This window comes from Epinephelus lanceolatus, chromosome 16 (assembly GCF_041903045.1).
Source record: "Epinephelus lanceolatus isolate andai-2023 chromosome 16, ASM4190304v1, whole genome shotgun sequence".
In the NCBI taxonomy this organism is placed as follows: Eukaryota; Metazoa; Chordata; class Actinopteri; order Perciformes; family Serranidae; genus Epinephelus; species Epinephelus lanceolatus.
In genome coordinates this window covers 2,395,228-2,535,614 of record NC_135749.1, presented here as the reverse complement: position 1 = coordinate 2,535,614, position 140,387 = coordinate 2,395,228, and the positions used below count along the sequence as shown (strand labels likewise).

The 140,387-nt window shown below is 43.7% G+C and overlaps 3 protein-coding genes across 6 annotated transcripts; 2 read left to right on the top strand and 1 right to left on the bottom strand.

Annotated features, from left to right (window-relative positions):
- Positions 1-5,055: 5,055 nt before the first annotated feature.
- Positions 5,056-15,920, bottom strand: abhd5b (abhydrolase domain containing 5, lysophosphatidic acid acyltransferase b). 4 transcript variants are annotated; one of them, XM_078175617.1, is made up of 7 exons: positions 15,811-15,920; positions 15,064-15,152; positions 14,549-14,945; positions 8,587-8,738; positions 7,020-7,131; positions 5,685-5,865; positions 5,056-5,353 (listed from the first exon to the last, which is right to left on the bottom strand). In XM_078175617.1, the coding sequence occupies exons 1-7, from the start codon at positions 15,852-15,854 to the stop codon at positions 5,225-5,227; spliced, it is 1,104 nt and encodes a 367-aa protein (XP_078031743.1). In that variant the 5' UTR covers positions 15,855-15,920; the 3' UTR covers positions 5,056-5,224. The 4 variants fall into 4 exon arrangements, with proteins under 4 accessions (XP_078031743.1, XP_033493860.1, XP_078031742.1 ...); XM_033637969.2 differs by having other exon boundaries at positions 15,070-15,152; XM_078175616.1 differs by lacking the exon at positions 15,811-15,920 and adding an exon at positions 15,407-15,791.
- Positions 15,921-59,231: 43,311 nt separating this feature from the next.
- Positions 59,232-78,037, top strand: topaz1 (testis and ovary specific TOPAZ 1). Its single transcript, XM_078175898.1, has 20 exons — positions 59,232-60,128; positions 62,257-64,276; positions 64,372-64,421; positions 65,568-65,668; positions 66,068-66,114; positions 66,206-66,276; positions 67,548-67,606; positions 68,821-68,907; positions 69,168-69,225; positions 69,411-69,562; positions 69,738-69,830; positions 69,927-70,042; positions 71,001-71,064; positions 72,325-72,496; positions 72,611-72,708; positions 72,955-73,120; positions 74,024-74,176; positions 75,260-75,463; positions 75,743-75,929; positions 77,011-78,037. Exons 1-20 carry the CDS (start codon positions 59,366-59,368, stop codon positions 77,207-77,209), a joined length of 4,860 nt encoding a protein of 1,619 aa, XP_078032024.1. The 5' UTR covers positions 59,232-59,365; the 3' UTR covers positions 77,210-78,037.
- Positions 78,038-84,392: 6,355 nt separating this feature from the next.
- trim71 (tripartite motif containing 71, E3 ubiquitin protein ligase) lies at positions 84,393-122,876 on the top strand. The gene is made up of 7 exons (XM_033636857.2): positions 84,393-86,103; positions 108,334-108,501; positions 114,900-115,034; positions 119,892-120,134; positions 120,313-120,810; positions 121,496-121,636; positions 121,859-122,876. Exons 1-7 carry the CDS (start codon positions 85,369-85,371, stop codon positions 122,429-122,431), a joined length of 2,493 nt encoding a protein of 830 aa, XP_033492748.1. The 5' UTR covers positions 84,393-85,368; the 3' UTR covers positions 122,432-122,876.
- Positions 122,877-140,387: the final 17,511 nt, after the last annotated feature.

Here is a 140,387-nt window from a genome sequence, read left to right as displayed (position 1 = left end):
CACTTTTAGTAATGACTTTAAAAATATAGATGAATTTGGAGCGGATTATGTGAAGGTCATATATTCTAATCCTCACTTCCTGTGGGCTACAGCAACACTAAACCCCTGAGCTTGCCTGAGAAGGACTAAATGCACAAAGCTGCTATTTTTAAATATCCCATGGAGAGAGACTCTCACTGCAGCCTGTTCTATTTTGTTGTGAAAATGTGGGCGTGCAGCCTCGTTCTGTGGACGATAAACCAGGTGCAGACTTCCATCTGTGTCACCGCTGATGAGGAAATACAGCGAGTGCTGGACGGAGCAGTGAGTGACAACAACCCCGCCCACATTTAAGAGGACCGTCTGAACACACCCAGGGTCTAGGTACCATGTCTGAAGGCTTACTGCTGGTTCCAAAGGTGCTGGACTGAAAGGGTTTGGTGGGAATGGGGCTAAACTCTTACACAACTCGTGCAGTGTTTTTCCTCATCCTGGTGATCGACACATCTGGGTGAGAGTTAGTATATTGGTCAGTATATGTTGGATATGTTTCCATTCAAATCTCCTACAACTGCAGAGTGACATCGGCACACTGTCCCGTTCTTATGCATAAGTCTCTCTCTGGTGCTGCTGTAGCTGACTGGCACACTGGGAACCGGCAGGTGGGTCTTCCAGCCCTGGTGTTTTAATTTGCGCTTGTCACAGTGACTGACTCGCACACCATTCCATTTGTTGTGTGACTTTGGTGAATCCAAAGTTACTGACTGAGGCAGTGGAGGATCAGCAGCTCCTGTGTTCAGTGATGTTAAATCACTGTTTTTCCTAATGGAGTCTGGCTTTGAGAAGAGTGACTTAATGGCTTCAATTACCGGATGGAAATCTCTGACATTAAGGTAAAGCAGTGAAATTAAACCACTTGACCCCTTCATATGGTTCAGCTTCCATGTCAGACTCCAAACTGGTGGCGTGGTGCCTGATATCTTCTGTATGTAATATACTGTCGAGAAATAACAACCCTGCTTCAAAAAATCTGAACTATCCCTTTACAGTAAAGATATTTCGACTTCAATCAGTTTTGACTATTCTTCTTTAATTTCTCACCACACTGTGGAAGTGCAAACAACAGCTTCCAGGTGCCTCTGGAGATCACTGCAGTCCTGTTTTTAAAGTTTATTTCACCATGTTTACAGCCTCAGTTTATAAATCAGACATCTGAATACAGAATACTGATGATAATGGAATAAAACTGTGTGTATGAATAAATGAGTGAGGAAGGCCCAGCTGTACTTTTAAATCAGTGTAAACAAACAGTTGGGACAAGCGTGTTAATGTGTTCGGCTCCAGGACCAGATCGAGTTCTAAAGAAATCAATCGTTTCAATGAAGGGAGAGAAATTACCCGCTCTACAGGATTTTATGAATCAGCAGCACTTCAGTCTCAGTCCCGGTGATGTCACTGATGAGACGCCTTCACACAAGCCTCAATGTAGAAGCCTCAATGCCTCTTCGGATCCATTTCACTCCTCCTGCGAGGTGAAGAGAAGTCATCACGTCGACAGCTCTTCCTGTGCTGCGTCTGCAGAGAATAAACCAACCAGCTGGCAAACTCCAGCTCCACTCTGTTAGCTTTTCCTGATGCGCTCAGTCAGAATTGAAATGCTGTGATCATGAGTCTCTGACGCCTTTGGTGTAATGTGAGAGCTGTGAGGAGCTGTGAAGTGCTCTCTCTCTCTCGCTGCATAAAGGCTGAGGATTTGGGGAGTTCTGGCAAAATAACTGTACCTCTCAGATCATTGGGAGGGAACTCACTTTCTAGATAGATATTCCTTTTATTTAACAACACAGTCGTGCTGCAAAGACTTCACTGAAATATTGTCCTTTTTTCTTGTGCAAATGTCAGCGAGGCTGCCAGCGCGGTGGTAAAAATAAATCTGTGGACTGTAAATATCATCAGTCACTCATAAGCAGACTATAATTGTTTGGGCAAGAGGGGAGAGGAGCTGTGTGTGCATACAACTCACACTAGTGGACGACACATGAAAAATGAGCAGCACTGTGCGGAGCTTCTGCACTGAGGTGATGGACACCTGCAGTATGAGGCTGACTCCATGTTCATGTCATAATTTGTGTTCAGGTATCGAGCGGTTACACTGTGACTGACGCCACGGGTTAGGACCCAGAATGAGTCACAGTAATCAGTGAAATGTCAGTTTGATGTTGCAGATCAGACAGAATGAGCTCCTGATGCTCTGGCTGCACAGACCTGTATATGGTGGTGCCGATTAAAGACAAACTGAGAGCTGATAGGCTGCCAGCAGCAGCAGCAGTGCAACAGTGTGTGTTTCTGTGCACACACCTTTTATGTGCAGTTATTTCAGGCCTTCAAGCGTTCAATTAAATCCAAACACAGTATGAAAGCTGCTGTCACTTTTCTCACTTGTTTCACTTTTCCTAATGAAATGATTTGGAGCCCATGTGGCTCAGTGGGTGATGGAGAGAGAGGCATGATGAATACGCCTGCAGGCTTATTAAGTGAGTATTATGGATGGAGGCCTGGGCACATTGCGCGTGCACACCTCAGTCCCCGAGAGGCCGTGCACACACATGCAGCTCCTCGCTGCCTTGACAAGCAGCCAGCCGGCGTCTTGAAGAAAACAAGCAACCTATAATTACCCCGTCCAACCACAGCATCACTTCCTGCAGGTCGGAGATCCAAAAGACTCGGTCTCCGTGGCTACCCTGTTGCCAGGAGACAGTTCGGGTGGGCCGGGTTGATGTCTCAGAAGTGACAGAGACGGGCAGAGGTAACAGAGGCCAGGATTTAAAAAAATAACACGTCTCCAGGATATCGAGTCTCTGCTCCACTACTGAGCTAAACTGCAGCCGTCACACTGTTGGAGGCGCTCATGGGAAATGAGAAGTCACAGTACTGAAGGTGTCCTGCTGAGGGCTCTTTAAACAACTGTTTGCATTTTGTGTTTCTCACCAAAAGGCCTGTGAACATTTCTGAGGTCTAACAGATGTGCTGAATGAATTTCTTGCATAGGAAACACTTTTGTGAAAATTTTAAATCATGCAGTGTGTCTTCCTTTCCTTTTCTGGCACATTGCCACGCCAATCAGTGGCTCCTTTTGCACTGCCTGTTCAAGGCGGGAATTTCACACCATAACGCCGCCTCACCGTTCGTTCTGTATAAAAGGCACAGTCATGGAATGAGCGGACAGTGTAGTAGTAACAGCCCTGAAACCATGTCTGTATATACAGGAGCAGGGTCCTGCACAGGTCCAGCTTTTGGAAACCTGCACCCACCCACACCTGTAAAGCTCAGCACCAGAACCGACCTGTTACCTGTCATTATGTCTCAGACAAAGCTGCACCATGATCAAACCCCCCCAGGCTCCAGTCCCTCACATGAAGCTGGTTCTCCGTTCTTGAATTGGACGTCTCTTTGACTGGATGGTGAAAACATTCAATCACTGCCAGGTTAGGAAACATGTTAGCATGCTCCTTCCACCACCATCAAACCTCCAAAGGATCCCAACTCCATGTAGGCTGCCACCTCATCCTCGGGCTGCAAAGTGTCATGGCTGGAGTCCTCCACGTCGGTGACCAATGTGACCACGGGGTCAAAGGTCACACTGGTGTCACTGGCTTTCAAAATAAAAGCAACTGCAGCTTGTGATTTAGTTGTTAAGATGTTACACATATACTGCACAGCTTGTTACTTTGGTTTAGTATGAAAAATCGTCTTTTTTGTTCTCACCCGCTGCCCTCCGTGTGTAGTTCATTTTTAGCCGTGAATGTTTTTACCTGCTACACAGCTTTTTGCGGGTTACCTGTATTTTTTCAATGTTATTTGGAAATGTTAATAAAATTTTTCTAAAATGTTATCAACGTTTTTTTTTGGACATTTTCTTAAAAACATTTGGACATTTTATTAACTTTTTTCCTGACATTTTAATAATATTTTTTGAATGTTTTATCAACATTTTTTCAGACATTTTGATGACATTATTTTTGAACATTTCATTAAATTTTTGGGGAAATTTTGTTATTTTACCCCCAACATTTTAGTAATATTTTTTGGACATTTTATTTTGTTTTAATCTAAAAAATAAAATATATATCTTTGTTCTCACCCGCTGCCCGCCCGCACATAATTCATTTTTACCTTTTTTACCATTTATACATATACATGATTTTACCCATTATACAGCTGTTTGAGGGTTACCCATCAGGTACCCGCCAACCCTATCACCATGCAGAAGGAAGCGTGCATCATCATGGACGAGAGGCTCATGGTCAGACAGCGTGAGTTGTCAACATTAATGGCGTCCTCCTCAGTTGAGCTCTAACTCAGTGGTGTTAGGAGAGTCACAACTACTCCGGATAATCATACTGAACAAAGCGGTGATATTTTACATAAGTACGATTGTGAAACTTCAAAGCTTCTTAAACATAAGCCTCACTCCACACAACAACAACAACACAACATAACAAGAAACATGTTTCACCAGACACCATCAGGGTCCTAAAAACCAGGTTATAAAAAATGCCGTGCAGATGCACAGCCCTGTTTCTCCTGCTAGACTCATTCTGTCACTGCAGTTGTGACTTCACAGAGAGCTGCGTGAGGCTGCTCTTAAAGCATCACTGTCCAGGTCTCCTGAGTAGGTCACTCAGCTCAATATGCATGTGAGGCCGCTCTGTTTGGGATTCACTGTTCCCCCTCTGCAGAGGAGAGGGGAGGAAATGTGTGCACGCTGCTACTGTGCCGCCACCTGCTGGACGCTCTCGGTCACAGGGCCTCCAGAGGAGCGAGGAAGCTTCCTGAAAAACACAGCAGCCCTTTGCCCCACACACTTCTCCCTCATATCTGTCACAGAGTGGGTGAGAGGTCAGAGAGAGAACAGCCTGTGCACTCTGCTTAGACCTCAGCCCAAAACAAGATATTCTCTGATTCTCTGGAGGGAGGATTTCTCTTTTTTCTCAGAATTTCGAAATGGATACCAGTTTGCACCGACTGCTCTGACCTCATGATGGAGGAACAAAACACTCAGTGAGCAACACACACTGCATCTCACATTTATTTACAAAACTTTACATGAGGTTGGACAAAGAAACCCGCAGCACCATCTGACCTCAGGAATGATAAGTGACGAGTCCTCGGTCAGCGCTGCTTCTCTTCTAAGAGTAAAGTGCGTGATGAAGAGGCTGACGGTCGCACAGCTGAGGCTGTGTTAAAGTTAAACCTCTCGCTGCTTCGTTCCCTCGTCTTGGCTCGTCTTCTCCAGCCTGTTGAGGATCTCAAGGACTGTCTGGTTGAAGTCTTCAGGCTGGTCGGCAAAAACGTAGTGGCCTGCCCCTCTGATCACCTGACACACAGAATTTGAATTTTTTAATTTAACCTTTATTTGACCAGAAAAAAAACTCTTGAGATTAAAAATATCTTTTTAAAGACGACGTCAGATACAGACAGACAACACAGAACAATGTTGATTTATATATACACATAGATCCCAGGGGACAGTTTTTGTATTTGGAAGCTGTTTAAATGTGTAATTAGTGGCAGATTTGATTTAGTTGAACTATTAATATTGTAACAGAATCTGAATCTCACTCTGAGTTACTGTTGTTGTTCACAAACTAAAGAAATGAGAGATCACTGCATCTCTATTAAAGACATTGACATGTAAATGAACCTACCTTGATTTGCACATCCGGCCTGGTTTTCTTGAACGCGTATCCAGAGTCACTGTCGATGCTGGAGCGTGATCCGTAGATGAAGGAAATGGGAATGTCGGCCCGGACTTGTCCGATCCTCTCCAGCATGGGTCTCTTCGCCCAACCGTAGGGAATGGTCATGTTCTTAAAGGCTGTTTCTCCACTGAGAGAAGAAGAAGAAGAAGAAGAAGAAGAAGAAGAAGAAGAAGAAGAAGAAGAAGAGAGGCATCATGTTGGAGAGAAATAAAGCACCAGTGCACATCATGTTGTTTCTCACCTTAACAGCTGATGTTTTTGCTTTATTAGATCAGCTGAGAGCTAAATCTGATTTACCCAGGACACATTTTTTTTTTTAGATATTTACAGGTTCAACATTGGGCCTGTTATTACACAGGTTCATTTCCATCAATCCCTGAACAGCAGCCTCTAGATATTCTACTTCCAACAGGCACAATATCTGTTATGTGTTTGTCACTTTTTATTAATTAATCAAAGAAAAAATAACACGTTAAAAAATTAACGCTGATTCATTGCGTTCTGTGGTGACCTTTGACCTAGGGCATAATTAAAGGCCACAGTGGCTTTGTCACATGATGGCGGCAGATGAGACAATGCTGCTCGGCCCTGTGAACAGAACATTTACAGATGAACTGTTAATAGGTCCTTTCTGCAGTAAGGAATTTTTGTACCATCGGAGAACTTCAAGCCTGAAATATCAACTCAACATGAAGCATTTAGCAGCGAACCCGGAGGTCCAAGCTAGCACAGGCTCTGATGCTAACGCTAGCAGTCAGCCTCGTCAAGCCACACTCGACCAGGTGTTCAGACTGAGTTAGTCTACTTGTGACTATGGTACCAACACAAGCGTTCCTTAGCATCCCCATGTTTGGTCCCCCCTCTGTTGGGGTACCTAGCACACAGATCTGGTACTAAAAGGTGGAGCTGTGAACACTGCAGTCTGATTGGTCAGTAGAGGACGGTCACTCTGCTCAGGGCTGAGTTGTGTCTGGTTTTGAGGCTCATGTAACCACTGTTCATACTGTGGAGACAACCTTTAAGGTGGAACGTTAACCAATTAACCTGCATGTCTTTGGACTGTGGGAGGAAGCCGGAGTACCCGGAGAAAACCCACGCTGACACGGGGAGAACATGCAAACTCCACACAGAGGGGCCCTGGGGTTCAAACCAGGAACCCTCTTGCTGTGTGGCGACAGTGCTAACCATGCTAACCGCTGCACCTTCATTTCCTGTACTTTTGTTTACATGTTCTCTTAAATGTGGAAACTAACAAATAAAGCAGGAAGAGAACCTTCTCACCTTGGAGTCTGGGCGTTCAGGTGGTAGATGTAGTCAGATACTGTGTTGTCGTCAAACACAGAGGAGTATTTCTGTTTGAAATCCGACCGGATCGTCTGGACCAGCATCGGACCTGAGAGATATTCATATGATAACTGCAAACACAACCAGAGCACTGACACGACACCTGGCAGCCTCTCCTGACCTACACATTGCATTTCATGTTTTTCAGAAAGTCTTTTAAAAGCAGGTGATGGTGAGAAAGACTGGCTGAGCTGACGGGGGGAAAAAAAAACCTTTCAATGTTCATCTTTTTCAGTCTGGTGAAATCAGAGCGATGAGAACACAGAGCAGTTAAACAAAGAGCAACTTGCTTTTCATGTTGGGAGGCAAAATGGTTCACAGGGATCTATTTTTTATTTGGAAAACAGTGTTAAAACAATAGGTTTTTTCGAACCAGAGGATAGAACTGGGTCTGCACGATATGCAAAAACAATATTCCGATTATTGTGACGGGTATTGCAATTGTGACAGGAGTCGCAATTTTAGTGGGAATGGTAATTTTTGCATAATTTTCAATGGAAATAAAAAAATTAAAATGATGATGTGACTCTGTACCAAACAAGCAAGTTTCTTCACGTCTGCATCTCTGTAGCACCACAATGCTTCACTTACAATGTGACATGTTTTACCTTTATCAAAAATTGCGGCTCCTTCAATTTGGATATTGCACTTGGTCATATTGTAATTGACATAATATTTCAATTAATTATGCAGCCCTACAAAGAATCCCTCCTTTTTGTTGTATCTGTACCACAAGAAGTAGGAATAATCTACGTAAGTACAGTGGCCCTGAGAGGTCAACACAGCGCAAATAATCAAACACTTTTAGCAAACAGACAAAATGAAACACTTAATAGTGATGCACGCACTTGTTATGGCCGCAGTTTGTGACTTATGTTACTGAAGTCAGCTCTCCGTCAGTGGTGTTTGTGGTTTATTTTGACACTGTGACTGTGTAAGAGAAGAAGAAGCCGGTAACAACATGGAGAAATCTACATCCAGAGCTGTGACTTTTTGGACGGACCAAATGTACAGAGCTGTAAAGTTGTCCACCATGGTAGCAGTTAGCTGCTAGCTAATCGTAGCTAACTTGTTTGTCCATTGTTTGGTCTGTGACGTAATAGGTCAACAGGAAAAAGGTCCAATACTAACAAGCTGAAAGGGGGCATATCTCCACCTATCATAGAGGAGTCGCACATACTTGGCTCAATAAATGGATTCCCCTCCCGTGCTTGTCTACTGGGACAAGGACAGTAGGCCAGTTAGATGTCCTCGTCCAGCTGGAACTGTAGCTCCACTTCACTGTGACTGGAAACAGCCTGAGCGAGTCTTTGACACTAATTAAATTGAGCTTTTTAATTTTGCAGTTTTTATGTTTAAATCTGATGCACATAATCATGATTCAGAAATGCCAAACCTCAAATTATACTGAATATAAAACAGAAGGAAGAATCTGAGTGTGTTAATGTTCAAGGATGTGTGTGTGTGTGTGTGTGTGTGTGTGTGTGTGTGCGCGCGCACTCACCTAGAGGCCCAGCCAGTCTGAGTCCAGCCAGCGGGTTGAAGGGGCTCATTACAGCCCCGACAGCTCTGATCCACACTGGGATGGAGTTGTGGTTGGGGTTCTCTGGACGTGCTGGGAACCCCCATGGCTCCACTAGCAGCAGATGCTTCACCCTGCAGACACACACACACACACATACACACACACACACATGCACACACACAGTTGAGCGATTAACTGGTATTCTTTTCTTGATTTCAATTACAAATCCAGATGGTGGAGTGTGACAGAGGATGTAAAAAGACAGCGAACACGACCATTTCACAGAGTTCTGAGATGTTACATAGCAGGACTACGTTCTCACTTGGCATGAAGCTAAAAGCTAATGTATTCCTGACGCAATCTAAAGTAGCTCTGAACCAGTGAACCGAGTGCACCAATAATCTCCAGCATCCTGACAGATATACCAAATGAAACAAATCTACATTAACAGTATCTAAAGCTTTGAAGCTCTACATTTAAACCACAGTGTATAAAAACACCTGGCACTGTGGTAATGTGGAGGGCAACTCATTAATTAAAGATTATGGGACATTATTTTCATTTCATTAAATATATTATGTTGCTGCACTAAAATGATCAACTCCTTCTCCATATTTATCACAGACTGATGACATGCGGTGCGAGCTGCTGCGTTCAAAAGCTGAACCCTGTTTATCTCTTTGCAGCAAAATGTATCTAGTTAACTGAAAATGCAATTTATTATATTATTCTAGTAAAGTTTAATTTGCATTTGTAGCATTACTAATATTTATATATAATAAAAAAATGGACACTTGGCACAGTGTGACGAGACGATATTGCTACACTGAAATATCACAATACTGTGCTGCATCGATTATCTCCCCCTCCCCTGGTTATTTCTATGGTTCACAACAGTCCAAAAATATTATTGAAAATGAACTGTCCCAAATTCAAACACTAGAGTCCTAAAATTAAAAACTCATGATGTCATAGGGTTTAAAGGCTGGAGCTGCTCCACTGATAATGAATGTTGAAACATGTTCTAGACAACAGTGAGCACCCAGGGGAGTGTTTTCTGTTTCACAACTGAGGACGCTACAGAATAAAGATCATTTGGGTTTAAAGAAGGCGACAAACATGAGTCCATAAAATTAAAGCACCTTAAAGGGATAGTGCACCCAAAAATGTAAATTCAGCCATTATCTACTCACCCATATGCCGAGGGAGGCTCAGGTGAAGTTTTAGAGTCCTCACATCACTTGCAGAGATCCAAGGGGAGAGGAGGTAGCAACACAACTCCACCTAATGGAGGCTGACGGCGCCCCAGATTCAAACGTCCAAAAACACATCATTGAAACCACAAAATATCTCCATACTGCTCGTCCGTAGTGATCCAAGTGTCCTGAAGCCCCGACATAAAAAGTTGTTTGGAAAAACCTCATTTGAACTCTGTTTTTAGCCTCATTGTAGCCTGTAGCTCTGACTGCCTCTCTGTGTATGGGAACAGCCCATTGTTCCGACCGTATTAAACTCATTGTTCCGAAGTCCCGTTGTTCTGAAATCATCATGATGCCCTGTGGTTAAGGTCTGGTTAGGTTTAGGCACAAAAACCACTTGGTTAGGGTCAGGAAAAGATCATGGTGTGGGTTAAAATGAAAAAGAAAGTGGCAAACACATAAGCTGTGAGCCTGCTCCGCCTCAAGCATTTCCCAGCTGACGCAGAGCCGGTCGCGGCGCACCATCAAGGCAGAAATACGCCTGCCAGGAGCCGTTCAGCACCGCAGACCGTCGGACTAATGGGATGTCGGACCAATGACACGGACCCCTCTGTACACCGCACTCACCTGTTGTAAGGAAAATGCTCAACTTCAGCAAACACTGAAATGAAGAGACTCGGAGAACCACGGAGAAAAGTTACAGCCAACGGGGTTACTTTAATCGCAGAACTCAGCGTACAATGGTATACTAGTCTACACAGAAAAACAGCGAAACAGCCCTGAACAATCACCCTTCAAATGCTTTTATAATGGATGTCTGCTCGTTCATGTGCTTGTGTGTGTATGTGTGTGTGAACACGCTTGGGTCGTATTCCCTGGGAATCTAAAGTTCTCCTGATTTCCTACTTATTCCTAGAGCTGGACTTCGTGCGTCAATATTTCCTGTCTCCTTTGTCTCTCTGGCATAAACAACCGTTCCTATTGTGAAACTTGGCACATCTGTTCCAACGGTCAGGGCACCCTAACCCAGAATGTTCTACTTCATTTGACCTCCCAAGGTTTGACTTACGCACAAATACTCAAATTATCAAAACACCTCTTATGGGTCCTTTTTACTGCCAAATCTGATATTTGACCAGCTGCTTCCTAAACCTAGTGTAACTGACCTTATTTTTCACCTTTGGTATAAAATGATACATTATCTGTCTCTACAGTGTGTGCGCTTGCGCGAGACCGTGAGCCATGGGCACCGCCTTCATGCGTGTTCACGTGCTTTTCGATGGTTCGGGCGTGCAAGCGCACACACGTGAGCGCGGTGCCCAGAGAGGCAGTCAGAGCTACAGGCTACAATGAGGCTAAAAACAGAGTTCAAATGAGGTTTTTCCAAACAGCCTCTAAAACTTCACCTGAGCCTCCCTCGGCATATGGGTGAGTAGATAATGGCTGAATTTTCATTTTTGGGTGCACTATCCCTTTAAGTTAAGATTCTCCTTAAAATCCTTGTTTACGTTTCCTCAAAATAAAATCAGCTGCACAAAACACCTTTAGGTCATCTCCTTAAGGTTTCCTTGAGATTTTCACTTAAGTACAGTACAGGGCTGCCCCTCAACTAAGTCATCATTACGGTCCATCAGTCGAAGAGTCTCCCGCATCGGATGACAGATCAGCTGTCACAACCACCACCAAGTGACACTTCTGAGGAAGGCGGAAGTTTCCGCCGAAACATGTCAAGGTATGTAACATCCTAACATGTCTGAGATAAAAGAACAACTAAAGTCATAGTCTCCTGCATGTTTCTGATATGAATGTAATGATTAAATGATATATTTTGGTGGTTTGAGTTGAAGGTGTGAGAAAGAATAGTATCAGTAACATTGTTAACACTGTGCTACATTACAGAGAAATACAAACCGTACTAATGAACCTTCATTAATATAGGCCTATATTTTATCTCCAAGTGCACGTCACACACTGAGCGAGCCGCCTGTTAATGACGCTGTGGGCTAATGGGCATGTAGCTACTTCCATGTTTCACATGATACGTCATGTTTGTAGTCGACCAATGAAGATGAGTTTACATATCACCTTGGGTTCGTCCTTCACCTTCTCAAAATGATCCCACACTTTGGATTTCCTGCCCGACATGTTATTAACTAGCCTGTGGAATAACCGCAGGTACCAGCCCTGGAGATTAACCTGACTCCTGTCTGACTGCTGAGCGTGGACACTTCCTGTGTCTGTCCTTTCAAAGTAAAGTCACACATGCTCCAGTCCTATAGGTTTGGATTTATTTTGACAAGGTGCAGCTCCTGATAGAGTTTCACTTTTGTTTGTTTTTTCCTGCGACTAAGCGACCAATGAAATCTTGCTGACTTATGACCTTTTTTCTCGACTAAGGTTTGGTTGTCTATCAGGGGACAAGTTTCGTCCTTCGTCTTATAAGGAATCCCGAGACCGTCGCAAAAAAGACCTTAGCAACCAAAACTTAAAGTGCCTCTGACTCCATCTTAACTGCAACATGACTGAGTTTATGATGATAAAAGAAAAACTAACGCACCCTGAGAAGAGTGTTCTGCGACCAGGAGAACCCGACAGATACACTTTGGATTGTCCACTTTAGATGTAGTAGGAGCTAGGCCTGTTACTTGCAGCTACATGGATGTTTCACCCGGCCTGACCTGACTGACGCACTGTGCACAGTTGATGCCATGGCTCCCTTGGTTGTGTCAAGTTCAAACAGTAAACTTCAGGTTCGAGCTGCAGAACAACCATCATATTTATTCATACCACCAAAACACGGGTCTTCCAGGGTGAAACACCTGACGCCAACGATGTTGTTCCTGCCTTTATCCACCTTATTCCTGCCCCAGTGATACCTTGCATGAATCATGCATGCAACTTCTGGTGTTAAACCAAAACCGGTGAGTTCCAATGGCAGCAGTTTGTTTACAGTACACTATTCCTCTTTCCAAGAATTGAATCCATTTTTACATCTGGAGGCTCCCGTCCTCACGGGCTTGAGACGCACTTGTTTGAGGACTTGGCTCAGATTCTGGAGTCCTTCGGGAATTTGAAATATCCCTTTAGGTTCGGTGGTGGGAGCCTCTTGCGGCTGCATGCTTTTGCTGACGTCGACCCCGGCAGGATTCGAACCCTGGACCTCCCAAAAGAAAGATGAGTGCTCTAACCACTACACTAGGGAGGCCCCTTATTCTTTCCAAGAGCAGCTAGGAAATAAAACGTGGAACTCACCACCTGTTAGAGCTCAAACAGGATCATGTGATCATACCTCTGCCATCTCTGACAGCCATCTCAAAGCAACCGAGCATGCTAACAGTCAGCATGCTAACAGTTAGCTTGCCTTGCTCCGTTAAAATATTGTTAACGTTAACATGTCCCGAGCAGCTTAAGGTAACATCTACTCCTTCTAAAGATGATTTATGATTTCTGAAACTAACACATAAGTCAGTATTAACTGTAGCTCCATGTGAAGTGAATAAATGTGATGTTTCCAGCTAATCCTCCGCTCGTCTGCGTTAACCACGCAGTTTACACATTTTTATAACTTCTGATTTATTAAAAACTATTTTTAGCAGCAGACTTCAGTCACAGTCACATAAAGAAGGAGTAAAAGATTAATTTCTTTATACGATATAAAGGCAGTACAGTAAACCAGCGACACATTCTCAGCCCTGATGACTAAATACATATTTCACAGTTTATTTTCTAACGTAGGTTGAGACTGAAGTCAGACGGGGAAAGACAGTGAGTGACGCACCTGTCAGTCTACGTGTCATTCTCCGCTGATAACTCTGATTTAAACTCTTGTGGTATTATTTCTCATGTCAACGGTAACCATGGCAACAGGAACAATCCCTTTTTGTTCTGGTCACATGTTCAACACACAGTTGCTGAAGACAAACATGTAGCTCAGACTGGTTGTTAGTCATCACAGACACGGACAGTGCAACAGGTACCAGAGCTCCACAGAGACATTTTAGAAAAAGTTAACATTAGTTAAATATTTGTTATAAAATAAACTGAAGGCAAATGACTTCGGAAAAGAACCAGCGTTGGCGGTTAGCCACCAAGAGTAGCTACTGGGGCTAACTAGCTCACAGCTACTTCCTCTGTCTCACAGGAAGTTGTGCACAGAATCATTTCTACAGTCGTGACCTCAGGAATAAGGTGGATACAGTAGTTCTCCAACTGCAAATACAGTGCCCCCAGTGTTCATACATAGCAACTACAATTCAGGTCTGCTGAGTGAATGACACATTTGGCTCGACAGATGTGACTGAATTAATTTTTGTTGCTTCTTCTTACAGTCGTTTTCTGGTATTTGTGGATCAAATTTACTTTGTAGTTTGTTCTTTCTATGGTCGTATTCCTCCAGACGTTTAATCCTTTCCTCCTCTGACCATGATGGTTTTCACTGTCTAACTATTAGACATCTTTGTGAGATGATAACAGGCGTCACAAGCGTGAGTCCAAGCAAACAAACAGTCTCCATGGAAACTTTTACTGCTGCAAAATCTCTTTCAATGCAGTAAAGGTCTACTAAGGAAACCTTTAAGGGATTCTGTGCAACTGTGTAAGTCCCTCAGCTAAGGAGAAATTCAGCTTTAAGTGTCACACTTAAGGAGAAAACTTTTCTGTAACTAGCCCCTGGTTCTTGGCTTTGAGAGAGGGCACACAGATAACATACTGGTACTCTTACACACACACACAGAGCAACGTACCTGTGTGGGTATTTGAGTGTGTATGCCGCAGACAGGTACCCTCCCAGGTTGTGTCCCAGCAGCACCATCTCCTCCAGCCCCACCTTCTCCCTCCACTCCTCCAGCGCTGCCACAAACTGCTCCTCGGCCCCCTCTGGGTCGGTGCTGAACAGGGGCCGGCTGCTCCTCCCGAAGCCCAGCAGGTCCAGAGTGTAGACCGGTCCGCTGCTCGACAGAGAGTCCAGGTTTTGGGCCCAAAGGCCGACCCCGCCTCCAAAGCCATGCAGCAGAACCAGAGGACAACTGGGCTGGGCGGGGGGCTGGGGGACGGAGCGCGGCTGGGTGGAGAACGCTAAGGTCCACAGATAGTTGCTGTTGGATATTCGGACGTGTTGCCTGGAGAAAGGTTGCGTCACACCTGTGGGACGGGGGGGATGATGGGACAGGGGGTTGAGGAGAGGTCAGGACTTCAACATACGACACCAACTCTTATCTTAAAACCACTTTAGTGGTTCATCAGCTCTTTTTAAACTCACACTTACTCTTGAGCATTTTTTCCTCGGCATCTTTCAGCTGCGAGGGAGACGTGGGGCACCAAGAGGGAAGCCAACTCAAAATCCAGGAGCTGTGACTCACACATGCACAAGCAGACAGACACAACACATGAGACAGCTATGATTTGAACTTTGACCATTTGTGCTATCAGTGCTGCTGGTATGCAATCTATACAGCACGTCCCCGAAACTGCCTTCAACAAAACCTCAACAGTAAACAGAAAGAAGCAGAGTTACTGACTTTGTATTTTGAGACTTTTGTGCCAAATGTCATTAAAAATATATTTAATTTAAACTTGACTTGTTCCCCACAGTAAATACTGACTCAATGCAAGCCGGTTTAAGAGCTGACAGAAGTCTCCAGCAGCCTCTGTTTAATTCGGCGTCCATCAGGATCCAGTTACACCAACACAAATCCAGTATTCAGAGAAGCAGGAACGAGTTAAATAAAGTAGTTTCCTGTTTGAGTCCCGATCAGCCCAGAGGAACACTTTGTACCAGAGGACACTGGGAGATCTCTACCTGCTCACGTCACTTGGATGTGTGACAGAAACACAGTTTATATTAACAGAGCTTTGGCTTGTGTTCAGGTGAGTTACTACGGAAAGAGAAAGAGTTTAAGAACACAATCAAACTGCGTCCAGGCAGTCAGCGGGGGAAACAACCGGACACGTTACATAACCGATTAACCGACCACAGTGTTAGAGAGTATTTAAATTAAAGTGTCACCTCTGCTCCTTGGTCGGTTGGATCTCCTCCGCCATCCTCCGCATGGTGTTTGTGATGAAGTCGCGACCATGGCAGAAGTACTGTAACTAGTTAGCGTGAGGCGTTCACGTGCATCCCGGAAACACAAGCAGTTGTTTGATGTTATAAAAACAATCAATAACAATGTATAAGTTTACCGCGAATAAATCAAATACTACTAGCAGGTTGTAAAAAAGCGATATAAAGGAAATGGCTGATTTAAGAGTCTCCAACAGCCTCTGAATCGGTGGAAATAATTGAGTCAATTTTATGTTTTGGAGCAACTCAAAACACATGCAACTAAAAATGTGAAAAATATTTGATTTTTTTTTTTTTATAAAACTTTGAAGTTATATTTTTTTTACACGTTTAATTTGTTTGTTGAATTTTGTTTTATTCCCCTCAATATTGTACTGTACTGACATACAGAATGGATTATAGCTTCTGAATTAGAGGAAGATTTCTCCCTCCATAAAAATACCCTTGATTTCCATAAATCAAAGTCATGAATCATAAAGACCTTTGTGATGTTAAAGGATGATTATGGACATAAAGGACCTGACAATGTAACCTTGCTTCTTTTTATTTTCCATTTTACATGTTTAGCATTTTACTTTCACCTGTGATGTTCCTGTGTCCTTGGTTTTGTCTGCTTGATTAGTGAAAAATAATAATAACAAAGAAAAGAAAAAAAAAAATATATATATATATATATACATATATATATATATATATATATATATATACAGTGGTGGAAAAAAGTTTTCGGACACCCTTAAAATTTTACACAATCTTAAATATTATCATGAAATATTTGTGGAAAAATCTTTTTTGTGTTTCAAAAGGTGTGGCTGCATTAGACAGATACAAACAAATATAAATTATATTTTTTTGTTTATTGTTTACAAGAAAAACTAACAAAACTAAATTCTTGACAGTTTCAATATGTCAATTCTCAACATTGTCGGTATCAAAGTCAACAAATAACAGAGAATGTATTCAAAACTGAACAAAAAATAAATAAACCATCACATCATCAAATTAATATTTAGTAGTCCTGCCATTGGCACGTCGTAGAGCTCTAATCCTGGCTGGCATGTTCCCCACGAGCCTTTCACACTGTTGAGGGGTAATCTTGTCCCATTCTTCTTGAATTACTGCTTTTAATTCTTCTAAATTCTTTGGTTTATGCTTTGAAACAGACCTTTTGATAATCCACCACAGATTTTCAATGGGGCACATGTCCAGGGATTGAGCTGGCCACTCTAAGACCTGGATACTGTGCTCCTGCAGCCAAGTTCTACTGGCCTTGGATGTGTGGCAAGGGCCATTATCTTGTTGAAACATCCAGTTTTTACCTCGACGGAACAGTGCACGCGCAGAAGGGAGCATGTGGGTTTCGAGAATGGTACAATACTTGGTAGAGTTCAATGTGCCATCACAGACAGTGAGATGACCAACACCAGCAGCACTCATGCATCCCCAAACCATGATACTGCCTCCACCATGCTTGACAGTAGGTACTGTACATGCTGGAGATAATGCTTCGCCTGGCCTTCTGCGTACCCTCACATTAGTAGGAGGAAGATAAAGCTGGAAACTGGACTCATCTGACCACAAAATCTTCTTCCAATTCCTGGCTGTCCAGTTCTTGTGTGCCTGGGCTCAACGACACCAGGCTAACCTCTGTCTCTCATTGATCAGGGGCTTCTTGATAGCCTTGTAGGACCTTAAGCCATGATCTAAAAGTCGGCCACGTACAGTGCGGGTGGAACACTGGACACCAGTTTGGTTTGACCACTGCTGCTGAAGCTCCTGTGATGTCATTCGGCGGTTTTGCCTGCACATGCGGATCAGGATGCGGCCATTTCTTGCTGAAGAAACCCTTGGACGCCCAGATCTTGGTTTGTCTTCCAAGCTGTTGGTTCATCTGTATTTCTGCAGAGTGTATCCAACTGCTGAAGGACTGCATCTGCACTTCCTGGCTATCTGGCGGCAGCTGTACCCTTCCTGGCTGAGAATCTTTATCTTCAGGCGTGTTTCTTAAGTTAGGTTCCTTGTTTTAGCCATTTTTGTGTCTGAAGAACTTTCAAATGTGCTGGCTTTATGTAGACACGAAGCTTGGCAACAAAAATTGTGTCTTTTAATAAAAAGAACGACCTTCATCACTGGTACCAAAATGACCCAATACTCAAAATTTCTTATGTATTTTTATGGAACCAATCAATTTTAAGTTTTTAATGGCTTTTTTAGGATTTATTTAGTATTTTGGCTGTGACTGTACTAAAAGAAATTGCACTTGAAGACCTAAGAGTGATTCTTAATGCAATATTTCACAAATGCATGGGGTGTCTGAAAACTTTTTTCCACCACTGTATATATATATATATATATATATATATATATATATATATATACACACACACACAAAAATATCAAGTATTATTTTTAGATTTTATCTAGTATATGTTTCTGCAGCTTGTCCCTGCCTGTGTCCTTCTTTTTTGGTAAAATAAATAAATAGATGATAATAAAGTGGAAGTCAACGAAACCCCCAGAAATAAAAGAATGGGCCATCTATATGACAAATAATAATAAAGTACTACAGTACATATATTTATATATGTGTGTATGTATTTATGTATATAACAGAATATAATTTTACCAAGTGCCTGTCTGTGTCTGTGATGTGTGATTAAGTGTGTTATTACTTTATTTCATTTTATATTTAATCAAGTATGTGTCTCTGCAGCTTCTGATTGTCCCTGCCTGTTTGCCTCAATAAAATATGAATAAAAAGAATAAAATAAATGATGATAATGATAATAATAATAAAGTGGAAGTCAGCGTAACCCCCAGAAATAAAACAATGGGTCAACTCTATGACAAAAACTGCCTCGTACAGTATGAATTCATGCTGATCAGGATGACTAACCTGCTCTGTGCATCATCTGGAGGCCTGGAAGTGTGATTTTGGTTTTGTCTTGCCCTGCCTGTTTTTTGTATTTATTCCTTTTTAAAAAGAAAAAGAGAACTATTATCATTTTTAATCTTGATGTGTTTATTTATTTAAATTTAATTTTGTTATTTTGATTATTTTTTGGCAGACTGTGACTGGTGCTGTGTCCCTCCTGTATGAATCTCTATTACCCTGTTTGTATTGTGTTTTTATTTTTGTTCTTCAAGACTGAAGTGTCATTTGACATGTGAAAATGTCATGTACCAACCTTATCAAAATCAATAACATTAATTCATTATTAATTTATATTAATTTTGTGATTAATTAACAATGTAGTGTGAGAAACAGAAAGCTACACTCTGCTGATAGTTTGAAATCACCATGTGAAGTCTGTTGTGTGTGGAGTTGGCCTTCAGGAGGCCGAATGGTTGTATTTCCAATTACACCTGAAGGCAGCAGCGTGGTCTGAACGGTACCGGGTGTGATGGCGCACAGGTGAGCTGTGTGTCGTCTGGACTCTTTAACTTGTTGTAGTTTGCTCGGAGGATTAAGCCTCACAGCCAGTTTATGCTGACTTTAACTTTAAATTTAACTGTAATTTGTGCTTCAGGCTGCGTTGAGTCGTTAAGAGGCGTTCAGGCTCTGCGTCAAATCGACATCACTGCGACATCATGTGGCCTCATCCAACACAGGTAATATTCTGCTGTATGACAGGTATATAAAAGAGGCTAGCAGAGCTCCTGAGACCTGAAAATAAAAACGATCAATTAAACATGAAAATATGAGTGTAAACTACACAGGGTTGTGTTGGGCTAGCATGTTAGCATGTCAGCTAGCAGGGGTGTGTCTAGGATTTAAAGACAGGGTGGGGGGGCCTCTGCAGGGGGGGCTGGGAGTTTTCTTTTTCTTTTTTTATGTTGGTGTTTTAATGCACTCTGGCAACGTATTTACCCTTAAAAACTGTTTTCTAATTTTATTTTCCAGATTAATTTTGGATTGTGAAGTTAGAAATATGAACAGATGCTATTAATACTTTTAGGCCACTTATTTATAAAGCACATTTCAGCAACAATGCAATCCAAAGAGCTCTACATGAAACATCAAAAGCATCAACACATTATAAAAGGACATTTAAAAACAATTAAAGAACTAAAGAATAGAAAATTAAAGGTTTAAATTAACAGGCATAAGATACAAGACCAGTAAAACCATTGCTGGATCACCTGTAAATAATAACACCTCCACATCTCTCCCTTTCTTTTATTGTAAAGAAAGTTTATGAGTGGGCCGGACTGGAACCTTTGGTGGGCCGGATCTGGGGTCTCATTTAGAAACATGGCTCACACACAAAACGAGGCCTGACAGAGCTGCACACCACTGCCTATGCAAAAGTTGTGATCTATAAATACAGTCTTAATGGAGAAACTTTGACCCATGGTTAGGGACATTTTGGAAATGGAGGCGGAGGACATTGTAGACAATGTTGAGTATTTTTTGTGTTTTTAGTATGGATCCAACACATTTATAAAATCTAGCCTGTGACGAAAGAGACTTTGGCCAATCACAGGTCATGTCAGAGAGAGGGAGTGTTTTTTTTGGCTGTTGTACAAATGTAGATGCTCGTGCACGTCCCCTCCGTGAAATTATGATTCAGTGGCGAAGAATCCTGCAGAGAAAATTGCAATTCCAGCATTGACAACGACTGTCTACACTGCAGAGCAACCCGGAAAAGGAAGATGGACTGATCAAAGACAGTCTGACAATAAACAGAATAAAATGTGTCAGTATCAGCAAAGTGTTTCAGAGAGGGAGAGAAAATGGTGCTAATAGTTTAGCCTTCTGCTAACAGGAGCTAAAGGCTAACAGCTGTGGGTTCAGGTTCACAATTATGTAGCTAACGTTAGCTAGAGCCTCGAATCACAGTGTGTCCTCTGCCTCACTCCCCGCCGCCACAGACCACCTCGCTGGGAGCAGAGCGGGCAGCAGCTCTGGAGGCAGACCCCCAGCGCAGACCCCAGCTCCAGGGGGCCGGACAGCCCTGACTCCCCACTGGATCCGCAAACATTTTGTTGCTGCCGTCACACAGGTGAGACCAGGCGCTGCTGCTGGCCTCCAGACGGCTGTGACACCCGGCACTGGGAGGTTTTTGTTGCCTGAAGTCAAGCTGCTCTGAGCTGATGTCCACTCTCCTCCCTGCAGAGCAGTGGCGGGGAGCTAGGCGGAGGATTGTGGGGTGGCTAGCTGCTAATTCTTGTCTCATTAAACAGAGAGAACGGTGCATGCATACGTCCGTGGTCGTCCGGTGGGCGGGGCTTAGGGCAGAGAGGAGAGAGCTGCAGGAGGAGGGAGCACTTTCAGAATCTGACGTTTTTTATTTTTCTGCCTACCCCAGCTTTAAGGTTTCAGTTACAGCTTCTCTCAGCCAATCAGAGGTGACAAATTAAAGTGAACACAGCCTCTCATTAATGGTAATTAAGTAATTAAGCTGTTTGTGCTGTTAAGGTCACATTCTTCCTTAATGTCTTTGGCATTTACCTGAAAATGTTTAGTTGAACGTCACATGGAGTAAATGCCAATGTTACACACGAGCTAAACTTAATTTCTGCGCTTAAATTAAACATTATGGCTCGTCTTTAAATATCTGGAAGAACACTGCGTTTTACTCTTTCTTATATTAGTGTTCACTAACAACTGGTGACAGATTTAGCTTATGCTGCTGTGAGAAAAGTTAATTAGAATTAAACTCACCATCAGAGATTTTGATAACTCTGCCTGGGAGGGCTGCGAAATAAATCTGTGCATGTTGTGTGCAATGACAAACCAAAGGAGATGACTTTGTCTTCCCTTCAACTAATATCTGGGCTAATAATAGACAGGGAAACACAATTGCTGGCATAGAGATTAAACCTTTTCTTATCTGCATACATTTCGTACTATAATTTAAGATAAGGTAAGAGATTAAAGGAGAAGTTAATTTAATTCATTATCCTCAAGGATTTGAGTGGTACAGTGTGATCCTGCCGCTGTGCGAATAGCACTTTTTATATCTCACTTTTTCCCTTTTTTTAACTTTTACTCTCAGTGTGAATCTCATTAAATCTTAAAAGGAGGTTTATCTTATAGATTTACAGAGGTGGTACCCTTGAAAATGTCAGGAGCACCCTTCAAGAGATGATTCTGGCTGTGTTTTAAGACTTATTTGGGTCGTTTGGGGCAGCTGGAACTGGGAATCAATGAACTCAGGCTTACATACATTTAACATATTTAATGTGCAAGTTTAACTCTGGTGTTTATTTCTCCAACATGGTGTTTAATCACTTTACAAACACAGTGACGAGTTGTTAAACAGCCGCTCTCTCATAGATCATATGTGATTTTCTCTCTCACAGGTCAAGGACGATTTGAGGAGAGTCCAACCGGTCCTGGTCCACAAGGTGGCGTACTTGTGTTCTATTAGTATACACACACACACACACACACACACACACACACTCTGTGGCTACTTTGTCCTTCATTCCTCAAACACAATTTTCCTCTCACACCACCCACTCCTGGTGTCTCTCGGACTCTGGGCTGACTGAGTGGTTCCTGAGTGCTTCATTTCCTTGGCTCTCACACATGCACACACTCTTCCTCCCCGTGTGTTACTGTCCGCTCACTCTGCTGAGCACTCAAAATTTCATAAGCCGGTAGACAATGAGGCTGTAGTGAAGCCCATAGAGGAGCAGCGATAGTATTAAGTCTGCAGCTGTCTGGAGACCAGTAACAGGGTGAAGCTTTTAGTGAGGAGACGGCATGAAGCTGCAGCGTGGAGCCGCCTGCTCACTGGGTCTCACCACTAAATGCTAGTCATGCTAGCTAGAGGTTACACCGTATATCCTCTTCCTCATTTCCTCCTCCTCAGAGGCTCAGAATCAGTAACCCGTGGTCTGGCAGTAAATTGGCTGAACAAAGAGTGTGTTCAGTCTCATCAGTGCAGGGACAATCAGGAGGAGATTTCACTAAACAGGCAAAGCCATCAGGATTCAGTCTAAACTGTCTGATTGTGTAATCTGATTGTTCTCGGAGGTGTGTATAGTGTCGGCTCAGGAAGCACTTTGCTGTAATGGAGGCAGGCATCCTGTGGCCGTCTCGCACCCAGAGGTCTGTGGAAATATGAGACTGAAGCTCAGGGAGTTTACGTGCTCATAATATTCTGTACTTTGCCCTCATTCTGAAAAAGACTTTACTCAGCTGTTTAATCACTTTATGTTCCTGTTTACGATGGGTGGGGGAAGAAATATTGTGATGTTTTGCGTGGCGATATTGTATCGATAAACAGACGTAGATTGTCGATCTTTTATTATATACATCAGCAGAGGTCTCAGTCAGCGGCATTTGGCAGGAAGTTCATCAAAACAAAGATGGAGGCACCAGAGAAAGAAATCAGAAATGTGCCGTCGGCATTTAAATCAAACATCTGGACTTACTTTGGATTTTTTACCACAGAAGGAGCACTTGGCTATGACACGTGTGATTTACAGCTGTGTCATATGAGAATAAAATACTCTGGGAATAACGAACATGAGGGCTGACCTCACAGGCCACCATCCAGAGATAGCGTTAGCTGCTAACAGCAACCGCTGCGACCACTGTCTCACGTCCTCCAAACTAGAGCGGGACATTATCCGACAGAGGACAGGAGACGCTGTCTCACGTCCTCCACACTAGAGCGGGACATTATCTGACAGAGGACAGGAGACGCTGTCTCATGTCCTCCACACTAGAGCGGGACATTATTTGACAGAGGACAGGAGATGCTGTCTCACGTTCTCCAGACTAGAGCGGGACATTATCCGACAGAGGACAGGAGACGCTGTCTCATGTCCTCCAAACTAGAGCAGGACATTATCTGACAGAGGACAGGAGACACTGTCTCACGTCCTCCAGACTAGAGCGGGACATTATCCGACAGAGGACAGGAGACGCTGTCTCACGTCCTCCACACTAGAGCGGGACATTATCCGACAGAGGACAGGAGACGCTGTCTCATGTCCTCCACACTAGAGCGGGACATTATTTGACAGAGGACAGGAGATGCTGTCTCACGTTCTCCAGACTAGAGCGGGACATTATCCGACAGAGGACAGGAGACGCTGTCTCATGTCCTCCAAACTAGAGCGGGACATTATCCGACAGAGGACAGGAGACGCTGTCTCACGTTCTCCAAACTAGAGCGGGACATTATCTGACAGAGGACAGGAGACGCTGTCTCATGTTCTCCAGACTAGAGCGGGACATTATCTGACAGAGGACAGGAGACACTGTCTCACGTCCTCCAGACTAGAGCGGGACATTATCTGACAGAGGACAGGAGACGCTGTCTCACGTCCTCCAAACTAGAGCGGGACATTATCTGACAGAGGACAGGAGACGCTGTCTCACGTTCTCCAAACTAGAGCGGGACATTATCTGACAGAGGACAGGAGACGCTGTCTCATGTCCTCCAGACTAGAGCGGGACATTATCTGACAGAGGACAGGAGACGCTGTCTCACGTTCTCTGAACTAGAGCGGGACATTATCTGACAGAGGACAGGAGACACTGTCTCACGTCCTCCAAACTAGAGCGGGACATTATCCGACAGAGGACAGGAGACGCTGTCTCACGTTCTCCAGACTAGAGCGGGACATTATCCGACAGAGGACAGGAGACGCTGTCTCATGTCCTCCACACTAGAGCGGGACATTATCTGACAGAGGACAGGAGACGCTGTCTCATGTCCTCCAGACTAGAGCGGGACATTATCTGACAGAGGACAGGAGACGCTGTCTCACGTTCTCTGAACTAGAGCGGGACATTATCTGACAGAGGACAGGAGACGCTGTCTCACGTTCTCTGAACTAGAGCGGGACATTATCTGACAGAGGACAGGAGACCCTGTCTCACGTCCTCCAAACTAGAGCGGGACATTATCCGACAGAGGACAGGAGACGCTGTCTCACGTCCTCCGAACTAGAGCGGGACATTATCCGACAGAGGACAGGAGATGCTGTCTCACGTTCTCCAGACTAGAGCGGGACATTATCCGACAGAGGACAGGAGACGCTGTCTCATGTCCTCCACACTAGAGCGGGACATTATCCGACAGAGGACAGGAGACGCTGTCTCATGTTCTCCAGACTAGAGCGGGACATTATCTGACAGAGGACAGGAGACGCTGTCTCACGTTCTCTGAACTAGAGCGGGACATTATCTGACAGAGGACAGGAGACCCTGTCTCACGTCCTCCACACTAGAGCGGGACATTGTCCGACAGAGGACAGGAGACGCTGTCTCACATCCTCCGAACTAGAGCGGGACATTATCCGACAGAGGACAGGAGACGCTGTCTCACGTTCTCTGAACTAGAGCGGGACATTATCTGACAGAGGACAGGAGACACTGTCTCACGTCCTCCAAACTAGAGCGGGACATTATCCGACAGAGGACAGGAGACGCTGTCTCACGTTCTCTGAACTAGAGCGGGACATTATCCGACAGAGGACAGGAGACGCTGTCTCACGTTCTCCAGACTAGAGCGGGACATTATCCGACAGAGGACAGGAGACGCTGTCTCATGTCCTCCACACTAGAGCGGGACATTATCTGACAGAGGACAGGAGATGCTGTCTCACGTTCTCTGAACTAGAGCGGGACATTATCTGACAGAGGACAGGAGACGCTGTCTCACATCCTCCGAACTAGAGCGGGACATTATCCGACAGAGGACAGGAGACGCTGTCTCACGTTCTCTGAACTAGAGCGGGACATTATCTGACAGAGGACAGGAGACACTGTCTCACGTCCTCCAAACTAGAGCGGGACATTATCCGACAGAGGACAGGAGACGCTGTCTCACGTTCTCTGAACTAGAGCGGGACATTATCCGACAGAGGACAGGAGACGCTGTCTCACGTTCTCCAGACTAGAGCGGGACATTATCCGACAGAGGACAGGAGACGCTGTCTCATGTCCTCCACACTAGAGCGGGACATTATCTGACAGAGGACAGGAGATGCTGTCTCACGTTCTCTGAACTAGAGCGGGACATTATCTGACAGAGGACAGGAGACGCTGTCTCACGTTCTCTGAACTAGAGCGGGACATTATCTGACAGAGGACAGGAGACACTGTCTCACGTCCTCCAAACTAGAGCGGGACATTATCCGACAGAGGACAGGAGACACTGTCTCATGTTCTCTGAACTAGAGCGGGACATTATCCGACAGAGGACAGGAGACGCTGTCTCACGTCCTCCAAACTAGAGCGGGACATTATCCGACAGAGGACAGGAGACACTGTCTCATGTTCTCTGAACTAGAGCGGGACATTATCCGACAGAGGACAGGAGACGCTGTCTCACGTCCTCCAAACTAGAGCGGGACATTATCCGACAGAGGACAGGAGACGCTGTCTCACGTCCTCCAAACTAGAGCGGGACATTATCCGACAGAGGACAGGAGACGCTGTCTCACGTCCTCCAAACTAGAGCGGGACATTATCCGACAGAGGACAGGAGACGCTGTCTCACGTCCTCCAAACTAGAGCGGGACATTATCTGACAGAGGACAGGAGACACTGTCTCACGTCCTCCAAACTAGAGCGGGACATTATCCGACAGAGGACAGGAGACGCTGTCTCACGTCCCTACCTTGTATACATGTCCAAAGATGGCTGTAAATAATACAGGTGTATAAATTGGAACAAGGCCTAACGCTGAACATCCAAACAGAATACGCTGTTCACATGACCCACATCAAATTAGGAGTGTTGTCATATTTAGAACAACAGTGGAATATCAGGGTGCATGTGAACAGACTCAGTGTAGAAATAGGCTTTTATGCAGTCTTAAAGGGAAAGGTCTGATTTTCTGAAGTGAGGTTGTTTGGACTACGTATCTATAGTCAGTGTATGTGTCAAGTGTTCAGTATAGAGGTGTGTGTGATGTGAGACACACTGTCAGTGTGTAGTGTGAGAGCCAGCCTGAGTTAGACCTCATTAATGCTGCGTGTGCCTGCACACACACACTCTCTCAGTTTGGTGCTCCAGTTACAGTGAGACAGTTTAAAGCTTCATCATTCTCATTAGGACGTGAAGTTTGGTGACCTCATGTAGTTGTGGCCTCCTGAGACCTGGTAATGGACCTTCTTTACAGCAGACATTTTGACGTGTCATCGTAGGGAAAGCACAGGCGAGATTGATAACATTAACCATGACTCAGGTCCATTAAGTGTGCCAGTAAGCCGCCCCAGTGAGCCAGCACGCACAACACCAGGACCAGTCCTAACGAACGCAGCTATCGTTAATGCTGTTAAATACACCTGTGTTTCCTGCTGTGACAAGACAAAATGTCTGCTGTGAAACAGGTCTGTTCATATTCATCCTGTGTGAAACGTGACACTGAGGCCTTTACTCCAAACACCACACATGCAGTTGGTTTGAGTCCAGGGGTGCGTTCAGGCTGACAACAGTGTGCACCCTCTTTTGCTACGTCTTCAGGTTTAACAACACGTTTCCTCCAGTGTCGGGCTTTGAGGTCAGTTTCCTCTCGTTAGGTGGGTGTGTCAGAGATGTTACCCAATCACGTGTATGAATCAAACTGTGGTAGGCCTTGATCTGTAGCTACTTATTGTCCGTATGATTTTGTTTTCATTTTACACTTTCTAATACGACTTTATTGAAAAACGCATACAGCACATATACATCAAGTGTCAAATTTTCGGCTGTTTTTTTAAGTAAATATATAATATAATATATAAATAAACATCCTAGATTCACATATGGTGATTAAAGAAAATTTTAAGACAATAAAAAAATAAGACAGAGGCAGCATATAAATATACAGTAAAAAAAATACAGAATAAAAGGAAAGAAGCAGACAAAACAAAGGAAAACAGATGAAGGTGAAATGCTAAACATGGTAAATAATAAATGATAATAAAATAGAAAATAAAAAGAAGAGGCAAGGTAACACTGTCGTATCAACGATAACAGGTTGTTTATGTCCACGATCATCCTCTAAGATCAAAAAGGTCCTATGATTCATGGAAAACCATGACATGTAAAACTAGATCACTTATTTTGCTGCAATGCTATGTTCTTAAATTAATAATTTTTTTGTTTTACTAATTTGTTATATCGTCAAGAATATTGTTATCGCAAAAACACCCTGAAATATCTTTACTATATAATGATGAAAACTCTGTGTGTGTGTGTGTGTGTGTGTTCCATGTTTTTCTCCTCACTGACTTGGTCAATCCATGTGAAATTTGGCACAGTGGTAGAGGGTCATGGGAGGATGCCAATGAAGCAATATTACATCAATTGGCCAAAGGGGGGCGCTATAGCAACCCATTGAAATGTCAAACTTTGAATGGGCATATCTCATGCCCCGTATGTTGTAGAGACATGAAACTTTGCACAGAGATGCCTCTCCTCATGAGGAACACATTTGCCTCAAGAACCCATAACTTCCGCTTATATAGATTTTCCGCCATTTTGAATTTTTTGAAAAACACTTCAAATGGATCTCTTCCTAGGAAGTTTGAGCGATCTGCATGAAACTGGATGAACATAATCTAGGGACCAATATCTAAAGTTCCCTCTTGGCAAAAGTTGGAAAACTTACTAAAACTGAGCTTCTATAAGGCAATGAATATTGCGGAGGGCGTGGCTCATCACATAAAGGTGTATAACATCTCAAGGGTTTCACCCATCACCACGCAACTTTGTAGGCATATGACCACACATAATCTGAGGGGACCCCTCCATTATTGACCCCATCAAACAAAATGGGGGCGCTAGAGAGCTCATTTCTTATCTAGGCCTAACCGCCATATGGATTTTTACTAAACTTGGTAGATATGTAGAACAGGACGCCTCAAGGTGACTGGAGAAATTTAACTCTAATTGGCAACTGGGTGGCGCTATAACAACAGAAAAATGCTTCAAAATGGCTAAAATGCGACCGATCGCTGTGGCTCCCCCTGTGGACCAATGTTGGTGTTTTCTAATGTTTGGTATGACTAAGTCATGGTATGGTATGCTGTACATAATCACGGAAACTGTCAGTGTGTCATTCTGTCTGTCCCACGTTTTTCTACTCACTGACGTGGTCAATCTATGTGAAACTGCACATAGGCATTGAGGACTGGCATAGGTAGAAGGTGACAAAGCTACCAATGGCTATGGACTAGTCGTGATATTATTTTAGGGCCCACCCCTAGACTGCTCGGTGTCAGCCAGTACGCTAGAGCAGTAAAATAAAGTTAGTATTATGGTACTTATATATTATAATGGAGAGTTTCCTGACGTGTGATGTTGAGACTTTCTACTTGTGATTTCTGACTGTAGTTTGTTTTAATTTCCAGCTGCAACAGAGGCGACTTTTGGTTTTGGATTAATACGTGAGTCAGTCAGTGAGTAAGAGGAGGACAGTGAGGGATCCAGATTGAACACATCACTCTATATTTCCTATCAGTGTGTGTGACCTGGTCTGCAGCATGTCTATTTTCTGCTCACGGCACACTGTCCTGGGGTCAGCTGCTATTAGGTGTGATTAGCACAAGGTTAATACGGAGCCACTGTAGATGAGTCAGTCAGCTGTGAGCACAAACTGCACTCTGTCATGAGTTTTTGGGGCATGGCCCAGTGCAGTATGGGTAATAAGGGTGACCAAGCTGTTAGCGAAAGATGGAAAGGGGGATGGAGGAGAGGCGGAGGGTCTGTCTGGTTGCTAGGATACGTGGCCGGCGCCAACAGCGGATATGATTTATAATGGCCAGTCTCACTGTCTCGCTTTCGCCGCTAGTTTCCTCCTTCCTCTCCTCCCTCTCACTTTTCCACTGACTCTCTCCATCCTCTACCCTCATTTCTACCCTCAGCATCTCTACGGGTCTATTAACTGGCCCTGTCTGACGGATCTGAGTACTTACTGCTGGCATTAGTAAAGGCTATTATTTATATGGGTGTTCCTGATACTCTCTGCTGCATCCATCACCAGCGCACGCTGAGATGAATCCAAACAACTTCAGTTTATTCTGCAATAACGACTCATTTGAATCCATCTCCTCTCTGTCCTGTGTATCGTACATGCAGAGCGTAATTATATAGGTGCAGCAACTTCCGTGCGTGTACGTATGAGCATGCATGTTCACATGATCATGCATGAGCAGCACCCACATGAATGGATGATATTGATCTGCAGAGACTTGATCCACCTCAGGATGTGAAAATCCTCAGGGACAAATACAGTGTGAGGAGAAGGAGGAGGAGGAGGAGGAGGAGGCCGTGTGAGGGAAGGAGATAAAAGAGGAGATAAAGGGTCATATGTAAGATGAAAGGAGGCTGTACGAGGATGTGATGATGGACAGTGTAGGTTTTGATAAAGATGGTTTTTGAAGGCTGAGTTCTGAAATTATAGATTTTTGTGCCGAAAGTGCAGGAAGTGAAAACGGTGAGGATTGGAGTGAGAATTTTCTCTTTGTGTTTGGGTGAAGATTTGTCTCAGACTGTCATGAGACCCTGAAACTTTTTATTAAAGGACAGACAAATAAAGTGGCTTTGTGTTGGTGACACAGGTCGCACTGCAGATCTCACACATGGATAGAGGAGGCTGTTGATTTTAAATCAGAGGCAGACGACATTAACTGACTGCCTGTTTACGTTTACATGCAGATAGTTTGGGTTTTATTTGCTTTCATTTTGAGATACGTGTCTCTGAGATTCTGCCTCTTATGCCTCTGCACGGGCGATAGTTGTGGCCGTAGGGGTTATGTTTTCAGACCGTCCATCCATCCCATTCTCGTGATTGCTTTATCTCAATGCCGAGAGTGAATTTCTCCAGATTTGGCACAAATTCCCTCTTGGACTCATCGAGAGAGTCCTGCACCAGAATCCAGAGTCCTGCACCAGGTTGTGTAACCTGCAAAAAGTTGTGTAACGGGTAAAAATATGAACATGCTGTATATAAATTCACAGGTACGAGCACATGAATCACACGCAGGCACTAAGTGAGTGAGAACAAAAATCTATTTTTTATTTTTCAGACTAAACCAAATTAAAAAGCTGTGCACTATATGTGTAATATTCTAACATCTAAATCACTATTATCAAGCTGCAGTTCCTTTTATTTTGAAAGTCAGTGACACAAGTGTGACCTTTGACCCCGTGGTCACATTGGTCACCGACGTGGAGGACTCCAGCCATGAAACTTTGCAGCCCGAGGATGAGGTGGCAGCCTACATGGAGTTCAATACACGATGCTGTAGCTTCACATACTGAGTGCACAAGGATGCTGCACGGGTTATTACCTCTCAAAATAATTGGAGAAAAAAATAAAATAATTTCAGTTATAGAAAAATAGAATAGAAATAGAAGAAATGATAAAATTATTTTATCATTAATGCCTGAAAAATATTAATAAAATGCCAGGAAAAAAGTAAATAACATTTCCCAAAAAATCAATAAAATTTTAGGAAAAATGTTGATAAACTATCGTTAAAATAATCTTAAAATGTCCAAAAAAAGTTAGTAAAATACCCTGTGTCATAGTCCTGCCAGGTAACCTGCAAAAAGCTGTGTAACAGGTAAAAAACATGTATGTACATATATAAATTCACAGGTAAAAATGAACTACACGCGGGCGGGCAGCAGGTGAGAACAAAAACATATTTATTATTTTTCATACTAAAACAAATAAAAAGCTGTGCAGTATATGTGTAATATTCTAACATCTAAATCACTATTATCAAGCTGCAGTTCCTTTTATTTTGAAAGCCAGTGACACAAGTGTAACCTTTGACTCAGGATGAAGGATGAAGATGGGTGAAGATGAGGCATCCATGTTTTCACTGCCTGGATGTAACGTGTAATTGCAACTTGACTGATTCGCGCAGGCATACAACCAGGAAGCTATGATTTAAGTTTTTTTAATTACAAATATTTATCTGCATCGTTTTTTTCTGGAAACTGTGTCTGAGTTGATCCAGTGATCTCACTGTGAACAGTTTTTAAAGGAACTACCTTCCACTGAGGAAATAGTCCCTGAGAAAACTGTGAGATCTGTGGATTAACCAGAGACATTTCAAACCTGAGCAAAACTATTTGCATAGATTGATACCAGAAAATATGTTCTGTGTAAATTTGGGTGAACTGACCCTTTAATACGAGGCCAGTGAGTCCTCTGTATCTGCGAGCCAACATGGTTCATACTGTATGACCTAAACTAGATTTATCTTTGACACAAGGAAGTCCTGCTGTCGACACCTACAGAGAAGCTTCTGATTTATAGTTCAGCGATGGATTTCACCTGCTGATGGCGCCGCTGCAGCTCCACACGCATGTATCACACATGATCAGGCTGTAATGTGCTTTAATTATTCTCCCTGCAGTAGTTTATTTCTATTCTTCCATTACCTGTGTGATATATAGAGACAGTGGGCTTCACCTGTGCTGAAGTTACATCCTGGTGGTTTCTATTCAACATGTCTCATTACTGCTGTTCAGTGCACGTATTTACTAGATTTCATTCGCTGTGACAGGAAGCAGGTGCCACAGTGAGCAGAGTGTTTGCAGTGGGGATGGCTCGGGTAGATGTGTGTTACTGAGAGTCTTTCTCCAGCCTCCCTAAAGGATCTGTGCACATTCATAAGTCTATCTTTAAACAGCACTCACATGCCAACAGGTCACTGTAATCACTCCTCCTGTCCATACCCACTGTGAAGATCCCTACCTAAAGCAATCCCAGTCTAAAGGATGGGGGACGATATCCTCAGGCCTGACAGCGTTTAATTACTCAGTAGGGAGAAAAAACACAAACAGGAAATGTTGTGCTAAGAAGTCAGCGTGGACAGAGGAGTGAGGACAGGGACCAAAGTGTGGGCATGTCAGTGTTTAGAGGTCTCAGTGAAGCGGGTTACCTGAGCGGTTATGAGACGGATTTATATCAAATCCTTTGCGTTTGATTGGACGACTAAAACGTAGGCAGGCATAGAGTTTAGCATGATTCACAGCTATTGCGAAATCCACTGCAGAGCGGACTGTTGGCTCCACACACACCTCCCTCAGCGTTAGATCAGGAGAAAGATGAATGACTTAAGCATAGTTCACTTTCAGTCTTCACCAAACTTGGAGACGACACATCGTAAAGGCATGGATATTCTTTATTATCCTGGGTCCAAACACAACACGCTCCCCGTGATCCTGTGGACGCCGCCATTGTTGCATTGTTGCCTGCCGGTCGGCTTGTCAGTGTTGCCAGATCTTGGGAGAGAAACAAGCAACCAGGGCTATGGAAACAAGCCCAAAAGAAGCGACTATCATCATGCGTTTAAATAACTTAATAGACGGATATATATAGAGGAAGGCGACGTTTAGAAACAAGCCCAAAGTCGTGGCTAATAAGTGGACCTAGCAAGTGGCAACCTTGCGGCTTGTCCTCCTCACATTTCTTCCGTCCTCCTGTGTGCTGACGTGGGACGTATCCCGCCTCTCACTGGCTGATGCTCTTTGTCAGTCATGTCAGACTTCTCCAGTTTTCTAGCATGCCAGATATCCAGTCCCAGTCACAGACGAGGGGGCGACTGTCTCGTAGGCTTGTTCACACATGAGGACTCGTCGTGGCAGACTATCTGCCGACTCACCTCCGACCCAAGGTGGCTCTCAAGATCCTCTGCGACGTCAAAGTCGCGGTGAAAATCGTGTAATGTGAACTAGGCTTAAGACGTTCGCCACGTCATTTTAGAAATAAAAAAAAGTTTTCCTCACTGATATTCAAACACACATCTCCATGTCACTCTGTTAGCTACGACAGCCCACAAACAGTGAAGAGCCTGGGGTCTCAGCGCCTTTAAAAACCTATCCTTTAATATTGTCTTCACTCAACAATCCCACTGACAATATAAACCACACTCAGCCCATGTTGACCAGTTGCAGTTCTTGCTGTCTCCATGTGATATGTAGCCCTAACGTATGAACTATGAAGGTGTGAGAAAGAATAGTATCAGTAACATTGTTAACACTGTGCTACATTACAGAGAAATACAAACCGTACTAATGAACCTTCATTAATATAGGCCTATATTTTATCTCCAAGTGCACGTCACACACTGAGCGAGCCGCCTGTTAATGACGCTGTGGGCTAATGGGCATGTAGCTACTTCCATGTTTCACATGATACGTCATGTTTGTAGTCGACCAATGAAGATGAGTTTACATATCACCTTGGGTTCGTCCTTCACCTTCTCAAAATGATCCCACACTTTGGATTTCCTGCCTGACATGTTATTAACTAGCCTGTGGAATAACCGCAGGTACCAGCCCTGGAGATTAGGAGCCGGACAAATGCTAAGGTCGAGCGCTGGATGCTACTCTTTACTCCTTTTCCGTGCCAGCTTTCAAGAGTCCGTCAACTTTTCCGTGTTTATCAGACTGAATATTTATAGAAGAAGGGAAAGATATCTGTCGGCTGTGTGAAGCTCCTTTTACACTGCCAGATTTTCAGCGAATGTTGGGCCATTTTGCCGGCAAGCTGCGAGCGTTTAGACACACAGAGCTGGATTGGCGAGTTGATCCGAGGTGCCCAATTTTCCGCCTCGTAGGGTAGACATATTGGTGGAACCCTTTTAGTTTAAACAGACTGAGGCGGCCTTCTGCAACGGGAGGGGCTGTTGATGACTTGTGGGAGGAGCTGATGATGACGCCGCACGTGCGAGCCACTGGCGGTGGATAAACAGGAAACAGCTGATAGCAGGAATTAGCGAGCAGCTAGTAGCAAGAGGGAAACACAAACCTGACAGACACTGTAAAGATGAGCAACTGGGGAGACAAGGAATTGTGCGCCCTCCTTGTCCTCGCAAACGAAGAGGCCATTAACCGTCAGATGACGGGGACGGTGAAGGACGGGCCGACTTAAGAGAGAATCGCCGAAGGACTGACCAGCCGCGGCTTCCCTCCCACGTCACTGTTTACGTCACACGCTGAGCTACACGTTTTGTTACTTGCTCACGCCCCCCATTGCCCCGAAAAAGGCACATTCTGTATAAACAAAAGTAGGCAGGCGGCATTTTGCTGCACTCCCCGATTTTGTTTTTATACTGCCAATGCTGAAAAAACACTGATTGGGCTTTCCTGCAAATTTGCACAACTCCTGTTTAAAAAGGGTGTGAGTTTCACATTTGTTTTATTTTTATTTTTTTTCTGTGACTAAGCGACCAATAACGTCTTGCCATCTAATGCCCTTTCTGGTCGACTAACATTTGGTCGACTCTGAGGGTGCAGCCCTGATACGCAGTGGCCTGCGGCACAGCTACGGCGGCTACATGCTCCACAGCTATCTAACCTCTTAACACACAGCCTCAATGTTAATGTGTCATGAGCATCCCGGATGTGTTGTGTTGTTGTACAGAGCTAAAATGTCTCCTGGTCAGCTGAGGCCCCATCAGGCTCATGGTCTCTCAGACTTCTTAACTTACCCACACTCATTAAATTAGATTATTTGACGAAGCAAGAAGTCTTGTTTGTCTCTGAGTTGTGCTTCCATAAGTGATCCAGGAAGGCATTCAAACCAGAGTGTCCATATTTCTCTTTGCCTCTCAGTCGCTCCAGTGTCTTCCAGTAAATGGAGGATAATTTTAGAGCGATAAAGAGCCCAGAGGATATGGAGGGGAGGGAACACACACAGATACACACTCTCACACACACACACAATAAGATGGTCCCTCATTCCCTGTTGCACCTGCTGACCCCACAGGATCCACTGAGATCGGCTACTGCTGAGTGTGCGGCTTCTACACACACTCAAACACACACACACACACACACACACACACACACACAGGAATGCGTACGCACTTTGACTAATAGGCCTAATGCTTCCTGAAGAGGGCCCAGCACTGCATTAGCTACGGATGTGGGATTGATTTAGAAACTGAAAGCCTTCTAGTGTGTGTGTGTGTGTGTGTGTGTTAGTGTGTGTGACTATGTTGTGCACTCACTGGTGTGTGTTTTTCCACTCCCCTAACATTATCTGTTTACTCACAAATGATGCACACACACACAGACACATATAAAAGAGGTGCAGCTGATTTTAAAGATTAATCTCCAATATATCTTCACATCTGGACATTTTTATTCCCAAAAAGCACGATAATACAGAGCACCATCGCTGCATGTTATTCCTCTCAGGCTGGAAAAGCCTTTGCATGAACATTTAGACCGTCATCAGGCACTAAAAACTCATTTTAGCGCTAGCAGTGAGGCTAATTAAGGCAGTTTGACCCATCACACCAATTAAACAGTAGTGAAAGTCTGAAAAACATCAGTCTGTCTAATGCCGGATTAATTCCTGACATCGGTATTAAAAGATTAAATGAAAGAATATAATGGACTAATGAAATAAAGGCTGTTTTGATGAGGCTGTTGTCCATCATCGCTGCTGTAGAGGACACTGACTGAGGCCTCGGCCACACCTTCACGGGTGTATTTGAAAGCGTAGCTTCTTCTCTTAATGTGCTTCGGCCTTTCGTCCTCATGCAAACTGATTTTTAGGTCACTGAAAATTTACCTTCAGTAGAACTTTATCCAGGGTGAAGATTCTCACGCGTAGACAGGGAAATAAGGCTTGGTATTTGTACTGGTATTAACCAAATTAACCCAGTACCAAGTGGTATCAAAACCTGCATGTGATCCTTTTTGTACTGAGGTGGAAAAAAAAGATTTTTTCAGTGCTTTTCAGAATCAGCATCAGAAATACTTAATTGCTCCCAGAAGGGAAATTGTGATTGATTACAGTCGCTCCGATGTACGCAAGAATAAGAGTATGAAATAGAAGTATGTAAATATAAAGCAATGAAATAAAATAGAAATAAAAATGTGCATTTTGCAACAATGTTGAAAACAAGTACTTTAGATATCATGAATGAAATATTTACCTTTACTGTACTGAGTCTGTGACTGTGTAAAAATATACACATGCAGTGTAGGGGTGTAACGATCCATCGATCTGGGTCGATATATTGATTCAATGATCAACGATCCAGTGTTCAGGATACGCTTTAATTTGAAAGTCTGTGTCACCATCAAACAGCAGCAGGCACATGGTGAGCAGCCAGGAGAAAGACGATGAGGATAATGTTATTGACTCTAGAATAAATCACACATGCTTTATGTAAACGATGCCGTTACAAGACAAAACACGGCGTAATGTTAGCTACCTGGACCGCCATCTAACTCTAACTTCTCACTACAGCAACATCAGCTGCTCCGTTTTAACAATGTTCGGCTGAAAAAACGTTCATGCAGACTGAAATTAAACCAAACTGACTCAAGCTCCTTTTACACTGCCAGATTTTCGGTGAATGTTGGGCCATTTTGCCGGCAAGCTGCAAGCGTTTAGACACACAGAGCCGGATTGGCGAGCTGATCCGAGGTGCCCAATTTTCCGCCTCGTAGGGTAGACATATTGGTGGAACCTTTTTAGTTTAAACAGACTGAGGCGGCCTTCTGCAACGGGAGGGGCTGTTGATGACTTGTGGGAGGAGCTGATGATGACGCCGCACGTGCGAGCCACTGGCGGTGGATAAACAGGAAACAGCTGATAGCAGGAATTAGCGAGCAGCTAGTAGCAAGAGGGAAACACAAACCTGACAGACACTGTAAAGATGAGCAACTGGGGAGACAAGGAATTGCGCGCCCTCCTTGTCCTCGCAAACGAAGAGGCCATTAACCGTCAGATGACGGGGACGGTGAAGGACGGGCTGACTTACGAGAGAATCGCCGAAGGACTGACCAGCCGCGGCTTCCCTCCCACGTCACTGTTTACGTCACACGCTGAGCTACACGTTTTGTTACTTGCTCACGCCCCCCACTGCCCCGAAAAAGGCACATTCTGTACAAACAAAAGTAGGTAGGCGGCATTTTGCTGCACTCCCCGATTTTGTTTTTATACTGCCAATGCTGAAAAAAGACTGATTGGTCTTTCCTGCAAATTTGCACAGTTCCTGTTTAAAAAGGGCTTCAGACACTTAAACTAACAGTGGGTAAGAAAAAGTATAAATAATACAGTAATTTGTTATGTTAAAAGTAGAGAAAAGTCCTCTAGTCTCTAGGCTAATTTATATAATCCAGCTTCTTCCATAATCGATTGTATTAAATGGGCAGATGATATCGTATCACAGTCGTATCATGGCAGGCTTTGTAATATCGACAAATACCATATTGTTGTCCAATGAATGGATATTATATCGCATCGTGATGAAACCAGTCCACTGTTATATTACACTGTAAAAAATAGTGTTAGCTGGGCTCTCCGTTGTTGAATTGGACGTCTCTTTGACTGGATGGTGAAAACATTCAATCACTGCCAGGTTAGGAAACATGTTAGCATGCTCCTTCCACCACCATCAAACCTCCAAAGGATCCCAACTCCATGTAGGCTGCCACCTCATCCTCGGGCTGCAAAGTGTCATGGCTGGAGTCCTCCACGTCGGTGACCAATGTGACCACGGGGTCAAAGGTTACACTGGTGTCACTGACTTTCAAAATAAAAGGAACTGCAGCTTGATAATAGTGATTTAGATGTTAAAATATTGCACATATACTGCACAGCTTTTTACTTTGGTTTAGTCTGAAAAATAAAAAATATATTCCTGTTCTCAACCACTGCTCGCCCTCATGGAGTTCATTTTTACCTGTGAATTTATATAGATACCAGTGGCAGCTGCTGGTCTTTCAAGGAGAGGAAGCTCAATTTCGGCCTACATCATAAAATGTGTCCGTTTATTTATACGTAAATTCGACCCTCTGGGGCTGCTGCGTGAGGCTAGTGTGACCGCCTGTGAGTGCTTTGGAACGGTGGAGGGGTCACAGCACCCACTGCTCGTTGGGGACAGTAACTGCAGGCCGACAGAAGTCAGAGTCTCCAAACACGAGTACAGTCTCCAATAACACCAAAAAAAGATGCTAGATTTGTCGCTAGTCTTTTTTAACAAAGAAAAAGTCACTAAAAGGATTGTAAAAGTCTCCAGATCAACTCAGAACAACGGAATGAAATGAAACTTGAAAAATGCTCCGGTGGTGTTTTATATTTCAAGATCGCTGATTTGCTCATTTCGCTGTCAATCAAAAAGGGATTCAGCCTCAGACAGATCATCCAATCATCATGCAGAAGCCCAGCGTCCAGGCCAGCCGAGGCCAGCCCGCTGCCCCACAGACCCCCAGAGACGCTGAGTGTCCGATGGGCGGGACAAAACCGAGCATTTATCCAATGACTGTCTAGTTTCGCTGCAGTGGAAAAACCCACTCTGTGCTTCCCCATTGAAGTCTTTGGACGCTGAGCTTCGACACTGTTTAATGCACTGTGACGCTACGGGAATGAATGAGAAGAAAGTCGCGTCAGTGACCTGTGATAAGTTGCTGATTCTGAACAAAAGTTGAACGCGTTCTAGCACATATTTAGTCAATGAAATGTAAACACAACAGTACATATTTGACCACTTATTTTTTGACATTTTAGGGGAAGCTGAGCTTCCCTTGCAGTCTTAGAGCAATCGCCACTAATAGATACATATTTTTACCCGTCAGGTAGCAGGACTATGTTTTGGTGTTAACTCTCCCTTAAACACATGAAATGGCCAAACTCTTTTTGCTACTGGCCATAAACTCCCTGTGGGTAACACATCACCTCTACCTTTGCTACACTGACCTCTTTACCTTCTGTGGAGAAGCCCTACGTTGCTACAGTGGAGCCATGATCGCTAACATTATGGAGCACAATCTTGATCTTGACTATTTCTACAACGGCCCTTTGGCAGCCTCCATAGCTCACTATTTAGCTATGCTGTAGTGACATAATGCAGATGTGCAGTTAGCAGGAAATATTTGCAGAGATGATGATACAGGCGATTTGCCTGCCGGCTCTGAATATCTGTGTAAATATAGATATTATAATAAACATGAAGATAACAAATGAATAAATAGTTGCAGATACATTTTGCAAACTTAAAAATCTTTCTCATATCTCAGCAACTTTCAGAGCTGGTGTTGAGGGTAGGTCCAATTTATTTTACTGCTTTCTTAATATAATACTCACATGCCAGAGTTTCATCACGATACGATATTTGCTCACAAAATTATTTTTCTTACTCACCATTGGTTTAAGTCACTGCGTCTCCCGACAGAACAGCTCGGTAGAATTTCAGTCTGCATGCACGGACATTGTTGAAACTGAGCAGCTAATGATGCCGTGGTGAGAAGTTAGCAAAATGTGATGTCTGTCTCAGCAGGTACGTCTGTTTTATCCCTGTTTCTCTCGGCTGCCATGTGTCAAATGTCAAAATAAAGGCGCGTTTTAAAGATGATATGGATCAATATTTTTGCATCAATGATAGCGGATCATTGATCATTAAATTGATATATTGATCCATATCGATGGATCGTTACACCCCCGAGCCATAAGTAGTACATTAACAAAGTTCAGATGCTGTTGAACCATCTGACGAGCACTTTGGTCGGAGCATATTGATGCCACAGGAGATGGCGGAAATGCTTTCCCAACTTCAGCTGAAGCTTCTGTGAGTTATTAAATCAAGTGCTCATAATTCCACCATCTTTTGTACATAATTCCCTCTTTGTGTTTCCACAGTCAGTATTTCCCTGCAGTGCAGCGTCAGACAGATACTACTGGCTTTTGCACGTAGGTATGAATCCTACATTATTACGTGACATTATTGTCTCACTATTAATGTGTCCCCTCTCAGCCGGGATGGACAGAGAGACAGATTAAAGCAACTCCATCAGCATACATACAACATGTGCTTCAAGACAGACATGAAAATATCTTTAATATTTCTCTTGAAGAAGACATGATATTGTGCACGTTAAAGCGAGCCACCTCCTGCATGTTGCTGTCAAATGCACGCTGGCAAACATTGGCAAACGCAGATGTCTAACCTTAGCATGGAGCTAAATGGAGAAACAAAGAGGCCGCGGTGCGCGGGGGAGAATATCGTTGGAGAACCAGGTGACTGGCAGTCTGAGGATTGCTGGTAGAAAGAACGAGAACGAGGGCAGAAGAGGAACGGGTTAAAGCATCGAGAGCGGAGGAGAGGGTGAGGTGGCCTGGGGGGAGGAGAAGAGAAAGAGCAGAGAAAAAGAAAAGCAGACGTGGAGGAGGTGGGGAATTGATGAAGCAGAAAGCTGGGTTATTCCTGCTGTGAATCTATGTGTCTTTCGTGTGTGTGTGTGTGCATGTGCGTGCGTGTGTGTGTGTGTGTGTGTGTGTGTGTGTGTGTGTGAGTATGAATGGCGGGCTTTGGCAGTAAATGAAACTGTTTATCAGATCGATATGGCCATCATGTCCCAGATGACTGTGGCCTCTACTGAAGAGCAATCATAAATCACAACCAAATATGGAGGACACCGATCCATACCAGCTGCGTGCGCGTCGCCTTATGTGTGCACGTGGGCATGCTGTGCACATGCGCCTCTACGCTTTTTGTGCATTCGTGGTAACTTGTTTGTGTCTGTATATGCGGGCATCTGTGTGTGTCTGCGGGAAATCTTCTTCCTCCTGACGCACTGAGCTGAGATTTGAGATGGAGCAGTCAGAAAATGGAGACACGAGGAGGACAGACCACACCTTAGAGCCGTCAGCCTCACGGCCATGTACAACAAGGATGTTAGACAATACACATTTACACCATCAGCCATGTTGTAAGTGTGACATATCCTCCGTCCTTCTCCACAGGGTTAACAACAGCGCTCTTGTTCTGTGTCTGACGGCCCCCGGTGCTCTCACTCTGAATAATGTAGCCTCCCGATATCAGTGACAAGAGTCTCGAAACCAAAATAGCATCTTGAGCTCCGATAAATATAGAAGGTAATTAAATCGGCAGCAGGAGAGAGACAGAGAAAAGCCAGGGAAAAGGGATGGTCTGTTTTATGTGTGAGGATAAAACTCCCCTCTGCAGCGAACTACAGCACGATGACTGGACAGGAACACAACGCCGTGTGTCGTGTGGTCTTTTCCCCCCTCACCCCGACATTGATCATATCAGTAATGGATGTTTGTTTGTAATAGCGTTAAGCGAATCCACTGGACGTAGAGGTTGATCTGTGTGTGTTTTAGGGCCTGCCAGAGTGCAGTGAGTCAGCAGTATTTCACTGGTTAGTTCTCAGGAGACTCGGCCGTGTGCGAGCGCTCGCTGCCTCCTGCCTCTCGCCACTCTATCGCCCTTTTCGCTGCTCCTTTCCCACCTCGCCTCTTTCCACCTTTTTGTCAAATGTTTGCAGCCACACAGAGAAAGCCACGAAGCAGAGTTTGATCCTGCACGTGACACCGTGCCAGAGGAGTCAGAGGAGCAGGGTGAAAGGTTGTAGGGGGGGTTAGATCAGCTTGTCAGAGCAACCGGCCCCCATCTTGACATGATCTCCTCTGGGAAAGTGTGTGCGTGTGTGTGTGTGTGTTTGGTGTGACATGTTGTGACAGAAACTGACTGACAAGCCCCTTTGCAGCCCAACACCAGCCACTGCAGAGAGACTAATGATGACAGCTCTCAGGCCGTACACACTGCTCTCTTTTTCTCTTTCTCACACACACACACACACACACATGCACACACACACTCGCCATGTCTTCCCATCTCTCGCTCTCTTTGTCTTGTGTCTCTCCCCTCGGCTACCTCTTCCTCTATCACACGCCCACACAGACAATGGCATCCTGTATATATCGTCTCTCTGGCACAAAGGCGCAAACACACACATTTACATGAACACTCAGGCAAACACACACACTTGCGCACAGACACACACACACACACACACACACACACATACACACACACTCTTGCCTACAGTCATACTAGTCTGCATGACAAATATTTCTCAAATACACACACAAGGTACACACATTTTTTTCCCTTGCATTGTCTGTCTTTCTCTGAGACACACACGCTCTCTCTCTTTTTCTCACACACACACACACACACACACACACACACACACACACACACACATATGAACGCTGCACTACTCTCTCTGTCTTGGAATTTTACATTTTGATGAAGGAGGAAGCACGTCGACCAATCAGAGCAGCGGGAGCAGGGAGAGACCATCTGGGTGCAGACAGCAGGGTGGTTTGGAGGCGGTTTGACGGAGTGTTATCAGGGTCGTCCCTACCAGCTCTGCCCCCCGGCGTCCCCTCGTCTGCGGGCAGCTGGTGGTACGATCCGCCAGGCTCGATAAGAACCCCTCCTCTCTGTCTCCCCCTCTTCTGTCAGTGCTAGGGTGTAGCTACTGATCCTATACTACAGCAGAGAGAGGGACATCAGGTGTCACAGCTCTGCAACCCCGGCTGAGGCTGCATTACCACGGCAACTGGCTCCAGGGGTGCTGCCAGGTGAGTCTGAGGACACACACATACTCTCACACACACACACACACACACACACACACACACACATGCTGTACATGTGGACAATGAGGTGAGTCCATGTTGTGTTCACAGAGATGTGTTGAATTGATGAGATGTACAAACACAGGTGTGCAGCGGCTGATGAGCTCCAGGATGTGAGGATTGTCACTTTGGCATCTTGTAGTTCAGCAGTAGGAACTGTGTAGCCGTGTGTGTGTGAGCGTAGTTGCTGTCAGCAAGTGTGTGTGTGTGTATGTTTGTAGCCATGCCAGAATGTACAGTATATGTGTGTGTACATACGCCGTCCCTCCCAGTGTGATGGTGGGAGACAAAGGGTCCCCTCTTGTCTGGCGCGGTAGCAGCGCTTACACCGCCGCTGATGGGTGGGAAAGTTCTCTCCGTCAGCAATCATGTCTGATCGGAAAAAGAAAAGAAGTCAAATAGGGTGCCCCCCCCCCCCCCCCCCCACTCACCCCCCCACCCCACTCCCCCACCCCCACCTTCCCACCCACCCATCGCTGTCGAACACTCCTGACTCACGGTGATAGGAGGACACGGTCACAGCAGATGATCACCCGGTGGGTGGGGGTGGGGGTTGTGATGGGGGTGGGGGTGCGTTCTGAGGACACAGAGGCTGAGAGGAGGAGGGGGTGGGGTGGGGGGGGGGGTTTGAAGGCGGTCATGACACTACTGTAATGTGTGATAGACGTACCATAAAGAATGAGGTTAAAACACATGAGGTGGGGTCATCTGCCACTCACATGACTGCCGTGTGTGTGTGTGCGTGTGTGTGTGTGTGTGCGTGTGTGTGTGTGTGTGAGGACAGAAAGAATGGGAGCAGGAGTGTAATGTGTCGATGTGCCGGCCATTACTGACCGATAAACCCAGACAAAGGGCGGCGGATCATATGTGCAGTCTCGTGTCATACTCTCAGGGAGTGTGTGTGTGTGTGTGTGTGTGTGTGTGTGTGTGTGGGTGTGGAGGTAGGGGGAGGGCTCGTATGTTGAATGGTCACGTATACGCAGGGCGCCTCCGTAAGCATGTGCGTACAGTATGTCTGATCGTCATGTGTGAGCTGGTCCTGAGAGGCGGCAGCCGTCTCCAGAAGATCACATGTGCGCATTGCGCTGCCGTGTTCCTCGCTCCTCTCTCAGTCCCTGACGCCCTTATTCAACCTGTCCCGTCTGACAGCCGCTCGTCATCCCACCCCGGCTCTCCACCGTCATGCAGCACCGGCGGAGCCTCGTTCAGCCTCACAGGGCTGCAGACTGGTCCAGCCCTGTTCCGTGTAACACCACATCATCAATCCCTTCTTTGTGTCAACTACTGTCAGAGACGTGCTCTTATCCTTATGTGGCCTTTGTTCAATCCTGCCCATGTGATTGCAGATCTTTGTGGCGGGGGTGCAGACTAGTGGAGTTTGTAGTATGCAGATTAGCGTTTAAGGACTAGTCAAAGCCTTTTTGCTTTAACAAATGCTCTGACAGATAGGTCAACTCTCATTCTGCATTCAAAGAAGACGATATTCTGCATTCATACAGACCTATTTTCTCAGGACAAAAATATCTGTTACGTAAGACGCGCAGATTTCGTCTTTTCCAGATCATTTTTACGCCATTTATCGGTCAGCGCCGTTTGGGTGAGACAGGATAGTTAGGTTAGAGAAGGGCGGACAGCTGGACTCGAACTCCAGACGTGCAAGTGCACAGGTCGCTCGTTCACCTACAGTGACACGGGGTCGCTCAGTGTGCAATCACCTGGAAAATCAGAATTCAATATTTGACTGAGGCAGCGTCCCTCTGTCTTATCATGGCGGCGTGTGACAGGTGTGGGCTGTCGTTATCCTCTATTGTCTGAGTGTTGCATACATCATGGGAGCGGAGTAATCTATATCCTTCGCCTCTGGCTTCTCCCAAACTGAATTAGCAGTGACCAAACTGCACAGTATGTGTGTAAAAACGGTGGCGACGAGAACAAGCTGTACATTTCTCTCTCAGTGCCCCCTCTCCTCCCTCTCTGTCTCCCTCCTCTTCCATTGGATTCCATTTCTCACCCTTCCCATTTCCTCTCCCTCTTCTCTGTGCTCACATGCACACACTCATCCCCTCCTCCATATGTGAGCACTGACAAGCTGTAGGGCGTGCCCCCCCCTCCTTCCTCGCCACATACGTTACAACGAGCCGTGCAGCGTACATACATCCACGACCATGTGGCGTTCACACATGGCTGCACAGTAACTGACACGCTGGCCGTCATATACGTCCAGGTTTACACTACGGGGCCTCTGCGCTGAGAAGAGACGTCGCAGTCTGATTCTTTTTTACAATTTGGAGGCTGTGAGGTGAGTGTGGTCACACGGTGACACACATGGTACTTTGTTGCGTATGTGATGTGTGAACGCTCGGAACTGATGGCGTAAGCAACAATTACCCTAATTGAACATTCCAGAGCAGCCCTGCAAAATGGCTGCCGAGCCGGCACGCTGTCTGTGATGGCCGACAAGAGTGTGTAGGTCTAAGGTGTGTGCGTGTATAGCTGTGTGTACGCCTGTTTGTCTAGGTGTGTGCCTGCGTGTTTGTGCTACCTGTATGTGAGAATAATCCTGCTTTTGCTTTTTTACCGGCTGCTTTGTGTCAGGGGAAGTCTCCGCTCACCGGAGATCTCTGCTAATCCATAATTACCAACCTCAATATACCTCCACTGTCGGAGCCGCTATGTCAAACCGCCTCACGGTAACAGCTGATGATTGCGTTTTCCAGAACCTGTAAAAAGATCCAGCTTTGGAAATAAAACTGGGAGCTCCGCTTGAGGCAGCGGCGGCGCTGGGAGTCGCCCTTTCAGCTCCACGTCCACCATCTTGAGAACGTCGGCACTTTCACGGACCAGCATTAAGGTGCTGAATGTGTTTTACCAAAGAGCTGACCTTGTTGTTTCTTTACAGCTCTCTGCCTCGCCAGCCCAGCACCCAGCCGGCCGCCCAGCCAGCCATCCAGCCATCCATCCGCCCAGCCAACCAGCCCGCCAGGCCGGCCATACCCTGCCCAGAACTGTCAACCTGCAGGAGTCATCAGGGTTAGTGCGCCTTTGGCATGCCTCTGTGCCAAAATCATCTGCAAGCATCAGACAGGAACTTGTAAATTTATAGATCTGCACTTAAACCAAAGGCCAGACAATCAAATAATATACTTAGATTAGAGAAAGAGAGAGAAGCCGTCCATAAAACACCGCTCGTGCTCCTGATTTATAACAGTCAATAGGACAAGTCAAGAGACACGCAGGTTTTATTGGAGCATGAAAACTAATGTATCATCGTAATCTTAGAGGAGATATCGAGGGATGGTGATATTGTTTGTTTGATTTATGCTTTTATTTCTTTATGCTTTGACACAAAGAGAGCAGCGACTCCTCCCAGGTCCTCACTTCATTCCCCCCCCCCCCCGTCAGTTCTCTTATGACACGAGTCCAATATAATATCTCAGCAGCTTTCTGAGGTGGGTACCTTCCCTAACACACACACACACACACACATTACTGCACAGAGATAAGCAGCATTCTCTCATTTACATACCCACTATTTCTCCCATTCATATTAGACTACACACACACACACACACACACACAGATTATAAGCATCGCTGGATTAAGTTAAAGCTGTGCCGTTTTGCTAATAATTCAAATAGTGCAAGTGCTAGCATTTTCCGCAGTTCATCAGGGAGACGCTGTAAAAAGACAAAGCTGAACTAAATGACTACCAGCGCTCAGGCCTTATCTCAGCTGTGTGGGTGTGCGGCTTGTGTGCTCATGTGGGAGAGAGAAAGAGCGTGTGTGAATGCCAGTCTCGAATGTGACAGCCGAGGGTCGGGCTTACACATTAAAATCTCTCGCCGACGTTTTTCTGATGCGTTCTCCGAGCAGCAGCAGCGCAGTCACACGGCGGAGAGGAAAGACGACAGTGAACGCACCGCTGTACGTTCACACGCCACAGACCGTAAAGGGTGTGTCTGTGGATGTGTGCCTATAGGTGTGTGTGTGAGGTACCTCTGCTGCTTGCTATTGATTGGGGTGAATAATGCTCTCTTTTTCTCTTTCTCTCTCTGTCAGCCGTTCCTCTATGGATATAATGGAGCCATTTGTTCAATGTCTATAAATACAGCAGGCTCGGGCTGAAAGCGCCGCTAAAGGCAGCGTTTTTACTGTGAAAAATGTAGAAAATAACAACAGTAAAAAGCCCAAATAACCAGCTCTAAAAATACAAAGCAAAGATTGTGCAGACTGTGATCTTAAAATGAGGTCCTGTTGGATTTGTGTGTCGTTCTATACACTGACGATTGTTCTGCGTAATCGTCACAAAGCACATTTAGAAGTATTCTATTAGTTGTAGGATCTGATAATTGTCCTGTGAGCTATTAGAGAGCTACAGTAAGCAGAGCAACCAGAGGCCCATTTGCTGTTATTGGGTCCCATTTAAAAGAGCTTCCGGTATTCACCGATATGCTAACGACAGTTTGAAAATAAGACCATAAAAAAGATCAAGTAAGAGAGGCCAGGGTAAAGAAATAATCTTGTTTTGTTAACCTATTTAATTGGAAAGATATTGATGTCCGCCTTTGAGCAAAGGGAACATGAGGACAGCAGAGTGAGTGAGTGAGTGTGTGTGTGTGTACCTGTGTTTGGCAGAGGGCCTTTTAGACCTGAGCGAAGAGGAAATGGATGCTTGGCAAATGCTCGGCCAGCATCCTTATCGCTGCTGCTCTCCGAGCTGACCACCACGGCTCCTTAATAATGGACACAAAACACAGAGACATTTCTATTTATGCACTCGCTAACACCTCTCAGCCTCCCAGTGTGTTGTTGCTACAGATAATATTAATGCACAAAATAATGTCTCCTAATCCAGGAGGCTGTTCATTCCTGTTAACGCAGTCGTTTATCATCTGATTAAAAGACAGAAAAAGCGCATTAAAAGGGAAAACTACAGAAACGAGTCCTGTAAGTTTGCGTCTCTGTCTCAGCATGATGTGAGACAGAATGAAGGAGGATTGACACGAGCAGAGGTCTGCTGGTTAATAGTGTGGGTCTAAAACACAGAGACGGGCAGGATGTTCTCCACAGCAAAGCTTTTTGCCTCCCTGGCTTCCATCCCGAGTGCAGACAACAGGCGTCGTCATTTTCCAACTCAATTTACAGACGCATTAGGAGATGCTGAGGCGCGCCCAACTCTCTCAAATGCAATCAGCCTGCCTGTGTGTTTTAAGAGGAAATTGAGGGTGCCGTCTTTATCGACGTCTTTTTGACTCTCCTCCGCTGCAGACTCCATCTTCTCACTGAGATCATTTCAAAACGTAAACAGCTGCATATGGATTTTTTTCATGACCACCCTTTTACTGATTTGTCTCCCTTTTAGACGACATGAGAAAAAGACAGAGGGTGTTTGTGAGGACCGTCTCATAAAGATTTAGATAGATTCAGATTTCCTGAGGTAAGTTTCAAATCGATCTGGTGCTGCTGACTTTGTCTTTACGCCTTAAATCTGTCTGTCTGTGTCCACCTGCTTCATGGCCCTCTGCTATATTACAAAATGTTCTGTCTTTAAATGTTTTAATTGATTAAATTTAATACCCCATATCTCATATTTTCAGCCCATAATGTATTTTTTAATGATGTTTTATTTTAAATCACAGGTCATATTTACCGATGGCGTAATTTGAAACAACTTAATGGCATAATTTGACATGAATTAAAATAATACGCCATTATTTTTAGACAATGTAAAAAGGGATGATGTCAAATATGTTTTGAAATGATGAGTGAGTGAGTTTAATACACCTTTTTATCAGTCAGAAATCACCTCGCCTCGACAGCTGTTTGTTCTGTATTTTTTAAATTGATCTTCAGTTCCAGGTAGCATTAAAAAGCTCTTTAAATTTTGTGAAACCTGCTGATACCCTGAAAGTGCGCCTCTCCATCTCTCCTCCTGTAATTGATTTCACACCTTTGAGCCTCACAATAGTTTTCCTGAGTGCACTTAGGGGAGAGATTCAGGACAAAGTCAGCCTGAGAGGTGCGTCCATGTAGATCTCCTCGCGCACACACCAGCTGCCTACAAGCCTGCGCCATTAACGTCCTGTTTGACCCTCAGCTAAACATATGACTAATTGAGAGAGCTTGGGTAAAAACTGAAGAGAGAGGAGCAGGACGCGAGACAAAGGGTGGGGGGCTGGGATGCAGAAATGAGAAGAGGAGATGGGAAAGAGCCAGTGAAAAAAAAAGAAAAGAGGAGTCAGGGAGATGAAGGAGTTATTAAGAAAAGAAAGACGTTTTTGAAAAGATGGCATTTACTATTATACTCTCCTATCTATAGCTTTCTTTCACTTCCTTCATTCCCTCAAAAATGTCACGGATCATTCATCCTCTTTTTCACCCTTCATTTCTCTCTGTATCACTCCATTTCTTGTACCAGCTGTTCACTCATCTGTTTCACTTTTGATCTCCTTTCAGATTTCTGCATCATATTCCTCCTTTACCTGCTTAACATTTTCTTCTTCCTCCCTCATATCCTTCAAGCACTTGTCATTTTTTTTCCAATACATGCTCTTTTTTTCAGTCACCATCTAAAAGAAGCCAGCGGATTGATCTCACACGCACGCGCACACGCACACGCACACGCACACGCACACGCACAGCTCAAATATTGATTATTCCACCAGCGTGGACACGGAGACACACAAAACATTATTCATATGTGCCGTTAAGTGGCTGCATCGCCTCGACGAGTCTCTTTTTTCCGCCGAGCAGCGGCGTGGATCTATAGCGTTCAGGTGGAGGAGGTCTCTCCAAGCATGTGGACGTTATCTTGAAACGAGGGGATGGCTGCCATGGCAACCATATGATGAGGCAGGCAGGGCTATTTAAAGGAATTCAGCTGCTGCTCGCGTTCCAGTCAGCTTCACACTGGTCCAGTGAAAGACAAAGAAGTAGATGTGAATGCAGGGAAATATGGATCCTTACGGTTCCACCCGTTCAATCTGATGCCTGGTGTTAATGCTGGGAACAAATCCCTCAATCACACGCTGAATAAGGGTTAATTATATCACACAAACACACAATGATTGCACATTTTATCTTGTATCCTCCATCATTCGCCGTATTCCAAACGTCCTACCCCTGAAATCCATGTTTGTCCGCTGCTCCTCGGTGTGTGTTCCTGTGCCAGCGTGGGTTAAATAAATGCAGCATTTCCACTTAACGACACAGCCGAACATGTGAATGCACCGTCTAGCCGTTGCGGTGGGAACACACTGCACACATTTTAAATCCATTCACATAAAATGAACATGCATTCACACCCTTTCCTGCCAAAATGGGTGCACATCGATAAACTCTTCCCCTGCAGTGTAATCTATAGACATATAAATACATGCAAATATGAGATGTATAGTGTAGCCAGTGCTTGCTTGTAGAATAGATGATTTTTTTCAAATGGTGATGATGTGCATACGCTTGAATTCTCTGCAGAAGGGGCCTCTGTAACGTAACGTCTCAAATTATTCATAATAAAAAAAGCGTACTTTTCCTCCGGAGAGATATTTCTCAGTGGACAGCAACGCATGGGGAGACGCAAGTGTGAGAGGAAGAACAACTGCTGTGCACCTACAGTGCCTTGCATGCCAAACAGAGAGAGGCAGAGCAAACAAAGGAAAGCACCATTTCTCTTTCACACATCTCTTATACACATATTTCTCCGTCAGACGCACACCTGCAGGAAATTGACATCTATTACCCGTCACCTACTGAGGGAATTGCCGTGTTTTAACTTAAAGTCCCGCGTGTCTCCGTCAACATTTAACTCTGTTAATGATCGTTCCTTTTTATTCTGCGCACCAAAGGAAGTTTTGTACACAGTGTTTAGGTTATAGAAGTGAGCTTTCCCCAGTCAGCAAATGAAGGCGGATATTAAACATTTATTTCGTGTTTTTACAAGATATTGTCGAGACATTTAGTTTGTGCTGCGAGTCTGACAGGCTTTTGGACTCAAACCACAGCAGTCAGGCTCTGCTGACAGAGAATGAATCAGCTGTTCAGTATTTTGAGCAAAAATGCCAAACATTACTGAGCTCGAGATCCTCAGATACAAAGCTTTAATTTGTCTTTTGTGGTATTTTCTCAATTTTCTGACACATTTAATTAATAATCAAGAGATCATGTAAGAACAATAGTCATTAGCTGCAGACATTAACAGACTTCTAGCAGTCGGTCTGTCCCAGAACAAGACTCTAAACTCTTCTTCTATTTTTTCTTTTAGAAATGAGCGTCAGATAAATGTAGTGATGGAAATTGAGAACCAGTTCCACTTGAGAATTGATAGCAAATTGGAATTGAAATCATACGCCTCCGAGCTTATCAATTCCTTTTGTGAAATGCTGGCGTGTCTTTCTGAAAACTGCGCATTGCGAAACAAACCTCAAATGTCCTCGCTGCTGAAAACTTGCAACAAGAAGGAGTCACAGCGGAGAGGAGGAAATGATCCATGTCCTTGTTTTTCATCTCTGTTTATACAATGTAGACTGTGTTAAAAAAAAAAATCAATAAAGGATTGGACTGATTAGCAAAATCAAGAATGGCATTGGTATCAGTGAAGCCTTATTGATATCCATCCCTACGTTTGACCTTTTTATTTTACTATATTGGAATCGAAACTCAGAATCAGTGAGAATCAATAAGCAGAATCAGGATTAGATTCACAGTCGATAAAATTCATTTCACTTTAGATGAGTGCATGAATTATTATTATTCGACCTCACTGTCCTGGGCTCACAGGGTTCAAAGGTGATTCTTCTCTCCCACAAATAAATGCTCCTGATCTCAATGTCCTTTATCAGCACGCCGATATTCTACAACATTTTAATTTGAAGTGCACAGCTATTGGTGCAAACCGCCGGTGTTCTTTTATCAGTCGGTTGAGCCCAGCGTGCCGTTCCAGCGCCTGTGAGAGCAGTCAGGAAGATTTAAAGTGCTTCATAGAAGCAAAATTATGAGTGACCTCTCTGGTAACACTCCCTCTGCTCTTCACTCTGCTCTTTATCTCATTCTAATCCCAACTCATTTCATATGCTAAGTAAAAGCTTATATCCCTCTTCACTGTACGTACACACAGCCCTCATTGCTGTGCTGTGATTATAAAATTTGCATAGAGGATGTTGTCGGAGCTGTGGAGTGCAGAGGCACCAGAGCTGAAGCAGGGGGTTGTGGGTGGTCTAATGCCTGTCAGGTGTGGAGAGGTGGGGCAGAGACTCCCAGAATCCCTCATGTCTGGATTTATGATGAGAACTGGAGGAGAGGAACCCAGAGAAAGTTCCCTCATGTCCTCAGTGTCTCTCTCCTCACCTCCGCCGGTTGCCTCCGAATCTAATTTGCATGTTCTCTTTTCGCAGTTGTCACAGATGTAGCGAAGATTAGGAGGGAGAGGAAGAGGGAGAGCTGACTCTGAGCCCCCCAGGGAGGACGCAATGAGGTGGAACCACTTCTCTGGTTTCCAGTGGAGATGCACAGATCCACCATCAGAGCGCCATCTGCTGGATCGGTGGGGCGGGACAGCTGGTGTTGTGAATCAGGCCGCCGCAATCCAGGGACCGGCTACTTCCCAACACCAGGGTCTCACCCTCACTCCTCACGTCTTCACTGGCGTTCACCTCCCCTGAATCCTGAAGGATACAGCCAGCATATATTATAGATTAGTGCTCTCTTATGGCTGATGTAACAGTGATTGATTACTTATAACACTCGTACTTATCTGTCCAAATCTGTGCAAAGTTGTCCTCTCAATTTATGATCAGAAAAAGCACAGAAAACATCCAAAATAAAATTCCACACCCCATAAAACACATACAACAAACGATGTTGTCATTAATGATTAAAACAGTCTTTTTCCAAATTAAATAAATGAAATATACATTTCATAAATGTGTCTGTGGCTTCATCCGTTTATTGGCTGGGAATGAAAGCACATGGAAGTTACTGTTCACCTTTGTTTGAAAATGTCATGTTTCATTTGTTGTGTTTGGTGCAAAATGACTAGGCATATTTTATTATTAAAGATGGGTTTGAATCACTCATTCCAAATAATAAATGCTGACTAATGTAATCCAGTGACAGTGGCATCCCACAGGGCTCCGTTGGTGGACCATTTTATTTGATACTGTGGGTCCCCATTAACGGCATGGTGAAATTATTCAAATTGTTCCGAAAATGCATATTAGTAAAAGATTTAGCTTTAATTTACAGTAAATTACAGGCTACTAGTTACACCACTTTAACAGTAAGTTGCTGTATTATTTTTTACAGTAAATTATAGTGGAATATCAGTTGATCTAACCGTAGTTATGCCTGAATATTACTGTCATTTAGCAGTACGTTCCTGTAAGTTACTGTATTTAACTGTAACTTCACAGTTTATGTACACTGGATTATTGTGATTTAGCAGAAATACAGTATTTCACTGTAAATTCATAGTTAAACTCCATATATTACTGTGATTTAACAGTATAAAATTACTTGCATACATTTCACAGTAAAATTCTGAGTGCGATGAAATATCACAGTAAAAGCCTGTGAGGTGATAATAATGCAATTTATTGTGAAATAATACAGCTACATATTGTAATTTTCTTGAAATGATTTGCAGTGCACTGTCAAATATTTGGCTGTACATTTACAGTAAATTACTGGCTACTAGTTGCATCACTGTCATAGTAAATTGTTGTGAAATGACAGCTGTGTACTGTGATCTCAGTAATAATGTCCACATATTACTGTGATTCAGCAGGATGTTCCTTTAAGATTACTGTATTTCACTGTACTCTCACAGGTAAACCCCATATGTTACTGTGATTTAGTACTTCTGTAAGATTACTCTATTTACCTGCATGAATTTCACAATAAAATTCTGAATACTGTTAAATATCACAGTAAAAGCCTGTGAGGTGATAATGTAATGTATTGTGAAATATTACATTTGCATATTGTGACTTTGTGGAAAGAATTTGTGTGTGTTAATTTACAATATCTACCAAGATGAAAAAAAAAAAAAAAGCGCTCTCAAATTTCAGCACAAACTAATGAAAAAAATGTGATTGCATAATTCTGAGCTGACTGTAACACACACGCAAACGTGCACATCCACACTGACACACAGCGTACACTCTGTGAGGAACATGTGGGATCGTAGTTGGTAATAATCCTAAACTCTCATTCCTTCATGTGAACGCTCACCATCCTTCCTCCCATATCCTGTGTTTCAGCTTCTGCCTCCATGTACTGGCTTTAGTGTGTGAAATTGAGACGTGCCTGCTGTGATGATCACATTAACTGTTAGACTGATGCAGCGTCTCTGAGGACGTCTCTGCAGAAATGTTACCTCATATTGAATTTCCTTGTGCAGTGCAGTTATTGGGTCGTCCCTCTGCAGACGCTGTCTTATAGGCTGCAGCTGTACAGCTTATATAAGTTTAGTCTCTGAACACAAAGCAGAAAGCAAAATATATCTGAGTGTATGTAAAGGCAGAGGATGATCTGAATGTATCACACAGGCTACTGTAAATACTGTGCTGTTTTTAGCCTTCTGCATGAACAGCTGTGTCCTCAGTGTGGCAATGGTAGCGTATGGAACAGGGGTCAGCGACCTCACCTTCCACTACATTTATTTGTCAGTTTTAGTTACTTAACATGTTCTGGTTATTCATAGAAAAAGTAATTAATAAATGATGGTGTATTAATGTTCTCCTGAGACCCTGCGTCCTCATGAGGACATCACATTCTCGGTTTACTGCACCTTAGACTTCATTCCAATTGACTCAAATCTGTTGTCCTCGTCTGTGGACACTTTTCTGTGCCATCTAGAGCACAATACACTGATATACAGTCAGGTCCATAATTATTTGGACAATGATACAGTTGTCGTCATTTTGGCTCTGTACACCACCACAATGGGTTTTAAATGAAACAATGAATACCTGCTTAAAGTGCAGACTCTCAGCTTTCATTTAAGGCTTTTGTCAAAAATGTAGTATGAACCATGTAGGAATTACAACCATTTCTTCACACAGTCCCCCGACTTTAAGGGCTCATAAGTATTTGGACAAACTAACATAATCATCAATTAAACAGTCAGTTTTAATACTTGGTTGCAAATCCTTTACAGTCAATGACTGCCTGAAGTGTTGGACACATAGACATCATCAGATGCTGGGTTTCTTCCCTGGTGATGCTCTGCCAGCCCTTTACTGCAGCCGTCTGCACTTCCTGCTTGTGTTTTGGGTGTTTTGCCCTCAGTTTTGGCTTCAGCAAGAGAAACGCATGCTCAGTTGGATTCAGGTCAGATGATATGACTTGGCCATTGCAGAACAGTCCACTCCTTTGCCTTAAAAATGTCTTTGGTCGCTTTTGCAATATGCTTCAGGTCAATGTCCATCTGCACTGTGAAGCATCGTCCAATGAGTTTTGAAGCATTTGGTTGAATCTGAGCAGATAATGTAGCCCCAAACACTTCAGAATTCATCCTGCTGCTCTTGTCAGCAGTCACATCATCAATAAATACAAGAGAACCAGTTCCACTGGCAGCCATACATGGCCATGACATAACAGTACCTCCACCATGCTTCACTGATGAGGTGTTGTGCTTTGGATCATGAGCAGTTCCTTCCCTTCTTCCTTCTCTTGTCTTCCCATCATTCTGGTAGTTGATCTTTGTTTTATCTGTCCATAGTATGCTGTTCCACAACTGTACAGGCTTTTTAGATGATTTTTGACAAACTCTAATCTGGCCTTCCATTTTTAAGGCTAACCAATGGTTTGCATCTTGTGATAAACCCTCTGTATTTATTCTAGTGAAGTCTTGTCTTGCTTACAAGAGCATCAGGATGAAAGCTGAAGTGTTTGGGGCACCATTATCTGCTCAGATTCAACTAAATGCTTCAAAACTCATTGGACGATGCTTCACAGTGCAGATGGACATTGACCTGAAGCATACTGCAAAAGCAACCAAAGACATTTTTAAGGCAAAGAAGTGGAATGTTCTGCAATGGCCAAGTCATATCATCTGACCTGAATCCAACTGAGCATGTGTTTCTCTTGCTGAAGCCAAAACTGAGGGCAAAACACCCAAAACACAAGCAGGAAGTGCAGACGGCTGCAGTAAAGGGCTGGCAGAGCATCACCAGGGAAGAAACCCAGCATCTGATGATGCCTATGTGTCCAACACTTCAGGCAGTCATTGACTGTAAAGGATTTGCAACCAAGTATTAAAACTGACTGTTTAATTGATGATTATGTTAGTTTGTCCAAATACTTATGAGCCCTTAAAGTCGGGGGACTGTGTGAAGAAATGGTTGTCATTCCTACACGGCTCATACTACATTTTTGAAAAAAGCCTTAAATGAAAGCTGAGAGTCTGCACTTTAAGCAGGTATTCATTGTTTCATTTAAAACCCATTGTGGTGGTGTACAGAGCCAAAATGATGACAACTGTATCATTGTCCAAATAATTATGGACCTGACTGTATGTAAAAACAAGATGGCAGCCATCTCTGCCAAGTCAGTCTGCAGCTGATCCTGACACAAAAGCGGACAAGGTCCAGAACCTGATCACATGTAATATTTAACACTTGCTTATTTATGATTAATAATGTTTGTAGTTTGTTATGGCAACAAATTTGACCAATTTCAGCCACAATAACACTGACAATGTTAATTGAGATAAGATACAAACACTATAAAAACATGACACAATATAATAAGGAGGCATCAGAAAGAAGCAGAATGGAGTCAAGACAAACTGAATGACTGATTTCACATTATGGACCGATGGAAGTAAAGATAATGCACATAACTGATGACTGACTGAACATGGTTTTCATATGTGTGGTCCACTGGGAGCAGTGTTGGTTGTACAGTCTGACAGCAGCAGGAAGGAAGCAGCCTGTCACTGAAGGAGCTGCTCAGTACTGTCAGAGTGTCCTGCATGGGCTGGACATGTTGTCCATAAGGGATGATAGCCTAAGTATCATTCTGCTTTCTCCCACCACCTCCACTGGGTCGAGGGAGCATCTCAGGACAGAGATGGCCTTCCTTGTCAGTTTGTTGAGTCTCTTCCTGTCAGCTGTTGAGATGCTGCTGTACTAGAACACCACTTTGTAGAAGATGGCTGATGCCACCACAGAGTCATAGAAAGTCCTCAGGAGTGTCCCCTGTCCTCCAAAGGACCTGACCTCACCTCCTTGGCAGATTGAGTCTGCTCTGTCCTCTCTTGTACAGTGCATTAGTGTTGTCTGTCCAGTCAAGTTTATTGTTTAGGTACTTGTAAGATTTCACCGTCTCAATGTCCATTCTGTGGATGTTCACTGGTATGGTGAATCCTGTCAGCTAACAACAGGAAACTGAGGCTACAATTCACACGGGTTTTCTCACCAAAACTGGACAATAGAAGATTGGAAAAACCACATTCAGATGGAAGCATGGATCCATCCTGCCTTGTATCAACGCTTCAGGCTGCTGCTGCTGGTGTAATGGTGTGGGGGAGATTTTCTTAGTACCAACTGAGCATGGTTTAAACACCACAGCCTACCTGAGTATTGTTGCTGAGCGTGTCCATCCCTTTATGACCACAGTGTACCCATCTTCTGATGGCTACTTCCAGCAGGATAACGCACCATGTCACAAAGCTCACATCATCTCAAACATGACAATGAGTTCACTGTACTCCAATGGCCTCCACAGTCACCAGATCTCAGTCCAATAGAGCACCTTTGGGATGTGCTGGAACAGGAGATTCTCATCATGGATCAACTGTGTGATGTCATCATGTCAATATGGACCAACATCTCTGAGGAATGTTTCTAGAACCTTGTTGAATCTGCGACACCAAGAATTAAAAAGAGGGTCCAACCCTGGTACCAGCAGGGTGTACCTAATAAAGTGGCCAGTGAGTGTATATATATATATATATATATATATATATATATGTGTGTATATATATATATATATATATATATGTATATATATATATACTTCATTGAACAATCTAGAATTACAACAAGGTCACCATTTTTTCTATGTTAATGGGCATGAAACTATGAAACTGAGTGAATAAAATACGTAATACTTATACTTTCAAAACAATTTTTTGACAAAACTTTGACGTATACCAGTCTGATAATCCGTCAACATATGTCACTCTAAACTTTAAATAATTCATAATCTGCTTTTTTAAACTCAAAAATTAGGTATAAATTCATGGAAATTAGATTAATTGACTCTAAAATCCAAAGAGAAGCATAAAACCTGTGGTAATGAGTTGAAATGAAGTTGACCTTAAAAAAAAGAAACACATAATTGGATAATAATAAATTAACCAAACCGAGTCAATTTGACCCTGGAGGACAACAGGTGTTATTGGTTAATTAAATTAGGTTTATTGACTATGAAATCCAAAAAGAAGTGTTAAAAAAAATTAACCACATAATTGAGTAATAATTAATTCTTTATGCTTTATAAACAGCCACATCAAAACGGGTCAATCTGACCCAAACAGACAACAGGTGTGATTATTTACTGCCATTAAAAAAACTAATTGAAATGGTTTCAAAACTATTTTTGACAAAACTTTGACATATACCAGTCTGTGATAATCCATCACCACGTGTCACTCTAAATTTAACTGTAGGTGGCATAATTCATAATGTCTGCTTGTTTACTACGCAAACACACACAAAAGCACACACACGTACACACACACAAAAAATGTAACACATAATTGGATAATTTATTTTGTATAAACAGCCAAAATAAAACAAAAGTTGTGCTGTTCACGGAGAGACATTACGGGGATTAAACCATTCTTCCATCTGTTAAAAAATAGCTGAGAAATATACACTTATTTTAACGCCTTGCGCATGCGCAGAGTGCGGCGCACACCTTGCGTCAACGTGTAGTTTATATGTATGAGCAGCAGGGACAGGTGAGCTCGGGCTCGGACTAGGTTTGAAGTCGTTGCGCAGATTTAATTGTTATAAATTTACCAGAAAGCGCTTTAATGGTAACTCGGTTAAGAAATTATTATTGTCTAACTTCATGTCGTCTTTATTTTACCTGTCAGCATGTTACCGTCCTCTAACAGGGTCAAACTTAACCGAGCCGCGTTAAGGGACATTGTTGGACTAAAGTTGGGGCCGCGGAGACGGAAGCTGCAGTCGGTGAAAAAAACCTCGGCCTCCGTCTCCAGCGGCCATGAACCCGACCATGACCCCGTCCATAGGTCCAAAACAGACCGAGTGGGCCCGGGAAACGGGACCGAAACCACCGGTAACCCCGCTGACAGGGAGCCGGAGACTGGGAGCGATAGGACCGTGAGACCCGCTGAAGGTCAGCCGGAGACGGGGACAGGTACGGAGAGGACGAAGCGGAGAAGTGGAGGCTGTAGTGTGGAGATGAAACAGCAGGAGCCGATCACTAGAGGCAAGTATCACCAGAACAAACCAAACACCAGGAGCAAGTCCAGGTGTGACCGGCTCAGGAGGCTCCGCAGCCTCAGACTCAGGTCCACATGTTGCCTCAGCGCTGCAGACGGCGCGCTGCTTAAAGGGACGGAAGTCCGGTGGAGGGTCGAACCCGTTAAACCCCGGGGCAACATGTCTTATCACATGACGTTAGGTGCCGTTAGCGGGGCTGCAAAGAGCCAGACGCAGGTCGGTGCAGGGTCTAGTGTGGGCAGATCTAGGACGTGTAACGTTAGTGTGCACGCTGGTGTGTCCGGCGGCAGCGTGGACAGGAGCAGGGAGGGAAGGAGCACAGTGAAGGCCACTGATCCTCAGCCTGCTGCTGCACAGACACCACAACCGGGAACACGGTCGATACTCTCCGGTAAGGTGAACCTTAGCTGTGTTGTTTGGTTGGTTAGTTCACTAACAGTAAGCGTGTTAAGTATCTGACACTGGACTCGAGCTGAAGTGTTTTAATTCAGGGTGTTTTTGGAGGTAAAAGCTGTTAGCTTAATGTTAGCTAAGATGCTAACGGCGCGGCTAAATCCTGTCACTGACCTGAAAGTGTTTTTTGTCAGTGGATATGGGAACATTTCAGATGGTGTTTATGTTAATTACAATATCAAATGATATTCACTGACCTTAGATGTTTTTACACTGAATAAATATGATGCTAACTTGCAGCTAGCAGCAGTGAGAGAAGCCCAACAGGACACTCACATGAGCTGCCATGTTCCACTGTCTTCAAACAGTAACTTACCTCCCAATTAACAGTGCCACTGTTACTGTTGCTAAAATTGGTCAAATTTGTTGCCATACCAAACTACAAACATTATTAATCATAAATAAACAAGTTTCAACCTTAATTAAAATGTGATCAGGTTCTGGACCTTGTCCACTTGTATCAGGATCAGCAGCAGACTGACTTGGCAGAGATGGCTGCCATCTTGTTTTTACATGGATTAATGTATTGTGGTCTTACTGCCACTAGATGGCACAAAAAAGTGTCCACAAACGAGGACAGCAGGTCTGAGATACATACAATTAAGTATAAGGTCCATTTCATACAAGGCCACAGGATCTCAGGAGGTTAAGGCAGATACTTGTGTGGTGGTGTGTCTGTAGCCATGTTTCCACCAGCCTGTGTAGATGCGCATCTAGAAGTATTACATCGGAAAATTATGATGGAAACGCCAAAATTCGAATTAAAACCTCCAGATTTGCACAAACTAAAATACGCTCGCTTTAGCTGGGTTTTGGTTGATTCGAAAAAATGTTGATTCGCAAAACGGGGGATGGAAACAGTTATGTTTGAATTAAGTCTGACGTAGCGCACCTCTCTCCATGGTGATATCCACACTCCGGGTTGGGAAGGCGGTAATGCATTTACAAGCTGGTTGCCAACCGCCAGAAAACGTAGAAGAAGAAGAATGCAAGACTTGTTTTGTTGCCGGTTCTGCGGAAAACTCGCGCAAGTTTGTAGTTTTCACCAAAGTCCGTAGATTTAATGGAAACACACAGGATTCGTATTTCTTTTAATGCGCATTTCCCAATGATTCAAATCACGTTTGGATGGAAACATAGCTTGTGTCACTCTGCAGTTACACCTCCAAAACACTAGTCGGCAGCTGAGGTTTCTGTGAAGTGCTGTAAAGGTTAATGATTGAACACAAATTAAACACACATTAAACACACATTAAACATGGTTTAATAGAGACAGTTTCAAACACAAATCAGCTTCACTATAACTCGCAGCATTCACAGACAAACACTTGTCTTTATCTGGACACATTTTCCCCACAAATACAACATGCTAACGTTATTAGCACAAGCCTATGGCATTTTACATTGTATAAATTAGCCTAGCAGCTAGCAGAGATTTCCTCTGCTCATATGAAGCCAGGATAAATCACACACAAGACTTAAAATGCTATTTTAGTGGAGGCTTTATTGTCTTCACAATTTATTGTTTCTTATCTGTGAAATTAAAGTAAATCAAAGCTTTGTTTCCACTGAGGGAAATGGTTTCAGCTCACAGAGACAGACAGGAGGTCTGCGTCACTGTGACGTGTAGTTACATCTCTGGGGAGGTGCACGTCAGGCTACGGCGTAGGGTACTTCGTAGGCTCCATGTTGAAGCAGATCACTTCGCATGGTGTAATGGTATTAGTACCCGAAGGTGACACTTTGCAAGGTAGCCCACAAATATGATGTTTTTAGTCACAATTGTGGTGATGTGCTTCCAGATGTTGTGCATTGCTTCAAACAGGACATGAAAGGTGGATGTTGGTTTTATCCTGGTTGTTTAGGCCAACATGAAAGTGAGAAAAGTGCTCATGCAGAGTTCAGTCTGAGAGGAGTGTCTGTAAGTCTCATAGTCTGACTGAACACCAGAGACACCAGAGACACCTGAGCGAACGCACAGATGTTATTCACTCACACCACATGCGTTTTCCCCAAGAGTTGCACCAGTGAAGGCTCTGCAACCTTGTCTGCTTCTTTCTTACTAGGTGAATGTACGAAAAATGTGGATTGCAGGACTGGCGTGCGGGACAGAGACATTGAGGAGGATCCCGGGCCAGGATATCACCCAGTAGGAGTGGAGATTCACAGAGACAAAAGAATGAAGCTTGTGTATAGTGTAAAAGGTGGGATTTTGCCATCCGCTCCAGATCTAGAAAGCAATAGTCACAAAGACCCAGCAAAAACTGATGCTAGAGACAATGAGCTAACGTACCTTCGGACGTCTGATGGCATGCACTCATGTTCACAGCAAGCAGCTGAGGGCAGCAGCTCTTCTGGCTCAGCTGTGACAGAAAACTGTGTCCACAAGGAGCCGTGCGGTGAGATAGACGATCCCACAAAAATGGATGCAGCACAAACATCATCTGAACTGTCCTGCCAGGGTAGCGACGAGGACGTGGATGAACCGGAGTCATTCACCTGCCAGAGAGTGAGGGCCTATTTTAGAAAAGATTTTTGTTCTTGTGCACGCACATACATGTCCTGGCCCTGGTCTAACACAGGCTGGAAACGAACAGCAGATCCTATTGATCCATCAGCTGGAGATAACAGCCACTCTTCATTAAATCAAAATCAGCCATGTTCATCCAGCAGCCGAGCCAGTGACACGCCCTCAGCTGCACCTACAGATGCCTCCTCAGGCACAGCCCACCAGGTTTCTCATCAAATCGAAGAGAAGCAAGAAGAGGGTGGAGAAAACATTTTAGCAGAGAGAAATGCAAAAAGATGTTGTGACATGTCGTCATACTCGTTGGAGTTTGCACCTCCCTTAATGGAGGCTGCAGAATCGTTAGCCAGTCATCCCTCAGATGCAGCTACCCTGTCCAGCCCATGTCAGCGTGGAGGAGAGGCTGGCACCGACACGTTCTCGGCCTCATCTTCACCAGCGAATGGACCTGAAACCGACAGCTCTACATCCACCCCTCCCCCCTCAGTACTTGGCCTGGCTGAGTGGGACACTGCCACTACTTTGTCTTTAGTGTCGTCTCCATTCACACATGGTAGTTTGAGCTGCCTCTCAGCCACACCGTCCTCTCTCCTACCTTCATCTGCCAGTGCGTTATCGTCATCCTCCTCACCCAGATGTGTGGTCAAAGATATTGGACAAACATTGCTCCACTGTGACGAAACCCAAATGACTTGGTCTCCATCTTCTGCTTCTCCACACAACTCGGACTCCTTTGATTCATGCAACTCCTCCCTTCTCCTCCCCCAAGTCGTACACGAGAATGATGAAGGACGACTCTCAGAAATAGACCCAAGTGAGTTCAGGGTGCCATCGCTGCTCTCTCCTGTCGCCTCACCACAAAGGTGCTCATGGACACGCTGCCTGCCCTCAGACAGTTCAGATGAAGAGGAGGGGGAGGAAGACAACGACTACACCAAACACAAAACATTACCTGGATGTGACACGCCACCGATTGTTAATGCTGATAATGTAAACTCCAACGATTATCTTGAGCTTGGCAGTGAAGAATTAGAAAAAGACTCAACAAGTTTTAAAACTACTTTAGGAAAAACTCAGTCTTCTTCAAGCACCGATGAAGATGATGGTAAGGAAGAGGAAAGCCAGGATGAAACTGACTATGAAAATGATGTGGAAGTTCCGTGTGACCCTAAAATAAAGGCAACTCTAGCGTCGGGTGCTCTGAAAGAACCCTGCTCTTCTCCTGACAGTGATGAAGATGATGGTGGAGCCTTCAGTGATGAGGGACAGCCACGTTCTACTGGAGCAGAGGGGTCGAGTCCATCTGAAACACAAGGCAGTAAAACGGACTGGTCTGATGCAGATTCAGCTGGTGATATTTTGGATGAGTTCTCAGCTTACAAACAGGATATCCTCCTTGTCGATGTGATCCAGGATGACCCAAAGCTGTTTGAAAACATACCCCAGCAAAGTCTGCTGAAACTGGGTCCCACCAGGGCGACAGAGAAAACCAGACCTATCGCAGAGGTGAAAACACTGCTGCCAAGGAAAGACGGAGCGTCACCGGAATTTAAACAGAGGTAAGCTCTTACATTTGACAGCATCTCCTCACAGTCACAGTTACTTACAGTTGTGTTGTCCGTTACAAATGACTGCTGTACTTTTTGTGTTTCAGCCTGTCCACAGTTAAGATTAATTTTCTCTGTGACTGTCCTGATATCACAGGTATGGCCAGCACACCAGACAGAAAACACAAACTGAGCAATGATGAGTCATTTTAAATTATAGAAGTTATAAACACACACACACACACAATATTCCTGATGTTTAAGTCTGCTTGCAAACTAATGTCCATTCATGAATTACACAACTGATGTATAAAAAATATTATATATAATATTTTATAATTATAATAATAATTATATCACTATTTACTTCTCTATACAAGTGAGCTCAGTGTGTCTTAAGCCTAGTTCACATTACACGATTTTCACCCTGATTTTGCGTCACGGAGACCATCGCAATCTTTTGAGTGTTCATACCTGGCGATGTGTGTTTCTGTCAGCGGGAGTGATCCCGTGGACGCCGCCATTGTTGTTGTTGCTTGCCGGCTTGTCAGTGTTGCCAGATCTTGGGAGAGAAACAAGCAACCAGGGCTATGGAAACAAGCCCAAAAGAAGCGACGGGTATATAGAGAGAAAGGCGACGTTTAGAGAGCAAGCCCAAATAAGCAACTCCACTCTAGAAACAAGCCCAAAAAACCGCAACCCGCGACTACCAATATTTGTAAGCAATTTTACAAAAAACAAGCCCAAAGTTGCGGCTAATAAGCAGACCTGGCAATCCTGCAGCTTGTTCTCTTCACATTTCTTCCGTGCTCCTGCATGCTGCTACCTATCATTGGCTGATGCTCTTTGTCAGTCGTGTCAGACTTCTCCAGTTTTCTAGCATGCCAGATATCCAGTCCCAGTCACAGACGAGGGGGCGACTTGCTCGTAGGCTTGTTCACACATGAGGACTCGTTGTGGCAGACTATCTGCCGACTCACCTCCGACCCAAGGTGGCTCTCAAGATCCTCTGCGACATCAAAATCGCTGTGAAAACCGTGTAATGTGAACTAGGCTTAAGAGTCATAAGAATGACTGTTCTGATCACAGGTTTTCCTTTATCTCAACTGAAGTTGATGACTGTAGAGCTGTGATCTTAATCTAATAACCAAAATGTTTTCAAGTGGAGGACCTGAAGCAGAATCTTGCGTACGTCAATTTAGGTTCCTTGACACCAAAAAGGTGGTGAACCACTGGTGCTGAATGTGTTCAGTTTAACCTGAAGATCATCCTGTGATTGTATTATTTTGTGTGTATTTTACAGAGAAGAGCAACAGCAGGCCGTGGAGACCTCAGTGTAGCATCAGCCCTCCCAAAACAGAAAGCAACACGTGGGCTGCCACAGAGACGCAAACCAAATACATGGTAATGTAGTGGGACTGTGTCGTGTAGTGGACAAGGACCACCCAGGACTCTGTTAAGACTTTACTGCAAAGCACCGGACATAAACACGGTCTCTCCTACAGAAACAATCTCCCAGTGTTAAAGTCCAGAATGAAAACAGAGCATATTGCTCACTAACATTACCAAAAAAATAAATGCAGTTCTCAAAATAAATAAAAAACAAGAGAGGTAGGTACCTACCACAGGTAAATCCACATAGGACTTAAAGGAACTTCCTGTCCTGCCACAGTTACATCAGGTCGACTGCATCAAGATCAGACATTATGGCTGAAGTAACGGCCTCATGGACACTCGCAGTGTTTAACACATAGTCTTGACCGTTCACTTGATCATGTTAAATTTGTTTGTGTTTTTGAACAGGGCCAGTCTGACGTCAACAACAATCCTGTAGACAAAGTCCTGGAGAGGTAACTGTTTGCACACGTCACATGAAGAAACATCTCTTCGGCCCAGTTTACCCGTCAGCGTCCTGATAATCACTGTGTTTATGTCCTGTAGCTGCAGCCAGCCCATCCCGACTGTGAACTCCCTGCACAGCCACACCCCTCCACTGAAGAGCGCAAGACATGGTGAGGGAACATTTTTACCTGTGTCACATGAAGAGCTGAGTCATAATACTGAGGTCATTAGCTTTTTAATTTCCACCAAACCCTTTCAGTCCAGCACCTTTGGAACCAGCAGTAAGCCTTCAGACATGGTACCTAGACCCTCGGTGTGTTCAGACAGTCCTCTTAAATGTGGGCGGGGTTGTTGTCACTCACTGCTCCGTCCAGCACTCGCTGTATTTCCTCATCAGCGGTGACACAGATGGAAGTCTGCACCTGGTTTATCGTCCACAGAACGAGGCTGCACGCCCACATTTTCACAACAAAATAGAACAGGCTGCAGTGAGAGTCTCTCTCCATGGGATATTTAAAAATAGCAGCTTTGTGCATTTAGTCCTTCTCAGGCAAGCTCAGGGGTTTAGTGTTGCTGTAGCCCACAGGAAGTGAGGATTAGAATATATGACCTTCACATAATCCGCTCCAAATTCATCTATATTTTTAAAGTCATTACTAAAAGTGTGTGTCATATAAAAACTAAAGTGATGGTCAAAGTTGTCACAGTGAAATTTAAGGTGTGCTGATGGATTCACGTCATCAACTCATGCATTGAGTAACATTACAAGTTAACGTTCCACCTTAAAAGTTGCCGGCAGTCGGCCCAGTGAATGAAGTTATTTTTTTCTCTTTCATTTTATAGTTGTAGTTTACTGATGTATGAACAGAGGTTACATGAAACCAGAGTGAGCGTCCTCTACTGACCAATCAGACTGCAGGGTTTCTAGCTCCACCTTTTAGTACCAGATCTGTGTGCTAGGTACCCCAACAGAGGGGGGACCAAACATGGGGACGCTAAGGAACGCTTCTGTTGGGACCATCCACAACTTTTCACTGTGGAGACAGAAAAAGCGTACTGAACTGAACTGAACTGAACTGAATCGTACTGCTTTGTGGAAACGGAGCTAAATGCACGCATGACGGCACACTGTGGAGGCTCAAGCAAGTTGACCATATGCTTTGATTTAGTATTCTCTAACGTACAGTATATGAGTGTTGTCAGATATTCACAGCATTTACACTGGTTAGTAAGTTTGCACATTGTGAATCTGCAGTTGGAGCCTCAGGATGTCTGCAATCCCATAAATATGAAGCCTTAAAAGTTGTTAAATCATAGATTACTCCACTTGTCTTTTTTATTTAATCACCAACCAAAGCGCTGAGTCCAGTACTGGTCATTGCGGATAAAAATGTGATCTGCTGTGTGTGACTGATGTTTTGCTCCTCTGCTCTCCCCTCAGGGTCGTGGATCACAAACCCATCAAGTACGACAGTTTTGAGGCACCAGAAATCTAACGATGTAAGTTTTGCATTAAATAAAGAACAGCCCCTGTTAGACGTTACAGTTTATCTTATCCCAGGGAACGTTAGCTGTAAGTTCCATCCACTGGCTGCTGGCAGCTAACGTTCACTAGCTCTCCTCCTGCTGATGTCAAAAGTAATTTCCAAATTTGAAACAATATTTAAAGGATAACTTAGGTATTTTTCAACCTGGGCCCTATTTCCCCATGTGTATGTGTGCATATGATTCATAGGTACAACTCGTTTTAAAATTGGTTCAGTATTGAGGGAGGCGGATGCAGCCGGCAGCCGCGAAACGAGCTAAAATGGTAGATATGGGGGCAAATGCATCCCGTATAAGTTTGGGCATTAAAAGTGCTTTTTTTCGCCACTGACCAGTTCAGATCACCAGTGCTATCTCTGTAGATAGCATACTAAGCGTTTCCCTTACCCTTCATTTCCTGTGGGCTGTGACGTCATCTCACGAGAACTTTGCTTGTCGATCTGAACTGGTCAGTGGCGATAAAAAGCACTTTTAATGCGCAAACTTATACGGGACGCATTTGCCCCCGTTACTGTTTCAGCTCATTTCACAGCTGCATCCGCCTCCCTCAATACTGAACCAGTTTTAAAACAAGTTGTACCTGTGGATCAAACGCGCACATACGCATGGGGAAATAGGGCCCAGGCTGAAAAATACTAAAGAGAGTGAAAAATTGTGTTAACAGAAACAAATGTGAAAGAAATGCAAGCTGGGATCTCTGTAACTTAACACCAGGCATAAAAAGCAAATGTAAAAACAACATTATTGCACTTCATTTGCTGTTATGTGTTAATTATAAAAATAATATAGTAAATGATTATTGTGCAAAAGGTTTCGAGCACCACAGTTAATTTTGATGTACATTAAAGACTGCAGTCTGGCTGGATGTAGCTCATATGCCTGATATCATCTCTGGTCTTTCTGTTATCAAATTAGAAATCATTTTATGACTTTATTTAGAATTTTTCCAACATAAAAAAAGGATTTAGAACACATTATGTAGCATTGAGTATAAATGAAATTGATCACCGTGTTTAACATCATCTAGTTTCATCTAGAGGCAGAAAATCAGTGGCTGTTTTACGAAGACGGTGTTTAATCAAGACTTGTTGCATATTCTCCTGCTGCAGACACAATGTGTTTAATTTTGATTAGAGTAATGTAGCCGCTTCTCTCCTCTGAACCCTCAGTACTGCCGGCAGTACTTCAGTGAGTCCATGTCCTGTGGGTTCAAAATGTGTCGCTTCCAGCACGTGCCTTTGGAGGGGGACGAGAAGGTGAGTGTGTGTAGTATGTTCTCAGCTTTCCAGCAGCGTGTGGATGTGCCGTACCTTTTCCTTGATCGAGTAAAGTCGATTGAGTCGACAGTTGATTTTTGATTTTTATGTCAGTAATAAAACTGATGTGTGCAGTTCGTCATGCTAAAGCTCTCAGGTGGCTGTTGATCAGAGGCAACATCACCCTCTGCTGCACCTCGACTGCAGTTCCACACTTCATTTCAGAACGGTGGAGTCACTGTACTTTTCCCCTCTTTCAGCTGTGTGTTGAAACTGTGACACGCTTCACCAAAAACCCAGTGTGCCTTCAGAAAGCAGGTGAGTGTTCAACTTATCCTTCAACTGAACCCTGAATGGACGCATTTTTATACAGTATAAATGTTACTCCTGAGCAAGCATCTCTGTCCCCTAACCACCCTGTTTAACCTTTCTCTACTTTGTTGCATCATCTGTCTGACTCCACGGGTGTCTTTATATGAGTGACTGTCTCCTTCTGTTTCCAGGAGCCATGTTTACAGGCTACTACCAGAACAACCCACCAGGAGTGTATTTCTCCATGCCGGTGTATCTGTCACTCCTCGGAGCTCTGCTCAAAGCCGGCATGGTGTCTGATGTCTTCTCAGTCCTCAGCGTCAGCTTGGCCCACAAGGTTTTGGTCAGTGTGCTTCTCATCCATCATGCTGCAGTACATGTTGCTGTCCAGTGGAGGGCAGTGCACGTTGTATTTTGCACAGGCAGAAAAGATCTCACTGGTGTTATTTAAATTACTCATCACCGCTATGGGCATAAAAATAGATGTTGACCTTTTTCCTCTCCTGCTGCCCCACTAGCCTGGCCATGAGTTCCTGTTGGCCCTCTTTAATACAGTGAGAGAAAAGGGTCTCATGGGATTTGTACCTGAACTCATGCAGCTCACATTCAAGGTATCTCGATGCCTACACACTCAACTCACCGTAGGGCAGTAGGATGTGTGTTTTTCTGTGTATGTGGGAGACCTTATTGTGCATGTATGTTGACAGATGGCCAGTGCAGGTCTGGCGCTGAGCTCGGACTGCCTCGAATATGTGAAAAACACTCCTGAGTTCCAGCGGACACTTCATTCAAACTCAGTCGCTTCAGTGTCTCCTAACCACAAGTAAGAGCAACTTCAACTCACAGTGCTCTTTAAAATGTATCATCCACACCTATTTATGACTCTTCTTTCTGAAATGTTGTGGGAAAAAGAGAGTGTCAGAGCTGTATGAGGATGTCAGAGCGAGTTAAAATCTAAAGTGAACAGATACGTTTTTAGCTTTCTTTTAAGAACATTTAGCGAGCAGCTTTTCTGATATCTGTAGGTAGTATGTTCATAGCTTTGGGGCGTCACTGACAAAGGCTGCATCTGTGATTTTCTTCCAATAAACCAGCAGCAGATGATCGCAGTGTTCTTGGAGGCAAATAGCTAACAAGGGAGTTAGTGATGTAGTTTGGTCCCAGCCCATGTAGGGCTTTGTATACAAGGAGGAGGAGCTTAAAATCAAATGTTAAATGAGCAGCTGGCCTGATGTGCTCTCTCCTCTTGGTTCTGATTCATAGCTGAGCTGCAGAGTTTTGAATGAGCTGAAGTCTCTCAGTGGTGTTTTTTGGGAGGCCAGTAAAAAGTGTGTTACAGTTGTTGAGTCGGCTTGAGATAAAAGCGTGAATACATTTATTTGCATCTTTTTCATTTAGAAATGCTAGAGAAATTTAGCCTTGTTTCTGAGGTAGAATGCCTTGAGCTCAAAGCAGTGTTATCAGTGCTCAACATTACATTAAATCGGCCACCAAAATAATCATCAGTATTGCTCCAGGAGCTGATCTTACTAAGTATCACTGGACATGATGGATTAATCTTGACTGGAGACCTGAACATTCATATCAACAAAATAATGACTCATCAGCTGCTGAGTTTATGAATCTACTTGACAGCTTTGAACTTTCAACATGTAAATGAAGCCACTCATCAGTATGGTAACATTCTAGACAGTGTTTCAGTCTGTGAGTTACTGATCTCTGACCATCACTGTGTGTTTTTGATGCCAAACTAATCACTGTTTTTATCTTCTTTAACAAAGGTTATCCAGTAGTGAGCCCTTCGCAGAGTACCTGAATTTTGCCCACTCAATCGTGGAAATAGAGGTTAGTTCTTCTCTGCAGCAGTGGTGGAATGTAACTAAGTACTTTGACTCAAGTGCTGTACATAAGTACAAATTCAAGATACTTGTACGTGAGTATTTTCCTTTTATGCAACGTTATACTTTTTACTCCACTATATTTGTGACTTTTCAGATTATTTTTATTTTCAGTTTTCTGTGTTAGATGTGATTAATCTAGTATTAATCAGGATTTTGCCTTCCCACAATCAAGTGAACGTGACTGACTTTGATTCAAGATTCAAAAAACTCTGTCTGTCACACGATGATAGAAACATGCGCAAGGTTAGAGGCTCACAGACAGACACCATAGAATATAATTGTGACAGTCTATCTGGCCTTGTTTACACTGGATAATGGAATGAAAGAGTTTGTGTAAATTCTGTATTTGACCAGAGGTGCTCTGTATTGATCTAAAATTAGGCTCCACTCTGTGTGCATATCAGATGGAGCGCTTCCTAAACTACCAGCAGTCTCCACTAAGCGTGCACCTTGCTGCAGCACCCTGTGAAAAACTTTACTGAATGTTGTGACTGCAGAAATGAAAATCATCCGTCATCAACCGTAACCGTCTGTTGTTGGGACGTAGAGAGCAGATCATATGCAAAGCGATCATGAGACATGTCTGTGCTGCAAAGCGTCACAGTGAACTTGTTAAACCACCTGATGAAACAGTCTGATGAATGCATGAACAACATTGCTAATGATACCGTACTGAAACCGTTAATCTCCATCCTTGTCCAGCGTCAGCTCAAATACTCATAAGAGAAATGCTGCAGTGCATCATGGTACTGTGACCGCTATTAAAAATATATATATATATATATATATATATATATATATATATATATATATATAGCAGAGAATTAGCCAGAGGAGATTTGGTGAATTCAGGTGCAGATGAGTCATATTTTAAGTCTTATTTTGGTGCAGAGATATGTTAGTTAGCGATAATGGAGCACAGTGTGAAAGTAAAAGCAGTGTTGATTTACTTGTGAGCAAAAACTTTTGGCACAATTTTATTTATATTTTGCTTCTAGAAGATTTGCTGTGAGTCAGAGACTGTGCATTTGGAATAAAACGTAGAGATGCATGGTGCAGCGTGAAATGGAGGAGGTTACATTCTTTGGTGCAGCCTGAGGTGTTAGTACTTTAAGGATATGAAAACTTCTTCCACCATTATCAACTTGTCCAGGGCTGATCTGATTGTGTGTTCATTCTCTCCTGTGTTTGTGTTTCCTGTCAGCTGTGTACCAAGCAGGAGGACTGGAGGCGGATGGGTCAGGTCTTCAGGTCCATCTGCAAATCCAACAAACATCCCAACCAAGTGGGGCGAATCAGTGGTCGCATTGCTATAGCTCTCCTGTCTGAGAGCAAGGACAAGCTGTCACTGCCCTTTGCTGCCTTCGCTGAGTCAGGTGGAACCTCAACTGTAGATTCAGAAAAAAAAGTTGTATTTGTTTTGTGATCATCACTGATTTCCCAAAACATCTCATAATGATTTCTGATGATGTGAATGTTCTGATTTGTAGTGTGTCAGAGTGAAGGTGAGGACAGCCAGATGAGTTTTTTAGGCAGAATCGGAGTCTCTCTGATGTTGAGATACCACAAAACACATCAATGGGCCAAGGTAAATAAAGCCTCCTCTGTCTCCTGTTATCTGATTTCTGTCACGGCCTGTCAGCCATCTTGAGTCTGGACTGTTGTGGACATGATGTGTGTGTCTGTAGCAGAGGCTGTCCTGATTCAAGGGAGCTTACCAAGCCATCATGCCTGTGTTTAAATGAAAATAAGCTTTTCTCTTACATTTTAACCAAAACAAAAATTTGAGTTCATTAATGCTGCTCTGTGTGTGTGTGTGTGTGTGTGTGTGTAGGGTCGCAGGGTGGTTCAGGTGCTGTCTTGTTCCAAAGTCAACTACTCAACACTGAAGGGTTTGTTTGGGAATGAGGACAAAGCGTCCCGCTGCTACCTGATCACCGTGGCGGCTGAGCTCTTCTTCCTGAGTGGCACTGTGGACGGAGCTCTGAACACACTCCGAGGTAACAGCTCTGACCCAAATTGGTAACCATGATTGGCTTAATGCATCAGAATGTACCTGTGTGTTATCTCAGTGTTTATCACATAGACTCAGTCTCACAGCGCAGTAAAGCTGTATTCTGTTAGAGACAAAATAATAACCTCATTCACCAGGGTTTGGGCGCTGACAGACTACACGATGGTCCACGGCCAATCATCACTGGTCGTCTTTCACGACGTGTCTGATGTCATCCGATTATTTTTGTCCTATTTTTATTATTACTACTACTATTTCAGTCACTGTGTGTGTTCATGTCTCAGCCGAAATGTTGTTGTAGTAACATAAAAAGTGTCACCAGATGGGCGGAGCTACATTTGAAGTACCGCATGCAAATTAAGTAAGTCACTGAATCCTCAACAGGAAGTTCCTGCAAATGTTTCACAATAAAAGCCTGTTTAAAAATGAAGGGATTCTCTCAGCTGAAATGATAAGAGGCTTTTAATTTGAAACAGATACAGGAAGTGTTGAGTTTGAAATGACAGCGCGCAATGCTTAAATTTAACAGGACAAACGTGAGCAGATTCAAACTAAAGCCAGAATGCTAAATGGTGTGGTGTGTTTGAGATGCAGCTGGTAGCCTCTGCAGCTGTGCTGAGTAAAGGCCCAGACACTTTCTGTGAGTTTGATTCCTTTATATCCTCCATTATGAAGACAGAACATTCTTTGCTAGCTTGATGCTAATGGCAGTACGGGTTGATAAAGTGCCTCTGCTGTTTCCTTTTTACTCTGTGTGCTAACGTCCCTACAGGAAATATCTAAAAGGCTGGGCTGTTGTTGTCGTACAGTTTCTACGGCAACAGATCACTCTGTGTTCCTGTGCCTTGACAAATAGTGATTGCTTTTGTTTTTACAACTGTGAATTCAGAAAACGAGTGGTTCCTGAGTTCGCGCTGGTGGCCGTGTAAGCCTGCTGACCTGGAGAGTAGGACTCAATTGTTGATACGTCTGGCTGAGAAAGCCTCTCACAGAAACAAGATGGAGATCCTCCGTAATCTCCCTGGACTCAAAGAACCAGACGGTGAGAGGAACAAATCTTTTCATTACGTTTATAATTTTAAGAATCCCTATTTTATCACTTTAAATCAAATATGATATGCTCAGTGAAATGTACAGCTGCCCCCTGAGAGTCGACCAAACATCAGTCGACCAGAAAGGTCATTAGTCGGCAAGATTTTATTGGTTGCTTAGTCACAGGAAAAGATAAATAAATAAAACAAATATGAAACTCTACTCGGAGCTGCACCTTGTCAAAATAAATCCAAACCTATATGACTGTACCATGTGTGACTTTACTTTGAAAGGACAGACACAGGAAGTGTCCACGCTCAGCAGTCAGACAGGAGTCAGGTTAATCTCCAGGGCTGGTACCTGCGGTTATTCCACAGGCTAGTTAATAACATGTCGGGCAGGAAATCCAAAGTGTGGGATCATTTTGAGAAGGTGAAGGACGAACCCAAGGTGATATGTAAACTCATCTTCATTGGTCGACTACAAACATGACGTATCATGTGAAACATGGAAGTAGCTACATGCCCATTAGCCCACAGCGTCATTAACAGGCGGCTCGCTCAGTGTGTGACGTGCACTTGGAGATAAAATATAGGCCTATATTAATGAAGGTTCATTAGTAGTAGTCCACTAGGAAAATTCACAGTCTTCACTGTCTGCAGACGGTGTGTTTGTTTGCTGTGGCATTCTCTGACAACTGCCCTTTTCCTATGATAATAGAAAATGCGGACAAACAAATCTTTGGGTGCAGGTAAAAAAAATGGTGCATGTCATTTTAAAAGTGTCACGCACAGGTGCACGGAAGACAGTATTTTGAGTCACGTCTGAATGACTCACATCTCGGGGAAATCAGCCAGCTTAGTCCTTGATCTGTGGTAATGAGTGTTGCTTCCCTGTGAGCAAATTAGGAACATCAAACATTATCAATTAAAAAACAAGCAGCATCAGAGCAGCAGTGTTCTCAGATAGATGTGGTCATTTTGAGGTAAAACTAAATGATGTGTGCGTAAAAATCTTTAAGGCCAGTCGTGACAGTCGGCCCTCTGCAGCGCTCTGTGTGATGTTTTCTAACTGTCTGTTTTGTTGTCCTCAGATCTGGTTGATGTCTCCAGGTATGTTCCTCTGTTAAACGCTCACCTGCAGGAGTTTGAGGACAGACAGATTCTCAACGTAGCTTCAGACACGGTGGACTTCATGCTCTCTAAAAAACTAGCAGTTGAACAAAAGTTGCTGCAGATGCTTTTGCAAAAACTGGGCAACCATAACATCTGGCTGCGTGCACGGGAAATCTTCAAACGTAAGTACAAACCTTTGGTTTATTACCTGCTGCACCTGTATTGAAGGGGAACTACACCAGTTTTTGAAATGAATGCATGTTATTTCTCTCAGATCTGAGAGAACGTCGCTCACGTTCAGATATTGATTGAACGTTCCAAGGCCGTGGAAATTATATATTGGAATGATTAATTTAGGCGGTGTTCCCCTTTAATACGGGTTATAAACACAACTTAGGAGAAGCAGAAATATCCAGCAAGTCAAAGACTTTCTAACAGTTGTTTGTACCTATGCTCCTCAGACTCTCTGAGTGAGGGCTATTACCCAGGTGTGTCGGCTCCTCCTGGTTTCATGGCGCTGATCGTTCCCTGGCAGCTGGGGGAGGTGGAGCTGGCTCTCACCTACGAGATGTTCATAACGGTCAACGCCACCGACATTATCCACCGGTCAGACATCAGCACTTCCACTCTCAGCATCACTCTGAAAAGGTAAGGTGTGTGTTTGTGTGTGAGAGCCAGGGTTCATTCTGACAGCTATGTTAGATCTTGAGACGAAAATGTTTATTAGTTTAGTCACACTTTAGTCACGATGTTTTCTATATGTTCTTTATCTTCAAACTAACCCAGTGAGGTTAATTCATGGATCATAAATCAGACTCAAGGCGACAGGTTGTATAAAATAATGTGTGTGTCATGTCTCCAGCAGTGTGTGACAGGTTTAAGGGCTGATTTACGAGCACACATTTACTGATCATCATCTGAAAAGCTCAACATCTCTCTATTTATGCTCTCAACAAATAACTAATGTGCAACAACTAGGATTTGTCCCCAGGTTCATTGTAAACTCTGACTTATCCATGTGACTGCTAAGAAGCAGAAACATAACTTGTTTCTTCATGTGCAACATGTTAGTCTGGAGGTTTAAACTGGTGTCCTCTCACAGAGTTGGTGATTCAAACTAAACTTTCATCTCTGTCAGAGAAAACTGATCTGAGTTCAGCCTGTTTACTTACAGCACAGCTACACTCACAGATAACTGAGCCTCCTACCTGCCTGTCAAACACCATCAACCCACAAACCTTCTCCAGTCCGGACTGAGTGGAGTCCTGCGGGGTGAAGCTGTGAAGTCTGTGAGCGGAGCTAGCTGCTAACAGCCACAGCTTCAACTAACAAACTCCACAAATCCATTGAGCAGCTCCACCATCCACAGTCAGACACACACGGCTGATTATTTACTGCTGAATTACAGCTCACAACTCGCACCAACCCAAACATCCTGGTGCAGACTATTTACTGGAGTTTACCAGCCTGTTGTTCATGATATCACGGCTGTTCTCTGCTTTCAATGTGTGACAGGCCACCATGAACATTTTGGTCTCGTCAACAAAAATAAAACAGATTTTGTCTCGGTTTTTATTATCAGAATCTATATTTAGCTCGTTGTCTCGTTTTCTTTGTGGGGAAAAAAGGTTGTTGGTGAAAACTCTTCGTCAACAAAGTGAACATGTGAGAACACAGTCTGCGTGATGTGATGTGTGTGTCATGATTGTTCTCCTTCCTCCTCTTCAAGGACTCAAAGCTGTGAGAGCGAGTATCTGACGGCCAGCAGCCGCGTCCTCTCTGCAGCTTGTATCACTAATCCCAAACTCATTGTTCACTACACGGCCGTTGACTCGGCACAGGATCAAGTGTTCACGCTTGACGTTTCCTCTGCTCGATGGTGGCTCCGTCACAATCATCTGTGGGCCAATGAGGTGTGGGCGCACTGAACCAAACAGTCTCTGGTAGGACTTCTCTTTGCTTTCCTTCAGACTGTGTATGTTCCAGAGACATCAGCTGACTCTGTTTTCCTCATTTCATTGGTTGTTTTTCGGAACACGTGTGTTTCTGTTGGCTGTGTGTTTGTAACAATAATGGTCATATTTCAGTTTAGTCTTTGACTGTGAAACATAAAATCATAACCAAAGACTGACGCCAGCATTAGTGTTTCACAAAGATAACTTTGTTTTGTTTTAAAATATATTTAAGGATTTTTGTATTTAGTTGTTATTTCCTGAACGGTTCTTTTAGCTAACGTGTCTCTGGTTTATGTCACTCAGTGTCTGTCGGGAACAGAGATGTTACAGGTATCAAATTAAGTTTCTAACAGCAGTGTAAATGTGATGTGAGTGTATATATTTGTGACGTGTTTAGTCTTTGACAGTATGATGCTACTGTGTTGTGTTATTGATTGTCAAACCTCAACTGTTGCTCGTTCCTGAGCGGATTTCTATTTTCTTTGTATGCACCTTTGTATGTTTTATAAAAAACAACAAAAAAAATTGTTCTCCAGACTCTGTGGTGTTTGTTCACAGACGGGAAAGAAATCCTAAACAAATAATTTCAGTGATAAAAGTTAAAAGGTTGGCAGGTAGGTAGCTGTTTTGGTTTGCATGAGTGTGTTAGCAGCATCGTTCATCAGTCTCATTAGCTTTTATTTAGCATTTTAGTGATTTATTTTTGGTTGAACGAACGTTTTATTATCATAATTGAAACTCAACCGTTTTGTTGATGGAAGTTTGTGTAAAAAGTTTGAAAATAACTAAAATAAAGTTGAGATTCTTTGTGCGGTTGTATTTTTTTTCCAATATCATAGATATGCAAATGAACACAGCATAACTGGCAACTTCTGTATCACAGTGTACCTTGTTGTGTTTTCTTTAGTCCTTTATTTAAAATTATTTTATTTCAATTTATTTTATCTTTACTATATAATGACGAATACTCTGTGTGTGTGTGTGTATGTGTGTTCCACGTTTTCCTCCTCACTGACTTGGTCAATCCATGTGAAATTTGGCACAGTGGCAGAGGGTCATGGGAGGATGTGAATGAAGCAATATTACATCAATTGGCCAAAGGGGGGCGCTATAGCAACCCATTGAAATGTCAAACTTTGAATGGGCATATCTCATGCCCCGTATGTCGTAGAGACATGAAACTTTGCACAGAGATGCCTCTCCTCATGAGGAACACATTTGCCTCAAGAACCCATAACTTCCGCTTATATAGATTTTCCGCCATTTTGAATTTTTTGAAAAACGCTTCAAATGGATCTCTTCCTAGGAAGTTTGAGCGATCTGCATGAAACTGGGTGAACATAATCTAGGGACCAATATCTAAAGTTGAAACTGCACATAGGCATTGAGGATCGGCATAGGTAGAAGCTGACAAAGCTACCAATGGGTATGGACTAGTTATTACTATATTTATGTTTTGTATATTTAGTATGATTTATTATTTTTAATCAGTGGCTTGAGGAAGCTGAGACGGGGCCGAGTGCATGTATTGTCTCGACACAAAGACTTGACAGTGGACAACTTCAGCATACGTATTACCCAGCAGTCATCACAGCATATCATAAAATATCAAAGAAAGAAATGAATCATTTAATTGAGTAGTTTTTGTATTTATAGATTTTATAGTTTACATAGAAAAACACAGGTTTGTTTAAGATGGCTGACAGTTTTAAAAAATAAAGTAAAAAAAAAATGGCATCATTTTGAAACTAATATATTTTTGTCATTTATCTTTGAACACGGGCCCGCTCTCTCTACAGGCCCCTCCACCCCGGGGGCCCAGTACAAACACACTGCCTGCTCTTGTCTTTATTTACACTCCTGCCTCGTATTATTATTTACTCAGTCGGTCCTTCTCTCTCCTGTCTCTTCTTCATCGGCTATAAATACACACACACACACTCAGACAAATACACACGGGTGCCTTATGTAAGAACCCTCAGCAGAGCTACAGCAACAAGTGCCAGTTTGCATATTTATAACAGCAAGAGAACTGTTATGTTTGATATTTTTTGTTTGTCTCGTTTTTTCCATATTTGTGTTTCCATCTCCTCCGTGTATGTACTGTGTGTCACCACCTTAGTTTTCTTTTGTTGCTCCTTTTGCATGTATAAAAGATAAATGTAAAAGAGAGCCAGACAGGTCCAGCAGAGGTCACTTTGAGCTGCTTTCATCTGCTTTATGGTGTGTATTATTTCAGACACACGTTTGTAGCAGCTTCAGTTTAATCCAACACAACTTGGCCATTTTTATATTTGAAATAAAATTAAAATGACCCTTTGGCTCAGATGCATTTTCTAATTTCATACATATTTAACTCAAATAAAGAGGTCGACACCAGCTGGCTCAGTGTGGAGGTGTTACAGAGCAGCTGAACCAGCAGGGGGCGGCACTGAGCTGTGCTGAGCTGAAATGTAAACCATGATTAACTGAAGACGAACAGGTGATTAAAGAGGTGTTAAAAAATGTGGCTGCTGAAAGTAAAATAAAGTAGACCCAGGTAACAAGTGAATCTGCAAAGCTCCTTTTAGATGAAATTCATATTTTGTCCAGCCGATGGTCACTTTCCAAAATAAGAGTCCACAAAGAGGATTATAATAAAGCCAATCACCCAGATGCTGAACATTGATCTCTGTACCAGGGGCAGCTGGAACTGATTCACAATCACTGGATTGATCTCTCTGAAGTTTCACTGACTTCCTGTTTGACTGTGACCATTAATTTTTTAGCAGTGTATTTGGCTTCAGGCCTGTCGATGAAACAACAACTGTACAACTGTGAGCTGATCAGAGACAGTGAAGACCTCACAGCTGACCACTTTTTCCACAGATGATAAGACGACTAGAGAAGTGAAGATAACACAAGAAACACTGACTCTATTATTATAAACTGACAGTTTCCCCTTCGCTGCCATCATTCAGTGCTGAAGCAGCGTGCAGCTGTATGTTGGGACACACTGTAGAGACGAATGTCTTCACAGATCTGAACTGGCAGCAGCTACATTAGTGTGTTAAAAACCAGTTATGAGATGTTTATCTAGAGCTTATAAATACTGAATAGGAGGACATGAAGCAAATAGTTTCCCTGCACCGTTCAGTCACATGACATGCTGTAAATAACACGTGTGTGTGTGTGTGTGTGTGTGTGTGTGTGTGTCAGAGATAATACCAACACAGGACTGTTGTGTGATTTTTCTTGTTGTTGTTCAGAGCAGTGCCGTCTGTGTCATGCTCCAGGCGTTAGTCTGTGTCATCTGAGGCCCGACAGATCTGTCATATGAAAGAATTCATTCTTCAGACTTCTAGAACAGAAACAGACTCTGCAGCCAGCGTCAGACGGACTCACCAGTTTCCTGCAGCGGCTGTATGAAGAGCTGCCGTGGGAAACACACTGAGCTATGGATTAATCCTCAGGGAGGAATTTTTTCTCACTTTGACATATCAACATAACCTCAGGCGTGTTTTCATCCTCCTCGCTCACTTTGATCACCTTGTGAGGATGCTGTAAATCAGCTCGCCGTCTCATCGCTGTGTTTTCCTTCCTGTGAGATTAGCGGAGTAACGTTTGTGACCTGTGTCAAATTAGCTGAGCTGAGTGCCTCCTATGACCTGAGGTTAATAACCTGACCCCACAGATCTGACTTCCTTCACTACATTTGTCAGCATTGTCCTCAGCATGATGTAAATAACATGACGCAGTGGCGTACAGTACAAAGCACCCCAGACGTCCCTCTCCCCAGCAACACTTTCCAGCTCCTCCTGGAGGACCCCGAGGTGTTCCCAGACCAGATGAGATATATAATCCCTCCAGTGTGTTCTGGGTCTGCCCCGGGGCCTCCTACCAGTGGGACGTGCCCGGAACACCTCTAACAGGAGGCGCCCAGGAGGATCCTGATCAGATGTTGAACCACCTCAACACAAAGGTGCAGCGGCTCTACTCCGAGCTCCCTCCAGATGTCTGACAACTGTCAACTATAAAGTCTGAGTGTTTGCGCTCATGTAGGAGAGATGGTGGGGCCCTCTGCATGTCTGTGCCCAGGGGCCCAGTGTCTCATTATCCGCCCATGGCCTAATGGAAGTAAATCATTTCTCTGATGCACCACTCAGACAACATGTGGTACGGTGGAGTGAACAGCGGTCTGTGAAGCAGAGTTGGCTGGTTAGAGTCCTGGGATATGGAGGAGTATTGATCTGCAGAGGTGGTAACCGAGGTGGGAGCAGAAACACAGGAGAGGATGGTGAAACTGGAAGAATCCATCTTAAAACCAGGGCTAGGATCACCTGTTTAACTTCAGAGGGGATTAATATTAATCTCCTTTCTCTGTATTCCCTTTGGTGGATACCCAGTGGTTATTTGACTTTCTCCTCTGACCTCTGGCATCAACAAGGCATATATATATATATACATATATATATATGTATGTATATATGAGTGGCCTCTGAATGAGAGCCTTACAGTGGTCCTAGAGGGAAAAATCAGGGATTCACCAGTCTGTGGGATTCATCCTCTTGGAACCATGAATATCTGGATCAGGTTTTGCTCCAGTCCATCTGGTACATGTTCAGATACTTAACTGTTACCTGCTGGTGGCACTACATGAGTTGTCAATGCATCACGAGAGTCATTAGAATTGATCCCCTGAGTACATACACATGTTTACATCTCCATCAATATTTGAGTATTGTACATTCCCACTTATCTTTTTTGGGTGCAGCCTACTTAACCAAAATAATCATCTTTATTTGCACTAACTGGAGAACTGATGAAGAGGGATGTTTGTACGGTAAACATGTCTGTCTACATCCTTCCTGTAAATATCCTGAGGCCTTGTTGGTGCCAACACCATCCGGTTTTCCTTATCTCTAGTTGTGGTGTTTAAAGCAGTTTTTAGTCGGGGGCAAAAAAACGCACTTTACAATGATATATGTCAAATCTTCATCAACAGCACAGAAAACACAAACAAAGAAGTTAATAAGACAAACAGCATCAGTGTTTTTCCTTTTTATTATTTATTCAACCTAAACCTCCTGGCTTCTTTTTTTAGTTTAGTTTAGTTTATGTATTTGCACATACATGTGTAGAGGAGACGGGAGAAAATACAAAGTTAAAACATTGTGCAGGAGAGATGAGGCGCCAAAATGACTCATGAAGATACCTCCCCTATTAAATATCAACAATCATACATTAAAAGAAAAAGATAAAAGATTGCAGAATTGAACAAAAGTTCCAGACGAAGACATAAAATAAAATTGTTGGAGATGTACAATTTACAAAAAAGAAAAAATATTAATTATAGCTGCTGCACAGTGATGGGTGGGGTCCGGGCATTTTTAGGCAATTCTGAGCAACAAGCAGAAGAATTGGAAGACATTTAGGAATTTAGCAACACAATCTGCCTTTTGCATCAGCTGAGGCTTGAACTCACAACCGCTGAGACTAAGAAGCAATTTCTATCTCACTGAGCTAATTAGTCAGTGACAATTCATGTGTAGCTTCACAAACTGACTAAGCCAGACGTGCAGGTTTAGCAGCCGTCCATGCATGGAAAAGCAGAATTCAAACCACTGTAAAAAATTCAGTTATCGAAACAAACATCTGAAAATACACATATTGCATCTAGACAGCATGGAGATGTTGGTAATTTGTTTTAACAATGATTGATTTGCTCCATAAGTGAAAAACTGATGTTTAAATTTGCCATTTTTACATTGACTCCAATTGTTCACATTAGAGCAAAATTCAAAATGCTGTCAAAAATTCAGTTTTTGAGATAAAATTCTGAAATTTGCCACACATCATCTACCATGACTCTAGAATTTTGTCATTTTTTCATGAACATTGAAGATTTATGTAGCAAGAATTTGCATGTATATGTTTACAGTACTGTTTACAGTCAAACATTTTGATGCACTGTAGGCTCAATTTTTGATAAATCAAAAATCTGAGAAACATAGTTTGTGTAGGACAGTCTGAAGATGCTCTGTAGCAAGTTTGGTGTCAACTGAGCAAAAATTGTGGGAGGAGATAGGTTTAAGAAGTTTTACAGTTTTTGAAAAAAACAGAGCGACGAACTTCATAATTTTTAATAGGTTTAAATGTACAAAAGTTTCTTCAGTATTGGGGCTACAGTTTGAACTGTAGTTTTGAACTTTAGACGCTTGCTGTAGCGCCACCATCAGGACTGTTGGCTTGAGTTTACAGCTGAGGATATCTGGCATGAGACTGGACCTTTGTGCAAAGTTTGGTGAGTTTTCACCCATGGGAAGTATGATTTCCTCGGAAGAAGAAGAAGAAGAATACCTAGAGAAGGTCCTCTGTATTTCAGTTAATGCTGATTAACCCAATGAAACCTGAGCAAATTGGCTTGATGTCTTTTATAAACACGGGAAGAAGGCAATAAGACACGGAAAAAGAAGAAATGACCCAAAAAATCAACCAGAATTATTATTATTATTATTATTATTATTATTATTATTATTATTATTATTATTATTACTGTTTGCCCCTAGTTTTTTTTTTAAATTTTCCTAATTTTCTTAAACTATTTTTTTTTTTCGCAATTTATCAGACATTTCTTACCAAGTTGCTTGCTGCCTTTTTTTCCCACTAAATTTTTAAAATAATTTTCTAAATCTAATTTACTGTATTTAATCTTATTTAATTTTATTTATTTTTGCAATTTGTGGGACATTTCTTACCAAGTCGCTCACTGCCTTTTCCCCTGTTTTTTAAAAACAATAATTTTCTTAATGTATTTATTGTATTTCAGTTAATTTTATTACAAGTTGTGGGATATTTCCTAAATAATTTTCTTTATCTATTTATTTTATTCTATTCTATTTTATATTTTTGCAGTTTAAGGGACATGTCCTACCAAGTGGCTCGCTGCCTTTTCTGCCATGTGTTTAAAGAAATCGCACCATTAATATTCTCAGCGTTCAAATGTTTAAATACCTGCGAACATTTATGGGAAAATAAACTAAATATTCTGACGCCAGTGAGCACTGTTTGCGCGCGCATGCACGCCTGACCACACTCCCTTTTTTTTATCGGGCACGAGCGTTTGACGCACGCCCCTCTCTCCTCCCTAGGGCGGAAGTGGGTCCATTTTTCCCTCAGTCGGATCAGCGCAGCTCGAGGAGCTGCAGCCGGAGCAGCACACACGCACGAGAGCGCACACCTTCTGTTTACGTTAAGGTGAATCCACCCGTGGGTCAACAACGGCGACAACACGCGAGGACAGGACGTGACTCGGCTCCACGCGGTGTTCGGACCGAATTTCTCCCGGTGATAGTGGCCGTGTCTCCGCGCTGCCTGCCGCTGGGACACGGAGCGCATTCCTCCACGCAGAGAGCGGAGCAGCCGCGGGGAGCTGGAGGCGGCCTCTCACCCACTCAGGATCCTCACACACGTCCCGGCGGATGTGTGGGCTCCAGCGGAGACTCTCAGCCACACTATGAGAGTGTTGCTTGGATGAATAATTCACGGTCTCGCGGTCCCAGGCGCGCGCTGCGACTCCAACCAAGCGACCGCTGGCTGCGCCCGACGCCGCCTGAATGGGCCCCGATGGTGGACTAGAGAGCAAAGACACGACGACGACTCGGGCCTAAAGTGGAGAGCAGAGAATAAAGCTCAGCTTAAATTCACTGAGACTGATCCGGGGCCAGTTGAGCAGCGCGGAGCTCTGTAGTCATGTTGCCGAGGCGGTGGGGGAGGAGAGACCGAGCCTCCAGTACTTCGACGCCGATCCAGTGTCGCTCCAGTCTCGGCTTTATTTTATGAGTCACTCTCACATCCCGCTGGTGCTCTGTGGCAGAGTGACGCGGACGCTTCACCCCGAGACGCCTTACACGAGCATTTGTGTTTTTGTTACCTCACAAACGGACCTGGCTCCCTCCGAGTGTCTGCACCAGGTCCCAGTTATATAAGACACCGAGTCGATGAGCACCGTGCTCACTGTTGAGCTGACTTTATTACCTCATGAATCTACCTCAAACACAACTTTATTCTCTACACGTCACAGCGGGCCGATGTGTCCCAGAGTATATACCTCAGTAGTTGGAAAGTGAGCCTGTGTTCCAGTAGCGCTGCAGATGGCTTCGTTTCCAGACTCGGACCTGCAGACCTGCCCGCTCTGCAAGGAGCTGTGCGGCTCCTCTGCTCCTATTTCCTCCAGCTCTTCTACCTCTTCATCTTCCTCACATACCTCGTCCTCCTCCAGCCAGACCACCAGGAGGCTCCACGTCCTGCCGTGCCTGCACGCCTTCTGCAGGCAGTGCCTGGAGGGCCAGCGCAGTCCCGGGGACCCGCTGAAGCTGCGGTGCCCCACCTGCGACCAGAAGGTGTGCATCTCCGAGGCCGGAGTGGACTCCCTGCCTTCCTCCAACTTCCTCTTCAGCAACCTGCTGGACGTGGTGGTGAGCTCCGAGGAGCAGATCCAGAACAAGAACGGCCACCACCACCACCGGGGAGGCCTGGGCGGAGGCTCCTCCGGCTTCCATCACCCCCACACAGGCCTGCTGCACCCCAACTTGGGGGAGCCTCAGTGCAGCTCCTGCGATGAGGAGAACCCCGCCACCTCCCACTGCCTTGACTGCCAGGAGTACCTGTGTGACAACTGTGTGCGGGCGCACCAGAGGGTGCGGCTGACCAAGGACCACTTCATCGAGCGCCTGGGGGAGAACCTCCACCTGGGCCGCATCAACGTCAACAGCAACCCGGGCCAGCCGGGGGTGTCGGTGTCCCTCGCCCAGTCCCTGCAGAACAACTTCGCCCTGCTGTCTCTGTTCCAGGACCACATGAGCTTCTGCCAGCACCACGACAATGAGGTGAGGAGCATGATGACACCACTGCACCTGTGTGTGTGTGTGTGTGCGTGTTCAGACATATGAATCACTCAACATCTCCATCTTATTATCTATTTTTGACAGATTCTGGTGTGTGTTGACACCGTGTAATAACATATTCATCGCACACACACACACCCCTACAGTGTAATAGCATTATGTGTGTAGAATAGGAGCAAACTGGGGGCCATATGGCCTCAGGTTCAAAGGGAGCTGAGTGGCTCTTCACCTACTTCCCTGGAGACCAACAGGCACGTGTGCTGAGCTGGATTTGCACACTCACACACACACACACACACACATGGACTCTGCGTGCACACACACACTTATAAGCATAGACACATGCAGAGTCTGGTTAATCTGTACCACACCATCCATTCAGTGCAGAGAGGCCCCTGTAGCAACGGCACACATGTTTCTGTGACTGTTAGAAGTCCTATCCGTGGACATATTATGGAGATCTAGGTTTTCTCTGATAATGGGAAAGACAAGTTGGAACTCGGGGCCCACAGGGCTTTTTTTCGGACCATGTGATCTGGGTAAACTACAAAGGCCTGCAAAACAGGAAACCAGCTTTTCTTGGTTTAGTCATATGGTCAGGAAGAATAACAAATAGCGTTGGTAGGGGGTCCTGGAATGTCATCTCTGCACCACTTCTGGTTTTTGTTGAGGAGCTGCTGCTGCAGAGTAAACGTCTTTCCCACATGAGCATGAATAAGAAATCATTTCTGTTCTAGGTAGATTATTGAAAAGGTCTGTAGGAGTGGGCAGAAATCACCGTATATCCACATGCACTCAAACAGTGATGTACTTTTGCAAAAGTTAACTTTCTCCTGTAAGTATTAAAGAGACTGAGGTAACACATCAATCTCTCTCTGTACAGTAACATGTGCACGCCTTACTGCCCGTCAGACAGTGAAACACTTGAGACGCAACAGGACATCTTCATTGTTAACTGAACCTTGAAAAACATGGTGGCACCGCCCGCTGCGACTCAGAGACTCATAATGTGTCCAGTGGTGCAACATGGGAAAGTGAAGGGAAGTTTGATGTTGTGAAAATGTCCTCTGGAGACAATTTCTGGTCCACCGTGTGATTGTCCTGAGAAAGTGACGCACATGGTTGTTTTCTGCTCCATAAAAGAATTTCAAACCAATTTGTTGAGGAAAAATAGCTCTCAACAGCTTCCATAATTTTCATGATATAACTCAGTGGTTTTTAAACTTTAGTGCCCAAGACACATCAAAGGGCGAGCCAAAATCTCAAGGCACACCTGTATTCATATCTGAGCACGACAGCTTCTATAATGTGTGTTATCATTCGTATCATGCTGAGACAGTAGAAAGAAAAATAAGACCGGTAGCTTCATGATTCTGTCTACTGACAGTCTTCTCTCTTATCTTATGGTGGTAGGTCGTCTTCACTGGGGCTTTGTTGTAATTTGCTTTGAACAAAGTGTTCCATCGTCCCAGTCACAACTTTCTCCTTTCAAATGTTATCATCAGTCACACTGGCTGCCAATCAGGACCTTCGATGTGTCACACACTGATAATTCCCATTAGGGTTACATTTTTAGCTAGAGTTTGCCTCTTTACTAGGAAACTAGTCCATAGCCATTGGTAGCTTTGTCACCTTCTACCTATGCCAGTCCTCAATGACTATGTGCAGTTTCACATAGATTGACCACGTCAGTGAGTAGAAAAACGTGGGACAGACAGAATGACTGACTGACAGAATGACACACTGACAGTTTCCGTGATTATGTACAGCATACCATACCATGACTTAGTCATACCAAACATTAGAAAACAACACCAACATTGGTCCACAGGGGGAGTCTCAGCGATCGGTCGCATTTTAGCCATTTTGAAGCATTTTTCTGTTGTTATAGCGCCACCCAGTTGCCAATTAGAGTTAAATTTCTCCAGTCACCTTGAGGCGTCCTGTTCTACATATCTACCAAGTTTAGTAAAAATCCATATGGCGGTTAGGCCTAGATAAGAAATGAGCTCTCTAGCGCCCCCATTTTGTTTGATGGGGTCAATAATGGAGGGGTCCCCTCAGATTATGTGTGGTCATATGCCTACAAAGTTGCGTGGTGATGGGTGAAACCCTTGAGATGTTATACACCTTTATGTGATGAGCCACGCCCTCCGCAATATTCATTGCCTTATAGAAGCTCAGTTTTAGTACGTTTTCCAACTTTTGCCAAGAGGGAACTTTAGATATTGGTCCCTAGATTATGTTCACCCAGTTTCATGCAGATCGCTCAAACTTCCTAGGGAGAGATCCATTTGAAGTGTTTTTCAAAAAATTCAAAATGGCGGAAAATCTATATAAGCGGAAGTTATGGGTTCTTGAGGCAAATGTGTTCCTCATGAGGAGAGGCATCTCTGTGCAAAGTTTCATGTCTCTACAACATACGGGGCATGAGATATGCCCATTCAAAGTTTGACATTTCAGTGGGTTGCTATAGCGCCCCCCTTTGGCCAATTGATGTAGTATTGCTTCATTGGCATCCTCCCATGACCCTCTACCACTGTGCCAAATTTCACATGGATTGACCAAGTCAGTGAGGAGAAAAACGTGGAACAGACACACACACACACACACAGTTTTCTTCATTATATAGTAAGATGGATGTGCACAACACACTGATGCAGTCAGTTAAATTCATTCATAACTTGTTGTACAGGCCCAGTTGAATATTGCAGTAATAATGTGTGGTATCTCATTATCATGGTACACCATTTGAGATCCACTGATATGACTTTAATAAGTTGCAGAGACTTGTATAAGAAAAACAGAGTTATATAGTGTTTGTTAAAATGTGCTGAGTGTAAACTGCATCAGTAACGGTAAATAAGTAATTCTGTGTGCGGGTTTCAAAACATTAAAGGGACACTTTGCAGATTTCTTAATAAACTTAATACCTTCCTGCTCAAATTGCACTGTTCTGCAGATTTTAACTGGTTCTTGGCCCGTTGCTCCAACTACAGACACACACACAGAGTCTATAGGGGCGGATCAAGAGAATATTATAATAATGCAAATGTTAATATATGAACTGACGAGCTGTTTGTTTACAGCTTACAGTGAATAAATCCAGTTTAACGGTGCTGCGCTAACAGTTAAATTTAATGGGATTAGTAATGTGTGTCTGTACCTGCAGAGCTCCAGACTGTTTACTCACATTTCGAGGCAACAGAGCAGCAGTGACTTGCAAATAGTTTTAATATATGAACCGGAGAGCTTTTAGTTTGTTTCCTGCTTTTCCAGCTCACAATGAATTAATCATCATGTTTACAGTTGCAGCAGCAGTTTAACTTTGGGCTAACTGCTGATGTCTGACTGTTGAGAAGAAGATTTAACTTCACAGCAGAAACATCAACACTTCGGCCGAGATGAGCTTCAAAATAAAAGCACCAGTGGCTCCACTTTGATTTATTTAATTTTAACAATACTTTATTTAACTTTATGCTAACTGTAGTTAAATACTTAGAGATTTCAAAATATTGTGATATATATTGCGTATCGCGATATAGCCTAAAAGTATTGCGCTGTTATTTTTGAGCCATGTTGCCTAGCGCCACTGTGGCTGGCAACCATTTTGTTTGCTGTGTCAAAACAGACAAGCTCGCAGTATGTCACCCACCACTGGTCCGGTGTGGTGCAACGCATTCTGATAGTTGTAGGTAATTTGAGTAAAAGCTAACGCTGTTTTCTCTGATCATGTCGCACCAACTTCAAAAGTATTTGCATCTTCCTACTGCACAAAGAAACTAGTTTGATTTCCTGCCGTGAAATACTTCTTTAAGAGCCTGGTCACATTTCCAATTAACTTTTTGTCTTGACCCCCCCCCCACCCCCACCCTCCATCCACTGCCAGTAAATAGGTGAGCACAGTTTTCCAGTAAGGGCTTCATTTCCCAGTAATGCCTCACAGTGCTTCAGCCCTGGGGGAGGGAATGACACAGGAGAAGGCTGGTCTCTCTCCACCTATGAGCGCTGAGCGAGCACAGTCAATGTCCATCTCCCAGCTCCACATCCATCATGTGTCAGTCTCTCTGATGCAAAGACCAGTGTCGGCCTGTTTGCACTTTTTAGGATTTTCATATGTGGTGACGATGTGTCAAGTGAACATTCTGTCAATTGTTTATTTTTTGTTCTGTTAAACTCTAGTTTGTGTAGATGTACTTAATGCACAAGTTTCCATTTCCTAGTGTGTGCTCACATGTCCGACCATTTCTGTAACTTTCTGAAACCATCGATCCGTCACTCACACCCACTTCAGCTGTGCGGAGGCGAGAAAGAACTTCTCTCTCCAGCTTTCTTTGTTTCATCGGTTACACAACTATTTCTCTCACATTTCACATGAAGAAGAGGGTGCAACACTGAGTTTCTTCCAAGAGAGAAAATATGAACCATTTTATTTAAAGCATAAATTGTGTCTCTGCGTCTCTTCATGACGGCTGGTTTTTCACTCCACCCTGGAGCGAGGCTGTTCAGAACAACTTTGATTTCCGACGCGGTCAGACGACATGTCCTGTGACCCAGTTCTGATTGAGTGGACCCCAACTCCTTCGAGCCTGCTGCTTCATTCAGAAAGTGGAGCGTGACTGCTCCATGAGTGTTGAAAGTGTGAGTTTAAAGTTCATATCATAACTGTGGTGTGAGCTGTGAGAGAAGTTTCTGCAAAGCTCCAACAGCATGTCTCTGTCATCTAGTTTCATGGGCATTTCTTCAGTGTTGTTTTCCCTCTCTGAAAAACAGAGTACTGACTTGTTATTTCCTCTCACGCAACACCAGAACATGCATGCATGTCTGCAGTCAGTTGGCCATCAGCTGTGGCCTTTGCTGTGTATTCAAGTGCAGCTCTTAACGGAAGACACAAGGGTCACTTTGTCTGGGCTTCATCTTTGATGCAGCTGTGGCGTGGTGTTGTCACGATACTGGAATTTCTGTCTTTGGTACAGTGCCTTTAAAAATAGTGATATTAGATGCAATTTTTGATACCAAACTAATTGAGGTGATAAAAACACGATGTGACCTGTTGTTCAAAACATTAATTACTATCAAACATGGCACCATAATTTCCTGCAAAACGTCAGACCTCAAAGAAACATTGCTAAAATAAGAGATTGAGAAACTGTTGCATGTGCTTTTATACCTTCGCGTGTAATTAGTGTCAGAGTCCTCATGAGACGACTGCACAGTGTTGGTCAGGGAGCAGAGTTTCCTCCAGGAGCTGGGTTGGTCCCCTCTGCAGTGTTATGTGAGCCTGCCAAGGAATTTATCCTCTCCCAGGAGATCAGCGGTGACTGTTCACACCTAAACAACAGAACGTTTTTGTTAGTGAGGTTATTGTGGAACCGTTCACTCCCTTGGGTCTAAAACATGGACTGTAAAAACAATGGAGGTAGCTACCATGACATCACCCGTTGGTTTGTGGACTGCCGTTTTGAAGTCTTTGGCGGTCGCTGTCTTGTTTTTTTTGAGCTGAAGTGATGTGTTTGGATGAGAAGGTTGAGCTTTGGAGGAGCAAGAGTTGGATCTGACTCATAAGCCCGTTTCTCACTGCCTCATCGTTCTGTATAAAGACCCAGACGCACCAAGCTGACGTCGGAGAACTGGCGGCGGCGAGAGCCCCCACTGTGCCCCTGCGTTGCACTGAGGTGTTCCAGCTTTATGGCCCTGCTATTGATCAGTACATGATGGAGCCATGTTTAACATCATCAGCGACACCTGTGCAGATCCTGCTGTTATGTGTCACAATGTCTGCTGAAAAAGGAAGGGAAAACACGGACGACGATACTTTGACTCAGCGTGTCACAGTAACAGGAAGTAAGAAGTTCATACTAAGACGAGAGGCGGAGCTGTCGCTTCAGCTACACTTGGTGTCTTCCTCAACGTCATGTAGGCGGTCTTCCTCTGGCATTTAATGGCAGACTTTGTTTTATTCTGAAAAATAAATGTATTTTTGCTCTCATCCGCTGCCCGACCGCGTCAACTTCATTTTTACTTGTGCCAGTGAATTTATAGATGTATATATTTTCACCCGTTACACAGCTTTTCCTGGGTTACCTGTCGGGTACTTGACCTGGTGCAGGACTCTGTTCAGTACAGAATTTTGGCATCGACTTGGTACCACAGTATTGCTTTTCATAACATCAGTAACTTGGACAGGGAGGGACACGCACCTCATGTTTAACCTCATCAGCTGTAAAGGAGAGACAGAGGTCATGTGTCTTCTTTCTTACCGAGGCCGTGGAGTGAATATCACATTTATTTGCTTTGGCTTGAGATTTCTCTCAGCTCTGTGCTCATGGACACATCGGTAATATTGAGTTATGCCATTGTTCATGAACACTCTGCAACTGAAGATCATTTGGGAGTATAAAGTAGCGGATATTGTAAAAGCTCATTGATTCCCAAATGCTGGAAAGAGAGAGATTGAGAGAGAAATGAAGGTTTCAGTTGGAAGATAAGACTGTGAGGCGGCGAGGGGAGTCGGCCGCCCACTGATAAGAATATAGTGCACACATGAGTGAGTATGTTGGCCTACTTCAGCAGTGTATACACTCATGAAGCCCCGGCGGTCAGAGAGGGTCCTACGTAGTGTGTGTGTGTGTGAAGTGGAAATGGAAAATTGGATTACATCAAAGGAGTGCCCTCTGCTCGCTGCGATGTCAGCCCTCCAACATACAAATACATACGCAGCTTCATCTGAGACACTGCTAATGACATGATAATCCTACAAAATGACACTCTGTGCTTTAAACTGTTGTCACCATGACTACACGCCTGGAGGTGCACGTGCGCTAACAGTCTTTAGGGGTAGGGTCGTGGGGGCGGGGGGTTACTGAAGCAGACTGAGAGCGGACAGAAAGTGGTTGCTGGGCAGTGAGCGCCTACAATACATCGTGTTTATAAGGACGAAGTGAAGCTGAACTAATTAGTTTGACAGCCAGTGCTGTTGTTTCTCCTCAGGGACTGGTCGCACAAAACACCTTAAGTTTTTTCCTTAAGTGTGACACTTAAGGCTTAATTTCTCCTTAGCTGAGGGACTGACACAGTTGCACAGAATCACTTAAAAGGTATTCTTATTTAAGGAAGAACATTACAGTGTTGAAAGAAATTTTACAGCAGTAAACTCGCGCTTGTGACGCCTGTTATCGTCTCACAGTGTTGTCTTATGGTTAGACAGTGACAAAATGACAGAGGAATAAGAAGACAAGAAAACCAGACTGGTCAGAGGAGGAAACTATTATACATCTGGAGGAATACAGTCATAGAAAGAACAAACTACAAAGTGAATTTGATCCCCAGAAAACAGAAAACGACTAATGAAAATGAATTGAGTCAAATCTTAAGTGTAAAATCACAGGCGTATGCATCGTGTTCTCCTGGTCGCAGTGTTAGTGTTTTTACATTTATCACCATAAACTAGGTCATGTTGCAGTTAAGATGGAATCAGAGATACCCTAAGTTTATTTTCCTACCTTACTGTGGTTGCTAAGGTCTTTTGTGCAACGGTTTCAGGATTCTTTTAAGTATAAGACTAAGATGAGGAGAAAACCATAAATACTTAAGTGAACACTTTAAGGAAACATTAAGGAGAAGACTTAAGGGTGTTTTGTGCATTCAATTTTATTTTGAGGACACCTTAACTGGGACTTGAAGGAAAATCTTAACTCCAGCTGTTTTAAACTGGTTTAAGATTTTCTTAAAATAAAATGCACAGAGCACATCTTCTCCTCCAGGTTTTGTTAAAATGTATTTAAGGTTTTCTCCTAATGTTGGTCTTGCACTTAAGGAATTTCTTCAGGTTAGTTAAACCATTGGACAAAAGCCTTTAGGTGTCACATGCTCCAGTGCAAGCAAACAAAAAGTTAAAATGGAAACTAAAGTTTTACTGCTGTCAAATCTCTTTCAATGCATTTTTTCTTTTTAGCCTTAAGTGTTATATTTAAGGGAAAAAATGAAGATGCTTTGTGCAGCTGGACTCAAAAATGTATCCCTGACCTGTGTAGAGAGCTCATTGGTCCTCATGGTGCTGCGGAGCACCTTAAGTATAAGACACAAGTACTTAAGTGAACATTTTAAAAAAACCTTAAGGAGGAGACTTAAGGGTATTTTGTGCAACTGATTTGATTTGAGGAAACCTTAGCAGGGACTTTGAGGTTATTCTTAACTTCAGCCTTGTGTCTGTCCAGTGTTGAACTAAGGAAGACAGTGGGACGTCAGATGCAGCGGGAGGTCTCAGAACTTTATTATAGTGTCTCCCACACTCCCATTATTCTACTTTACTCTGTGAGATTTTACTGCTCCATTATCTGGTTGTGTAGTCAGAGACAATCACTTCAAACATGTGCTGGGTTGGATTTGTGATCAGCAGTTTTACTCCCCCTCTGTGGAGCTGTGTTTGTAAGGAAACCTAACCCAACACTGACGCTGATACAAGGCCAGAGGAATTCCTGTAACTTGAGTTTATACCTCCTGGGTTCTCTTTCCCCTTCTCTCTCCGTCTCTCTCTCACACACACACACACACACACACACACTCTGGGTATTTCCTCTGCCGACTCCTGCCTTTCTCATCAGCGCTCTCTGTCTGCTCTGTGTCAGAGACAATGGACATTATAGATGCAGAAAGTCTCCTCAACATGATTTAGCAGCTGTTGCTGTTGAGGGCCAAGTGATTACATTTCATCACTCCTGGAAGTATCCGTGTGAGTGTGTGGCTGCAGCGTTTTCCTTTTCTAAGAGCATCTCCCATCTGTATATAGTTATCCTCTGAAGAGAATTTTAGTGTGTGTGTGTGTGTTTCCACACGGCCAGCAGAGTTAGATTATATGAAGTTGTACTTCCAGGGTTTTAATGCACAACATGTGCCCAGTAATTAGAGAGCATTCCCTGTTTCCTGTGTGTTGTGAATGTGTTTCATGTAGGCTAAAGGGGAGTGTGTATACACGTGCGTGTGTCCTGGCTTTGATGTCCATTTGAGGACTTTGGGCCATATAAATTTAATGGATAGAGAGGGAGGCATTTATCACATTCTCTTTGACAACAGGATTTAAAACCCATTCAGAAGCTGGAGGCTGCCACTTCCTTCTCAGTGGTTGGGCACAAATGGGGTTTTAATTGGCCATTATTTGACCTCAGTCAGTGAGATTGTGCTGTTAACACATTTGACGTTAAAGCTCTCAACCCTGTTTGGGGGACATTGCACAGCCTCCAGCCATGTTTCGTCCACTCTAAGAGTTTTTAAATATTAGGCCAAGGCTGTGGTTGTTTGTCAGCAGAAAACATTTAGCACAGTTGCTGTAGTTCGGACGCTGTGTGTCAAAGGAGCCGGCGTGTTTGAACACTGTTGTGTGTTTGATATATCGGCTGCACTGTGAAAATCAATTTGCCTAAAGCTTGTTTGATTTTTACAATATATCACAGTGAGGCCCTGATGTGACAGGCAACATCACTGGGTGGGGGAAAAATCAGGCCCTGTCCAGACCTACGAACAGTGAAGCACCAGAATTCTCATATAACCCATGTAATCATGAAGGCTGTGATCCTCTGACCAAAGTGCGGCCGGATGGAAGAAGAAAGTAGAATAAAGAGGGAAAGTCAGTGTAAGGAGGCAGGTTGGGGTGGATGTGTCAAACACACACAGGACTTTACCCCAGGAAACCACATGAACTTTGATTTATTTGAAGATACGTTGTCACGTGAAGTACATACAATGACGACCGCCAACCATGTGTCTTTTTCTAAATCTAAAGTATACAAGTTTGCCTCCTAAACCTAACCTTCAGCTTTACGTAAAGTACAAAAGGTAATGACACCCAGCCAGGTTTCTTTTCCGAAACTCAACCTACGAAACTCTACTCTCGTAAACCCAACCTACGTAGCTTTACTTGCTTAAACCTAACCTGTGCAGCTTTACCTAACGAACATAACGAGACGATGCCCAGCCGTGACTCTTTTCCTAAACCTGTTCTGCGTAACTTACCTTCCTAAACCAAACCCACGTAATTTAGCTTCCTAAACCTAACCTTCGTAACTGTACCCAAAGTACAAAACGTGATGATGATGCCCAGCCATGTTTCTTTTCCTAAACCTAACCTATGTAGCTTTACATTAAGTGTGCTTAACTCAACGGTGGGGACCGCCCAATTGTTAGATATCATACGACGCTTTGTATGAGCATATGTTGAAAAAAAGTAAAGCCACCTTAATTTATTTGAGTGGGACTGATGCGTTGATACTGTGGGTGCTGACGCAACCAAGAATCGAAATACAGGAAAAAACCATTTGCATCATTGTCCTGCAAAACACTTGAACAACACTGTGCCATCAGGTTAGGTGCTGAGTTACAATCAAATGTGTGCACACACCTGTTCACATCTGAATCACCGGGATAGAGAATAAAATGATTGTTGCCTTTCTTCCTCATAGCTTCAGAACGGCTGTGATGGTGTCAGACTCATGGATCTGTCACTGGATCCTGTTAACGTGTTCAGTAAATGTTCAGTTTGGTTGTTTTGGCTGTTCGTTCATTGCTCTCTGTTTTATTATTATTATATTATTTGAAGGGTTGTAACTTGGTTTTCTTTGTGTGTATGGGTAGCGCTCCATGTGTGGCCTCTGCTCATGTTGATGTTTTTAGCCAACTTGTGTAACCAGGCCATTTCCTGTAAAGGTCATGCTCTTTAGGCTGCCATGTTGGTATGCCAGCCATCTGCATGTGTAAGTGTCCAACAAACGGGTGATGAATATACGAGAGCTTTGAGACAGAGCGCTGCACAAAACATTAAATGTTGGTCATGTGTGGTGCAGATGAAGCATGTTAATGTGCTGTACCTTCAGCATGAAGCATGTGGGCTGTTTGTTATCTCTAATGTCACAGTGACTAAGAATAGCTGGTTTGTGACTGTATACAGGCGCACATTTGTTACGTCTCAGCTGCTCCACGCTCCAGTTATACAGCTTCTTCATTTCATGTCTTGTTTGCTTCAAGCACTACCCCCCCCCCCCCCCCCCCCCCCTGTTTCTCCTCTTTCTCTTCTTCAGTCCTCATTGTTGTTCAACTCCTTTTTCTCTGTCCCTTGATTCATATCTCTTCCCATCTCCCCCACCCTTTCACTTCCTTTGCTCTCTTTTTTTTTTACTGCTGAAGTATTAAACACACGACAGTCAGTCACATGCTCGCTGGCTAAGGAGGCCAGCTGACTGTGGTTTGTTTTCCTTCTCCACTGTCGGGCCATCCAATCAGATCGCTGGCTTACAGCCACCGCCCCCCCGTCGTATCTGGCAGAGTTTCAAAACATCGGCAGGCATGTCCGTGTGCGTGTTCTGTCCGTGGCAACAAGCCAACAGGGGTTGCCGCCACGAGAGGGCGGGGCAGCGGTGGAGGAAGAAGGAAAATAGCAATGAGAAAAGAGTGATGGAGGGAACAGAGAGAAGCAGGGGAAAACTACATTTGAGCAAGATGTGGAAGGTGTTTGGAAAAGATTAGAGTAGGTGTCTGTGGTGAGCTCCATAAAAGGAGCTTTGTCTGGCAGATGGTGCTCCTGGGATTGCTGGGAATGCTGGGATTGGTTATTCCTCAGATTATCCAGCCTGGACATACCAGACTGGCTTAGGGCCAGTGCTGTCTGTTTGGCCCCTTCATAACAACTAATCTTTCTCTCTTTTCCTAATTCCCAACCTGAACTGGAACAAATGCAGAATGTTGAAGAGATGGATAAAAACTCAGACAAGACAGTTGGTTGTTGAACATTCTCAATCTGCCTAATGCTCCACAGAGTGATCACTGGTGCCGTCACCTGCTTCTGCCTGATGTGCTGGAACGAGGTGCGTCAAAGACTCAGAGTTACGTGTTCAGATCTCTGAAATGCTCGGCAGTCTTACCTGACATGACTCCACCTGGGATATATGTCTCTTACAGGACTTGAAAGCAAAGTTAAATCCGTCTGATGTTCAGTTTCCTCAAAGGAAAAAAAAACAGCATTTGCTGATTTGAAAATTATTGACATTATTTTGTTACAGTAAAAAGAGATCCCACATTTTTCATCTTATTCTCAGCGTGAAATATGTTTTGTTACTGAACACATTTTGTGCGCACAGTTTTCGAATTATTAAAAGAAGTTTTATTGTCTGAAAAAAGTTATAGAGACAGTTCACCCCCAAATCAAAAATAAATATTTTTCCTCTGTCCTATAGAGCTAATTATCAGTCTAGATATTTGGGTGTAAGTCGCCAAGTGTTGGAGATATCGGCCATAGAGATGCTCTCAAATATACTAGAACCAGATGACACTCAGCTTGTGGTGCTCACAGTGCCAAAAAATACATTTGGAAAACTCAACAGCAATGTCTCATGACCTGGTTACTCTAATAATCCACAGAGCTTGTTGTGAGCAATTTCATGTAGGAACTGTGTTTGTGCCACTGAATTACACTGCACAGAAGGAAGAGTGCATCTACTCATGATGAGAGACTTGTGCGAGATGTAAACATAAATGGCTTCCTCCTCAGCTGAGCTATAATGCTAGCTAGCTCAGTGGCGCTAGGTGAGCTAGCTGTAGATGCACGCTCCCCTCTGGGCAGTGACACGGTTTATGTAAGATTACACATAATAAAGTGGTTATAAAGTAGGCTGTTGTAATAAGTGCACTCAGGCTCAGTTAATCTACTTTGGATAGACGAGTGATAAAAGATAAAGCTTAACATAAGGAAACAAAGGCTGCAGAGCTTTGGATAGTGTGACGTGTGTGGTTGTGCTGCTGCCGTGGTCCTGCCAGATGCCTCCTGCTGCTGCTGCCATCATTAGTCATTAGTCATACTTCTACTGTTATTATACACATATGACTATTGTCACACATGTATACTGTCAGATATTAATATATTATTATTAATTATAATATTATTACTTTCATTAATGTTGTTGTAAGCTACTGTCATTACCGTCTGTCCTGCATCTCTCTCTCTCTCTGTCTTTCTCTCTCTCTCTCTCTCTCTCTCTCTGTCTCATTGTGTCATACGGATTACTGTTAATTTATTATGTTGATCTGTTCTGTACGACATCTATTGCACGTCTGTCCGTCCTGGAAGAGGGATCCCTCCTCAGTTGCTCTTCCTGAGCTTTCTACCATTGTTTTCCCCGTTAAAGGGTTTTTTGGGGAGTTTTTCCTGATCAGCTGTGAGGGTCATAAGGACAGAGGGATGTCGTATGCTGTAAAGCCCTGTGAGGCAAACTGTGATTTGTGATATTGGGCTTTATAAATAAAACTGATTTATTGATTGGGAGCAGTAACTGTACACAAGATTTTACTGTCTCACAGAAGGAAACCACCTTTATTAAATGTTTTTGCCTTCAGTCTCTAAACACGCCGACATCCATCACTGGCTCCCATGCACATCCCCTCAGTGTGTTTGTTTGAGTTGACACCTCCTGGCAGTCAGAGACAGAGTACACAGGCCTGCAGCGTAAGGCATTGTAAAAAACACTTACACACCCACAGTTAATCCCCTTATCTCTAAAAAAACAGACTTAAGAAAATGCCCGTACATTTTAAGGATTCAAGCAAATTATCTGAAAATGTGTTTGTAGCTGCAGGTTTCTATTTGAACTTTGAAAAATTTCCCTATAAAAAGATGTTTTAAATGGATTTATTGTTTCACTTTTCCTAGAAATTGATTTTTTTTTTCTGGGTAAAAAGAATAATTTTGCTTTGCTCAGTTTTTTTTTTTTTTTAACACATCACATCCTACGAAATGGAGCTGCCGCACACTGCTGCTGGAAACAGAGTCAAAACATAAACTCACATCTTTCTTGTTTACTGCAGAATGTGTCGCTGACTGCATGATCTGTAAATACTTAATACTTATACTTATAAAATGGTCCACTGCTGTTTTATGCCTGAACATTGGTGATGGCCTGATTAAAGTGGTGCTTAAAGGCCCTCACACACCAAGCTGACAGGTAGCGTTCAATGTTGGGCCGTCAGTGAGCGCATGTTGCCCTAGTCTTTGCGGTGTGTCCTGCACCGTCTGCCCTTGCTGGCCTTTTTTTCAGCTAATTCAGCATGTTGAATCAGTGTTGGCGCAGCATGTCAGTGAATGAGATGACTCTGTTTTGCAGTTCAGCTGAGCGCACGAGAAGAGAAACGAATGTGAGGAAAGTAAACAAAGAGCTAAAGTTAAAAGGGAGTGAGACCAAATCAAACTTGTTACATAAGGTCAGATGAGCTCTTTAGCAGAGACGTTGGGTGATGGTTTGTGTTGTTGTTGTGTTGCACATGGTAAATATGCTCCGTTCTTTCAACACTGGGTTTTTGTTGTCAATGTGCTAACTGGCTAACTAGCATCATGGTGGCTCTTCTGGTTACCTTTTGGGATGACGATAATGAACTATCGCCATCTTCTGAGAATTATTTCCTTCCACACAGGCGCAGACCATACATTCAAAGTCCAATTTTTTGGCCGAGACACAGGCGATGTGAGGCGATGTGAGGCGATCCAGTCGGCCTTCATTGGCACTGGTTCTCTAATGTCGATCTGGTGTGTCTGGGCTTTAACAGATGAATCACATGAAATCTCAATTTGAGAAAGATCCACACAAAATAACGTTCAGTAAAGCTTTTGCACCTGGCCTTTAGAGATTCACAGTAACGTTCTGTTGTCTTTATCAATTACTTTTATTTTCACGTGATTTTACTTCCTATGAAAGAATCCATTCCTCTCAGGTTGAATATCGAGTTTCAAGTCATGAATCTGAAAGGCAATGCAAAACATGCGACATGTGAAATACATTCTCTGGCATGTGACAGTCAGGGTATCGAGTAAGATGGAAGCTGTTGAGAGATGGTGTTTGGACGTGACCGCTGCAGACGCTCTGAGCGCCTCACTGTCAATGAAACACGGTGAAGTTCTTTGAGAGAACGTGCTCTCACAGTTCTCAGAGCAGCCCTGGTTTTTCTGGCACCACAGTGTGACATTACATGGCCCGTGTCCCTTCCCCCCACTCGGCTGTGCACGCAGGCAGCGAGTGCTGCACCGAGTGATTTTACTGGCTAGTTGAGCTCGTGCCCTCTCCCCCAGTTCCCAGTCCCGAGAAGGGAGGGAGAAGGAAAGGGGGCTGATCCTCCTGCTGCCTGCCCACTGTGAGAGCATGAGGCCATCATGCTTTCATTCTCATGTTGTTTGCCTCAAGATTTCAGTATTTTGGTAACCGGCTACACTGGAATGTGAATGTGCATCAGTATGTTACCACATAGAAATAAATCCTAATGTTCATGTCCTGTGTGTTTCTGTTACTTTGCAGTTTAAAAGTACTTTCCATCATTTGTTAATGAGTTCAGTGTGGTGTTAAGCAGAGATGAATTACTCAAATTACTGAAGTAACTAATCCATGACTAGTACTTTTCAGTGCTTGGCTTACTGGTGCATAGTCAGTATTAGGCTACAGCTTTATCCGTACTAGTATGTTCTTGTTCTAAAAAGTATTTCTGCTTTTACACCCAGCATCCACACCACTGCAGCGTTAGGGAATTCCCAAAATGGAGACTTTTGAAATGCAATTTTAGTCTGAAAACTCCAGGTTGTGTTTTAGTCTGGACGAGCAGGAACAGAGACTTTTGAAAACAATGACGCAGACACCCACGTTCACTTTCTGAATGTGTCCTTCAGTCACAGCTTGTCAAGTCAAACAGTAAAACTAGGCCAACATACCTTTTCATGATTTCATTCTTCTTATGTTGACACATCTTTCCCATTGTCCTGACTTCCTCCAGTGATGGATACTGCTCAGTGCAGCTCAGATATGTTGACACATTGACTTTGTAAAGTTTCCCTATCTCCTTATACTCATGTGTTATTTTCAGTAACAGTTTCACCTTGTCATTTGTCCAAACAAAGAAATCTCTGGTTTGACTTTTCACCACCTCCGTAGTATTTTCTGTAGCTAAGTAACCAACTGCAGAGTAGATGATCTGCTTCCTGAGACAAGAGAAGCTAATGGCATGGCTTAAGTTGTCACATTGACATTCAGGGTGTGTTGATTGATTCACAACAGCAACTCATGCATTTGCAACATGCAGGAAAACAGTTCACCTTAAAATTGATGGTAGCTGCCGGTTCGCAGTGGATCAGTGTTGTTCCATGACCTGTGTGTTTGGTGGTAGGTCATTAGCGGTGCAATTTATACTTAGCAAATTAGGGACAAGGCAGATTGGCACAGGTTTAGGAAAACAGATGACCTCCGCAAATAGTACAAATTCCCAGATTAGACCCCCTTGGCTGGGGCTTTGCTTTAAATTTGAATCTTTGGCTACAGCTAACAGTTGTTTTTTATTATTGATTTAACCTTTCATGTTACATGTTCGTCTGTAAAATGGTGTAAATGCCCTCCATAGCTTCCCAGTGCTCAAGGTGACGTCTTTACCAACACTCCCAAAACCCAAAGATGTAAAATAGATCAAATAGTTTATAGAAACTGTTATAGATCTCTTTTCTAATCGATTAATCAACATATGTTGCTTCAGCTTTATCTGAATGATTTTCAGTGGCAGCAAAAACAAAACTCTGGCAGGAATAGTCCGTCAGTTCTTCCAGAGGTTTCTCTTTGGTTTACGATGAGACATTTTCAAACACCCCAACATGTGTGAGTGTGTATATTCACAACGGAGGAGCGTAATGGGCAGAGAGGGAGAATGAGAAACATCCGGTGCACTAATGAAATACAATAACTCACTTCCCCCGGCATGGCCGAGCCCTGCTGCTCAGAGCTTTATAGCTGGTGATGGCATGTTTGCTCCGGCCCCTCCCCAGCAGCCAAAACACTCAACACACATCAGCTTTACTCTGCACTTTGTATGGATGTGTTTTGTTGTGCATTTTGCAAGCACATCAACATGCGCTCCTCCTCGTAGATTCTGTCAGTGCGACGTGTTAATGTGTACTGGACAAAATGTGGAGGGGAGTCACCTCTGCCTGAAAGCTTCCCCTGCAGGCTTCTCTCTGTGGAATTTACAACTTTGTTAGCATGACACCACGCCTGTTTCACCTCTTTTTAACTTGTTTTTCACATGTCTGCGTCACATGCACGCTGGAAGCTTCTGGTGTGTTCTGGCATGTGTGAGGGTATCCGGCGTGTCCACTGAGTAGCATGGCTGTGAAATTCCTGGCCTGTTCTGGTACCACGTGTAACGGAGCAGCTGTATTCCTCGCCTGCAAAGAATTCGGCTTGTGTGTCGTGCATTTTTTGCAAATGGCTCACAGCTCGTGAATGAGAGGTTTTCATGCGAGGCAGATAAAGACAGAGGCGAGCGGAGAGGGAACAGCATCCTTCCATGAAGACCTCTGGGAAGAGCCAGTATCCTGTGTGGGTCAATAATATTGACTGGCATTCCAAGAGGCTGCTGTGTTATGTAATCTACAACCGTGTGTGTGTATGAGGAGTGTGTTTCTCCTTGAGGACTGTGGGGCTGTTGATGGCACATCAGCAACAGATATTTATTTTCATTTATTAAATATATCTGAAGCCTCCTGCAGCTGTGTGTCGTCAGGACTCCAGTGTTTTCAATAATCTGTTGTTTGTTTCCACAAACACAAATCCTGACTCTAAAAAGAAATAGATTTGTAGGTCATATTTATGGTTTTGATATCATATCTGACATATTTTAAGAAACATTTTAGCATGCTTATTTCAATATCTTTTTTTTTTTGTTTTACACAACATTTTTATTATATTTTTCAAACCATTTATCAGATTTTGTCGTAGAAATCTCATTCACAATCTCAATCACTTTTTTTTTTTGGTGACATTTTCAGAATATTTTCCAGACATAATGACAACATTTTTTTCAGACATTTTCATAATAATTGTCGGACATTCTATCACCATTTTTTCGTACATTTTCATAATATTTTTTGGACATTTAATAAAGGGGCCAGGACTTAGGATTGATTGATCAGAAAAAAATACGTTTTTATTATGAGTAGAACATGTACGGTGGCGGGGACACAGTCGTGGTTAACATGGATATTTTGTTTTTTAAGACTGAATCAGGCTCCTCTCTCTGAACGAGTAAGTGCGTCAGCTTTCTCTCATCACGAGCTGCTTTCTTATCACCACACTGAATTTATAGTCCATTAAACCACTTGTCATGTGACGGTCAATACTGGAACAGCTTCATTTGATGATCTGGGTCCTGTAGATACTGTGCCTCCATCGCTCACCAGAATCTATCCCAACCTCACGCCATCAATCTGCCTGTCCCTGAGCCCTGTGTCCATCATCATCTGTCTCCACCTTCCTCCTGCGCTCCAGCCCAGCTGCATTCCTTGCTTTTGTGTGTCCCCGTCCCCTTGGAATTCAGGAGATGTGGACGAGGGGGTGGACTGGGACAGGAGGGGAGAGCACTGAGTGACGGAGCGGTGCAGAGACTGTAGCAGAGGACAGGGCTCAGCAGAAGGAGCAACAGCGAGAAGAGGACAAGAAGAAAGGGATCGTAGAGGAGCTTAAGGAGGAGGAGGAGGAAGTCAGATAAAGGGGGAGGTGTGTGTGTCTCATTTGATTATGCCGCTCCCCGGGGGAACAGCCATTATTGATGGATTGATTTCAGGCCCCTCCCCCTCCACTCAGGTCTCCTGCTATTGGAGGCCATTAATCTGGTGTCTCTCTGGGATATGATGGCTAGTGCATATTTAATTAGCCTTCCATTACAAACAATCAGCAACAGACAGCAGGTTTAAAGCAAAGCTTCACTTTTAGCAGCAGAGGTTAAATGACTTTCCTCCTTCTTATCCTGAGGGACTGTTTTTTGTCCATCACTGCTGATTTTACTTCATTTATCATCTCTGCTGAAACAACAGTGTCTATGAAGTGTCTACGAAAAGTCAGGACAGAAGGTTAATAATTCATCTTTATGATGAAAACTGTACATTTAGCTTCTAAAATTTAAAATGTTTAAGCAGAAATCTCAACAAACGACTCTGTTGTGAAGTAGTTACAGTAATGAGTTAAAACCGTGACCTCTCTTTATGGTCGTCCTCCACAGATGTTTAAAGGTAGTTGAGAATGAGTATTGATTTAGTTTTGGGGCCTTTTGTCCCTCAGCTGCTTCTGCCTCTGTGTTTTGGAGGAGAGAAACTCTCTGGGGTGTCAAGGCCTGTATGAGCCTCCCTGGGTACACATGCATATGGATGACTTGTTTATCATTCATGGTCTTTTCTCATTAATTAGCTTAGTGTGTGTGTGTGTGTGTGTGTGTGTGTGTGTGTGTGTAGGGGGGGTGACACTTTGATTAATGTAGTCATCCTGCCAGTCTCATTTCACTCAGCCTTTCATGACCCACTACAGTAAAACTCTTCAGCTTTCATAGAGCTGAGTCGTCCTCCATCCAAAGTCCTCTTTACACACAGAGCGCTCTGTAAGGCCGCGACGCCAAAACACCGTCTCCTCTTCACGCCACTTTTGTGTTTATACACTGAATCAAGCAACGCTAACTTAATGGCGTTCCTGTGTGTGAGGTTAGACAGCGTGCTGGCATCTCAGGAGCAACAGAGCCGTGACATGTAACACAAGAGCACCAACCTCGAGTGTGACATGTTACATTTACGTCGGCAGCGCTTTGTAAAGAAAAACAATGAAACAACATGTAAATAATGATTATTTAATGTCCCTGTTATATGACGGCTGATCTTAACCTCTGCTCAGAGGGTAAAGGCAGATTCATACTTGGATTTATGCTTAGCCTACACACGTGGCCTACGCCGTTGTGAGCATTTACACATGTCGTGGTGTGTCTGTGTCACTCTGCAGTTACACCTCCAAAACACTAGTCGGCGGTGGGGTTTCTGTGAAGTGCTGTAAAGTTTAGTTGATTCAAAACACACATTAAACACACATTAAACACACATTAAACATGGCTTAATAGAGACAATTTCAAACACAAATCAGCTTCACTATAACTCGCAGCATTCACAGACAAACACTTGTCTTTATCTGGACACATTTTCCCCACAAATACAACATGCTAACGTTATTAGCACAAGCCTGTGGCATTTTACATTGTATAAATTAGCCTAGCAGCTAGCAGAGATTTGCTCTGCTCATATGAAGCCAGGATAAATCACACACAAGACTTAAAATGCTATTTTAGTGGAGGCTTTATTGTCTTCACAATTTATTGTTTCTTATCTGTGAAATTAAAGTAAATCAAAGCTTTGTTTCCACTGAGGGAAATGGTTTCAGCTTACAGAGACAGATGTGTAGTTACATTTCTGGGGACGTGCACGTCAGGCTGTTGCGTAGGGTATGGTGTTGATTTGATGCAGATGTTTAAATCCTGCTTACGGAGCTTCCAGACCTCAGTCCGCCCAATTTGTGAACATTTTCACAGTTCTTCTTTAAGCTAGCTGCTAACTGCTACTTACAGCTTTTTAAACCTCCTGGGGATGGAGGATGGATGGGTCTCACACATGTTAAAACGTCACATCTGTCCTCTGTCTCCATGTCTCCTCTACTCATCTACTACAGGCTCGTGCTCGTGACAGCACATGATGTAAATTTTTATGGCGTCGTCCTCAGCTGAGCTGTATTGGTAGCTAGCTCGGTGGTGCTAGGTGAGCTAGCAGTAGATGCATGCTCCCCTTTGGGCGGTGATACGGTTAGAGGGTGTAGTTCAGTAGAAAGAAAATGGTTCCTACATGAAACTGCTCACAGCGAGGTCTGTGGATTATCTCGAATAACTGGGTCACGATATCTGGGAAAAGACATTGCTGTTTTTTGAGGATGAGTAGGACTCACCCTTATTACTAACTTCAAAGTGCTTGTTAGCAAGACTCAGCGGGCACCAAGGACAACGTCAAGGTGAAATTGTACGTAAATAGGTGATTATAAAGCAGGTCGTTGTAACAAACGCACTCAGGCTCAGTGGATCTACTCTACTGCATAGATATGTGATTAAAAAAAGCTTATCATAAGGAAACTAGAAAAGCACTTGGAGAGCGCAGACCTCCGCCAAGCAGCTCGGATTTCCAGCCATTTTATTATTTTATCCACTTCGCTTCAACCGATCACCAAAATTTTATCATCTGTTCCTCGTCCCATTATCAACCTTTCCTGAAAATTTTATCAGAATCCGTTCAGAACTTTTTGAGTTATTTTGCAGACAACAAACAGACAAACAGACCAATGCCGGCGAAACATAACCTCCTTGGCGGAGGTAATAAAGGCTGAACAAGTGCAGTAACTGAAGTGTTTCACACAGGTGTTACTGTTTCTTAAGGTAACCACCTTTATTAAATGTTGTGTCTCAAGCTGCTAAACAAACAGCTTCTAGAAACGTCCCTTCAGTGTGTTTGTTTGCGTTGACTCCTTTCAGTTAGACACAGTACACAGGCCTGCAGCATGAAGGATCCTAAATGACACTTTAACGCCCGCACAGTTAATCCCCTTATTTAAAAAGATAAGGCTTTAATTTGAGATTTAGGAACAAGTCTGTACATTTTAAGGATTAAAGCAAATTGCCTGAAATGTGTTTGTACTTTAGGTTACCTTGCACGCTTACTTCTGTGTGGTGATGATTTTGGTCGAAGAAAAATAGTTTCTACATGAAACTGCTCACAACACTGTGCTGAGTTTTTCAAATGTATTTTTTGGCACTTTGACCACCACAAGCCCAGTGCCATCTAGTTCCATTATATTGGAGAGAAGTCAGACGTCTCTACAGCTGATATCTGCGACGACTCAGCATCAGCAGCTCACACTAAATCTATCTAGACTGATATATAGCTCTGCAGTCAAGAAGAAAAATATGTGTTTTTGAATTTGGGATGAACTCTCCCTTAAACACTAAACTGACTCGTCCCATGCACGCTGTTAAAATTAAGGCTTCAAACATGTTTATATGGAACTAAACAAAGTGTTAAAACAAAGTATGTCATTTAACAAAGACATTTAAGTGTGACTCAAAACTTTTGAGTTTCTCCAGTGTCAGTCTGAGAGATAATGAGAGTAAAAAATGATCGGTCAGTTGGAGACGCATCTCACATCTCAAAGTTTAAAGTAAAGCTTTAATGAGTCCAGTCGGATCTGTGGTCTGTACTCGTTTTATCTTTTGTTCCACGGCCCTGAGAGCAGGTGCTGATTCAGTTTGTATCATGTGGAACACAGAACTGATCCGTCTGTCTGTCTGTCTGTTTTCCAGGTGTTTCTGTTCTTCTGTGAATCCTGCTCGGTGCCTATCTGTAGGGAGTGCAGCGTGGGCCGTCACATCGGCCACACCTTTGTTTATCTACAAGATGCTGTGCAGGACTGCAGGGCCATCACCATCCAGCTGCTGGCAGACGCACAGCAGGGACGTCAGGCAGTGCAGGTGAGACAGGAACACTGACAGACACACTTTCTCACAAAGGAAAACATCCTCAAGGGTTTTTTTGTTTGCTTGTTCGGCCTCTTGGAGCTCGAAGCAAGGCAGCAGTACTGAGGCAAACATGAAATAAAACAATACTTGTGTTTGTGTTGTAAAATGTGAAAAATGGGAATATAATTTATTAAAGAGAAGATGACCAGAGGTTCTTCTAATTGAATCAAGAGGAGATGGTGGTGTATCTCCACAGGATGCAAATAGGTCAACCTGATTTGAGTCTTAACTAAACAAAGCTGAGAGCTCTTCTCATGATTCTTCAAGGTCTGACAATAAGACAATCCTTATGAAGGTCAAACCACACATGTCCACGCTCATCCATCTCCCGGAGAGGCTGAGGAGAGCAGCTGTGGCTTTTCCAGCGTCCCTTGGCACAGAGCGGCCGAGAGAAGTGACCAGCGCGGGGCTGCTGGGAAGCCTGAGGTTAGAGGTGTCCAGCTGCTCCTGAGAGGGGGCAGGTCGCACGGGGTGAGGTCTGCCGGGGGCAGGGCCGGAGGTCAGAGGGGAGGAGGAGGAGTGGAGAGGAGGATGGGGGAGGGTAGATGAGGTATTTAAAGGATTTCAGAGAAAGGAAAACTCCCCTCCTCTTTTTAAGAAGTGGATCACTTTGCCCTCCCCCGTTCACTCACTCACTCACTCATCCACTCACATGCTCCCTCGCCTTTACTCTCACTCACACATAGAGCTGCATGATGTGAGGAAAACACATGATACTGTGCGACAGTAGAATTGTGTCTATTAGAGATTTCACAGGTCTGACTCTACTGCAGGACTGTCATATATATCGTTACCTTGTTATAAAATTACAGTACATTTATCGTGATAATTCTTACGGTGAATAAACAGATATTAAAGTGTACTCAGTTCTTGACTCAGACATGCACAGTGCACATGCTTGTGTATATATTTATAGTCATACTGACTTGGGTCTTAATCAGCTGCAGTGTTTATCATGGACAAACTGAAACCTTCACAGAACATTTGCTCCCTTTTGGTACCTTCACTGCTAATTTCTTCTGCACTCTGATCACCAAGATCCGAACACCCGTCTGCTCTGAGCTCATCCTCCGCCATTCTCTGTCTCTCTTTTTTGACCACAGGCTTCTCAAAGGAGCCACGTTACTCTTTAACACCATCATCATTTTCAGCCCAGTCATATCATTTTCTCTTAAGGTCCTTACACACCAAGCGAATGGTCGGTCAAAGTCGGGCCGTCGGTGAGCGTTTGGATCCAACCGGAGCACCGAGCCCTGGTTTGTTATTCAGGTTAAAGTGGGAAGAAGCAGCGGGTTTATCGGGCAGCTGAGTGAAGTGGAGCCTGCGGAGGAAACACCGGGACCGTCTAGATGTAATAGTCCGTGGAGGTGCTGTGGTGCTCGGCTGCACAGATAGGAAACCCCTCGGCTGACAGGATGTACCACTCTCTCACTCCGCTCTCTCTCATGCAGGCGCAGAACGTACGTGCTACTTGGCTGTCGGATGTAGTCCGTGTAGTGTGTTCAAATGCAACTGACACAGGGCGACGTGAGGCGACGTGAGGCGACGTAGACGACGCAACAGTTGGCTTTCGTCGCCGCTAGTTCTTTGATGTCGGTTTGGTGTTTCCGCACCTTTAGACAAAAGGCGTCTGCATCTGTCTTTGTGCTCTACTTGCACGAAGAAAGACAGGCAAAGTTTTGGAGACACACTCAGTGCGATTACCTGCACAGTGAAGTGTAGCTCCAGTCCCAGCTGGACGAGGACATCTAACTGGCCTACTGTCCTTGTCCCAGTATACAAGCACGGGAGGGGAATCCATTTATTGAGCCAAGTATGTGCGACTCCTCTACAATAGGTGGAGATATGCCCCCTTTCAGCTTGTTAGTATTGGACCTTTTTCCTGTTGACCTATTACGTCACAGACCAAACAATCGCCATTTTGTATTTTTCTCCCGTCCATGGATTTTGAGTGACCAACGGACAGCTACTAAACAGAGACGGCAAACTAACTTGATGACATAGCCAATCGGAAGTATGACACTGAATTTATTAAACTGTGAGGACCTTGAACAAATGACTGAGGAGTAATCTGGACCAACTGGGAACCACTGGTCTATGGGGAAAATATTTCGAGCTGCAGGGGATTTTTCGCTGCAATTGGGCGAGTGTCCATTCGGAACAATTGGCTGCAAGTCTCATTGGCCCAGCAATGCCAATGAGACTTGCAGCCATGCAAGCGTGGGACTGACACTGCTGTGTTACACGTTATGCCCGTCATGTCTTTTGCTTCTGCGATGCAGGCATGTCTCAAATCACACACTGGAGCAGAGTGACGCTGCTGTCCTTTGGTTCTGTGTAAAAATACAAAGGCAGCATAAAGAAGGGACTGCGTGATGTTTAGCAGTAATGTTTAATGTGCTCTCCATGTTTAGCATGTTAGCATGTTGCTAACATTAGCACAAAACATCAAGTACACGTATGTTTATGGACAAATTTAAAATGTGATCTGATGTTCAGTGATCACTAAGGTTATTTATACTGAGGTGCACAGGAGTGTTTGCTCCAGATGGTCTGTGAGTCATGTGTTGAAAGCACAGCTAAAAGAGAACCAGTGATCGGTCACACACACTTGTGTTGTGTAGTGTGCCTGCAGGGTGGGGCAGTGAAGGTAAAGACTCCTGAAACATGATGCTGGCATGTGCTATCTCTCAGCAGAGCTTGACCTCTGTGTGACTGGGGCGCACTCTGTACCTTAATGGATGGTACTTATGTCACTCTGGGTGTTCTTCGAGTTCCAAGATATCACAACATGGATGTGCTCAGTTAGACGCCAAACACCACGTGTAGGTGTAAAACAAGGCACCACATAACACTCCTACTCTTCATCACCAACGGTCAAATCCCCATCTCCAGTAGTGTTTAATGAGAATCACCTGCATCTGTGCAGCTGAGTCACACTGCACAGAAACACCGCCTGCCATCTGGCACTGCGTCGTGGTGTTTGGTGTGTGTTTGCCTGTTTTGTCTCAGGTCACCATGGCAGTAAATGCTGACGCCAGATAATATATAAACACACACACACACACACGCTCCTGTCGCCAGAGGTAGGAAATTTCACCCATTATCTCCCCTGACCTCTGACCCCATGCGTATGACCTTCTGGTTGGCCAGAGCTCCTTCCCTCTGCGCTTTGATTGGTCCGTTTGACCCTCTTTGTGCTCCAAGCTGTGCTCCTCTGGGAATGCGGAGGGGAAGAGAGAAGATGGAGCCACAGAGACTGAGAGGAAGATTATGAGAGCAAGAAGCAGAGCACCAGGGTGTGGCGCAAACGGGGGCGAGGGAGAGCGTGACTGTAAAGAAATGGACAATGTGCTATTTTCTCCACACATTTCTATTTTTCTGTACTTTTATCATCCTGGATCATGGCTCATGCATTAAAGTGTGCTGTTACTGATGTATGATTCATGCATGAGGGTGACTCATCAATAATTCACTTGAATAGAAATGCTGGAATGCATGCTACTCTGGCCATCACCACCAAAACACGGTCGTGCAGTAGCATCAACTCCCCCAACTTTGAGTCAAAGATCAGGAAAAAACAGACTTTCTCAGTGGCTCTCAGTCTGCACGCCAAATCACTGTTATTTAGTTCTCTGTGTTGTAGTCAGAGGACCAATGTGTCAACAAGAAAACAAGGAGGCTTTGATTTAAATGTTCATATATTAGTATGTTTATAGGCTGTCTTGTGCCAAGAATATACAATATTGTGCATCACTCTGCAGAGTTTTCGTGCCCTACTTCAAGTGCTGTAAGTGCTGTAAAGTTTAGATGATTCAAAACACACATTAAACACACAGTAAACACACATTAAACATGGCTTAATAGAGACAGTTTCAAACACAAATCAGCTTCACTATAACTCGCAGCATTCACAGACAAACACTTGTCTGTATCTGGACACATTTTCCAAACAAATACAACATGCTAACATTATTAGCACAAGCCTATGGCATTTTACATTGTATAAATTAGCCTAGCAGCTAGCAGAGATTTGCTCTGCTCATATGAAGCCAGGATAAATCACACACAAGACTTAAAATGCTATTTTAGTGGAGGCTTTATTGTCTTCACAATTTATTGTTTCTTATCTGTGAAATTAAAGTAAATCAAAGCTTTGTTTCCACTGAGGGAAATGGTTTCAGCTTACAGAGACAGACAGGAGGTCTGCGTCACTGTGACACTGTGGAGTTACATTTCTGGGGAGGTGCACGTCAGATTGCAGCGTAGGCTTTGCATTGACACAGAGCCTACGCCGTACGTAAAGCATCGATTTGATGCAGAAGTATAAATCCTGCTGTAGGTGGCCCTATTGCATCACACTGTAGTGTATGGATTTGATACCCCTCTTAAAAAAGCTGATGTTGTCCAGAAGAAATGGAAAAAACAGCTGATAATAGAATGACACACAGAGAAGGCAAATGAGCATTTTACAGGACTACACAGACACAACTCTATGTTTCACCCTGCCTCCTTCCTCACCATGACACGATAACACTCCTGATTCCTCCAGGATTCGCTCCCTGCTGTTCCCTCTCCGGGGGCGAAAGAGAAAAAGGCCCTACTGCCAGGCTTTGTTCTTGCAGGGGTGCAGTGGGGGGTGGGCGGTATGTGTCTCAAGACAGGGGTTGCAGATCATGACCTGTAGAGGTTTAGGTGACCTTTGATCCCTGCGGCCAATATCACAAAGACGGCCTTATCCCACCTCCCCTGCGTCCCTGTGAGGTCCGGCTCACCCTGTGACCTCCCAGAGAAAACGCCAGAGGAAAAGCCAGATAAAACGCTGCGGGGGAAGGGACGGAGACAAAGAGGGAAATTCGCATTTAGCCCAAATTGTGGGTTGTAAAAGTTACAGCCTTTAAGTTTATGCCTAACAGTGTCAGTGCCTGTGATAAAGGTAATGAAGAAACCTTGTGTCCTCGTGTCACTGCACAGAAACCTGGTTATAATCAGTGTGGTGAGAGGCAGCAGGGAAACAGATTCATGTTCAGTACAGTTACATCTTTGCATGCTACTCTGTGTGTCTGGGTGTTTAAACATTTTTATATAAAAATATCTACACTTTTATTTTAAATACTGTGGTTTAAGGAAACATTATCACGTCATCACAGTTTCTTTTAACATAAAAAATCATGCTGAACTACACCTGAATAAAATACAGTCTAAAATTAGACTAACATGCAGATTTAAATGATAAGGATTAAGATAATTAAAAGAAAGATTTGAATAATAAAATATCATCATAATAATGAGATGGTTTAGTGCCGCACTGTGAGGGGAAAACTGTTTCAAATGTAGTGTTTTTCATTTTCATGATGCTGACTTTGAATAACAGGGCTGAGTAGGGGTTCAGCCCAACAGGAAGTTGCCTCACTTTGTGTGGTGTGAAGTGACTTCCTATTCCTGACCCATGTTTCCTTTTCCCCTCTAAAGGAGCCGCTGAACGTGAGACAGGCATAGATCACAAACACTGAGCAGGTGTTAAGGCCTTTGCAAACAGAGGCATTTTTTTCAGATTCGTCATCGGGAAAAAAATTGTTCTGCACAGAAAACATGCTCACTGATTCCAATTTATTGATCTGTTCGTTGTGAAAACTCACAATTCATCACTGCCCCCCTGTGTTTCATTTGGCACCACAGCTGCATGAAGGGGCGGAGCTGTCCTCCACACTCTGTGTGCGGTCCACATCCTCCTCCTCTTCATCATCATCACCTGAATATGATGAACTATCTGACCTGTTCAACGTGAGCTCTCCAAGTTCTGTCTTGCTCTGTCTCAAACCAGCTGTGTCCCACCGCCTCATCTTCTTCACTGATTCTTGGTCAAACGTCTCTAAAGGCTGACGGATGCAAAAAAAAAAAAAAATGCAGAAAAACCTGATCTGAACATTTTAATAACAGACAAAAGTTTCAGACTTGGTGTGCAAACATGATTGGCAAAATGCGAGGTCGTATTTATTTTTTGACACAGGACAATTCCGGACAAAAAAACCAAACAGATTTTTGCCAGGAAGATGTCACACACAGTGTCCTCTCTTTTAATGTTTCCTGCTCCTCTGCATCCTGCAGCTGGGGCTCATCTGTATCCCATGTGAGTCATAAAACCCAACAGGAAGTGATGTGTTTTTAGACACTCCTGTCCTTTGTCACACTGCACTGTGAGTGCTAACCGTAGCGTCTTTGTCTCTGTCTCACTGTTTGGTCCGTTATTATTATTAAAGTAAAATTCTGTGCTTCAGCTGATTGCCAATATGGTGACAGGATGTTATGGCGCATCATTAAGATCACGTGACTTTGTTTTGTTTCCCCAGCTGAGCATGGAGAAGGTCCAGGCCATGGCGGAGCAGGTGGAGATCAAAGCCAAGGTGGTGCAGACTGAAGTGAAGGCCCTCGTGCTCAGACACAAGAAAGCGCTGGAGGAGAGAGAGTGTGAACTACTGTGGAAGGTGAGCTGCTGCCCGCATTAACCCTTCATTTACCTCTTCTCCACCAAAAGTAGTGTGTGTATGCAGGTTTTTAAACACAGGAAAACCTGAGAAAATATAGGCCATGAACTCGCAGCAGATGGGTACGCTTTTTTGTGTGTGTTTGGATTTTTTGACCGTGTCAAATTTGACGCCACTGACAGACGGGAAAACAGGTTCGTAAATCGAGAATGCAGCAGTGATGCCAAGGAAAATGTTACAGTGGTTATTTCTGATATACAGGTTTACCACGTTCATGTGGTCATGGAATGTCACAATCAAATTTTCCAGGCCTGGAAATGTCACTGAAGTAGTAGAAATTATTTAAAGTTGTGGGAAAAGTTGTGGAATCTTGTTGTGTGTGCCGAAATTCTTACAGGAACCTTCCACAGATAACCTTCCATGAATCTGAAGATGAGTTCACATATCACCTTGGGTTCGTCCTTCACCTTCTCAAAATGATCCCACACTTTGGATTTCCTGCCCGACATGTTATTAACTAGCCTGTGGAATAACCGCAGGTACCAGCCCTGGAAATTAACCTGACTCCTGTCTGACTGCTGAGCGTGGACACTTCCTGTGTCTGTCCTTTCACATTAAAGTCACACATGTTCCAGTCATATAGGATTGGATTTATTTTGACAAGACACTTTTTTTTTCTGCGGCTAAGCGACCAATAGAATCTTGCAGACTAATGACCTTTCTAGTCGACAAACGTTCAGGGGGCAGCCCTAGTGACAATGTTTTGTTTACCATCGTGTGTGTTTCTCCATTTTCTCCCCATGCTTTATTTTTTTGGAGCCAGCCTCAAGTCGACATTAGAGGAACGGCAGTTTTTAGTACTTCATGTTGGATTCATTATTCAGCTGGATATTGCTGCTTGGTAACGATGTGATGAGCTGGTAGACAGTTCAGTTTTGGTGTGTGAGTAAGCTTCCTGTTTTTAAAGAAATGTTGTTAAGAATTTCAAGGAGTACCTGGGGGCATGTAGAGAAGGAAGGTGCTGTGTCTGATCGTCCTTTGGAGCTTGTAGAGCAGGTAGGAGGCTGACTCTCCGCTGCTCTGTTTTTCCTTTTGTTATTGGTGTGTACTGTTTCTTTGTGTGGTGGAAGGGTTTATCCCTGTTGAATAGGGCTAAAACAGTTGGTCAGAAAATTAATCTCCAACAATGGATTAGTCATTTAGTCATGTGGACTGTTGATCAAACAAACAGAGTAATTTAAAGATGACACCTTGGTCATTTCAGCCTAGTTAAAGTGCTGCTCTGGTGGCGTGTTGCATCAGTATGCTGCTCTGCTCCTCTGCCGTCCTCGCCTCAGGTGCAGATAGCTTACAAGTTGAATCATACGAGGTATAGGAAACAACGCAGCTCGTGCTACCTGTACCGTGAGTCGGTGTGATGACCACCAGTGCTGACAGGAACACAGAAACTGAATCTGGGAGGTGACTCAGCACTGCGGCACTGAACCAGACAGATTCATGGCTGTTAAATGACAGCGGGAGCACTACAATGTGACTCACAGGTTAAACATTTGACTTTAAAGCCCTTGGTGAGTTTGGGTGTGTCTCGTATATGTTATGAAATTGTAGCACAGGAGCTGAGCTGAGTCGTATAGGAGCCAGCAGTAAGCCTTCAGACATGGTACCTAGACCCTCGGTGTGTTCAGACAGTCCTCTTAAATGTGGGCGGGGTTGTTGTCACTCACTGCTCCGTCCAGCACTCGCTGTATTTCCTCATCAGCGGTGACACAGATGGAAGTCTGCACCTGGTTAATCGTCCACAGAATGAGGCTGCACGCCCACATTTTCACAACAAAATAGAACAGGCTGCAGTGAGAGTCTCTCTCCATGGGATATTTAAAAATAGCAGCTTTGTGCATTTAGTCCTTCTCAGGCAAGCTCAGGGGTTTAGTGTTGCTGTAGCCCACAGGAAGTGAGGATTAGAATATATGACCTTCACATAATCCGCTCCAAATTAATCTATATTTTTAAAGTCATTACTAAAAGTGTGTGTCATATAAAAACTAAAGTGATGGTCAAAGTTGTCACAGTGAAATTTAAGGTGTGCTGATGGATTCACGTCATCAACTCATGCATTGAGTAACATTACAAGTTAACGTTCCACCTTAAAAGTTGCCGGCAGTCGGCCCAGTGAATGAAGTTATTTTTTCTCAGACTCCAGCTGCTGTGAGAGGCAGCAAAACATCCTTTCATTTTATAGTTACAGTTTACTAATAAAACTCTCCACAGTATGAACAGTGGTTACATGAGCCTCAAAACCAGACACAACTCAGCCCTGAGCAGAGTGACCGTCCTCTACTGACCAATCAGACTGCAGTGTTCACAGCTCCACCTTTTAGTACCAGATCTGTGTGCTAGGTACCCCAACAGAGGGGGGACCAAACATGGGGATGCTAAAGAACGCTTCTGTTGGTACCATCCACAACTTTTCAGTGGAGACGGAAAGAAAAGGGAACTGAACTGAACTGAACTGAACTGTCTGGTGGAAACAGGGCTTCAGTAGTCGTTGGATCAAAGATCGTCCAGGTCTCCTCCTCTCTGACTTTCAGGTTTTCACTCTGTGAAATACAAACCAACTCTGTCAATGAGTGTTTCCAACTGACGAACTAAAACTTGATGTGTGTCCATTAGAAAGCCTAACTGGAGTCTTTGTCCTCAGCGACTATAAAGTGTAACTCTAGTCTCACAGATGCAAATTGCAGCTCCACTTATGCCAAGGATCAACAAAAGACCTCTGTCCTTGGGACTCTTTGTTTCTTTCAGAGTCCCTCTGACCACAGAGGCAGTCAGGCTATTGTGTTATAGTCTTTTTGTTAGGTGACGGTAAGTAAGAGCCCAGTCTGTGCTTCTCAGGTTCTGCCAGCCTCTCTAATGCTTCATTCTCACTGACTGTACTGTAACTTAATCTGGCTTCTAACAGTAACAGAAATGTGTCATGGTTAAGTGACGGTCAGTGCTGAATAAATCACCTCAGTAATAGTGTAGTGCTCTTTTCAGTTCTCTCAGCCTCAGGTCTTGATATCTCTTTGAATAGTAAACTGTGTGTACAGTGTTTCGCGTTGTCATCTTGTTGTCTTCTGTTACACTGTTGAGGGAAATAGAAATGAACTTGCAGCAGTCGCTTGCAACAGATAAAAAGAACAAGTTTTCCACCAAAAACACCATAGATCCATCATGGACAGTACTCTAAGGAGGATTCATACATGTGTGTCAGCTCTACGCAGAGCCCACACACGAGGCCTGCGTCGTCGTGAGCATTTCTACCTGTGCGGTCCATCTTTAAATACATTTTTATAATATCTGACCTGTTACCTCATGTGCCTTCAGTTAACCTGCACTCTAACGGAGTGGTGAACACTCACACACTGATGCCCAATCAAAATTCCATGCAGGCAGCCAGCTGCATGTCATTCAGTGCTGCTGCTGCTTCTTCCTGAATATCTGACAGACGTGGTGTGGTCAGCACATTGCTGCCATCCTGTGGGCAGACTTGTTGGTAACAGTCAGTGATATGGAGGCACCAGCACACTTGTTAAATCCCACATTCAGTTTCACTTGCAAAGAAAATATCACAGTATTTGTGACCAGATATCTCGATTTCAATATTATGACGATACTGTAGTGCTTTCATAAAAATATATACACAGTGAGATTTTTAATAAAAAACTACAGAGTGCAGTTTCTGAAGAAATTGCAGGTATGAATGGTGCATGTTGAAAAGCTGACGCTGCACTGCAGTGATGGCTCTGAATGTTGAGTAAAACCATTAATGTGTGACAGTTAGTGGAGTTCCTCCTGCTTTCAGGCTCACTGTGCCAAATGTGTAATTCAGATTGCTTCCATAGCGACAATGTTGGATTCGCCCAACATGCATTTTCTTTATTTGCACAATGAATGAATATTACATACATTGAAAAGTATTTCATGTCTCCATCTGCTGGTGGGCCGTCAGGAGAAGAGTATACATGTATAATATGATGTTAATCCCACCACAGAAGAGACTTGATGATCACTAAAATTAGGTGGGGGAAAAGTGGATATATCAATAATGGTTCAGGTTATCAGCCAAATAAGTTGTTATATATCAGCAAACTGGCTAAAAATCCAACATTGTCCATCCCTAATTTTGACCAAAAATGATATATGTAGAATTAAAACTGTGGGAGTGACAGCGAGTTAAAGCGAAACGTTTAAGAAGCTCTCTACACTGTGAACATTCTGTCCAATACAAACCAATGTAAAAACCTGAGAAGGGCGTTTTTACCGTGCTCCAAACAAGTCTGAATATTTCATTTGAATGGGATTTCACAGTAGAGCACAACCCAGAATGTACGAAAGATGGGGAGCATTTTAAAGTTCGACTGGAGTTTCTATGTGAATGTCTGATTGAGGAAATGTAGGCTTTGGACATGCTTGAATTTGTGTCAGACTTGAACATTCCTCCATCTGAAAGGGGAAAGGAAGTAGCATGACAAAGTGGGCAGAATTTTTCTTTGGTAGAATAATGTATGGTTGGGAATGCTTCACATTATTCCTACCCAAAAATCAGGAATGTGGATTTAATGACTAAGTGAGTAAAGGCCTGAACAAGGTCGTACATCAACCTGTGAGGGGTTTTTGATACCTAGTTTTGTCGTGTCATTGAATTGGAGTGCTCTAATTTGTATATAGTTCATGTCGTTGTGTCACCATGGGAACAGCGTCTGTGTTTTAGCTGCCAACATTCCTCGTGGTGATTAAATATGTGTTACAACATAAAACATATCACAACATCTGTCATGTGCATTCTGTGCTGTTCAACGTTCCGTCTCCTTTCAGGTGGAGAAGATCCGTCAGGTGAAGGCCAAGTCTCTGTACCTGCAGGTGGAGAAACTGCACCAGAGTCTGACCAAGTTGGACAGCACCATCGCTGCCGTCAGCCAGGTGCTGGATGAAGGCCGCCACCTGGACGTGCTGCTGGCCAGGGAGCGAATGCTCACCCAGATCCATGAGCTCAAGGCTCTGAGGGGCCTGCTGCAGGTGCAGGAGGACGACCGCTTCATGTTCACCCCTCCAGACCAGGTAGGCACTGAGACCCTGGAGGTCAGGGGTCACAAAGCTAAAGTCTGTGTGGGTGTTAACGTCATCAAAGTATTGCTGTGTGTTTACACAGCCTGATTTAATGTTAGTAGTTTTAGGAGAGGTGCTGAACATTGGTGATGGGTTTACAAATCATTAAACACACAATCTGTCCCCGCAGGCTCTGTACATCGCCATCCAGTCCATGGGCCTCATCAGCAGCGGAGCCTTCGCCCCAGTCACCAAAGCCCACGGTGAGGGTCTGAAAAGTGCGCTTCGTGGCAAGCCCGCCTCCTTCACTGTGATCGGATATGACCATGACGGCGAGCCACGTCTCTCAGGCGGGGACACGGTGTCTGCAATAGTCATGTCGGTCGCAGACGGCAACCTGTCTGCAGCGGACGTAACGGACCACCAGAACGGCTCGTACACCGTCAGCTACCTGCCCAAATGCGAGGGGGAGCACCTGGTGTCGGTGCTGGTGTGTAACCAGCACATCCAGGGCAGCCCCTTCAAGGTGATGGTCAAGTCAGGGCGGAGCTACGGCTCCCTGGGCTCCCAGGTGTCGTCTTTCGGGTGTGAGGGGGAGGGAGACGGTCAGCTGTGTCGTCCCTGGGGCATCAGCGTGGACAAGGAGGGATATGTTGTGGTGGCTGATCGCAGCAACAACCGCATACAGGTAAGAGCGCCGTGTCTTAGTCTCTGCAGTCACACCGTCACATGTGTGGTGAGCAGGATACTTTACACTTTACTTCTCCTCTTGGACACTTTGACACATCATTGTTAGTAACAGCTCAAGGAAATGATAAAAATGAAGTCATTTAATGTGGAAAGAAAATGTAAAAGATTTTCTGCATTCAGGACTCTCAGAGCGTCTCCTTTTGTTTCTGTCCTCTAACCTTAGTTTCAGTCTCACTACCAAAAGACCACACATGCATAAACTTGAATTACAGCCAGAGTGGTTTTATGTCATTAATCATCCACTCACCAGCTCATGCAAACTTCACACTGTTGATTTTGGTGCTGAAATGTTTACAGAGCATAATGTTAAAAGTGCATCAGGCATATTTCCCCCAACGTCCCTCCTGATACACACAAACAGCAGTGACACACACCTCACAAGAGGGGTAGAAGGAATATGTGTCTCGAAAAAAATAAATAAAATAAAATGTCTAATAAAATAAAATAAATAATTTGATAAATAAATTGAAAAAAAAAACTAAATTAAATAAAAATTAAATAAATAAATAAATTGAAAAAAAAAACTAAATTAAATTTTAAAAAGAAATAAATGAAATAAAAAATAAAATAAATGATTGAATAAGTAAATGAAATAAAAAAAGTTTTGCTCCTTCACTCTCCAGATATTCAAGCCTTGCGGTGCCTTCCACCATAAGTTTGGCTCTCTGGGTTCTCGGCCTGGTCAGTTTGATCGTCCAGCGGGGGTCGCGTGTGACAGTCAGAGACGAATCATTGTGGCTGATAAGGACAATCACCGTGTGCAGGTATGAAAGTCAACACATTTCTACTCACTACGTTTTGGCATAATTGTTGGAATTCTGTCGTCCAAGTCTAAAAGAAAGTTGCGAGAGCAAAAAGTAAAGCAGCATGTTAGCTTCTAAAATCCTGTAACCACACGTACACGTGTAAACACTCAGCTCCTTTTGCTCTCTCTGTGCTGCACATGTAAACACGTTGGGCCCTGAGACATTTGCTTTCTCTGACAGGTGTTTACTTTTGAGGGCCAGTTCCTGCTGAAGTTTGGGGAAAAGGGTACAAAGAACGGGCAGTTCAACTATCCCTGGGATGTGGCTGTCAACTCTGAGGGTAAGATCCTGGTCTCCGACACCAGGAACCACCGCGTGCAGCTCTTCGCCCCTGACGGCTCTTTCCTAAACAAATACGGCTTCGAGGGGGCCCTGTGGAAACACTTTGACTCTCCCAGAGGAGTGGCCTTTAACCACGAAGACCACCTGGTGGTGACCGACTTCAACAACCACAGGCTCCTGGTCATCCGGCCGGACTGCCAGTCGGCCCGCTTCCTGGGCTCCGAGGGCACCGGGAACGGGCAGTTTCTGCGCCCCCAGGGCGTCGCCGTGGACCAGGAGAACCGCATCATCGTGGCCGACTCCCGCAACCACAGAGTCCAGGTGTTCGAGCCCAATGGAAACTTCTTATGCAAATTTGGCACACAGGGGAGCAGCTTTGGACAGATGGATCGCCCCTCCGGTGTGGCTGTGACGCCTGACGGAGTCATTGTGGTTGTTGACTTTGGAAATAATCGCATCCTCAAGTTCTAAAAAAAAAAAGAAAAAGTTTATTTTTGCATTCTCTCCCTCTGTTTGGCCTTTTGCAGTTTTCTCGATGAAGGAAATGGAGGCGAGAGAATGAATCAACAGACACAACAGGAGGCGAGCTCAGAGAGGATTGAGAACACGCTGAAGTGAAGGGAAATTAAAACTATAGATTTTTTTATTTACATCGATACCCTCCCAATCAGATCTCTGTGGTGTGTGTGACAAAGGGGACCTCTACAAATTGATAATCAGTAGAAAAAGAGCCATATTTCCCTTCCTCCTCCTCAGCGGCTCTGAGTTCTCTCTGCCAGCTCTCCTTAAGTATCCATCTCAGGGATTTTTTCACTTTTTATCCTCTGCTCCATACCTACCTCATTTAGCTCTTTATGAATGTACTCATAGTCACCGAGCAGAGGTTTTAGTCCGTGAAGTTTTACAAAGAAGAAAAGTCTACCTCTATACTTTGTTATTTAAGAGAGACAAAAAAAAAGACTGTTCAGTTGATATTTGCACAGGATTAAAGGAATACTTGCTGTGCATTTTGAAATATGAGTTAAAGTGAACCTCCTGAATGTTGTTGCTGAGACAATACTCAGACCGCTGTAGAGGCTGCATGATTTATTCTCATTAGAGGGCTTCGCTCGGGGAGGAAACTAGGGTACAGTAGTGTCCTTTCATGTTTTTAGGCTAGTTAGTTTTTGGCTTACGCATCAACCCTTGTCTCTTTGTGGCTCTGTGGAGTTTGTGTGTCATGAGGAGTGTGCGAAGCGATGCCAAAATAGATAGAATCAGAATTAGCTCAGGTCACCGTAGGACTGGTCGAGATGATCGGTGCCTCGCAGGCTCTCCCTCTAGCTTTACTGACTTATGCTGATTGGATGAATTTATTGATGAGTAAAAAATATAAATTTAAGGGAAATCATCTGCAAAATGATCCCTGAAAGAAGTCCTGAATAAGTAGCCCTGTAATAAAAGAATCCAAAGTGTCTGATCATCTCCCCCCCCCCTCCCCCCAGCTCATAAGACTGGATGATAAAACAAGACGACCTGTGTCGCTCCTGTCCCGTCGGTTACATGAACAACTAAGATGCAAAGACAAGTATGCAAGGAGAGCAGCGCCTCCTCGGCAGGGAGGAACCCACCAAAGGATTTTGGTGATGAATTTTCAAAGATCTGGATCTATTAGCGATCTTATCGTACAGATTAAATCATTGAATTGAATGACACCTTTTTGATGAGGTATGCTGTGTGACAAAAGCCTCACAAGTTAGACACCTAATTTGGCTGTCCAGAGGATGTTAATGACATCAAATTAAAGGCCTAACATTACAATCCTTTGGCTTTGTGGTTGAAAGCCACGCCCCCTGGCTCCTAGGGCCGAGAATCGAGTCCAACGAGAGGGCACGATCACAAAGCCCTGCCCTATTTATTGACGCGTGGAGTTGAGGAGACATCTCCAGAGTGAGCGCTAGTAGACCGATTCCTCTAAAGACGGAGGTCTATAGATCGACCACTGGAGTCTACCAAAGTTAGAATTTCTGCACAATGGCCAACTGTAGATTAAAATATTCCCCTTTAAAAACTTTTTCTTGAATAATCATTGTTGCTGGGAAGTCTGAAGTTCATAAAAGGCGTGGAGTTGAGTTCATAGCACTGTCCGTGTTAGGCTTAGAAGAATAACTGTGCTTGGGTCACAGTTTATTGTGCATGAGGACTTTCACATCCCGCTGCTGTGTGAGGCAGGTCTGAAAGTTGTGTAGAGAACAGAAGATACCCGCACCAAAGAGAACCCCTTTGTCCCCCTCGCATTTATCGCCTCAGCCCAGTTTTCTCATTATTAGACAGCCCCTTGTTTCCCAGTCTAATTACTATAGAAACTAATAGCTACTAACTCTTTGTGGTGAAAGCATTGTGGGGTTCTGAATCCCTTTGCCCTTTGTCCAAATCTGTGTCCCACTGGAAGCACTAGACAATTATGGTTCTGCTAGCCACTTCCTCAGCCTAGCAAAGAATCTTGGGACCTCTGGAAAGATCGACTGGCCGGCCCTCGCCTCTGAGGAGAGGGCCCGTCTGCACATGGTCAGTATTTGCATCGTCATATCTCAGATATTACGTACGGTTTCACTTCCTTTCTCATATACCTCGACTCCTGAATACCTCACTCATAGCTGCTGTGCATTTAAACATTCAAATACCTCAACGTGTTACATATTCTGAATACCTCATAATGACTCTTTTATTTAAGCATACCTCGTCAGATATTTATGCACGACAAATATACCTCATTCTGTGAAGCTTCTTGTGTTACAGTACATGTCCCACAGCTCTAGGACCAAAGATCATGGTACCATCTCGAGTTCGAAGAAAGTTTGTGTTAATGGTCATCGTTCCATCTCGCAGCCCTGAGCAGCTTTTTGTTTGTTGAATCTACTGTAAAAAAAAAAAAAAAAAAAAAAGCCTGGTTAACTTTGCCTTTTCTCACCAAGAAACCAAATATTTCAGATGAAAGCATTGTGCCAAAATGATCTGTGAGAGTTCTGTGCCAAACAGGGTTGGCACTGGGACCACGCTGTTGCAGACGACAAATGTCACTGGACCATTATATCATAGATGTTGAATCGGAGCACCTGAGGATAAATCCCCTCTCTGACTGGATGCACTTAACAGGGCTGGGCCCAATTTATCTTTACCTCATAATGATGATGAACACGCAGATTCCACTTGTACTTTGCTACTGTGCGCAATAGTTAAAGGGGAAGAGGAGGTGGCCTCTTTTAAAGAGTTAAAGAACTACACAAATCCGCCTTTTAATGCACAAGAATAACCTCAGTCTAACCAACACGTCAGTGTGGATTTTAAGAAGGCTGATGTTGGTTGTGGAGGACCTTGAGTCTAAACTCACTTTAAACAAACACATCAGATGCCTCATGCATGGCAACAGGCTGGTTTATTATTGAAGTTGAAGTGAAGAGCGATTAGCACATTGACGGCGAGCCAGTTTGATTCCACAGACCCAGCTGCTTTGAACTCAGCACCTAGTTTCACCAGTACGATTGTCTTTTGCTTTGCAGTATTACTCTGTGAAATGTTCATTCATGTTGCATCCGTTTGGTTTTTTATTTCATTATTAAAATAGCAGAATTCTATCTTTAAGATCATTAGGTCTTCACTCTTAAAGAGGAAAGTGTATTTTAAACCTTTGATTTTGTTTTTCATTTTGTTGCATGCTTTAAAAAGTCCTTGTATTATATTGACGTCTCTCAGATAGGTGTTGATGAACTCAGACGGGGTGGGTAGCTCACTATTGGGATGGTTTTACCAAAATATATACCCAAAGATGTGTATGTGTGCGTTAGGATTGCGTTGGATGGGATTAACCTTTTTGACCTTTGCGATTGTATTTCCTGTTCTCAAGAGGCGCTGCAGAGCACAACCTGTTCAGCCAGCCATGCCTCGACTCGTGAGCGATAGCGGAGGCAGTTTTCAGACGAGTACGGCCCTCTGCCATTAGTGCTTCATTTTCCTTTAACCCCCTCTAGTATGCAGAGTATGATTAGTCATATTACCTTCTGTCCTTTCACACTCTGTAACTTTAGGAAGCTGGAGACACTTCCTGCTGAGCGTAGGTTTACCTTCCCAACAATGATGAATCCACAAGGTGGCCATTTTGTGTTTGACCTAGTAATGGGAACTCTCTCACTGCCCTGTGAGAAGCAGCTAGGTTTCTCCAGCACAAACTAGCAAGCAGCGCCCTTCCTCGTCTTTGTAAGAATCCAGGAAGTGCGGTGACGGCTGCTGAGCACGTGATTGGTTGACTGCACTCCTGTTAGGTGGGTTTTTTTTTTTTTCTTTTTTTTAATTGGGCCCCTGTGGTTTTTTTGTCCACCGTTTTATTGCTGGCCTCTCACGGCTTTAAGAGAGAAAAAGCTGCACCAGGTGACATGTGCAAGGTCGTAGACCTCCTTTAATGATTGTATACACTCAAGACAAAAAGACAAAAAAAAAAAAAAAAGGTTGGAAAATTTAGAAAGGAAAAAAATAAAACTCAGGTAGTTCTCAGCAGCCCTGCCCTGCTGGCGTCTCATTGAAACGTGTCCCGTAGTGATGATGTAGTGACCTCTCCCCTGTTATGACCTCTCAGTACTAGTCTGATTCTTTTGTGTGCCCATTTACATATTATAAAACAAATTATTTCTAAATCTGAAACAATAAGGCTTTCGATTAGTTTCCCCTGATTAATCTTTGGGTTTGGTTCTTTCTTTTTATTTTATTTTTTGGCCAATTTTTGTTTTCCTTTACAAAAGTACAAATACTTCACACCACTCGATGCTCATTGGCCCTTTTAGAATGTATTTTGTGAAGAAAAGGGTTAAATGGGGTCTTGTTGATGTTCGCTCGCTCCAAGCAGCTGCTGACAGGAGACATGACACTGAAAACATTTGCTGCCAAAATGTTCCACAGCAGCTCTGCTTCAGGTGTGAGGTGTAATCATGTGGCTGTGGTGGAACATGCAGCACCGCGTTAACATCGGTGTCCCCAGACTTCAGGGGGATGTTTGGCCCGGGGATTAAGAGCCAGCTCGTCTTGTCCAAACGCTTGTTTGCGTTGTGTCCTGTTCTCCCAGCGGCTGCTTGTGTGCAGAGTGGATATTGTGTTTGTGCGCTACATCCGTGTTGTGTAAGCAGAAATCCACTGAATGTATCCTCGTAACAGTCCAAGAGGCAGGGCGAGCCGGCTTGGCCAGCTGAGTTTAGATGGTTGCTGCTGGCGCTTCCTCGTCCAGGCGCTTGTGTGTGTGTGTGTTAATCAGTCGAACCTTGTGTGTGTTAGTGTGTGTGCGTTGGCCAGCACACCTTCCCTCCCTCTTAACACACACTCGCACATCGTGCTGAGTTTAAGTGCAGATGTCAGGTCTTCAGTCTAAATAAGGCAGAGGAGACTATAATATATTGGCCACCTGCTGCTCGCTCTGTACTCTGTGGACTTTAAACATTTCCTATGCAGTTTTTTTTTTGTTTTGTTTACACTTAAATAAAGTTTTTTTGACTTCAAAATGTGTGACTCTTTCTTTGCTCTGCACAAATACTAAAAATGATTTATTGTTGTGTCTCACTCAAGAATCTGAATCAGCTTTATTGGCCAAGGGTTCAGGGTTAAGGGGAAGGCAACCTGTGGCTTTGAAAAGGAAATGAATAACTGTGTTTTTTTGTTTTTTGGTTTTTTCATTTAATTTATTGTTATAGGTCTAAAGTGATTCTTACGCTCCTCAGCTATAAAAATGCGTGGCCTCTACACCGATTTTAGCATTTCGTCAACTAAAATGTGCGTCATATGTCTGTGGCCTGGCGCCTCTTTCCTCTAAACACATCACTAGCGATGGCCACAGTAGTCTTGGGTCTTCCTAACTAGGCTAACTGTGGATTCTAGAAAGGAAAACGTTTTAGGAGAAAATGGAGAATTTAGTAGCGCATGGACAAATTTCTTTGCTTTCATCAGCAACGCTGCAGAGTTAAGTACCAAATTATCATAAATCCACTGCGGAGGAGCCACATTGTGATAAAACATATTAAAGGGATAGTGCACTCAAAAATGAAAATTCAGCCATTATCTACTCACCCATATGCCGAGGGAGGCTCAGGTGAAGTTTTAGAGTCCTCACATCACTTGCGGAGATCCAAGGGGAGAGGAGGTAGCAACACAACTCCACCTAATGGAGGCTGACGGCGCCCCAGATTCAAACGTCCAAAAACACATAATTGACCTAAAAGTCAGTTTGTTCGGTTTTATGAGCTTTTTCGGGGATTTGAAGTTTAAAAATGGTCAAACGGTGTGCATGGGGTACATGCAACTCTGACACAAGGTATCCTGAGAGGCTGGGCGACCAGGTGTATTTTTTACACTTTAAACCACATCTCAAGCGAGAAAAGTGTCTCCTTTGGATAAAGTTGTGTGGTAACGTTAGACCACAACATCAACTCAACGTGAATAAGATTAACAATGATGTCTACATCTGTTCTAAGGTAAGTCAACATTGTGTTTGAGGCAACATATTGTCACTTTGCTGGAAAGAAATATAAAGTTATCTTTAACATCTCTAGCTAACGTTAGCTAAAGTTAGCCTAACGTTAGCTCCTAGCTGCGTTGTTCATCATGTCACCTTGTTTGCTGGGAGTTCATTAGCCTATTTTGTTCTAGTTTTGTACTTTGGTGATCGTACATCATTGTTAGCTGTTGTCCAAAGGGCTCTAGTTAAGCTAACGTTAACTTCTGGAGCTTAGCTTCATTAAATTATCTGTAATGGCAGAGATAACAAAGGTTGGCAAACGTTATGCTGAATGATTCAGTGTAAATACTGTAGCACCAAACTAACGGAGAGACACTCTTGGTAAAGATGGTAAAAAGGCCGTTATCCTTTTCTCATATTCTGAGCCAAAAACCTTAACTTCAGTGGCACTTTAACTTGTTGTCTTTGATGGTGACGGCAACCAGATGCGGTTCACAAGCGTACACTGTGACCTGTAAATTTTGGCTTGTAATTTAAGCTTTTCATCGACCTTCTCAACAATAAAATGATGAATATATCCCTCCAATGCGTAGTTTAGGCCCTTTTGGTTACTTCTCAATGACATCTGATCGTAATGTCTCCAAAAATCATCAGTTGCCTCCTGTGAAATGCCGTGTACTGTGACACCTGCCATAGCGCCGCTCACTGAATGTTGATAGTCCGTAGTGATCCAAGTGTCCTGAAGCCCCGACATAAAAAGTTGTTTGGAAAAACGTCATTTGAACTCTGTTTTTAGCCTCATTGTAACCTGTAGCTCTGACTGCCTTTCTGTGCTCTGTGACGTTTTTCCAAACAGCTTTTTATGTCGGGGCTTCAGGACACTTGGATCACTACGGACGAGCAGTATGGAGATATTTTGTGGTTTCAATGATGTGTTTTTGGACGTTTGAATCTGGGGCGCCGTCAGCCTCCATTAGGTGGAGTTGTGTTGCTACCTCCTCTCCCCTTGGATCTCTGCAAGTGATGTGAGGACTCTAAAACTTCACCTGAGCCTCCCTCGGCATATGGGTGAGTAGATAATGGCTGAATTTTCATTTTTGGGTGCACTATCCCTTTAATAAATGCTCATGTAGACATATTAGTTGTGTTGAGAGGCTAAATTCAGTTTAAAAGACTGTATTACCATTATTATGAGATTAAAATGTGTTTTGCAGCAGACTGGAAATGGATCTCTTGATAGTGAAGGTTGCAGTCCCCTTGGTTAGAGGTTCAGGGTTTTAGTTAGGAAGTGTTTGAATACTGCAAATAACTTTCTGCAGTGATATCTCAGTGTGATTATTTCACCCAGAGGGGGCAAAGCTTATCAGTGCCTTTTAGTTTTTTCCCCTGCAGCGTTGGTTTACATGATTGACACAGATAAGTGCTACAGCTGCTCGAGGCAGGAAGACAAACACACCCTGTGTTATATGAGACTGAGGCTCAAACTGGTTCGGACAGTCACTGGTTTCACTGGGGGAAGGAAGAGAGTGCTACCTGTATTATGAGGTGAAGCCACTTAAGCTTCGTTACTGCTGCTTGTAGTAATATCTTGAAATGATTAACAACAGTCACATAAAGATAAACAATGAGTGGCCGGCTCACTCAGTGTTAAAGTCTGTAGTACAGGCAGGCTGTCTGAAAATGCATCTGAGACACAGACTGTAGTTTAAAATCCTTTATTGATTCATGGGGTCTTCATCAGGGTGTAAAGTGCACTGGGAACATGAGTGCAATTTAAAAAGTTTTGTGTGGTGTTTAAACACACTATGAATAAAAATATTGAAAGAAATTTCAAATGAAAATGAGTTAAATATGTACTGTGAGTAATTCACACATGTAGTAACAAGAAAAAGAGGCTCCATCCCAAATAAACATAAAGAAAACATAGAATAAGAATGATTATATACTGTGACAAACCTGCACGTTAAGTGTCAGAAAAACAGACACATCAGCAGCTATAAAGAAAACTCACCCAAAATAATCACATGAACACCTTTAAAACATTCAAATCCATGAGATTTATTAGATTGAAAGCAAGCGAACAAGACAACACAAATCCCTCGCTGAGAGGCAGCAGGACCAGCAGTCTCCACACCAGAGCCTCTCTCCTCTGAACCACCTCCTCCATGCCAGGTGTGATACACCTCATTAGGTAATGCAGCACACCTGGACAGATCTACAGTGGAAGGAAAAGGGACAGCAGCACAGACCATATACACAGCTGTAACACCGTGTATAGATTTGATGACTTGTGAAAGGACCCTGTTTAAGTAACTAGACCGTCATCAGGCAGACAGGCAGCACCTGAGCCCTCTGGAGAAGGAGTGGCTGTGAGTCAGTGATCAACCACATTCCCCACGTGTGTTGGGAGGTCATAAATACCAAACATTCATTTATGTGACAGTCTACAATATTGAGCAGAGATAAAGAAGTAAAAAGTAAAACATGCTGTGCAGTGACAGCCATAAAGTGTTCACATTAAATATAAACTAGTCCATATCCATTGGTAGCTTTGTCACCTTCTACCTATGCCAGTCCTCAATGCCTATGTGCAGTTTCACATAGATTGACCACGTCAGTGAGTAGAAAAACGTGGGACAGACAGAATGACACACTGACAGTTTCCGTGATTATGTACAGCATACCATACCATGACTTAGTCATACCAAACATTAGAAAACAACACCAACATTGGTCCACAGGGGGAGCCACAGCGATCGGTCGCATTTTAGCCATTTTGAAGCATTTAGTTTAGGTTAGTTTATTTAGTTTATCAAGGGACAGTGTGCAATAGCATTAATTATTTACAAGAGATGAGGAGATGGTTGCACCAGATTTAGCAATAACTGCTAATTTCCATCTGTAGTCCCAACATATAATTTACAATATACACAGACCACAATCTAAAAAACAAAGAAACCTAAAATACAGATGAACAGAGGACAGCACAGAGACAATACAGATATACAATTTCCACATTTAAAATAAACAAGTTGTTACAGTGCAGGGAGGAACAACTTACAAAACACTAAAAGGCAGTCCAAGTAGCAGCTCCTGATATAAAGTGCAAGGCAGGAATGTGCATAGATAAAGTACTGGTGGTGTTGTTGGTTGTCGACAAAGTGCTCGTAGCAGCAAAAATTTTTCTGTTGTTATAGCGCCACCCAGTTGCCAATTAGAGTTAAATTTTTCCAGTCACCTTGAGGCGTCCTGTTCTACATATCTACCAAGTTTAGTAAAAATCCATATGGCAGTTAGGCCTAGATAAGAAATGAGCTCTCTAGCGCCCCCATTTTGTTTGATGGGGTCAATAATGGAGGGGTCTCCTCAGATTATGTGTGGTCATATGCCTACAAAGTTGCGTGGTGATGGGTGAAACCCTTGAGATGTTATACACCTTTATGTGATAAGCCACGCCCTCCGCAATATTCATTGCCTTATACACTGCCTGGCCAAAAAAAAAGTCACCACCAAAAAAAAAGGTCATACACTCTAATATTTCGTTGGACCGCCTTTAGCTTTGATTACGGCACGCATTCGCTGTGGCATTGTTTCGATAAGCTTCTGCAATGTCACAAGATTTATTTCCATCCAGTGTTGCATTAATTTTTCACCAAGATCTTGCATTGATGATGGTAGAGTCTGACCGCTGCGCAAAGCCTTCTCCAGCACATCCCAAAGATTCTCAATGGGGTTAAGGTCTGGACTCTGTGGTGGCCAATCCATGTGTGAAAATGATGTCTCATGCTCCCTGAACCAGTCTTTCACAATTTGAGCCCGATGAATCCTGGCATTGTCATCTTGGAATATGCCCGTGCCATCAGGGAAGAAAAAATCCATTGATGGAATAACCTGGTCAATTCAGTATATTCAGGTAGTCAGCTGACCTCATTCTTTGAGCACATACTGTTGCTGAACCTAGACCTGACCAACTGCAGCAACCCCAGATCATAACACTGCCCCCACAGGCTTGTACAGTAGGCACTAGGCATGATGGGTGCATCACTTCATCTGCCTCTCTTCTTACCCTGATGCGCCCATCACTCTGGAACAGGGTAAATCTGGACTCATCAGACCACATGACCTTCTTCCATTGCTCCAGAGTCCAATCTTTATGCTCCCTAGCAAATTGAAGCCTTTTTTTCCGGTTAGCCTCACTGATTAGTGGTTTTCCTAAGGCTACACAGCTGTTCAGTCCCAGTCCCTTGAGTTCCCTTCGCATTGTGCGTGTGGAAATGCTCTTACTTTCACTATTAAACATAGCCCTGAGTTCTACGGTTGTTTTTCTTCGATTTGATCTCACCAAACGTTTAAGTGATCGCCGATCACGATCATTGAGGATTTTTTTCCGGCCACATTTCTTCCTCGAAGACGATTGGTCCCCACTATCCTTCCAGTTTTTAATAATGCGTTGGACAGTTCTTAACCCAATTTTAGTAGTTTCTGCAATCTCCTTAGATGTTTTCTCTGCTTGATGCATGCCAATGATTTGACCCTTCTCAAACAGACTAACATCTTTTCCACGACCACGGGATGTGTCTTTCGACATGGTTGTTTAGGAAATGAGAAGCAACTCAGTGCACCAGTTGGGGTTAAATAACTTGTTGCCAGCTGAAAGATAATCGCCCATGCAGTAATTATCCAATAGGAGGCTCGTACCTATTTGCTTAGTTAAATCCAGGTGGCGACTTTTTTTTTGGCCAGGCAGTGTAGAAGCTCAGTTTTAGTAAGTTTTCCAACTTTTGCCAAGAGGGAACTTTAGATATTGGTCCCTAGATTATGTTCACCCAGTTTCATGCAGATCGCTCAAACTTCCTAGGAAGAGATCCATTTGAAGTGTTTTTCAAAAAATTCAAAATGGTGGAAAATCTATATAAGCGGAAGTTATGGGTTCTTGAGGCAAATGTGTTCCTCATGAGGAGAGGCATCTCTGTGCAAAGTTTCATGTCTCTACGACATACGGGGCATGAGATATGCCCATTCAAAGTTTGACATTTCAATGGGTTGCTATAGCGCCCCCCTTTGGCCAATTGATTCTTGGCCTTCTTGTTACATGCCCTGAGGACAGTTGTGTGGGAATATCACAATACAGGACTACTGTGATTTTTATATAATCCTCACTGTTGTCTAGGCTGGTGTATGTATGTGTGTTTCCAACATGACTCACATGTGCAGTGCTCCCATAATGAATGACATAGTAGTCATCAACACAGCGAGAGGCTGGTCAGTGATGAGTGACATCCAAACAGCAGCGTTGCCATAGTTTAGTTTAGGGATTTAGTCTCGGGATTCCTTTAGTATGAGACCAAGACAAAGACTTTACCATAAATACTTAAGTGAACATTTTAAGAAAACCTCAAGGAGAAGAAGACTTCAGGGTGTTTTGTGCAACAGATTATATTTTGAGGAAACTTTAACTAGGACTTTGAGGTTGTTTTGTGCAGCCAGTCCCTGAGAACTTTTTCCACCTCTGCCAGAGACCAGCTTCCCTCAGAATCATCAGAATCAGACTGGGCTGTAGTTCCCTGCCTCCACAACTTGATGTCAGCAGAGTCTCGCTTCAGATTCCCACTGACAGGAACACTGTGAGCTGGTGTGTCAGTGTATCTGTGGTACAGTGTATCAGTAAAAGGTGTCACACAGATCGTGAGGAGGACTGGATCAGGACGTCAGCTGTGTGTGGCTGAGATCCATCAGGAGTCAGGTAGCAGTGAGGAGGCTGGAGGCAGTGAGAGAAGTCGCTGTCTGGACGGAGATGAGTCGTGATGAACTGCAGGTTTGCAAAATTACAGTGACAAGACACGACACGGCGTCTGTGATCAAACACAACAGCAGGCTGCTGGGACCTCAGACAGCCCCCTGAGCAGTGCGCTGGGGAAGCGGGAGCAGAGAGGCACCTGTATGTGCGAGCCCCCGGCAGATGGCTGGGAGGTCCTGGGCTGGTGTGTGTTTGTGTTGATATCTGTGTGTGTGTGTGTGTGAGTGAGTGGCTATACGTGGCTCTCAGAGGAGCCAATTAGCTGTAGCAGACTGAGAAGGCACCACAGAGCACAGAGATCCAGATTGTTTCACTTCGGTGGCGGCACAAACTCGGCTGCTTTGCCAGAGTCATCCGAGAGAATCAGTCACCTTTAGTCATCACAGAGCCGGATTACGTGTTCATAGTTTTACTCTTGCGTATTTGTTGTCAATGAGCAGAAGACGTCAGAAGGCCGAGACGCTGTGGAGCCCCAAAATATTCAATATGATTATTCATTATAATGAACTATAATTTTATTGTTGCTATTTTCACAATAGAGCCTGGTCTAACTCCGAAGTCATCAAAATCTGATGCTTGGGGAGTGACTTGCTGCATCAGAACTAATGTCCTTTAACATCGGCATGATACGTGGCTGGTTGCTGTTTAGGTGTAATGGTACCCGGCAGCGTCAGGGAGAAACGCAGCAAGACAAGGACGAAAGTTAAAGCAGCAAAAGTTCGACTATGGCGGGCAGGAGGGGTGGTGGATGGGTCCAACAAACACTGACTTTCACCCGAGAGAGCTGTATTCGTGTCCCGTTAGATTCTAAAGCCAAACCCTGTTCTTTTGTCCTAAACCTAACCCCTCCCCCAGAAAAACGTAAATTTTCAGTATTGTACTAACGTAGTGCTTTTATTTTGAAAGAGACTGTATGCAAACTGTACATTTCCTGTGAAAACAGAAGTGTATTTTGAAAACAGACAATGCATGTAACAGGCTGAAGTTGACACGGCGTCCCAGAACGTCAACAACCAACACACCCAGGGTACCTTGGACATCATATGTGGACGTGGAAAGTCCATGACCAAACATGGACATGTGACGAGGTCACAGTGAGGATGTGTTGCACAGTAACTTTGGCCTATCATTAAATCATCATAGCAATTTATTAATAAAGGCCTTTGCACACCAAGTCCATATTTGCAGCTTTTTGTTTACTTTCCTCACTTCTGTTCCTTTTCTCGTGCGCTCAGTTGAACTGACAGTCAGAGTAATTTCATTCCCCAATGGGCTCTGCCATCATCGTCAAAGATTCAACATACTGGATCGCACAAAAATAAGCTGATGGGGGCAGGAGAGGGTCAACAGTGCAAGATACACAGCACCAATGAGGAAAACAGACGCTCACCAACACTGACCAACTGCTGACCATCAGCTTGGTGTGTAAGGGCCCTGAGATGTGCCTGCATATTGGTAAAAAATTCCAATGTTGGGAATCCCTAATTGAGTTTTAATCATTTCTTACTTCTCATTTGTTCATGTATATATTTTGAACATTCTCTGCAATTTCAAAATTCCTTGTTTAATATGAAACATACAAAGCATCCGAGAATCCTTTTGTTCCCCAAATAAAAATAGTTTTTTTGGGACGCCATCATTAGTCATCATCAGTTGTGTGTTCTGAGCTGCAGACAGCTGAACTCCTGCCTCAGGTGTGTTTGATCGTATCTGTGCACCTTCCTTCCTCTGGACTAAGATTTCCCTCTGAGCAGGTCAGAATGTACGACACAGGATCCTGACGGTACTGAGACAGCCAGGCGTGGGCGGACTTGACCGATCCCTCTCTGCAGAGCAGAGCAAGCAGCTGACGTAGTCTTGACACTGAGGGTGATGATGTAGGGCGTGACGTAGATGAAACTCCAGAAGAACGCGGTCCCCCCGAGGCGCCTTCATATCCAATTCCATCCTGGTCCTGAGGAGAGTCATTCCTCAGAGTTGAGGAGGTGTCAGGAAGGAGGAGAGGAGGAGGAGGAGGAGGAGGAGGAGGAGGAGGAGGAGGAAGAGGAGGAAGAGGAAGAGGAGGCGGCAGATGTGTGGCAGCAGCAGAGGAGAGGAAACAGAAAGAGAGACAGACATTGATTTTGTCTTCTATTTCACACTCTTCACAGACTTTTCAAGCGTATTGACTCAAACTCACATCAGAGACATGTTTGCACTCTGTCTCACCACGGAGACGACGATGAGAGAAGTAGCGTGAGATAACGAGCCTCTTAAACCCAGAAAAATCATATAACACAACGTCAATAACAAGATGTGCAAAGTAAAAATACTGAATGCAACATTTCTCTTATTGGATGTTGTGAAACAATTCATGCCCTGGAAGTATTTCATTTCATCATCTCCTTTCTTCTTATATCAGCTGGAACTCTGTGTCATATTGTTACTGAATTCCCTTCGTTTTTATTTGAGTATTTCAAATAAAGTGTCTGCTTTTTCTGTGTGATAGTATATTTTGTGTCTTATATAAAGGGTTATAACGAAGGATATTCATATCAAATGATGCCAGATAAGTTTCAGATAACGAGGTAAACATATGTAAAGTTATCCCTGTGAGCAAAAACATACCAGTTTCTGACCTTCCAGTTTTTTGTCCAACAGGTTTTTCTACTCAGGTCACAGTATGACATCATAGTGTGATGGATTTATTTACATTTCTTTTTAGGATGCAGCGAGAAAAGGTGCAGATGCTGCTGCATCTCCATGCTGCACAAATCATCATCATCATCATCATCATCATCATCATCATTATCATCATCTGTGTCTTTTGAAGCTCCAGTAAAGACCTGAGTGTCTTCAGCAAAAAGATTTCTTTTACACCCTCTGTGTCGTAGTGTGTGTAGTGTCAGATAATGTGTGTGTAGTGTCAGATAATGTGTGTGTAGTGTCATGTTATTTTTCTGTTGCCTCTTTCACGCTGGTTGTCTGACCGTGATCAGAGCTGCTGACAGAAGCGCACAGACAGATTCAGCTCTGCTAAAGATAAGGTGTTAAAATCATCCTTATGTTGTTAATGCACCGTTGCTGCTGCTGCATGCCAAGACATAACCTTATTTACTGTACGTTCACCATCGTATTCTACATCATATCCACCTCACTCTTTACAACCATGTTCTGTCTGATAGTCTTTTATACAACGATGGTCCCTCTTTTGTATCAGCTGCAGAAAGGAGCACCCACTATTCAGTAGCCACCTGGTGCTGGACTGCTAGCACTGTTTGAATGTTTAGGGAGGAGGTGTCCATGGAGACTGTGACACAGACGTGACATGAGAATTTTAAAATGAAGGCATAGCTTTAAGATGACGATATATATCAATGTTTTCACTTTGCATTGATAAGATTGGATCATTGCGCATTGAATCAGTTTATAAATCCAAAGTGATGTATCGTTACACCCTCTGCTTTTAAGACTATCTCTTAGTCTCACCCACAGGCCGAGAGATTCACATCCACGCTAATACGTTTTCGTTTAAAGATGCAGAACTATTGTTACGTTTAGTCCGAGCATCCACACAACTCCGGTATTTTGGAACACCTAAAACGGAGACTTTTGAAAACACTGCTGACTCTACTTAAGTTTGAAAACTCGGGGGTTGTGTTTTCTGGACAGGTAGAAATGATGACGCAGACACCCATGTTCACTTACCAATCGGCTCTTATTAGTCCTGATGTGTGAAGTCAAAACATTATAGTTAGGTCGACATAGCGTTTGTGATTTCACCCTTCTTGTGTGCATACTTCTTTTCCATTGCTGTGGCTTCTTCTGGCGATGGATAATGCTCCCAGGTCTGCTCTAATATGTTGCTGTATTTGCTTTGTAACAACTCCCAACCTGTTTTCTGTTGACCACCTTAAACTCATGTGTCACTTCTTAGCAGTGGTTCCCAACTGGTCCAGTGGTTCCCAACTGGTCCAGCCACAGGGTCCAGACTTTTCCTTGAGCATTAGTTCAAGGTCCACAGTTTAATGAATTCAGCATCATACTTGCGTTTGGTCACGTCACTGGGCTAGTTTGTTGTCTCTGTCATGTAGCTGTCCATTAGTCACTCACTCTACAGCAGGAAAAGGCATTTAGAAGTAAAAGCTTTGTGCCAGAAATTCACTGTACTTCAAAATAAAGTGTGTTTTCTACAAACTCAGCATGTTTGCGAGTCACTTGTGGTCCATTCTGATTGGACTCTGGACCCACTTTTGGACCCCAATCCACCAGCTGGGAACCGTTGACTCTCAGTAACAGTTCCACCTTGTTGTCAGTCCAGCAAAGAAATCTCTGGTCTCACTCTTCTCCACCTTTGTAGTATTTTCTGCAGCTATTTCCTGTTTACATGCATGCCCAGAGAATGTGAACAGTCATATGAAATTCTTTCTTTAGGCGTTTTAAAAGGATAGTGCACCCAAAAATGAAAATTCAGCCATTATCTACTCACGCGCTCACGTGAGCACGGTGCCCAGAGAGGCAGTCAGAGCTACAGGCTACAATGAGGCTAAAAACAGAGTTCAAATGAGGTTTTTCCAAACAGCTTTTTATGTCGGGGCTTCAGGACACTTGGATCACTATGGACGAGCAGTATGGAGATATTTTGTGGTTTCAATTATGTGTTTTTGGACGTTTGAATCTGGGGCGCTGTCAGCCTCCATTAGGTGGAGTTGTGTTGCTACCTCCTCTCCCCTTGGATCTCTGCAAGTGATGTGAGGACTCTAAAACTTCACCTGAGCCTCCCTCAACATATGGGTGAGTAGATAATGGCTGAATTTTCATTTTTGGGTGCACTATCCCTTTAAGGCCCCGACACACCAAATTGACTTGAGAGAACTAGCAGTGATGAAGGCCTCCTGCTGACATCGCTGTGTCTTAGCCAACTTGGACTGTAGCTGACAGCCAACCAGTACGTACGCTCAGTGCCTGCTTGAAAAGAAATAGGTCTCTGTACCAGCAGACGGCGATAGTCTGTATTCATCATTCAAAAAGGGAAACCAGAAGATCGTCTTGATGCTAATTAGCCAGTTAGCACATTAACAACACAATCCAATGTTATGAGAACAGAGCATATTTACTGAGTGCCAGTGAACAAACTGCCCTGAGCTGAACTGCTGATCAGAGCGATGTCTCTGGCGCTGATTCAACATGCTGAATCTGCCAAAAAAGCCAACTGGCACCAAAAGGGGGCCAACGAGGGGCCGTTTAGGGCAACAGACACTCACCAACGGCCCAACATTTACAGACGGCCAATCGTCAACTCGGTGTGTCAGTATGGACGGAGATGATTTCTGAAACGCTGCTAAAACAATTGTGTGTACTGAGATCATTTTTGTTTTAAAATGAAAGCGTATTATTGTGAATGTGTCCTTACACACTTCATCAAACATCCAGAATGCACTTACATAAGCAAGCACACAGTTTTATACGCCACTGACAATGAAACTCAACGAAGGCAACTGAGTAACTAAAAAATATGATGCCCACTTTTTTTCCGAGGCAGATTCAGATGACACACTGAGTCATACTTTTCCTCCGAGAGACAGGAGTGCCGCATGATAGTTTTTAGTTGAACCCCTTTAAGGAGGACAGGACAGATGAGTTTGGATGACTGCGTTGGTCATGGCGTTACTTATAGCCATTGCATTACCTGATGTCCTCTGATTACTTTCTCCCACAGGCGAGTGAGATCTTTACCCTCCTCCCTCGTGGCAGTGAGTCATGGCAGCCCCACTATAGCTGCGCCGTCAGGCAGAATGTGATTGAATGTGAATAATGTGAGGAACATAAACCAGTGATGGGATCGTAGACTCACCGCGGCCTTGTAACCTCAGGTTTAGTCTAGGCTGACCACTACTCTCCTTCGTCATCATGCATCAGAGACGTTTATTAGGCACACACACACTCATGCGTGCACACACACACCTGACCACGCCATTATAGCAGGCAGTGGAATGATATCCATACAAACAGACAGATGCAAGATGGAGCCATGTAAGAGCTCATTGACCTCTGTTCTCTTCTGGGCGCCGTGTTCGCCAGCACAAATTACCCGTCCATCCATCCCGTGCATCCTCCCAGCAAAATGAGAGCCACTGTGGATCACCGCATCTCCTGCACAGATATAACCCGCTCCTGTC

Bases quoted from the DNA above. Each gene is read 5' to 3' on its own strand.
- abhd5b (XM_078175616.1), bottom strand. From the start codon at position 15,471: ATGGACGCCGAATTAAACAGAGGCTGCTGGAGACTTCTGTCAGCTCTT. The intron at 14,946-15,063 runs GTGAGTTTAAAA...CCCGTCCCACAG, and splicing joins AAAAATGCTCAAGAGTAAGT to GTGTGACGCAACCTTTCTCC. The intron at 7,132-8,586 runs GTGAGTGCGCGC...AATATCTCTCAG, and splicing joins CAGACTGGCTGGGCCTCTAG to GTCCGATGCTGGTCCAGACG.
- topaz1 (XM_078175898.1), top strand. From the start codon at position 59,366: ATGTTACCGTCCTCTAACAGGGTCAAACTTAACCGAGCCGCGTTAAGG. The intron at 68,908-69,167 runs GTGAGTGTGTGT...CCCCTCTTTCAG, and splicing joins CTTTGGAGGGGGACGAGAAG to CTGTGTGTTGAAACTGTGAC. The intron at 75,464-75,742 runs GTAAGTACAAAC...TATGCTCCTCAG, and splicing joins TGCACGGGAAATCTTCAAAC to ACTCTCTGAGTGAGGGCTAT.
- trim71 (XM_033636857.2), top strand. From the start codon at position 85,369: ATGGCTTCGTTTCCAGACTCGGACCTGCAGACCTGCCCGCTCTGCAAG. The intron at 86,104-108,333 runs GTGAGGAGCATG...TCTGTTTTCCAG, and splicing joins GCCAGCACCACGACAATGAG to GTGTTTCTGTTCTTCTGTGA. The intron at 108,502-114,899 runs GTGAGACAGGAA...TTGTTTCCCCAG, and splicing joins AGGGACGTCAGGCAGTGCAG to CTGAGCATGGAGAAGGTCCA.